The sequence below is a fragment of the Artemia sp. Qi Xiang Cuo genome, chromosome 20, assembly GCF_049724085.1.
Source record: "Artemia sp. Qi Xiang Cuo chromosome 20, ASM4972408v1, whole genome shotgun sequence".
Lineage (NCBI taxonomy): Eukaryota > Metazoa > Arthropoda > Branchiopoda > Anostraca > Artemiidae > Artemia > Artemia sp. Qi Xiang Cuo.
In genome coordinates this window covers 2537260-2681438 of record NC_142813.1, presented here as the reverse complement: position 1 = coordinate 2681438, position 144179 = coordinate 2537260, and the positions used below count along the sequence as shown (strand labels likewise).

At 35.8% G+C, this 144179-nt stretch overlaps 2 protein-coding genes across 3 annotated transcripts in view; one reads left to right on the top strand and one right to left on the bottom strand.

The window, feature by feature from the left end:
- Positions 1-20108, bottom strand: part of Tdc2 (Tyrosine decarboxylase 2) — a 210053-nt gene extending 189945 nt beyond the window's left edge. For both annotated transcript variants that reach the window (XM_089105998.1, XM_089105997.1), the window contains exon 1: positions 19912-20108. The gene's annotated coding sequence lies outside the window, so the exon portion shown is untranslated. The remainder of the gene's footprint in view (positions 1-19911) is intronic.
- Positions 20109-29127: 9019 nt separating this feature from the next.
- On the top strand, positions 29128-113501 carry LOC148939764 (DNA damage-binding protein 2-like). Its single transcript, XM_089105999.1, has 9 exons — positions 29128-29168; positions 48722-48914; positions 52610-52801; positions 68143-68288; positions 69791-69946; positions 98432-98563; positions 103269-103401; positions 107037-107247; positions 113222-113501. The coding sequence occupies exons 1-9, from the start codon at positions 29146-29148 to the stop codon at positions 113374-113376; spliced, it is 1341 nt and encodes a 446-aa protein (XP_088962125.1). The 5' UTR covers positions 29128-29145; the 3' UTR covers positions 113377-113501.
- Positions 113502-144179: the final 30678 nt, after the last annotated feature.

The window sequence follows — 144179 nt, the reverse complement described above, 5'->3', positions numbered from 1 at the left end:
GGAATCAAGTAAGGAGTTTGGGGATAAGAAATCGGATAAAACCTTTTTAGGGAAGGAATCCTTCAATTCTTGTTGTCAAAGGTCAAGGACAGCAGAAGGGGCAAATAGATGTTAGACAAACTTAAATATAAGTAAAAGCAAGTGTCCTGGTTATGCATTTTCGGGGCATCATACTCATTTTGACCTTATTAGGAGAGGGGCCTATAAATTCTTGTCCTCATGATATTCACCAAAATAGGCTGTCGGATATCAATCAAATTTACGATACGATACGATAAAAAGTTTATTATATCAAATAACGAGAATTAAATGAGACACAATATAATTTAAATAATCACTCTTCCTTGTCACTTACTTATTAAAATGAGACACAAAATACTCTCGACAAGACAATCTGTATCGGTTGGTAGCCACGGGCTTACAAGGCTCGAGTTTATTCTGGTGCCTTGTATTACACCCTGTTCTTGCCGATTCAGGAAGCAAATCTCAATGCCTGCTTGACTCCAAAAGCTTCTGTCTAAAGACCATTGTAAGCTGGTGTCGCCTGGCATCACGTCCATCTAGGCCTAGATGAATTCTGGAACTAATATCACACGGGTAGCTCGTTCCTGCACATTCTCAAGGTAATTTCTTTGCTCTTTACGTAGCAACGGATGCCACAAAGGACAAGCATACTCTAAAATACTCCAAATGTACAGTTTATAAAAAAAACAACAGTGAAAAACGACTAAACCGAATCGCCAAATTGTGACTAGATTATGCATAGCTGTTTTAGCCTTCTTAGTACAATTATTTATATGATCCATCCATGACATTTTTGAGTTAAAAGTCACACCTAAAATTGTCATATTGTTTACAATTGGCACATTTATATCACTTTGACTAGGAACTTGTTTTTTCAACAATGAGACTCTCATAAGTGCTGACTTTTTCCTATTAATTGAAAGCCGTTTTTCTTCACAGTCAGCCTCCAAACGGCAAATTATGCCATCCATACTAATCATGGATCCTAGCTTATGTAGCTTACATAGATCCTAGCTAGGTATCTGCAATGACAAATCATCTGCAAACTTCGCTCTGTTTTCATGCCAAGACACAATATTAAAAATAAAACAGGTCCCGTTTTGGTACCTTGGGGTATTCCACAGAAAACCTAAATCCGATTGTACCCCATCAGCACTAACACACTGTTGCCGTCCGTGTGAAAAACTATAAACTATCCGAATTAAAAAAAAAAAAAAGGTCTAAAATCTATCATTGACTCAAGAATATCTGGATGGCTTGATTTGTCGAAAGCATTTTCTAAGTCTGCTTGCAATATTTCCACAAATGCATCTTTATTTTCTAGATACTCTAGGGCTTCTTCCACAATTTTGATGAGATAATGTACTGTGCTAGATTCTTTGATAAATCCATACTGACAGGGATCTATTTTATCACAGAAATCTTCTACTAACCATTTCTTTAGAAAATGTTTGAAAACTTTAGATACAATTGGGTCAAAGATATAAGTCGTAGATCCCTCACCCCTTTTGGATTCGAAACTATAGGTATTGGCGTTACAACTGCTTTTTTTTTTAAATCATCCGGAAAGGTACCGCTCAAAATACATTGGTTTAAAAAGGCAGTCAGAGGTTCAGCTAGAAAGGCTGCGTTTTCTCTGTACTGGGTTGCTGGAATGTTTCCAGGGTAAGTTACCTTATTGGGGTCAAGTCTCTCAAGAACCTTTGCAACTTCTTGAGGGAAAGTCACAGGTATTTCAGATGGAACAGCCAAGGGGGGAACACTGGAAATTGGTGGATTGCTTCTGCAAATACTAGCAAAATACTCATTAATAGCGTTTGTGTCGAGCTTATTCCCAGATTCGTCGTATACGCTTACACGTTGCCTTACAGAGGAAGCAGTGAGAAGCCGTATTCCTTTATAGTAACCGGCTGGGTTTGTGGTCATGAGCTCGTTCATTTTTGAACTGTAGAACTTCTCAGCCAATCTACATTCATAGACAACTTGATTTCTCAGCTTGGAAGCTTCGCCTATCCTCCCCTTTTTGTGGAGCCTGTTGCGTTTGCGTATCAGCCTTTTCAGGCGCGAATTAATCCAGGGCTTGTCAGCTGAGTTTACTGTGACTGTTTTCTCTGGAAAATATACATCATAAGCTATCCATTTCAGTGGAAAATATTCTATACATGTCGTTGACATTTCACTTTTCGTACAAACTTTTCCAGTTTTTCGAAATAGCCCATTTAGTGAATAGACTCAGTCAGAGGCCGGCTTAAAAAAAATCGCTTGGTTCCTATTCTCTTTTTCGCTCCCTGGGACACCAGTGCACACAGAAGTGTTTACTTTTACCAAGACTCGGCAGCGTTACTGGATCATTATAGAAATCGGAAATATCTGGGAAGATGAGATCAATGACAGACTTTTGAGTTGTCTTTTCACGAACAACTTGCTTCAAGCTTAGAGATCGTTCAATCCAGCTGGGTAATAGGTCGTTGAAGTCACCCACAAGAACCACAGAACTGTTTGGGTGTTTCCATTTAATCTCATCGAAACATGCTTGTAGATGGGCTATGAGCACCCGCCTGTAGCAGAAAATAGAGTACTCTAACTACGATCGAGGAAAACTTACGGGGAAGAACTTTTAGTCTCAGTATTACCCACAACAGTTCGTAGTCTGTAGTCTCAGAGCCCTCATATATCTGAGGCGGTATATCCTTTCGAATGTGCATACCTACTTCTCCTCCATTTGTGAAGACAGAACCTTCCTTTTTTCGCCTAGTCTTGACGAGAAAATTATAGTTACTTATCTGGGCGTTAAATTCATTGGCAGACCAAGTCTCTTTTATGCAGCAAATATCAATTCTATTGTCATTTAGTCTTGTCGAAAGTTCCTCCACTTTATTGATTAGAGACTGGGCATTAACAAGGAGAAACGAGGGGAGGTCGTAGGAACTACCTATTTCTTTCTTTTTATCTACCTGGGGTAGATCGCCGAAAAATGCTGGAAGTTTCCCAAAGTATTTGAACTTGTTGGGTTAACGGGCGTGGGAGCTACAGGAACCCCAAGAGATGGCTAGTGGCTCGCCATACTCCAGTTGGGAAGGAGAACTGGGCTGGGTTGAACAACTTGGCCGTTACCTGAGAAGAAAGAAGGAGCTTCATTTCGGCTAGAGTACATTAAATGCAAAAGGGAAATACCTCTCTCGCTAGAAACCGGTCTTCTATGATTATTCAGCAGGAAACGCCTAGGATAGTTGGTATTTGGAGACCTTGCCGGTTGCTTCTTTGGAGACAGTTCCTGTTGAGTGGTGTGAACAAAATTGCATTTCTGTTTGCTAGGGCACTGGCGCAGCGAACCATGCTTGCACAGGTTCGGGTGATCAAACTTGTAGTCTTGACTCTTTCACTTATTAGCTGCATAAAACTTGCAAGGATGAACATAAGTACAAGCTTTATCTTTTTTGCATTTTCCGTGACCAAATATTTACAAATCGTCCTTTTCTGTTTCTGTTCTTTGTGTGGTCGACTAGTAAACTGTGAGTGACTTTGTTTTGAAACGCTTTGTTGTTTAAGCTGGTTGATAACATCCTCTTTCAGCTCAGCTTCGTGGGAACTTAATGGGAAGTAAGACTAAGCATACTAATATTTCATTGTGGGAGCATGCACCCTATTTGACGTATGCCATGGAATAGGGTCCCTCAATTGTGACCATTATAACATGTTCCAAAAGGGGTTGTCGGTTCTTGAAGAAGTTTGGGGAAAAGTGAAAGTTGATTACGTATGATATTTTGGGATCAGAGCCTGATATGACTTTTGTAGGGAAGGAAGCATGCCAATGAAGATGTCGTTAATTTTGTCTTCAGGAATTTTTAGAGGTGGGAAATATCAGGTTTTGGCCAAACTTTGTTGAGGTACAATTAACTGTCCCAGTCATGCTTTTTGAGGTTCACACCCTTTTGACCTTTCTTGAGATAGGGGACACCTAAATCCTTGTCACAAAGATATTTAACAGAGCAGGCTCTCGAATATCAATCAAACTTAGTAGGAAGTAAAAGTAAATGTCTTTGGTCTGCTATTTGGGAGTTCGTACCCGACTCAGCTTATAAGGGAGGAGGATGTCTCTAAATTGTTTGTGATCAGGACATTGTCATATCTAAAAAACACTTGGACGGTAGGTAAGGGCTTATGCTCTAGTTACATCCTTTGAAGATCAGGAACGGCTCCTGTGGGACTGCGCCATCATTTAACTAAACTCTTTGCAACTGAGCCCATTTAGCTGAACTTTCGTGCGATTCAACCCCCATTTAACTCAATCCCGTTCAAAACAACCCCCATTTAGCAAGACCCCTGTTTAACTCATTCTCCTCATCCTGATTGAACTCAATCTCATATAATTTCGACTCAGTCATCATTTAACTCAATACCATTTAACTCAACTTTCATGAAAAATCAACCCACGCTTAACTCAAATGCCCGTCTCAACCCTGCATTCAACTTAACCCCACATAATTCAACTCTCATTTAACTCAACACTTCTGCAATCTACCTTATTTGACTTAACCTTTATTCAAATCAACCCCATTCAGCACAGCCCTCCCTAAATCAACAATGTACCTGGAAAACAAAATTCAGTCTGTTGTGCCGGGAGTGAGAACGTTGAATCGAATGAAATCGTCTTTATTCATTGGTTAATTTTTATGTAACTACTTTTTTTTAAGCGACTTTTTTTTACTTTTTTAGCTACTTTTTTTAAGCGGCAAAACTATTCCTCTCCCCCCTCTAGAAAACAACAATTATTCCTTCTGCCTTATATATTTAAAATTATCAAAAATTTTAATGTTCAATGACCCAACACACTTGAATTTTACAGTTGTTGCAATGGGGTTGAATGGGGTTGAGTCGAATAAGGTTGGGATGCACAGGTTTTAGTTGAGTGGGAGTTGGGCTGAGTAGAAGTTGTGTAAAATGGAGGTTGAGCTAAACGGGATTTAAATAAACAGTGGTTCAGTTGCATTGGGGTTGAGTTAAAGGAGGGTTGAATTGCACCTTTAGTTGAATGAGGGGAGGGTTGAGTTGCAAGGAAGTTGAGTTCAACGGGGGTTGAGTTGTGGAGGGTGAGCTGAGTGGGATTGTTGAATGGAAGAAGAGTTACAGGGGGTTTGAGTTGAAAGAGGGTTGAATGTAACGGGGGCTCAGTTACATGCAAACTGAGCGAGCGTCTTATTTGAGCTCTTTGGGAGCCCTGGCCTGCTCCAACCTTTATGGAGAAGAGAGTCCCTGCAAAATTTTTGTCATAAAGGGAAGTAAAATCATAGCCAATCTAGGTGTGAGTTGAGAGTAAATGTCTTGGGTGTCTCTTTTGGTGTTTGAATGCAATCTGATCTCTATAGAGGGAAGGAGGTCTCAAAATTCTCTTCATTGGGACATCTACGAAAATGGGTTATCGGGTCTTAACTAAGAGTAGGCTAATTTTCCACAGCTTGTATTTCTGTGGCTCTTACCAGGCTCAGTCTTTGCAGGAGAAGAGGGTCTTTTTATTCACCCTCTCGACATAACCAGAATAGATTGCCGAATTTAATTAAAAAGTAACTGGAATTAAAAACTATTGTCCTACTTATGCTTTTTGGGGATCCTGAGCCGATGTCACCTCTCTGGGTAATACGAAAGGAGGTTATGCTATTGTAATATGGTCAGTACCCGATCTCAGTTAAGCCAAAGATGAAACTCTCCAAGTCAGTTTAAGCAATCAGGACATTCAACAGAACTGGTTGTCGAATATCAACAAACTTTATTTGAGAATTGGAGCTGACATTCACTTTGTGGATTTTTGAGGTTTTAATACGATCCAACACCTGAGGAGGGAGGGTTCACTAAATTTTGGCTATCAGAACTTCTACTAGAGGGGGTAATTTAATCTCAATCGAACTTAGTCAGAACTGACAGGTATCATTCTAGCTATTTCTTTTCTTGAATCTATTCACAATTACCAGCAGAATCATACCAACAGAGGCGTCACTTTTGAAATTATTTTTTTTTGTATTTTCATAAAAAAAAAATCAAAAAAAATGCCCCCATTATGATTTTGAATAACAATTTTTTTCATATAAAAAAAGTGAAAGCAGCCATAGCCCCCTTATTTTTTGTGAAGTAGTGTCTTTGTCTAACCGAAGGGATTGTCAAGTCCCAATCAAACTGGGTTCGAACTATGAGCTCGGCTTATAATGCTGCCTTTTATGGTATTCACCTGATCCGACCCCTGTTGAAGGGACAGGGACTACTAGTGTCAAAATATATTCTTATCGTGCTAATTGCTAGATGGACTGGTGAACTTCATTCAGCAAAACCTGACCAACGCCTACAAGTAAAAAAAAACCTGGTCAACGGCTGCAATTAAAAGTAATTTGACAAAATAAAGTTCTTGTATTTAAGATAACCCTTAAAATAAATCATGGTAATGAATGACAAGTAAAGAACCACCCTTGTCTATAGTAACCAATAATTTAAAATAAACAAAAATAGAAGTTCAAAACAACGAATACACAGAGACAATCTCCTTTTATGCCTATTCCAAATATATAATATTTCTGAAATTTAAAGTTACCTGTCAAAAGTTCAAAAAAGGAGGTTCTTGAATAAAATCAGTTAAAATACCCCCCCCCCCTAAAAAAATAAAGATTCATATTAGAATCTAAAAGGGGCAGAAATAAAGTCATGTAATAATTCAAACTTGAAGTGAACAGAGATTATTATGAATGAATAAAATGAAATTTAAGTAGAACATAAATTAAAATGAATTCAGAGTTCAGTTTCAGAGTTCAGTGAGGTAACACCAAAATTGAATTGGATATTATTCCTGTCTGGATTTATTTTGGTGAGGTCATAATTTATTCCAAGTGAGTTGTTGACCTAAGTTAACTTTAAGAGGATTATAAAATGGAATCTACTTTGCTTTTAGTTTGACCTATATTTCGATATTTATTAATTCAGTATTTTTTCTTGAATTAATATTGACTTTTTAATTTGTGTGGTAATTGCTATAGACATGAAAAGCTCTGACGAAACGCCTGAACTTGTGTATTCTCCGGTTCTGAATTTTATTCAAAGCAATTTGCTAAGTGGAATTGAGGAGGATATTATCAAAACACATGGTATGGAGTTTTTGACGTGAATATAGTCAAAGAAGCTAAAAGTTTACTGTGGAAAATAAGTGCACCTGAATCGAATTGCCCAGTACGTAAGGGGAACAATGCACTTTGTAATAATTTTAGTGACATTATTTCTCTGTTAAGATCTCTTGACAGTAGCGACACTTTTGTACCTATGTTTGTGATAAAGCGACCTACAGAGGTGCGACCCTGCAAATGCTTATACTTCTTTACTCTCTAAGTTTAATGAGCTACAAAAAGTGGTTGTTGAAATGTCAGGGAAACTTGACAATTATCAGTTGAATTTTCCTCAACTTCCCAAACCTATCCCAGCAATTGACACTCATACGACAGTTAGTGTCTCTAAAGTGCCTTCAGATCTGTCTGATCCGATTAAACGCAAATCTGTTCTCGATCAAATAGCTGGGCATGAATTAGTTTGTAGTATGAAACCTTTTAAAGACAGATGGTATGTCAATATCGATAAATCTGCAGTTGATGGTTTTTGTACATCAGTTCAGAACTTTATTACCGGAGCAACAGTTAAAATAGGATCCAAGCGCTTTCTTGGGATTCTCAGAGGTTTCCCAGTTGATGTCGACCTTTCAGTTATAAGTGCAAATTGACTGGGCCAGACTATGTCAGTCAAGCTTGAATTTGAAGACTCCTTCACTGAGTCTGCTTATTTCAAAGAAGGAATTAAAGTTGGATATGAATTTTTTTGAATTCACGAATTTAAGGAAATACCTAAATACTGCTTCAAATGCCGGTCTTACGATCACCTTCAAAGTACTTGCACCAGCAATGTCCCGAAATGTGCCAGATGTGCTGGGCCACATCTTTCTACTAAGGATAGTCCTTGTAGTGCTGCTCCCAAATGTGCTATTTGTGGTAAAAATCACGCTTCTTATAGCTTGTCCTGCCCTATATCTAAGGAACTAATGTCGCGCTCCCACTTTTTGCAATGACTTTGGAGTTTTCAATAATATCGTTTAATATTAATGGTACAAAGGATAAGGACTTCGTTATTGATGAGCTCTACAATGATTTTGATTTGGTCTGTTTACAGGAGCATCTTCTTACAGACTTTAACATTAGCCTTTTGCATCGGAACCCTCGTCAGGATGTGTTTTTTACTACTGCCAAAGCCACAAGAGACCGCCCATCCGGCGGGCTAGCTCGTGTTTTTAATTGTAATCCGAATTGAGTTTCGCTAGTGACTTTTTACTTGGATTAGTTTATTTGTGCTGTTCCTGTGGGCACTACAGTCTCCTTTAATTCTTATCTGCCTTATTATGATCGTTCTGCCAGATCGATGGCTAGATATGCTAAAGCTTGTAACACGTTGAAGTTTTTAGTGGAAAAAATTCTTTCTATTTCTATAGATTATATGATCATTGGTGACTTCAATACGGATATAAATAACTCATCAGTGTGAAATGATTTGTTGTCAGATTGCCTTCCATCTTATCATATTATACCCAAAACTCATCCGTATTCTTATAATTCACCATTCAGGCAGTAAGAGCAATATTGATCACATTATTTGCTCTCCTAGTATTACTGCATCAATAGTGTTTGTACACGCTGAAGAACAAGACCTATGCGATCTCCCTATCTCAATTACTCTTGGGCTGAATATAAGCCCAGCAAGTACATGAAAATAAACCCGGTCTTCAAAATGGTTTGAAAAAATTAAGCGAAAGAGAGCTGATGTTCCTCTCTATGCGTTTACACTAACAAGCCTGCTATCTGCTATACGAGTTCCCTATCATCTGCTTCAGAGCTCTATACCAGTGAATTGCAAAAAGGACCTGGAAGACTATTATAATTAAATAATTAAATGGTTAAGAGATACCGAGATAGTTAGAGTGCCACAGCAGTGTGTTAGATGTGGTACACTAAAACCTTTCTTGTCTTTAGATCCTAATTTAAAAACTTTGAAAAATAAAGCTAAATTGTGGTTAAGAGTCTGGAATGAATATGATAGACCACCTTATGGAATTGTATCTGACCTTAGGCGTAAGACGCGCAGTGAATATAAAAAATATCTTAAGTCAATGCGTTATCGTGGTATAGATTTTCCAGTGTCAAAGAGAGAATGACGAAAAGTTATTAATTCTGAGTTGATTAGAAGTGATATGCCAATTAGTGATTGTCTTCCTACATCTGCTTGACATGACCATTACTCGTCTATTTTTTCTAATGTTAATGTACCGTGTGCATCCTTTGTATACTCATTCTCTTTCTGCTATTTTTAGTACCCCTCTATATCAACGTCTTTGTGTTCCCATTTCTCTTTCATCCGTAGTTGAAGCAATTAAGAAAATTAAATCAGATAATATTGATAATGATGGTATATCTAGATTTCAACTTTTTTTAGATTGCTCCCCTCTTATTGACCATCTACACCTACTTCTCCAGATGTGTATTTGTACTTCTAGTGTACCCGAGAGTTTTTTGTGTGGTACTGTCTCTTCAATTTTCAAGAAGGGAAATTCTCCTTTAATTTGCTCTTTTTACCGACAATTTACTGTCTCTTGCAGTTTTAGTAAAGTTCCTGAGCATGCATTACTACCTTTTGTGACTAATAATATGCTTGAGAGAGATAACCAGTTTGAATTTAAGCCGGGATTAGGTTGTCAACACGCACATCATGTATTATCTTCTTTGCTCCTTGAAAATTCTTCTAAAGGAAGGAGTATATTTCTTTGTACTTTAGATCTATCAAAAGCTTATTCTGTATATGAAAGGGGTTGTTGCCTCCTCAACGCCTCGCTCTTTACGCTAAACTTTTACTCTTTCTCACAACTCTTATTTTTTTTAAACAAAAAAAAACTTTATCATAAAGAGCGAGGCTTTGAGGAGGCGACAGCCCCTTTCATGTACGGAATAATTTCTGTTCGTTTTAAGTTTTAATGTCGCTACTTACTTTCAATTAAAAAAAAACTTCTTTTTTTTTATTTAATCTGCTCATAAGAATGGTGTTTCTATGCTTAATCAAGTACATAGCCAGACATACATGTCCGGGCACGGAAGTCTTGCTGGACTAGAATATGAATGCCGCTTTAAATTTTCAGACCCAAAGTGCTCAGTTAATCATTTTAATTAATTTAATGAATCGATTAATCTGTTTTCCTATATCTTACGTAGTTTTCAGGATGCTTATACGTTTAAGTTTTCTCCAAAATACGGTATATCCCTTTTTCTCAGTTATAGCTTCTAATATTCGCAGCAAAATTAATTTATAATACTATAATGTCAATGAAACCTGTATTAATATATTTACGGGTAATAGATAATTTTGTCAAAGTATTTGACTCTCTCTCTCTCTCTTTCTCTTTTATTCTCTCTCTCTCTCTCTTTCTTTCTCTCTACGTATTTTCATTGTGCTTTCTGCACACCAACAACAGATTGTCTTAATTTATATTTGTATCTTAAAAATAGAAGTAAAGTCATTGCCACAAGTTGTTTTTTTATTATTATTATTAAAGTTAATGAATTAAAGTTAATAAGTATTTTATGCCAAAATAGTACAATTATAGAAACATAATTTTAAGTTAATTACGAAGACATTGCTGGTACCGTAAGTAAAACCATATACTTTTAACAAAATACTTAAACTTCCAGTTATTCACAAACTTTTTTAAGCAGGAATATCTATCTCTTAATTTCTAATATGTTTAACTAGTAAAATTAGCAGCAGAAGGCTACATTCAAAGTTGAGCCAGGGATTGCCGTGCAGAAAAACGCTTCTCAGTCATTTTTAGAGTAAGGAGGGTGTGGAATCCAAGGCAAGAAAAATAAGTGCATCTGATAGTTAGAAATAACTTCACTTGTTTTCCATAACTTTATTTTATAGACTATTAGATCAAACAGTTCGTGGTAACGAACTGTAAGTAAGGAGCGAACCGGCTCAATGGTAACCGAAACTCTAAAATACGGAATTTTGATACCAATAGATACATCAAAAGAATCAGATTTTAATGCTGATTTAAAATATATAAGTTTATATATTTTATAAGTTTATATATTATTATATATTAATATATAAGTTAATCCCCCGAAGTTCCCGGGAGGGGGACTGAAAGTTATGAACTTTACCCAACGTTAACATATAGTATTGGTTATTGGGCAGTATACAGACGTTTTCAGGGGGGATATTTTCTGGTAGGTGGGGGGGGGGGGGTCGGGGGTTATATGGGAGGATCTTTCCATGAAGGAAGTTTTCATGGTAGAACTGATATTGCTATGAAGGGGGCACCGGATTTCCCTGCATCATTAAAGAAAAAGATCAGAAATAAAAAAAAAAGTTTTTCCACGGAAAGTAAGGGGCAACACCAAAACTTAAAACGAACAGAAAATATTACGTATATGATTGGGTTCAACCCCCTAGTCAATACCTCGCTCTTTAAGCCAAAGAATCTTTAGTACTCTCATAAGAGCTATTTATTCTAATTAACGGCCTTTGTGATTAAGGGGTTATTCTTAAAGAATTGGAACAAAATTCGAAATTTAGCTTAAAGAGCAAGGTATTGACTAGGGGGCGAAGCCCCTAATATACGTATTAAAAATCTATGAATATAGAAGTTCGCTGCGTTAGTTAATTCGTAAGTTACGCATATTTATTACTAATAAAAAAGTTCGTAAATAAAATTAGCAAGTTTCATGAAAGCCATTTAAGCAAATAAAAGTAAAATTAATATGCAAATTTTGTTTTAATTATTCATGTACGGTGAGCCAAAATCAAAACCTGCATTAATTCAAAAAAGGTTCAAAAATTAAATATAAAAAAACAGGTTTTTTTAACTGAAAGTAAGAAACGACGTTAAAACTTAAAACGAACAGAAATTATTTCGTATATGAAAGGGGCTGTCCCCTCCTCAACGCCTCGCTCTTTACGCTAAAGTTTGGCTCTCCCACAACTCTATTTTTTAAAAAAATAAAAAACTTTTAATATTAATTTTACTTTTATACTTAAAAAATGAGCTGTCGGGTGGGCAGATGAACGTTTTGCTACGGAGAAACATTTACGTCTTGCTTTTCTCTGAAGAGGAAAGGAAGTCTAGAAGTGAGAAAGATATTCCGTCTGGAATTTAACAAACTTCCTGCAACTTGATCGTGATATCTCAATTTATTTATGTATTTTTTTTCTGTTTTTTTTTTTTTTTAATTTCAACCAGACTTGCGGAGTTGTAAGAGTTATAGCTGTGACCTTTTGGGCTCGTTCCCAATTTGACCTTGATAGGAGGAGGACTCGTAAATTCATGACGACATGTACCACAGTCTGGTGATCATATATCAGTCACACTTGATGAGAAGCATGAACTAGTGTCCAGCTTGTTCTTATTCAGGGTCCAGACTGAATATCACCCTTATGAGGAACGTAAAAAAAAGCGTGGTCTGGAATTATGGTAATCAGTAAATATATCAGAATGAGTTGTCATATTTCAACAAGACTTGGGGGAAGATGAAAGCTATTTTCTTCCTTGTGTCTTTTTTTGGTCCAGACCCGATCTGACATCTCCAGGAGGTCCTGCCAATACTACTACTACTACTAGCAGGTCTTTGCAGCACCCGGCCCCCTGAGACCGTTATACTCCTGAAATCTCGTGGTCAGAACATCTACCAAGTGAGGCTGTTGAATCAAACTTGATAGGTTACTATAGCTAATGTCATAGCTACGTCGTTGGAGGTCACAGGATCAACACAACCTGTACGGGGGGTGGGTCTCTAAATTCAAGTCATCAGAATGTCTACCAAAAGAGTTAGTAAAGTATCGATCAAACTTGGTCAAAAGTAACAGTTATTGTTCTCGTTAATCCTATCTAGATTTTAGGACTGATTTGACCTCTTTGGGCAAGGAGGAGGGAGTGTCTGTAAATCCCTTATATTAGCATTTTGACTTGAAGGATAATTTGGGTTCTAATCAAAATTGGCGGTAATCAAGAGCTGCACTCCTATTTGTGCGTTTCTAGGGCACATACAAGATCTGACCTTCTTGAGAATGACGCTTTCCAAAAGATCTTGCCAACAGCCTAATTACTAAACGGTTCGGTGAGATTCAACAAACCCTGGTGAAGAGCTGCGGCTATCGTTCCCAATATACTCAATTTAAACTCTGTGAAGGAAGATAAACATACTTATACCGAAATCCAACAAAGGGGCTCATTAGGCTATTGAATGTTCAAAAAACTATAGTTTTAGGTATCTGCAGAGGCTTTGGAGTCGATCAAATAGCTTACAAAGTATTTATGCTAGAATGAAGTGCCATAGGATTCTATAGAACAATCTTTACATCTCCGTATTGACGGTTTTTTGGACGATGCTATCTAACCAGAGGGAATTATGCGGGGCTATCAAAAGGTAATCAGAACAGGAAAGTTTGTGAATGAAAAGATCTATAAAAGGCCGTCCACACCGTGTCTGTCTAGTCGATACATTTTACACATAGAACTTATTTCTGGAGTTCGACTTACTACACAGCATAAGACAAAATAATAAGACAGAGCATGCAAGATTTTTTTTTCAAAAAGATATAGTTGCATGTGCAGCTTTGCAGCTATGTCTAACGGGTCACAGTTGTTGGCAGTAATTTCCCTGTCTCGGTGCTTGAGTTGACTGATGCTGCAGCAGCCTTGCAGCAACTACTGAAACAATAATCATGACCAGGGTTGCCAACTTTTTGGCCCATAGATATGTCCCCTGAGTAGGAAGGGACATTACTATAAAGGGGGCGTCGGATTCCCAGCATTATTTAAAAAACAATAAGAAATTAAATAAAAATGCAATTTTTCAACTGAAAGTAAGGAGCAACACCAAAACTTAAAACAAACAGAAATTAATACGTACATGATTGGGTTCGCCCCCTAGTCATTACCTCGCTCTTTGCGCTTATTTTTTTTTTAGTTTCATCAGAGCTATTTATTCTAATTAAAGGCATTTGTGACTAAGGGGCTATTCTTAAAACACAGGAAGAAAATTTGAACTTTTGTGTAGAGAGTGAGCTTTTGACTAGGGGTTACGTCTGCTTACGTGTATGTTACCTCAAATCGAAAATACACAAAAACCACTTAGCCCAAACAGTAATACGAATGCGTTGATCTTGTTTTAATTATTGACGTACTATGAGCCAAAATTAAAGCTGCATCCATTCAGAAAAGTTCAGAAATTAAATTAAAAAAAACAAGTTTTTTTAACAGAAAGTAAGGAGCGAGTATATATATATATATATATATATATATATATATATATATATATATATATATATATATATATATATATATATATATATATATATATATATATATATATATATATATATATATATATATATATATATATATATATATATATATATATATATATATATATATATATATATATATATATATATATATAGAAATATGTCCTTTGGACATAAAATATGTCCAGTTGGCAACCCAGATCATGACTATGGTTTATAATTACGAACAAAATTACGTGTTCTTGCTTTGATAACAGTGACAGTAATGGAATTAGTGGGCGGTGGACTAATATTACTCGTATAACTAGTATTGCTACAATATGTATGCGTAAAAGGATTGACTATAGCAATAAAACGGATTGTATGGGCACTTAATTTTAGTTGAACTTACAGCAAGACCAGGCATTTCCACCTTACCTTGCATCATAAATTCAGATGTTTCATGGGAATTTCCTTAACCGTCAGCTCTCCAGACTCAAGGTGACTGGGCTTGCAGTGCTATACCTCTGACCACCCCCCCCCTCCCAAAAAAAGGAATGGTGACACCAGGGCTTGAACCACCGTCCCAAAGGACGTGGGGTTTTTCAATAGATTTTTAAAAAGAAAGAAATTATATTGCTTTCTTTGTGCACTCAGTAGCACGTAAAAACTCAAGTAAAAATTATAAATGGTATTTTATTACTTGATATGAAGTTTAACTGTAATTAAAATAAAACTTTAATGCATCTAAGCAATCATAGGCACCAGCATAGGGGGTAGGGGAGCCATGCCCTCCCCCCCTGGAAATTTAGGACTATAAAGTAATTATAGGGAAACCAAAGGAAAGAGAAAAGAATAGCGAAAAACCATAGAAAAAATGTTGATTTAGACCATAAATACGGAAAATTTAAATTCGTATTTGTGACTGTGTGACCCCATTATAGTTTTCCAGAAACATTTTTCTATATGACTTGGTTGGAACAACAAAAAGAATATAATTCTTCATAGTAATGAACAGTAAGTAAATAACGATCCTTGTCAATAACGAAAGTTTAAGAGCCTAACAATTGGTAACAGTTGATAACTATTGATAACACAAGAAATTTTGGAAAATTATAGAAAACAACTTAATAAGGGGTAATTGCGGTAAAAATGTGCCGTCAACTTTCGCTAGCATTGCAAGAGTACCCATGAGCTGATATATGAAGCCACCATAATCAGAAATGTGTCCCCTGAATGGACTGCTGGGAATTTCTGTATTTTTCCGCTGAACAGATACGGTTTTTGTGTTTTATTATCATTTTTACAGTTATGAAGTATAAAGGTCTCAAATATATTGGTTTTTGGTATTCAAAATTAAATTAAAATATTGAATGAAATTTTTTATTTGATCTTCTTCATCTTAGTTTTAATGTTTCGCTTTGAACAAACTACTTTGATAATGTGTTACTTTTTATAAACACTGAGTAGTCTAAAGGCCTTAAATATTTTGGTGTTTGATAACCAAGTTCAATACTTTCGATATTGTTTTCAAAAATCGGGTAAATTTTCTTATATTTTTAGTTTTGGGAGGGTAATAATAAACTGAAAGATTTTTATATATTTAGAATCAGCATAAAAAGCCAGTACTGTTGGTTTAGCAATTGTCATGACAATTCCATTTTTAGTTTTGGTGAATATTAGCCCAAATCACTATTTCTTCCATTTTGTTTTTATCACAAACTATTTGAAAAGATTCTACTGTGATGAAATTTTTTTTTGAACATGTTCATTTTATTTAGTTGAGTAGGCTAATAAAAAGAAAGAGGGTCAATTTGGCAGCTGGATAGTAAGTTTAAATTTTATTTTCTTTCGCTATTCTGTAATTTATTTTTTTAAATATCTCAATATATAAGGAATTTAAGTTCGAGGGGGAGAATGGTCCTATTCTGAAAGAGGTACATTTTACATGATCGGTTAAATCAAAACGTGGTAATTATGCAGGCAGGATGATTTTTGAGTGTCCTTACTCTTTTCTGTAAACTACTCCAAGGCGTTGGAAATTGCATAAAGACAAGTCTACATCTGTTATAACCTACGGAAGCAATAGACCTTTCTGTAATTTTATTTTGAGTTTGATTTTCTTTTCAGATTTAATGGATAGTAATTAAATATATTATTGATTAAATAAAGTTATCCCTTTGCCAGGAATCTTTATTGTTTAAAATTTACTGTATTTTGTTTCATTTTGCATGCAATTTAATTGCTCTTTTTTTTTTAGAGTTTTTTCCTAAAATTATTTAAAAATAAACTTATTCATACAAAAAAATATCCTGAAATATAATTCATGTCACCCAGCCACAGTATATATATATATATATATATATATATATATATATATATATATATATATATACATTTATGCCGTGTCAAAAGTGAGTGTTCTGCAATTTAAGCGAAAAAAATGTTAGTTTCAACAATTTTTAGCAATTTTCCCTTCATTCTTATTGTATATTTCTATGTAAATAACAGATTTGAGTTTTGTTTAAGTTTTACCCCTCCCCAAAACGAAATAGAACTGCACACATTTGAATCAAGCAAAATATTATATCTATATCAAACACGATTAATACCAAAACATCGTAATCAGGAAGGCCAATATATAAAAGTAATCACAGGGGTTAAAGCATATTCTGAAGTCTAAATGCCCCCCCCATTAAAGTGTAATGCTATGACATACATTTTAAACGGGATGACAAGGGTGTTGACAGATGGGGGAAAGGGCTTTAAACCCATTTGCCCCTGGTAGACCCTAAACGTACAAAAAGTTATAAAACTTTTTAATATTTAGGAAAAATATGAAGCTAGTTCTGGTAAATAGCTCCTTTTTGGATACTTTAGTCCCCAACCACCTGGAAAAAGTATTGCAGGCCCCACTTCACCCCCCTAATGAAAAATTAATGTAGGTAACCGTGTTTAGGGATACGGCATATAGAAATTTTTTTATAGTTCTTTTAAAGCGATCAACTCGAAGAAATTAATACCGTTGTCTGGGAAAAAGCGGAGAACCCGTGACTGCCTTCTGTTTTGTTATTATTTCTTAAAGGGTTTAGGGGGGGCGATAATGAGACCTCCAAGGATAAAGATGCATTTGCGCGTCTCTTTTGAAATACATATATAATTTTTAGTTGGAGGTTCATTTTTAGAAAGTAAGGAAGGCTTAAAAAATAATATTCCCAGGAACTGATTTTTATCCAGACAAACAATGGAATTTTGAATAGGGGAGTAACTGAGAAGCGCAGTTGTTCAAATACAATTACTTGCGTTGTTATTTTGCTATTTTCTATAAACTACAAAATACCATGTCTATGTCCACACCCATGAAATAGTTTCCACCTATCAAAAATTCTTCTTTGCCGTTTACATAACCTAAAGGCTATTCAAACCGCTTGTTGTAATGAACTGTAAGCAAGGAGCTACTTGGCCCAATAATAACCGAAACTCTAAATAACATAATTCTGATAATAATTTCAACATCAAAAGAATTGGCTTTTACACTGATTCCAAATATATAAAGTGCATTGTTTAATGTTGACCATCAAAATCAACGAGCCTGAGAAAATTTGCTTGAGTTTCGATAAAGGGGATAAACGCCCCCAAAACTTCAAGCGATCTTAATTAAAATCACACTATCAGATTCAGCATATCAGATAACCCTATTGTAGAAGTTCCAAGCTCCCATCTGTGAAAATGTTGAATTTTGAAGTTTTTGCCAGAAAAAAGGTCACGGATGCGTGTTTATTTATTTGTCTTTTTTGGTTTGTTTGTTTTGGTTCTTCTGAGGGATGATTATTTCGAACCAAGTCCCCAAGAAGATCGGGAGAGGGCTCATTTGAACGAAAATTAAAGCTTATAGTACCCTTTTACGTGACAAAAAATTTGAGGGCAACTATTCCCCTTTCCATACCTTTTATCCCCCAAAGCCGATCGATCGAAATTCTGAGACAGCCATTTGTTCAGCATAGATGAAAGATATAATAAATATGTCTTTGAGAATGACATGATGACTCCCCATAGCCCCCGGGGAAAGGGTTGCAAGTTATGAAATTTGGCCATCGTTTACAGTTAGTATTGGTTATTTGGAAGTGTACATAAATCCAAAGGTTGGCGGTACAAATTCGGTTCTCCCCTAATTTTTTTCTTGAAAAAAAAATGAAGATCTATGACATTGAATTTTTACATAAAATGATTAGAATTTTTATCAAAGAGTTCGTGGTACCGAACTGCAAGTAAGGAGCGACTCGGCTCACTAGTAACCGAACTCTAAGAAAACAGATTTTTGATAACATAGATACATCCAAAGAAGTGGCTTTTTACCGTGTACTTTTAGTTCATTTTTGCTGAGTTTTTGCTCATTTCCCCTTTTTCTAAGACGTTTCTGTTGAAAAATACTTTTTTCTCGTATCTTGATTGGAAAAATTAAAAAAGCGACTTAATTCAGCTCCCTCTCCTAGATTTTGAAAAATAGTGAGGGAACGGTGGGCTTAGGCTACCCACCTCTCATGCAGTAAAAATGAATATTAAACTGTTTCAAACAGTTCGTGGTAACGAACAGTAAGTAAGGTGTCACACGACTCCATAATAACCGAAACTCTAAAAAATAGAGTTTTGGTAGAAATAGATGGATTGAAAAAATTAAATTTTAATGCTGATTCGAAATATATAAAGTTCATCAACCTAACTGGCTCCTGCCCCCGGTATTATCTGAAAAACGATCAGAAATTAAATTAGAACAGTTTTTTCCAATTAAAGTAAGTAGTGACATTAAACCTTAAAAAGAACAGAAATTATTCCGTACATGAAAGGAGTTTTCCTCTCCTCAACACTCGGCGCTTTACGTTAATGTTTTATTTTTTGTCCCAATGCTTTAAGAACGATTCCTGAAACAACAGGGCCGTTTAATTAAAATAAAAAACTTTCTAAGGTAGTAAATAACTTGCTACTGGGAAATGTACGAACATTTTTGGGGTAATTGTCTTTGTAGATGAGGGGAGGATTTCCTACACAGAGAACTTACTGTGGAGAAAAAGCTTTCCGAGGGATATTTCCAAAAAGAAATTTTACATAGGGTAAGGGGAATTCCTGGCAGGAATTAAAACAGGCAGAAGTTAAATAAAAAAAAAGTTTTGTTCAACTGATCGTAAGGAACGACATAAGAACTTAAAACGAATAGAAATTATTCCCCCTCCTAAGTCCCCCTCCTTCCTCAATGCATACGAAATGCCGAAACGTGGTCCATGTTCGTTTATTAAGAATATACATGCAACAGCAAAACAAGAAAAATAGACATTTACCCTACCCCCAGTGCGCTTCAAGCCTAAAATCAGGGTAAAGATGAAAGAAAATAAATCAAAGAATAAATAAATAAAAGAGCAGCGCAATACCATTTGTCACCATCAATCGAAAAAAATCAGGTGATACAATTTTTTGTTGTTATTGTTTTTGCCCAAACATTATGCGCCCCGAAATAAACCAAGAACAAACATCGTTTAAGTTACTCACTGAATTTGGATAAAATAGATATCCCTTATGTAATTTATTCCAAATTCCAAGTTGGGTATAAGAACCACTAGCTCAAGCACTCTTCCAAACTGATGTTGAGCTCGAGTGTTGAATGAAATTGTCAGCAAGAGCCAAAGAAGAGCATTAACACTTCTTCTTAGTCTCTCAAGGTAACGCGGAAGCTAGTGATCAGTGAAGCTTATGATTCCGTTTGACCGTTCACCTGTAATTAGCAGTTATTTTGTACCGCAGATCATTCCAGCTTCCACGCTGCTGTAGCCCCGAAGGCTCTTATTGGTCATGATTTCCAGAGAGGGTGTGGGCAATTGATTTGACGTCAGTAATTTCCAGCAGAAGTCAGGAATTTCTGAGACAGTTACGTCAAACTCTCTGTCAGCATTTTTTTTTTTTTTTTGTCAGTTCATTTTGTGCGGAAAAGGCAAAGGACCGATCTTTTATGTACTTCCGGACACGATATCCATTAATCTTTATAATTATCATTCACCCGTGCTTTTTTGCGTGAGCTGGGCTTTGTTAACGATTTTAAACTTCGAAAAATACTTATATTCTTTGACTGATTTAAAGATCTTTTGACTGATTCCTGGCTAAATTTTTGACTACAATTCTAAAAACGACAGAAACTTTATTGCCCCTCCCCTTCTTAGTGCAAAGTTTGGGGCCTTACTGTCCTCTATTCAGGGCTTGTCACATGGACCTATAAACGCTCAATCACCCACGCTTTTTAACACGAACAAAGCTTTGTCAGAGATTCCAGACTTCAAAATTTACTTAAAGTTGATGCAATTAAGTTTCTATCCCAATTCTGTAAGAAAGACTCCTGAAACACAAGGTTCGTTTAATCAGAACAATAAAAAGTGCCTTTAAAATTACTAAAAAAAAAAATCTTTAGCGTAAAGAGCGAAGTGTTGAGGAGGAGCAAGCCCTTCATATACGTAATAATTTCTGTTCATTTAAGTTTTATTGTTGCTCTTTACTTTCAGTTGAAAAAACATGTTTTTTTTATTTAATTTCTTGTCGTTTTTCTAAATAACGCCATTAAATCTGCCTCCACCTCCACGGAAAAATCTCTCTTCCCCACGGATAAATTATCTAGACAATTAAATCCTGGTGAAAATTTACCCCTGTCAATTACCCTTAACATCTCCACGCGTAAAATTGAGACGGAAAAGAGAAAGCAAGACATAAGAAGAATTTCGAATAGGAATTGTGGCAAATGTCCCCAGTGTAAAAATTTCCCCTGAAAAATTTGCCCCCTGGTAACTTCCATCCCTATTTTCGTCATGGAAAATCCCCCGTCGGAAAATTCACCCTCTACCCCCGAAAAATGTACGCATAATTCCCAATAACGAATACTATACGTAAACAATGGGCCATTTTTTTTTAACTTAAGAACTTTCCCCAGGGGCTCTGGGGGTTATGATATTTCAATGATTTTAAACTTGATTTTGGTTTTAAACTTGAACATGTTTTGAAACTTGATTTTAAGTGTATGTTTCATTTATATGTTTGTTGATGATGGCAGATGCTAGTTCATTATATTTGTGCTTTTTATGATAATCACTGATGTAAGTTTATTATATTTGCGTTATTTTTGGGTTCATGGCCGTATTTTTGGCTTTACTACACTTATGTATCTATCTATCTATAAAAAAACAATTTTTTTCTGCTGAAATTAAGGAGCAACATTAAAACTAAAAACAAACAGAAATTATTCTGTACATGAGGGAGACTGTCCCATACTCAATATTCTGCTCTTTACGCTAGAGTTTGACCTTTTGACTCAATTCTTTAAGAACGATTCCTGAAACACAAGAGCCGTATGATTAGAACCTTTTTTTAAAGTTCTTATAAACTTTTAGCATGAAGAGTGGGGTATTAAAGGGGGAAGCCCCCCTCATATACTGAATAATTTTAGTTTTTTAAAGTTCTAATGTTGCTACTTACATTTACTATTAAAAACTTTTTTTTTTTTTATTTCATCAAACAGCTCGTTGTAACAAACTGTATGTAAGGAGCGACTCGGCTCAATAATAACTGAAAGTTTGACTGTCTCTCCCAATTTTGTAGTAACGACTACTGAACAGCGGGGACTGTTTAATTAGAATAGTAAGCTTTTTCAAAAGTGCTAAGGGCCTTAGTGTCGAGTCGCTCCCCGTTCTCCACACCAATCCTTTCATCAAACACATCAAATAAAGATTTAAGATTGCAATGTTGTTCAGTACAGTTGAAAGGTCAATTGATTTTGTTTTTGTGGGTCACCCCCGCCCCTAAAGCTTTCAGGGGAAGGACTGTGATTTATACTAGTTACCCATTAATAACATGTAATGTTTTTGCAGAAGGTGTTGTCGTATAAACTTTGAAGGGGTTTCATTGAATTGCAAATCATAATTTCTAGTGCCTTTTTTAAAAGTTAAAAGTGATCAGAGGGCAACTTGCCCCTCCCGTGCATCCGATAGAAATTTTGAGATAGCCATTTTGTTAAAAAAAAAAGTCAAAGGATCATATTACAAGACCTCCTGGGTTTACGCAGCCCCCTTAGAGCCTTGGGATAAGGGTCGTAGGTTATGCCCTGGGGTATATAAGGTTTTTACGGATGGTGTGGTCGTGTAAACGTTAGAGAAGGCTTGTTTAATTTGAAGTTGAAACTTATATTTCCCTTTTAAGAAAGAAAAGTAAGAGGAGGAGAACTAGCCCTCCCCTCCCGACGCCTTTTTTCCCAAAACATATTTGATCGAAATTGTAAGACAGCCATTTGTTTAAAATAATCCAAATAATATATAACAACCCAGAAATAAATTCAGCAGATATAAATTTCTATGATAATAAAAATTCAAAATGACCAGAAATCATTTACAAGCCACACTGGGATACCATATGGACACTTTTAGTGGCTTTTGGACACTTTTTCCCTCTGAGGGACACCGGGACACTATTGGGTCGAAAAAGGCAGCTTTTTGAAAAAAAGGACACTTTTTGGACATTTTTCTAAATCAAAACTAAATGCCTTTATTTTCTTCTTTTTTTGACTGCTTTTAGTTTGTACTTTACTTTTCAGCTTTGGTAACGGCTTGGGGATTTTTCTTAGATGCTTTTGCGCCATGCGCGAACACCATTTATCAACCCAATAGGAATAGGACCTAAAGTCTTAACCAATGTGGTACGCTAGAACTATCGAATCTATCTTTTTCTTCTATCTTACGGTTGAAGTTTGTCAACTTCAAGGACCCACCTACTGCTGGTGGCAAAGTCACCAAGGCCGCTGAGTAGGCTGGAAAGAAGAACTGATTGGTCATTCTCTGCTGGCACGTTCTGCGTAAATCTCTGTGGCGTGTAGCCGTGTGTATATGGCTATTATTACACTGTTTTATTTATCGGCTCACTTTTATTTATAGCCGCTACCGAATTTTTCTGTTTTATACTCTATTCTTTCAGCTGTGATTTTTTGTCAAACGTTGGTCGCCAGTTTCTATCGATTATAACTCAAGCGAATTTATTTCAATCGGCCTTGTCTTCTCACTTTTTTAGTTCTCGAAGAACGTCATTTTTGCTTAGGTCTACTTCTAAATGTTCAGAAAACGGCAAGATAGAGGAGTTGTTAAACAATTTTAACCACTTGACCAATCAGTTGGCTGAGTGGTTACGGAGATCGACGTCTTTTGTTTCACTTTAAAACCATGTAGGTCAAAATAGGCATTTCGTTGCTACAGCCGTAAAGACCTTGTCGCACCCAAAGATCTTTACTAGCTACCGAAGATCAACGACTCGCATCTTTTTCGCATAACTTATGGAAATGTCGAAGTGAAAATGAATCTCTATGATTGGTTCTTTACTTTTCGACAAAGATAGGTAGCGGTATCGATAGTTGAAATAAAATTTCGCTCTGTTGACATTGCCATAACGATTTTTTTATGCCATCTCTTCAAATTGAACTTGTATTAAACTTAATTTATTGGTAGCGTTAATGTCAAAGTTGGAAATACCTGCAGAACTCATGCAGGTAACAGACCGCGAGGTAGCAGAACAAAGAAGGATGAATTTCACATGTTTTTTGGCACTTTTTTCACAGGTTTTGAAAATTCATTGTGACAACCCTTTATATTGACTAATTTTCTAGAGGGACATTAAAAGTGTCCATTTTTAGCTGATTTGGACACTTTTGTCGCTAAAAGTTTTGGCAACCCTGATGCCACATGCCATCTATAGTATATTCAATGCTATTGTGTCTGAGTTTGAATCTTTGCTGGTAACTTGAAAAAGTTGCTGAATTATTTTGAGGTCTTTTCCTGTTGTTGTTTCCCCTTTAAGATAGTTTTTTTTTGTCAAGTAGTGTTTGTATGACCTTCTCCAATTATTAGATTAGAATAAGCCCTTTTCCCCGGGTATTTTCACCAGCGCCATCTCTTTTCTTGGGTAGATTGATGTGCCATCGATAGTATCAATTTTCTATATCGCCATTTTTGATTTCTTATCGTTAAGAAGCGTACTGGGAACTAGCAGAAGAGGAGAAGGAACCTCCAGCAAGCGACGTATTGTACCCGCCGGTATTAAGTTACCCGTAAATTGTAGAAGTCAGTTGAGGGGGGACTTAAAGTCTCCTTGTTCCTGGATTCCTACGTTCTGTATGTACTTGGCGTTTAATGCAGATGGCTTTCACTGTTGGGTTACTCGTCTATTATCACGTTTAGAACTTTGTCCAAAACAGTATCGAAAAGACTTTTCTGCAGATATTATGAAGGAACATATGTCTGAATTTTTCACGCTCGCCTAGGTATCTGAAGCAAAGATGCAAATCTTCCAGTTTTGCCATACTGGGGAAATTCAGCCAAAGAGAGTAGGTACAAATGCGTTTATTAATAGTGTCTCTGATATTATCGATACTATCGCAAAGTATGATGCTGATGATGTTGGTCTGCCAGACTTTGTCATCTGTCACCCCAGTAAAGTACCACTTGTTCCCGCCGATGCTTATTGTGCGTTGAGTTACTGTTTAAACTCCTGTTTGCCGAGTTATGCTCTTTATCCGTGTCTGTGAGAACTCTCCTACCTAGAACAATTGGATGTCCTCCTTCATTAATGTAAGAGTGTACTGTCTCTTCAAAACCGTCCTATGCAGCTATTCTAAAAAACCAACCTACTGACCTCAAAGATCATATTGAGCGCAAAGAGACCCTTGATACCCTGAATGGTCATGATGGTATCGTAAGTGTGAGATCTGATCCTGTCAAGAAAAGGTGGGTAGTCCATACCCAAGATACAGCCTCAGCCGTGTCTCTCGTCGCCACTGCAACTAGTCAGCTAAATGTATCCACTCATGTCCTTAATCAAAAAGTGCTTGGTATTGTGAGTAACATCCCTGTTGTTGTGCAAAAAACAGAGCTTATTAGCATGATTCCCGGTCTCGTTGATGCAATTAAAGTTGGAAGTTCCGGATCCTTCCACCTTAAATTTCTAGATAATGCTGCCTTAAATAAAGCTATAAACAAAGATTTGTGTTTGGGATACAAGCTTTTTAAAATTAGTTTATGTTTTAAGAAGTTACCTGCTAGATGTTACTGTTTTCAATTTCAAAACCACAGTGTCAAAAACTGCCCACTCTCATTAACAAATTAAATGTGTTCACGGTGCCCTGGTGCACATTGTATCACATGTGATAATCTTTGCACTGAAAGCCCGAATTGTGTCAACTGCGGGGGAAATCATGTTTCCTATAGTCTCAGATGCCCAGTGTTAAGAAAAACCTCTGAATAAGGATAAAAAATGATTGTTAGTGGCAATAGACTTTGCTTTGTTTTCACTTAATATTAACGGAACCAAAGACAAAGATATTCTTATTGATGTGCTTCTTGATTATGATATAGTTTTCCTACAGGAACATTTTCTAACTAAAGCCAATGCAGATACTCTTAAAAGGTCACCTACCACGTTTGTACGTGAAGCTAAAAAAACGCGCGGTCGACCTTCTGGAGGACTTGCAACTTTAGTTCGCCTCGCTAAGAAACCTGAGCTTATTTCTTCTGATCATAATTTACTGGTAATAAAATGTGGTAATATGGTCCTCATCAATATCTATATTCCATGCAATCGCAAGAACATTTCTTCCCTATCTGTCTTCGCGGGTTCTAGGAAGCGACTCAGGACACTTCTGCTAAGAGCGACCAATTAGGGATTAAATTGGATTGTGGCTGGTGATATTAATGCCAATCTTCTGTCCCAATCTGAAAGAAGTGACCTGTTTTTTGATGCTTTGCCTAATGGCTATCAGTTAGTCAATAAAGATAAACAGTTTACCTAAATTCGTAACCGTGATGGTTGTAGATCAAACCTTGATCATATTATAGTTTCAAGGGGATCTATTGTGGTTCTGCTTGTCATTGTTTTGGATGATAAAATTGTGTATGATCACTTGCCTTTAACTTGTGAAATTGAGTCGCCTGCTCCACTGGCTTATAACCGTTTTTCTTACCATAATAAATGGTTTGATAATCCAAATTGGAAACGAGTAAATTCTAAAGCTTATTTGTAAGTTCTTTGCTCGTTATTATCAAGCCTGAAAGTGCTTTTTCACCTTTTACAAACCTCTGTAAATTGATTTGAATTTTTACTATTACCAGATCGTGCATTGTTTGAAGTCAGCTGCTTCACTTTCAGTTCCTGTTGAACGTGTTAGATTTGGCACCAGAAAACCGTTATTGAATGTGTGCCCAGAAGTGAAAAAATCTAAACAATGTGCGAAGTTTTGGCTTCGCCTTTGGATTGCTTGTGATCGGCCCAAGTCTGTTGAAGTATTTAAATTAAGCACAATTCGAAGCGTCAGTTTAGATCTTCTTTGCGTCAAACCCGCCTGAATGGTTTGGACGGCCCCTCGGATCGGAAGTCTTGGTCCAATGTAATTATTAGTAGCAAGTGTGTACCTGCTACCGTTTCGATTATCAAAATCAGTGATTTTGTAGCTCATTTTACTCGTGTTTTTTCTACATTTAATCATTCTATCCAGTCCATGTTTTCTTCCTTGTTGCATAATACTGTTTCTCGAGGTCTTCGGCAAGTCCATATATTGTCAATATCTAGTGGTGATATCTATCAGGCTTGTAAGAGTGTTAAGAAATCAAGTGCTCCTTGTATGGATGGTCTGTGTTACAATCACTTCACCATTAGCTGTCCATTATTGTTAACACACACTCAGCTCCTATTCCAGATGTGTTTAGCCCAGTCGTTAGTTCCAGCTTGTTTTCTTTCGGGAATCGTAACATCAGTTTTGAAAAAAGGAAAGGACGCAGATCAGTGTTCCAGTTATCGACCAATTACAGTGTCCTGCTTCATGAACAAGCTGTTCGAGTATGTCGTATTGCCTGAAGCTTTGACTAAATATGATTTTTCTGATTATCAAGTTGCATTCACAGCCGGTTTTGGTTGTTCTCAAGCCCATCATATACTTGATCAGTTGCTAGTCTCGGCAAAAATGCAAGAAAGGCCACTTTATTTTTGCTCGACTGATATCTCGGGTGCTTTTGACAACGTTTTACATTTGCAAGCACTTCACTGCTTAGTTAAAGCAGGAGTTAATTATTCCATAGTAAAAGTTCTTCGATATTGGTATTCCAATTCGTTGGCTTGGTTAAAATGGATGTCTGATATATATCCGAGCCTATCTCAGTAAACAAAGGAGTCAGGCAAGGTGGTGTGCTGTCTCCATATATTTTTAAAACTGTGCTTGCGGACTGTTTGCGGATTCTGTCTCCTACTATTTATTTAGAAAATACTGCTGTTAGTCACATTGCCTAAGCTGAGGATGTTCTGCTAGTTAGTCATACTAGGTCAGGCCTCACACAGAACCTAAATGTTCTGATTAATGCTTTGAGTATGACTGGGCTTTCTGTAAATGCTTCAAAATGCGAGTGTCTGTGTTTTAATACTTCTAACCCTGCTCATTCTTTACATGTGGGTACAATGCTACTCAAGTGTGTCTCAAAGTTAAAATGGCTTGGGATTACTTTTTCTGATACATTTTCGACTACATGCTCGTCTCTGGTTGCTAGTGCTCTGCAGTGTATTTAATTCTCATATGGTAAAATCTCGCCTAATAGAGGGAGGTACAGCCAGCGAGGCTTATGTAAACTTTACCATGGTTTTTGTTCTCCTCCAATACTTTTTCTTTCTGATTTGCAAAAAAAATCGTCTTCAGCTAAGTAGAGGCTATTTTAAATATTGTAAATTCCTGCTATATTTGCCAAGGTGGTACAGAAATCACAAGATTATTTCTCATTTTGGACTTATCGACCCTCTAGTGCTGCTTGACAACATCGCTAAGGATCTGAGGACCAATACTCCAAGGAAGATATGTGTGCCGGTGACCTCCTCACTTGTTTTTTTTCCAGATTAGTGATTCTATGGATATTGTTAAGTTACTTATGTTGTGTTTTCCTTATTATTTCCTTGTGGATAATATTATTTTATTTTTTTACTCCTTATTTATTCTTTATTGTGGGTTACACATAAACTTACTTAATTTTCTATAGGCAGTAAAACAGCACTGCTGAAGTAAAGAGCGATGTGGTCGCAATGTAATTTATTTTTTTTCTCACCAAGGTACTTCGTATAGAAGGAGTTGTTGTAAAAACTTCCAAAAGAGCTCACTCAATTAGAAATTGAAAGTTCTAGTGCTCTGTCTAAGAGTCAAAAGTGATTGGAAGGCAACTCATTGTACCTGGCGATTAACAACATTGTTTGACTCCTAGATTGTACCTTATGACATGCAAGAAGTACTGTGATTCGCGAAAAACTATCAAAGGAAGTAAAAAGGCTGACCCAATGCTCAGCTTACCTATCAAGCTTGATCAAGCTTGACAGAGAATTCCCCTAGTGGAATTCTCATTGGAAGATGAACCTTTAGATCGCACAAATAGTAATTTACTGTTTAAATTTTTTATGGGTGTTGTGTTTCCATGCTAGTTTATACTTTTTATGAGTGTTCTGTTTCCACGCCAGTTTATTCTTTATGGATGTGTTAATTGATTTTTTTTCGAATTCATTATATTTGATGTTAACTGTCCCTTTTGAAAGTCTAAAAAAACTAGTTTCTGAGATTTCAAGATGGACATATTATAGACGAAATATGGACATAATTTGGCTAAAAATGACATATTTTTGTATGCTCAGGGGAAATATTCTTCGACTAGAACGCTGGCAACACTGGATACAAGAGAAACAAATATAATGGCAAGAAACAGGTCTTCTAAGTGAGATAATCATGTATTATACCTTTTAGGGCAACTGTCGTTTATTGTGATATAATAAGGCAGCTAGTGGTGTCCCCATTGCTTTCTAATTAGTTACTGGGTTGATCCTGGTTAACACAGTGTTAGGCCAGCTACATAGGACTAGCGTAAGATACCCAGTGATGGGACTAATACCAATTCAACAGTTAAATCACTGTTAAAAGTATAAAACCAGGGTGAATATTTTAACTATATGCAACACTATAATTCTGAATGCACTGATAGTCAGCAGTAAAGCCTAACTTAAGTGTCTACAAGGGAGGGAGGAAGGGGGTGCCAGCCCCCCTGGCAGAATGATGCTGCCTTATACTTTTGTTTTGAGATTTTTATTATACAGCATTAAAAGTGCTGATTAGAGCAGGTAAGCCCCTCCCCTAAAATTCAGGTTATGAGCACCCATGGAGCCTAGTCTTGATCACATATTTTAAGCCTAGGCTAATCTTAGACACAGACTTCAAGTTTAAATGTGATCTTTTATATGAGATCATATATTAAAACAAAGAAGGCTAAATCTTATATAGTCTCTATTGTGGATAGTGTTCAGTGAAACTGGTAAAATATACTGTCTGCTAAGAATTATAGTATAAAATTGCTGTTTTAGAGTTGTAGCATAGCTAAAAGACCAGTTGAGTTTATTTTTATTGAACTTTTTTCAGCTTTTATTGAAATTTTTTAAAGATTTTGATCTTCCTAGGCTTAAAAAGGGGTATAAGCCTAGGACCCTCACTGGACATAAGGAAATATGTTAAGAAAACAGTTCTTACTTCGTCATATGCAGAATAATCATAGTTAACAGATTTTGCATGCAGAGAACCTTTATCTCCACTTCTTTCATTGTTGCATGGGCACTTATAGGCTGATTTTTTTTTTGGGGGGGGGACTTACCTGGTCTAATTGGCATTTCCAGTGCTGTGTAATTAAAATATCATAAGCAGTGCAATAGTGCTGCCTAAGTAAAGTGCAATATGCACACAATATATTTTTTTTTAGACCATGGCACTTCTTTTAGAAAGAAATGTTTTAGGAACTTTGAAAAGAGCTCATGGAGGTCAACCAGCTCCCCCTCCCCCCATGTCAATCACTTCCCCAAACACATCCAATCAAAATTTTGAGGTAGCCTTTTTTTCAGCATAGTTTAAAGGTCTGGAAAGTATGACTTTGAAATTGACAACCCCCCCCCCCCAAAAAAAAATAAACCCTCAGAGTAAGGTTTATAAGTTATGCCCTGTGGGGATATAAGGTTTTTTATAGAAAGGTTGGTTGCATAAACCTCAGACAGGGCTCATTTGATTGTTAATCAGAAGTTCTACTGGCCTTTTTAACAGTCAAAAGTGATTGGAGGTCAAACAGCCCCCCCCCTCCATAACCAATCATTTCCCTAAACACATTAAAACATCATTTTTGAGATAGTCATTTTGTTCAGTATATTTGAAAGGTCCAGAAATTATGTCTTTGAGGATACCCCCCCCCCATATAGCCCTCAGGGCAAGGGTTGTAAGTTACACCTTGGGGGCATATAAGGTTTTTTATAGAAATGGTAGTTGTATAAACTTCAAAGAGGGCTCATTGGATTGGTAATCAGAAGTTATAGTGCTCTTTTTAAGAGTCAAAGTGATCAGAAGGCGAATAACCCCCTCCACACACACACACACATGTTGTGTTTTCCCAAAACACAACTGATAGAAATTTAAGATGGCCATTTGTTGTCATAGGAACCTCAAAAAGGGCTTAGTTGGTTGGTATGTGAAAAGGCTAGTGCCTTCTTTAATAGTCAAAAGTGATTGGAGGGCAACCACACCCCCCATGCCCATCATTTTCCCAAACACTTTCAATCAAAATTTTTAGATAGTTATTTTGTTTGATATAGTTTAAAAGTCCAGAATTTATGCCTTTGAGGATGAGAACCCCTTCACAGTCCTCAGGGCAAGGGTTATATGGTATGCTCCAAGGGTATTTAAGGTTTTTATGGAAACAATGGTTGTATAAACTTTGGAGGGGGCTCATTGGATTGGAAATTGAAGTTGAAGAGCCATTTTTAAGGGTCAAATTTACTGTAGGGCAGCTATACCCACCAATGTATCCAATATAAATTTTGAGATAGACATTTGTTCAAAAATAGTCCAAAGATCTCATAACATGGCCTTTGGGGTTGACACAACCCCCCAGAGTATAGGGATAAGGGTTTTAAGTTATGCCCTGGGGGGATGTAAAGTTTTTATGAAGAGGTAGTCTTGTAAACTTTAGAGGAGGCTCATTTGATCGGAAATGCATAGTTCTAGTTCCATTTTAAGAGTTAAGCATGATTGAGAGAAAATAGCCTCCCCCCTCCCTGATATCCTCTTTTCCACAAACACATTTGATTTAAATTGTGAGACAGCCATTTTACCTTAATTAATTACCTTAATTCGCACTTTGGAGCAAATTAAGGTCCATACTGGATCTGTTGTGCTCTGGGTCAAATGATGGCAAAAATTCGTCACTGTGTTAGGGCCCAGTGACACGCCATAGGAGAGGTCTGCTGGAGAGATGCAATTTAAGCCCACTCGGTAGCGGTGGCCACAAGGTTGGTATGGCCTGTAAAGACCATTCTCAGTTGTATAGAGCTGACACCGCCACACAACAGCAACTTCGGATTGAGTATGCGAGATGGTTGGGTATGACAAGCGGCATCAGCCTCCTAGCAAGACACTCATTATGATAAAGTTGGCATCAGTGAGTAGTTGAGTGGGACAGACAGTCCCACTCATATTTCCATGGCTTGTTATTCCATTACTTGTCAAGTCTGGACTTGAAGGACGCAGCCGTAGGTGCAGTCGCTGTTTCAGCTTGAAGGCTATTCCAATCGTTGACAACACTCTTGGAAAAGAACTGTTGCCGCGTTCATGTTTTAACAAAACGTTTTGACAGCTTATGTGAGTGTCCTCTTGTCTGGTGCTGACTTGAATGTTTGGTAAAGAGGGGGTTATTTGGTTGTGCGTTATACTTGTAGGTCAGCATCATATCACCACGGCGGCGTCTGAAGACAAGTGTTGGCAGCTGCATGCGTTCCAGTCTCTTGTTGTATGCGAGATCTCATAGGCCAGCTATGCATTTCGTGGCATGTCTCTGAACTCCTTCGATTAGACTGGTGTCATTCTTATAAGAAGGGGAGGTGAGACACGTACCAAAATCCAAAACGGGTCTAACTATAGCCTTATAGAGCCTTAGAAAGACTGTACGGGAGCGGCTGGTTATAGTGCGTTTGAGGAGACCAAGGCTTGAATTTGCTTTTGAAACTGCTTGTTGCCAGTGGCTGTGGAACTTCAGTTGTTCATCTATCAGCACTCCGAGATCTCTTTCTTCGGGACTTGTCTTTAGTACTAAGCTAGCCAGTGAATTGGGATCAGACATGCTATACTGGTGATGGAGGTTGTTGGTTCCAAAGTGAAGGACACTGCACTTCGATGTGTTGAATTCGAGTAGCCAATCTTGTGCCCACATTTGGATTTTATGAAGGTCACGCTGCAGACTTTGTTGGTTTGCAGGCCCAAACAGCTTGGAGTTATTAGCATAGAGAGTGTTGTTATTTTCTGTGCCATTCATCATATTATTAATGTATATAAGGAATAGGTTAGGGTCCAAGACAGTACCTTGGGGGACTCTACTTACAACATCACATGGTTTAGAAAAGGCCTTATCGCCATTAGTTGTGAAGAGTCAAACCTACTGACTCCAGCCAGTCAGAAAGTCCATGACCCAATCAACCACATCCGAGTGGGTACCAGCTGCTGAAAGCTTAAATCTGAGATAGATGTGTGGTACCTTGTCGAGAGCCTTGGCTAGGTCCAGTAAAATCAGGTCCACAGGGATTCCTTTCTCCAGGTAATCTGTTATGGCGCTGTATATCTCAAGGAGATTGGTCTCAACTGATTTTCCTGGCAGAAATCCATGCTGGTCGGGGGAAAGTATATTATTATTACAGAGATGTGTCAAAACATCAGCATTCACAATCTGCTCAAGGGTTTTTGCCACCGCTGAGGTCAGACTGATGGGTCTGTAGTTTTTGGCTTTGGTGCGGTCACCTTTCTTGAATATCCTTTTTACAAATATGCAAAATTTCTTTTAAATACCCCACCGTGGGTTAAAAATTCCAAGATGTCTGCAAGGTTCGGTATTACAGATCCGATTGCTGCTGTGACGAAACGTCGTTCTGAATTTTGGGGTCGCTTGGCCTAGTAGTCTGGCAATTGCAATTCGTCCTTAGTGAGTTTTTGTAATAATGTTTTTTTTATTGGCGGTGTATCGTAACGTTTGTTTTTGTTTTTGCAGTTAAGTGTTTTTTTTCTTCTTTTTGCCCATTCGTGCCATTTGTGGTTTTGTATCGAGTGGGTGAATAAAATTATCTATCTATCTAATATTGGGGTGACATGGGTCAGCTTCCAGTCTTTGGGTACCTTTTTTGAGTCAAGCGACAGTTGGAATATATTGCATAGTGGTTGTGCAATTTCTTTGGCAAGCTCCTTCAATAGTCTTGGGTGCAAATTATAAGGACTGGCGGACTTATGGACGTCTATGGCTTCAATTCGCGTTTGAATTACAGGGGGGGAGAGTATACTATGTGGCCGGTGGGTTGGGATTTAGGATTATGGGCTATGAGGAAGATGACCATCTGGTTCCTTGGTGAATACCGACGCAAACTGCCTGTTGAAGAGTTTGGTGATGTCCTTCAAGTTGGTCACTGCCTTGCTATCATCTGTACTGAGTGCGTTAACTGACCGTCTGCTGTGGTCCTTACTTGATACATACTTCCAGAACTTCTTTGGGTTATTTTTACTATCATCAGCTAGCTTGGACTCGTAGTGTGCGTAAAGTTGTTTAGTTAGGCTTCTTAGTTTGTTTCGAGCTTTCGCAAACTTTTTGGTAGTGTTCTTCCGTGCCTCTTTTATTGTACTTTCTCCAGTACCGTCCCCTCCTGTTTCTTTCCTTTCATATCTCGGGGGTCATGAAAGGCATTGTTTTGGGCTCCGGCGTGAGTTTTACTGATGTGTGTTTTTTTTTAAGTGTAAGTAGATCGTCCTTTAGGTTAGCCCATTGTTGGTCGACGTCCCCTTGAAGTAAAGGTGACCAAACTACGCCTTCCAGCTCTTTTCTGATTGCCCCGTAGTCTACATAAGTTTTCTTTATGTAATCATTTTTTATCTTACGAAATGACACATTCACTTCTAGGATTATATGATTGCTCTTTCCTAGAGGAGGTAAGTAATTTTTGTTCTGAAGCTTGTCTTTATCCCATAAGAACACTAGGTCAAGTAGAGTCAGTCTCTGGAAAAGACGGCCTCTAGTAGCTTGTTAGACAATCTGGCAGAGATTAAGGTCGTGAAGGCCGTCTGTGAATAGATTAGTGCTTCTGCTTCTGTTTGTAAGTACAGGTATATATGGATATCCTTCCTTCCATATGAGGTCAGGGAAGTTGAAATCACCAGCTATAAAAAGGTTCCCCGTGTAATTCATAGTTGCTTTATGCAGCATTGTTGCTATTGTCCGCTCGGTTTCTTGGCAATCAGAGGCAGATGGGCTTCTGTAAATACAGCCTACTCTGGTTATTACTCCACCGCTGTCATCACATAGGTCGAACCATACAGATTCGACAAATTGTGAGCTACCTGGGAGACATATTCATCGTAGACTATAACAAGTCTTGAATAGCGCCAACGGACCTTACCTGCATTCTGAAGACTGTAAGTTTGCCATGACACCATACCCTGGAATCTTAACATGGGAAACTTTAGGTCTGTTTCTACTGAACTTGTGACAAACATCGGTCAATAGGACCAGATCATAATTTTTGGAATAAATCACGGATTTCAGCTCGTTTAATTTGTTAGGAAGCTGGTCGACATTAGTAATTAGAGCAGAAAAATCTGTACTTACTCGTTTTTGGTGTTGCTTACTCCGGTTGTTGGTCCCGTTGCCCGGTTGATCCAAGTCCTCATCTGTTTTGCCTAAAGTGGTTGCTGGTGCCTTCAAGTTAGCAGTGTAGTAGCTTCCAGAGCTTGTTTTGCTCTCCAATGAGCTGTCACTAGTCATGGATGAGAGTCTTTCCGTAGAAGAAGCACTAACATGTTCGGTAACACACATATGTACATTATTTACATAGTTCACAACTTGGAATTCTGCATTGGGTTCGGAGGAGAGACTTCTCCTCCGCATTTTGCGATGTTTGACACACTACGAAGTTCACGGAGTGCGAGGTTTTTTTCACCACCAGCTATTCTGTCCTTAAGCTCTGCAACAAGTGCTTTATATCTCTCTCGATCTTGTTTCGATCGATCATGGCGGAACTGTACTGCTCCTTTCCTTGAGAGAGACTCTTTCAAGATCTGTTTTTTAATTTGAAAGGATGACACAGTAAGCAAAAGGGGCGGTGCCGCATTCCGGGATGGATCGCTAGCCCGAATATTCTGCTTTAGGCAACGAACATTATTTAAGGGACCGCAATTGATTCCGTACTTGGTTGATAAAAACTGCTTGAGAGTGTTAGTGTCATCAATGGAAGTGTCAATACCGCATACAACAAAGTTGTTTTTTCGTGACTCTTGGTCTTTTTCAGAATGGATGATCTATTGTACTTTGGATTCTAACAACTGCTGAAAGTTAGAACTAAGTGCTCGGACTTCTGCTTGCACAATTTGCTTCGTTTCATCCATGCTACATTTTGAGGATAGGGCCACTTCCACATTATTTACTTTGTCTTTTATAGAACCTAGCTCAGCTCTAAGTGTACTCTCAGTTTGCGCAATGGTATTGGAGAGACTACTCTGAAGGTTTCCTATTGCTTGCGTGATCACAGTAGTGATATCTTGGATAGTAGCTGCGGGTTGGGGAGGGATAATGGATCTAGGGGTGGTCACATTTGATTTGCACCAAGAACAGTCCCAATTGAAACCATTTTTCTCCTGCATTTTCATGAGAAGTTCATACTCTGCATCGGATATTTTCAGGCAGTGACAACACATCCATTTTCCACACCCATCACAAAGTAATGCTTTAGAGTCCTCTTCTAGGTCTGAAGTACATAACAGGCATCTGTACACATTTTTCTGGGGGCTCTCTCTGAGACGTTTCAATTTGGGCGGCATTTCGGGCACAAACAAATTTTCCACCAACAGGAAATTGTATTGGCAACACCGACAGATGAAATTCAAGATATATAGACGTTGAAATCCCTAGGGAATTAAACTTCTGTATTATCATTTTGACAACAACTAAATCGAATGACACTCCAATGTTAGTAACTATAATTTAACACTGTCGGGTCTACTGAATATGAAAAATAATACATTAGGATTGTAAAAATGTCTTAAGACACTCAACGTGAGACAATAATTCACAAGTTAAATTTCACAGGATCATATGGGTTTGCCTTGACAATTTTTGAGGTAGACAGAATGTGGGAAGTGCAATACTCAAATCACCTATTCACAGCAGTTTAAGGATTAAAATCCCGCTGGTACCAATTCGGCCTCTTGTTTGTTTGCTATTGCTCCCTTCTGCACAAATTATCCACTAAAAAAAACGCGAAATTTTGTAGCCAATAGTCCAAAGAGAATATAACAATATCTTCAGTAATCAAATATAAGAAACATTTAGGCAGATGCACCCTCATCATTCCCCCAAACACATCTAATCAAAAGTTTGAGATAGCCATTTTGTTCAGCATAGTTGATTTCCAGATAGAAAATATGTTTTTGAGGAAGACACTCCCCCACATCCCTTGGGGCAAGGGTTTTAAGTTATGCCCTGAGGCCATATAAGAACAATGTTGGCACAATGTACTATGTATTATTTATACATAGAACATATTTTTTTGAGGAGGACACTCCACCAGAAACCTCAGGGAAAGGGCATTAAGTTATGCTTTTGAGGAATATAAGACATCTATAAAAGATGTTGTCGTAGAATCTTCAAAAGAGGCTCATCCGATTGAAAATTTAAAGCGTTAGTGCCATTTTAAATAGTCTAAAGTGAATGGAGGGCAACTAGCCCCCCCCCCACACCCAACATACCCCCAACACATCCCATCAAAATTTTGAGATAGCCATTTTGTTCAGCATAGTTGATCTCCAGATAGAAAATATGTTTCTTTTTCCTGAAAAGACTATGTCAATATAAAATGAACAGAAATTAATTTAAAAAAAAAAATTTTCCACAAAATAAGTTACTCAAAGAAAAGTAAAGAACTCCATTAAACAAAAAATGAGCAAAAATCAAATAATCTACCAAGCATGAAACTACCGCAAATCAGCATCAATAAATAAATGAAACCCAAAATGAACAGAAATTATAATAAATAACCAAGTCAAACTCAAACGAGCAGAAATTGACATACATTGGGCTCAAAACCCCTGTGCCTTCCCAAGGCCAGAACATAATTTTCACTTTACTTAAAAAACTACAAATAAATGTGCATTGTCAGTTTAATATACATATACTGATATTTAGTAAGCAAAATGTTAATATTATTTGATTTATTAAAGTTATAAAAGTAAAAACATTTATATTTTTTTTAGTAAAGTGCAAATTATGTTCTGGCCTTGGGAAGGCATTGGGGTTTTGAGCCCAAAGTATGTTAATTTCTGCTTGTTTTGAGTTTGACTCACTTATTTATTGTAACTTCTGTTTGTTTTGGGTTTCATTTATTTATCAATGCTGATTTGTGGTAGTTTCACACTTGGTAGATTATTTGATTTTATTTTTGCTCATTTTTTGTTTAATGGGGTTCTTTAGTTTTCTTTGAAAAACTTATTTTGTGGAAAAAGTTTTTTTTAAATTCATGTCTCTAAAAAAGGCTCAGTAAAGAAACACTTGGTAAAAAAAAATGCCAAGGGTGTCTTTGGTCTAAGACACCTTAACAGAGCATATCAGAATGCATGGGCATACAAAGGGTCAAATTTACACTAGATATGAAAAAGTTGGTTGAAAAAGCAGTTGATAAAATGTAGATGGTTGAAAAGGCTGGAAGTAAACAGCTGAAATGACAGAATAAAATTCAAACAAGAAGCAATTATCCATAACATCTCGGAAAGATTTGGCACTAATCCAAGAAGATTAATGCTGAAGCCTATTGATGATTTTTGGTGATTACTTATTAATAAAGATTTCATAGGCATGATAGAACTTGCTGGCAATGTAAGGTTTTGTACACTGAAAATATAACTTCAGCCCCCCTCTGCCCTTCATCACAGAATTGGCTGCCCCTCCCCTAGACAAGATGCCCATGTCAGAATAATAGAGTGCACTAAAGTAGAAGTGGTTATAATTTTTAAATTCTGTTTACAGTTAAAGATAGTCTACAGTCTTTAACCATGTAATTAATTTTGAATTCAGCACACATGCTAAGAGATCTGCTGCTGGGGATAGTTCAACCTTGGGTTTGATTAAGCATACCATCTCCACGCGTTCCTCTAAAGTCATCAGTCTTCTTTATAAGGGACTTGTGTGTCCTAAGCTTGAAGTTGGAATTTCACTTGCCTCTCCATTCTTTAAAAAATATATAAAATTTCTTGAAGATGTGCAGAGACATGCCATTAAAATGATATCTGGCATGCAAGAGCTTTCCTGTCCTGTAAGACTATCAAAGTTGAATCTCCCTACACTTGTATACAGGAGAAATAGAGGGGATGCCATTTTAGCCTTTAAGTTATTGAGGTCTAATATTCTCCCAGCATTATTCCCTACAGTTTGCACCAATTCAAGAACTAGAGGTCATCAACTGAAACTTGGCAAGCAGTCTACAACATCTAGAGTCTGTACTCAATTCTTCTCAACACGTATTGTCAATAATTGGAACAAATTATCTAATCAACCAGTTACTGCTGAATCCATTGATGTTTTTAAATGAAGGCTAGATGCTGAGTGGTCCTCCAAAGAGTGTAAACTCAATTGGGATGCTATCAAAGATGGAGTAGCACCCGGTCACCAGTGATTCTTGCATACAATTAGTCATCATTCTGGAGCTCTATAAGGTGAAATCCTTAGATTGCTCCTAGCTGCAATTTAAGGTAATACTATAGGGTAGGGACATACAATGTATGTTTTGATGTGTAGGTGGTTGGAGTAGCTGTTTTTTTTTCAATTGTTTTAATTGAAAACACAAAAAGGCTTATGGTCTACTATGATCAACTGACATTACAATGATAGAATATTTACCACCTAGTGGGTCCACACTAGAGTACCATCAGTGAAAAAATCCTCATTAAAAATGCCAATTTTGTCTTGGGCCTTAAGCCTAGAACACACATAGCTTTTTTGGGCACCCCTTTCAGCAGCTCAGTGTGCAAATTATAGCAGTACAAAAAAATGTCCCTTGTACAAGATTTTAAAAACTAAAAATCATGGACATGGACACCATTTGTCAACTGTACTATTTAACTTATTATTTAGTTCTTCTATTATTATTGTTAAGTTTTTGTATTATTAAAATTTAGGCTATGTCATCTTCAAATATTTATTTCATTAAAAATTTGTAATTCAATTTTTAAATACTTTATTTTTTTTAATAACAGCTTTTAAATAGTTATTATTATTATTATTATTTGGATCTTTTGATTTTTGTGCAGAAGAGAAGGAAATGATTGAGGATTATTTTTTATTATTATTATTATTATTATCACAATGAAATTTGGTGCTGTTTTTGCAATTTGGCACTGAAAACTAAAAAACTATTCAAGCTCAAATCAGCACCATTTTCTTTGCAAATTGACACCAATTTACCAAATTGGTACCAAAAAAGCTATGGGTGTTCTAGGTTTCAGACTGGGTAACGTTTCTTCAGACCCACAGGCAAAGTGATATTGCTTTCTGAAAATTTTTTAGTAAATAGATTACACAAACTGCTCATTAATAGAGAATAAGCAAATGTAAATGAGGTGATATGCTGTAAGAGAAGGCCTAGTCAAAAAAACAATCTGTCACTCAATCATAAACACATCACAATGAAATTAATGAGTACAATTAATAATTATATTACTTGTTTACCCTGCTGTATCCAGCTTTTGGGTAGTTTTGCACAATGATAACTACAAGATGCCATAAAATTTGTCAGTAAAAATATTGGTAAAATTCCAGTAAAGTAAGTAAAATACCACTTTTATGGGGGTCCGTATAATTATGGTAAAATATGTAAAATACTCTACCCATTTTTATCATTTGCAGCACTAGTGAAGCATAGTAGTTATAGCCTAGAGATAACTGTTGACGACCTTTATAAATCTTTTGGTTATAAAACTTGAACCTTGAGAAAAAGATATGCTGCTCAAATGAGACACAATATGAGCATTTTCAGCCTCACACCTTGGCTCAGGCTTGACTAGTAAAGCTGTGAAGATTTATTAGGCTAAAATTTTTCTTAAATTTTGGAAAAAAAACATGATATGGCTTAAAATCCTGCTGAAATAGTAGACTTTGCATTTTCCGAAACTTGAGCCAATGAAAGAGACACTGAAAGCCCAAAATTAAGATGAACTGATTTTTGGGGCAGTTTTTAGTGGTTGCTCACTTCTGAAGGAAATAAATAAATAGTTCCATTAGATTCCTTGTGCCATCACTGTAGCTTTGGAAAATCTAATCTTTGATTTGCAGGCTTATCTTCCTTTTCTTCCAAATTTCTTTCATCTATGAAAAAATACTCTTGGCCTTTGCTATTCTACTTTTAATATCTTCACTGCACCAACCATCTTAACTGATAATACTACCTAGGTACATAAAGCCATCAACTTAATTGATTTTGTTACCCAAAATCACATTTCACTTATTCCCTGTCCTCCAAAAGATTATTCATTTTGCTAATATATTTATCTATGACATTCAATTCATCAACATATCTAAGTAGGAGAGTTCTACTCTCTGATTTGATTCCAGGCTCTCCCATAGCCTTTGCTATGTTTCTTAGGACAAAGTTCATCAATAGGGATAGAACACAACCTGCTTAACTCCTTGCTCAATACAAAATCAGCTACTATCCTTGTTTTCTACCTTAACTGCAGCAATGCTATTCTTATGTATGGTAATCACTTTAATGTATTTATCAGGTATATTGTACAAGGATAGGACATTAAAGCTATTTTAGTGCCTGAATCAAACACTTGCTTATAATCTATGAAACTGAGGACTAAAGGGGTCTGATCACTCAGACACTTCTTGATTATTAATCTAAGTGTGAAAATTTGCTCAATGCATCCACTCCCCTTCCAAAAACAACACTTTTCTTCTCTTACAGCTTTATCAATAGCATCTCTATGTCTATAGAGTATTATTATACTAAGTAATTTGCTTCATACAGAAATCAACCCTTTGCCTCTACAATTAACATCTTTCTTATAGAGTTGTTTAATTAAACCTTTCCAAAAAATTTAGGTACTTCCCCTTTTACAAAACTAATCTTCTGTAATTTATCTCTAATTTCACAGCCACCATATTTTAAAAACTCATTTGCAACACTATCAGCACCTTGGGCCTTATTATTTTTTATTCCTTTTAGTATTACTGATAATAATAATTTAATTTCAAACCTTCATACAAATACACTGTAAATGCTCGAAGGTGTTAAAAACGAGAAAAAAAAAGAATGAAAAAAAATCACACAACACTACAAAACAAAATTAAACCACAATAACTATGGAAGAGAGAAAAACAAACACAATCAATATCACGATTTTACTGAGCAAGACTAGCTAATGGAAAGTCATGGACTGTTCTGTTTCAACTTTTGAAAAGGGTAGACAACTCATCCACTTTCTTACTTATCTCAAAAATATAGTACCGTATCTCTGTAAAACATAAGAGTTTCTGAACCCTATAGGAATTCCTAATAAATATTTGCAATACCGAAAAAAATTTGAATAAATTTGGTTACGCTCGGTTTTACTAAAGCCATTCCATAACAGGGTTAAAAAAAAGACATGTGGTGCAAACTGGTGTTACAGAGACGACCGAGCGTAATCTTGTCAAATTGACCTTTAGTTTGTGATAACATACCGTAAGTTTTCTGCAGTTTTTCTTTAAGTGCCGCAATAAGTAGATTTTTAGTAGCTTTGATAGAATTCCCATATCGGAGTCCGAGATACTCAAACGTATGTTTTTGGACAACTGTCTTCCCGCAAACATCAACAACATGATTTGGCAGTGTTTCGTTGTTCAAAACGACAAATTCAGTCTTAGGCGGCTCTTTTGTTAGCCCAATATCTCCAAGTGCAGACGATACTTGGAGTTAATAGCTTTCTATAAAGAATCTAAACTATCACTTATCAAAAGTAGATCATCTGCATAAGATAGATGACTAGCATCAATTCCATCTTCTATCAAAAATTCTTCTATCGATTTTATCGCAGAACGTACTGCATTGTTAAATATCACAGGGCTGATTACTGAGCCTTGTTTAATTGTAATTCTTCTTCACAAAACATATCTGCCTTCACTTCCAAAGTGTCACAAACTTTTCATTTTTTTTATATATTGTTTCCTGTAACTCTATCACTCAAATACTTTTGTTTTTACAAGACCCTCTCTTCTCTACTAAGCTGAAAGTATTTTCACTAATATTTCTAGCTGTAAAGAAAGTGGAGAAATCATTAAAATATGAACTAAGGAGGTGTTAAGAGGAGGCCACGGATAAAATTGCTAAGGATCTGGAAGATCCAGCTAGATGGCATAACAGTTAAATATTGTACCGGCATGTTAATAAATTGAGCGGGAGTAGTCAATCCGAACTTGTCACCGTTAAAGACAGGAACACGGCAACAATTAGTGATAAGGAAAGAGTTAAAGAGAGACGAGCAGAACATTTTGAGAATTTTGAGAAGTTGCAGGAAAAGATATAGAGGAAAATGAAAAAGTTTGAGACACCTTGGATGTGAAGGAAGATTTATTTTGTGAGGAAGAATGAGCAACAGTACTAAAACGATAAAAAAAAATAATAAGGCTCCAGGTGCTGATAGTGTGGTAAATGAGTCTCTTAAACATGGTGGCTCTGAGGTTAAAAATAAGTTACTGAAGATTATGAGTACGATTTTTGAAAAAGAAGAAGTACCTAACGATTTTAGGAAAACTTTAATTAAACCACTGTATAAGAAAGGTTATAAGATTGAGTATGGTAATTATTGAGGCATTAGTCTGGTCTCTGTAGGTAGACTGAGAGATGCTGTAGACAAAGTTTTAAGAGAAAAACAGTGCAGTTTTAGAAAAGGTAGAGGATGTGTCGACCAAAATTTCACTCTTAGGCTAATAATTGAGAAGTGTCTGAGTTGTCAAACACCTTTGGTCCTCAGTTTTATAGATTATGAGCAAGAGTTTGATTCTATTGATAGAAGAGATTTAGCATATCCTTTTATGGTATACCAGACAAATACATTAAAGTGAGTAGTGCTATGTATCAGAATAACACTGCTCTGGTTAAGGTAGGAAATGAGGTTAGCAGCTAGTTTTGTATTAAATCAGGATTTAAGCAGGGTTGTATTCTATCCCGCTTTATATGGATCATTTTGATGGACTTTGTCTTAAGGAGTACAAGAAAGGCAATGGGAGACCATGGAGTCAAATGGAGAGGAAAAACTCTCCTGGACTTAGATTATGCTTATGACGTAAGCACCCTAGATGAAAGTGTTAGCAAAATGAATGAACTTTTAGAGGTTTTGCAAGTTCAGGGTGCTAGAATAGATTTGAAAATTAACGTTAAGAAGACTAAGTCACTAAGGCTAGGAATAAGTGAAGATGAAAAGGGGATGATGGTTAACAAGAAGATTGATCATGTGGGCAGCTTCACATACCTTGATAGTATTATTAGTAGATGGTGGGAGCAGTGAAGATGTTAAAAGTAGAATAGCCAAGGCTCAAGGTGTTTTTTTCACAGTTAAAAAAAAGTTTGGAAGAATAGGAAGATAAGTCTGCAAACCAAGATTAGATTATATGGCTCTATATGGTCAAATATGGCTCTGAAGCATGGGTTTTCTGAAAAGCGGATGAAGATTTGCTAGATGTTTCCAGAGAAATTGCTTACAGATTGTTCTGGGTACCTGGCTGACTTACCGTATTTCAAACAATAGGCTTTATAAAAATTGTGCTTCAATCCTACTTTCTAGGGCTGTAATGAGAGAAAGGTTGAGATGGCTAGGACACGTTCTGTGGATGAAGGATGAAGATTGTCCTTTTTGGCCAACTTTTTTGGGCTAAAAAGAAAACAGCTTGTCCTCGTCTGGGGTGGGAGGATGTCATAAAGAAAGATATAAAGGAAATGGGAACGTCCTTGGAGGGTCTAAAGAGGGAGACTGAATAGATTGGGATGGAGGAGGAGCGTGCATAGCTGTGTTGGCCTCAGGGGGCTTGGTGCTGTGGTGAGTTGTTAGTAGTAGTAGTATTTTGTTCATCTTCTGCATAATCAAGTTTTAAACTCTCCAGTCTGATATTCAACTGTTCCTTGGAAGTTTCTCCCAAATTCTCATTTTGGAGTCTAAAAACATTATAATTCCCAGAAGATAGTTATCTTTCCTAAATTTAAGATTTAAATGAACCCTAGATGTGATTTTATTGTGATCAGTAACAGCACTCCTGTATGCCCTAGTATCTGCTATTGGTCCTGCTGGTTGTTGGTTTACAATAACATAATCAATAAGGTTGGCCATTTTACCATTATGTGGGAACCCTGTTAACTTATGGGCCATTTTATGACTAAATAATGCATTAGTTATAACTAGATTGTTTTGTCTACAAAATTGCAGCAGTCTGTAACTGTTGCTATTTTCTTTTCCTACACAAATTTGCCTATTTGTATATACTACTATGAATGATACCTTGCATTTTTTAGTTGAAAGATGAATAACTAACATTCTATTATTACTGCCTTCCCTATCTAAATAAGACTTAGCACCTTCCTTATTCATCATGAACCCTTCTTCCTGTCTATACACCCCATTTTTCCTACCTCTGTAAATAAATTATATGTGATCTAGTTTCCTGTTTCCTACCCTTAGGATGTGATTTTTTGAAACTCATAAAAAGTCCAGTTCAAAGCATCTAAATTCGTCAGTCAAAATTTCAATGCAATGTTTGTTTTTTAACATTGTAACATTCCATGTTGCAATTTTTATAATGTGTTAAAAATAATTATTTGATTAGAAAAAAAAATATTGTTTCCATACTTTAGCAATTGAGATAAACAAGCACTTGAACAAGGTCTTGACCTTACTCACCTATCCAATCACCTAAGATATATTATTGAAATCATTGAAATCACTATGGCCTGTGGAAAGTCATTGGCCCTAGAACTAGTTCAGGACAGGGAATAACACATCTCCTGTGTACATGAAGTACTTCATCCGGCTTAGAACTGGACTGCTAGATGTCCCTTGGGCCTCCAATATGATTTTAGGCTTTGCGCAGTCCTGAGGCCATCCTGCTCACAATATGGTTTTTCACACTTAGTAATGTTCTTCTATCAACAAGAGTCAAAATCCTGCACAAGCTATCTCAAACCTAGTACCTCTGACTTTTTATATATTCATGCCAACAAATAGTATACTACTATAGGGAAACCGCTTAAAACAGATAATTTAGCTAGGAAGAGTTTTTTTTTCAGACCACCAAAAGCAAAAAGAAACCAGAAGAGTTATTCATCAATCAGAATCCAGTACAACTGCTGTGTTACTTACTAAGTTATAATCTCCTTAACAGGCACCACTTTTCAAGGTCACCTTGCAGTGCTATTTGCAGTGTTGGTTCTGGTTAGGCAAACTTATGAAAGGTCCACCCTGAGGCCACAATAGCAGAATTTCTCTTTTGGGGATAGGGATGGAGGATGAAGCTTATGATGGTAGTGACTCCAAACCATCTTACAACACTTTATACCCAGCTCTGACCTTTTATTCCCTGGTTATCCTTGTCAGGGCATTCATCAGGTAATTAGGACCTCTAGCTTAAGGGTATTTAAATGTCCTGTCTAAATATATAACACAGAAGGCTTTTCTAAAAATTATAGAATCACCCAAACATTTGTTATTGTAATGTTTCCTTCAACAGCAAAGACAAGACTATTACCTATAATAATTGCTGCTGTTGAAATCCCCCCCACCCCACAATGTAGCCCTATGTATTATGTAAAAATTTGCTGATTTTGTGGGTTTGTCATTATCTTTTGTGCTTATTTCTCATGAACATTTGGTATATAAGGTAAAATAAAGTCAATTAAAAAAAAAGAATCAGGAAACATTTGTATATAATCTAGGGGTATATCTTGCTCCAATAGGGGGGGGGGGCAATTGTAACATCAGCAATTATTATATTTGGAAGAAACATTTCTAATTTCTGCCTTTTAATATAACGTTACTAATATTACATCAGTGGATAGAGTGCATCTTATTAGCAAACCATGACATGTAGGAATTTTTGCTTGTCAGGTTCCTGGCTAATATATTAGGGCCTGACCAATATGGATTTTTGGGGTCCGATACTGATATATCAGTATTGTACTGATACGGTAGCGATATAATTTGCCAATAAATATTACACACCAAAGAACAGCCTCAATAGTTCACTGTGGGTTCCAAATAATGCAAAAAAAGATTTATTTTGAAAATATTTAGAAGAACAATCAAACCAAGTAAAGTTTTAGTTTGTAATGCAGAAAGCACCACTTTTTAGCATTTTCTCCTTTCAGAGACCTTTGTTTGTTGTCACAAATGTTCCCAACTGTGCTGAAAACTCTCTTGCTTGGGACAGAAGAGGGTGAACAGCAGAGATGCTTTCCAGCAAGTTGTGCCAGTCTCTTGAAACGGCTGCTGTTATTTCGCCACCACTCAAACGGACAGCTTTTTTTCCCTGTCAATGACAGCCTCATTCATGTACCTTTCCAGTTCCTGATCAATATCATCTGCTAACTCTTTTTCCTCACTTGTTGAAGTTCCAAGCATGTTATGAAACAGACAGTCAATCAAACTTGCTGTGCCTACTCTCCTCTGTTTGGGTTTCCTCTTCTCCTTTTCCAGTGGCTAATTTTGTTTCTTCCAATGTCCGACTCTGTTTTTCTTCTGATAGGCACCTTTTAGCGTTACTGAGTGCCTCTTGATTTAGGGGTCAGTGCTTGTATCTGGGATCCAGGAGACAAGCAAGAATAACTTCTCTGGTTGTATGTTCTTTAACTCACCATACATTTCAAACATTACTGCACCAGGTGTGAATTGACAAGTATTGACAACAAATATACTTTGACTTCATTTGACTCACCTCTGCTGCTCTCACCACGGTCAGACCTAGCTGGTGGCTCAGCCCCCTAAGACTGGATGAGCAAAAATTACATGAGGAAATCTGGCGCCATCTTCTGGATAAGTCGTGCATAAAAAAAAAAAAAAAAAAATCAGCCAATATCTGATAATGACACTGACCCCTGTTTTGGCTTGAAAATATCGGCTTGGCGATATATTGGTTGGACCCTAAGATATATATATATATATATATATATATATATATATATATATATATATATATATATATATATATATATATATATATATATATATATATATATATATATATATATATATATATATATATATATATATATATATATATATATATATATATATATATATATATATATATATATATATATATATATATATATATATATATAAAGCAATTTCTTTATCAGCAGAATAATTTGCATTAAAACTCTTTTAAGACAGCACTTTTATTTCCTTTGCAGATTCCTGGCTGCACTCATACATATTGATAGATAAATTTATAACCTCTTGATCAATCATTCACACTTTATGGTAATAGATCTTTTGTTGACAAAACTCCATTTCACTTATTTGTCTAATTTGTTATTTATCTTATTCTCTTATATTTTGTTTTTATATGTATTGTATATTGTTCTTTGCATTGTATGCAAAGCTCTTTGTGTTGTATATGTGTTCTTTGTATACAATGGCCTACTGTATATTTGTCTATTGTTTATATTGTCTATAATTGTATATTGTCTTATTTGTTATTTATATTTTTTGCGTTCTTCCTACTACTGGTAAGCAAAACACTTTTTTTGGCTATCTTTCAATTTACTTCCTTGTTGAAGTTTTTACTCAGTTTCAGAATTTAGCTAGTTTCTTTTAGGAAAATATATATTAAATTTTCTAAATTTCATCTATTAAAAAAAAACAACTTGGAATGGTAGGCGGCAATATTTAAATTTATTTTTCAAACTGTGGAAGAGTTCCAGTTTTCAACTTTTTTTGCTAGTAGGTGCTGTTTTTACAGTAATTACCTCAACATTTGGGCAATTAAATGATAGTATTGTTTGTATCGAATTGGGACATTTCAAAATCTTTAGTCTACAGCTTGCAATGATATATACAGCGTGAACCAGTTTGTGTCTTCGGCCCAAGACTGAAGTATCAGGAGATGTCCCCCTCCTTCTTTTGATTCAAGTAAATTGCTGAAGGTTCTTATTATGCTCAGTTTGTATATGGCTCATCATCTATACTTCCTTTCAGACGTTGTGATAATGAAGATTCAAATAATGAAAGCCCTATGGGTAAGCCTAAATCAAAACGAATTAAAATTTCTGAAGCTGCCAAGAAAGTTGTCCCTGCACAAGCTAGGAAACCCACTGTCAATGTATTAAGAACACTATCAAATATGTCATGTGAGGGATGGTCACCATGGAGGTTTTCCCCTGGTCATAAGGTACCATATAGTTTTTTGTTTGTATTAAGTGCTACCCAATTGGGACAAATCCCAATTTTTGAAAGAGATGTGATGAAACCATTGCTTGGAAACTTGTAGTGACAGTAAAACCCAGATCACCACCCCCTGTTTGCTCCTATTTGCCAATGAATGATGTTATCAAACTAAATATAGTGGCAATTAAAGCAGGCTGCTAACCCTGTGATTTGGGGTTTAATGATTTTTTTTTTTACTTTAAATTAGTTGGAATAATAATTATAGACAACTGAAACTATACTACTACTGCTACTACTAGTAACCCACGACAGCACCAAGTCGCCTGAGGCCAGTACAGCTACGTGCGCTCCTCCTCCGCCCTAATCTATTCAATGCCTCCCTCTTTACGATATCCTCCCATCCTAACTCACGATAGCACCAAGCCGCTTGAGGCCAATACAGCTAGGTACGCTCCTCCTCCACTATAATCTATTCAAAGCCTCCCTCTTTACATCCTCCCAGGAAGTTCCCATTTCCCTTAAATCTTTCTTTACGATATCCTCCCATCCTAACCGCAGACGACCTTCTTTATGTTTAGTCCAAGAAGGTTGGCCGAAAAGGACAATCTTCAACAATCAGCCATCATTCATACATAGAACGTGCCCTAGCCATCTCAACCTTTCTCTCATTATTGCCCAAAAAAGCGGGATTGAACCCACACTTTTCGTACAGCCTACTGTTTGAAATATGGTCAGTCATCCGGGTACCCAAAATAATCTGTAGGCAATATCTCTGGAAAACATCTAGCACATTTTTGTCCGTTTTTCGGAGTGCCCATTCTTCAGAACCATAATTGAGCACTGTCATCACTGTAGCTTCCCATATTCTAATATTGGTTTGCAGACTTCTCTTCCTATTCTTTCAAACTTTTTTCAACTGTGACAAAAGATCCTGAGTCTTTTTTTTGTCACTAATACAGTCAATATTTTTGTAAGAGAAATTTGTTTAAGTTTAATTATTGGTTAGTAGTAAAGAAAATGAAACAAATTGACAAGTATAAACCCAGAGTAATTAAAGCAAGGGTCTAACTCCCAAGCTAAGGGGACTAAAAAGCTGAAATGTGCATTTAAGGATGTTTGACATGAACAATGAGAAATTCTGAAAGTTGGTCCTATAATTCAATCCATTTCCGAAATAATTAGTTTTAGTGACAATGGCACCCTTATTTGCCACAATCAAAGTTTTGTCACAAAAAATTGTAGAGCATATGCTTTAGAATTTTGCTTCAGCAAATTTATTGCTAAGAGCTTTATTTGAGTCCCACTCTCTCTTAGCCCCCCTCCACTTTCGCTATCACGCATATTTTGTCTCTGATATAAAAATTTAAGCATAAAACCTACAGTTATAACCATTACGTTTCTTCAATCTCCATTGAACTGCAAAATTTCATCACTACATAGATTTTCCCAAATCTTTTTGAAATATATTTACTTGCTTATGTTGCTATTTATTTGTTTGCGGCCGCTACTGCTACCAATGAAAGTGACCAAGCTCAATTTGATTTCAAAGTGTACATATGAAGCTAAAGCATTTGTTTCCTCGATTTGCAATGATCACCAGTGTTGCCAACGCTTTGAAATCAACTGTATCAGTTTTCCGATTAAAATTGTACCACAGGAAAGTAATTTGTATCATCGGAACAATAGGTTAAAAATTTGCCGCAACAATAAGATAATTTTGAATAAACTAAAATTTGGAACAGATATTTGAGTCAAAAAGGAGCAAGTAAAACCTAAATGTACCGGGAAATCTGGTTTTACCAAAAAATTTCCAAATGTACTGCACTGTGTCAGGACCTCTAAATTGTACCAAAAACGGTACAGTTGTACCGCGTTGGCAAAGCTGATGACCACTTAAAAATACCAAGGACAGTGAAACGGAAGTCTGATTGTTTAAATTAGTAAAGTGAAAACTTGCACATATATTTCTTGCCCAACTTAGAAAAGTTGAGAATTGAATTTTCAAGGAAAATTGGCCTCCATATGCAGGCGCCAAATTAAAAAAACGGGTTAAAAATCAGTTAGCCTAACTACTTTGGCTTGTCTATTTTCACGCTCGAATGTGGCAACACTGACGATAATATGATACTGTTCTAAAAACTTCATAATTTTGAAGCAAACAATTTCTTTCTTGGATTCATAATAACTGCTTTAAGAATGTCAAAATATAACTGAATTTCAACTTTTTAACTCGGCAGTTTTTGATTCAATGAATTTTTGCGAAAATTAGTTCCATGAAAAACAAAACCATCCATTCAGAGGGTGAACTGATTGTGGCATTGGATTGCTTTTGCTTATTCATTGTTATTTTATGTATTGGGCAGGGGGGAGACAGCACCCCCCTCACCGCCCAAGTTTTTCTGACATCTAAAATAATAAAAAATGTCCTTTTATATTTTTACACTCTTATGATATACCTTGCCCCTAAATAAATTCTAGATTTACTGTATTATTATTTTAAGCTGATTTTTGTTAAATGTATTTGTATTCTCAAATCGTAGTGATTGCTTTAAGAATGCCAATTACATTGTTTGCAAGTTTTTACATTATTGGAATTTTCTTTTGAAAATTTGTATAATCTTTTCTGTAGAAAGCGTATCCATCTCTCCAGAGGATGAATAAATTTTTGGATTTGACCACTTTTGCTTGTTTATTGTTAATTTTTATATTGGTTATTGTTTATAAGCACATGCACATTGTGGGCTCCACAAACCTGCTAAATGAACAGAATTTAGTTCAATTTTTTCTAGATTGCTTAATTTTAGCGTAATTTCGTTGATGATTTTGGTTGATTTTTGCTTTTTAAGCTAAAAAAAAAAATCACAAATCATTGCACAGCGTGTTTGATTTTAGAATTGGGTACAGGAAACTACCTTAGAAACCTCACTTCAACAATTATATCTTTTTTTGGGAAAAGATCTGTACGTCACAAAAAAGCTTTACCAAATTATTAACTAAGAATTCTGCATGATAAGTTGGGCAAAATTAAACGTTAAAATTGCTATTAGGAATTTCTTGCACTACTACTTCTGCTACAAACTGCTCAGAGTAGCAGCAATCTGCCTGAGGGCCACACAGCTGTGCACACTTTTCATCCACCCCAATCTGTTCAACGCTTCACTCTCTACCCCCTCTCTTGAATACCTAGTTTCTGTTAACTTTTACCGTTTCTTAACCCAACTGGGGACAACTAGTTTTTTTTTTGTTTAGCCCCAGATGGATAGCCAAAAATCTCAAAAACCAAAAAATGGTCAAATGTTGCTCCCTTGCATAATTACAGCAATTTTTTTAATCACCCGGTATTCGAAAACCCATCAGCAAACACCTAAAATGCTGCCTTCTAAACTGTAAACCACTTTGAATAAACGAACTCTGAGCTATGATTTCTAAGGAGTTTCTCTACAGACTTCTACCTTAGGATCGCTGTAGTGTATAAACTATTGTAATTCAAAATATATTCAAAAGAGGGGTTCCCCCCTCTCTACCCCCTCCCCATTCTCTTTCTCTCTCTCTCCTACTCTTGTCAGATATATTGGTGTCTAACTTCTAAACATCTTCATAAATGCTGTATTTTATTTAGTCAAAGACCTTTATGCTTTTTTGAGTAAGTGTGCATTCTCTTCTTTTTTGTGTTTACATATGAAATATCTTGATTTTAAGAACTTGAAGCTAGCAGCAATCAATCATGTTAACAAACTCACGGTGGTTAAAGGATACAGGCCATTTGATCGGAGAATTACTTTTATGACGTGGCATCCTAAAAAACCTACAGTTCTGGCTGTTGGCTCAAAAGGTGGAGACATTATTTTTTGGGACTATAATCAGCCTAAACATGAGCATATGATAAATGGAGTAAGTTATTTTTAATTGCATCTTAGTTGAATTTTTTGTGTTTTCTTTTTTTTTCTGTTTAATTCAGGATTGTTTTAAGGGCTTTATCTTCCATGACCGAAATTAATAAGCTTCAGGTCAATAGATTTAATTGATTTGATTAATTGATCAATTTGATTATATTTTCAATTTAAGATTATTTTGAGGCTTTTATCCTTCACAACTAAAAACTGTCGAATTTGGGTTTTAGCTTTATTTCATTAATTTAATTTATGTATTTAATTAATTGATTTAATCTTTTTTATTGATTGTTTAATCTTTTTTATTGATTGTTTTTTTTAGGGAATTTTATTTATATAAGACAGTGGAGCGCAACTTTAAATGAATATTTCGACCCTATATCCAAGGGCCATCCTAAGCAAAACAAATGTAGAAACATTAAAATACAATCTTTAAAACTGAATATTTTTAAAACAGCCCTAGCATCATTACTTCAAGGTAGTTCAACCAAGACAGTATGGTCTTCGTCGCTATTTACGTCTGGGTATATACCTCAGAGTGGTTGTCTTTTAATCATTTATAGTCGAACCTGCTGCATCAATTAGAATAGCCCAGGGTGTTTGTTCACAGCTGAAAAAGGTTTGAAAGAATGGGAAAATATGTCTGCAAACCAAGACTAGAATATTGCAAACTTTGGTAATGACAGTTGTTGAGTATGGTACTAAAACATAAGTGATTCGAAAGGCAGAGGACAATTTGCTGAATGTTTTCTAGAGGACCTCCCTGAATAGGTACGGTGCTCGTTTGGCCAACCGTATATCAAACAATAAGCTGTACAAAAAATTTGGTTCTAGTCTACTTTCTTGGTCTATAATAAAAGAGAGGCTGTGGTATCTAGGCCATATCAGGACACATTTTTACGGATGAAGAATAGTCGCCAAGATTGCCAAAGATCGTTTTTTTTTTTTGTCCAGACTAAAGGGGATGGGAAGAGGTCATAAGAAAGGATTTAAAGAAAATTAAGGGAGGGGGTTAAAGAGTTAAGCTTCGAGTAGATTGGGGCAGAAAAGGAGCGTAGGCAGCTGTGGTTTTCTCTGGTCGTTTAGTGTTGCAGGGAGTTGCTACCTGAGGTAGTAATAGTTGATGTATCAGCTTTTTATATATAAAGAATTGGTATGCAACGCCAAATAGAACAAAACCTTCAGGTGCGAAAACGACATCAGAAATAAACAAAATGAAACAGATAAGGTAGAATTCAAAGTAAATTTAAATCAAAATCTATAAATTATACAAGTAAACATATCCCAGCAACGAATAATCTTCAAACATGAATTACTCAATATCTGCTTCAATACCATCTATTCTAAAGATAGGAGGTAGCTTGGAAAGTTATAATTCTAAGGGGCCTGGTTGATCAAAATTATCCCGTCTGATGGTATTTGTCTTGCTCAAGTTGAATCACAAGTCTAATTGTCTTTCGGATTCTTAGTTTTGCTGTTATGCTAAAATTCACTAAAAAAAACGACATTTAATGGACAGAGAAAATTTTGTATCCGATTTTCTCTGATTTTGGTTTTCAAACGTTATTTTTTTATATGGCAAACCCACAAGAAAATGCCTTAAAAAAAATAAAATACTATAGTGAGAGAAAGGTGATTCAGATAGTTTTATGTCTATGTTTTTCAAAGTGTTATACCAAGCTGAGCGAGTTTGGGCCGTGCTATTTTATGATTTTCTCCCCTTTTTTTCTGATTTACCCTCAATATATAGACACTTACGTGAGTTATGGCACACACTATTTGTGTACCACATTCGTGTCATGTAGACGAGATAATGGCTATTGCTCGTTGCCATTCTATTCTGTAAAATCCCTCTTTCCTAACTAAGATAGTTGCTCAGACTCAGAGGTATGAACTAAATAAACTATCAAATGATTCGTGGTAACGAACTTCATGTAAGGAGTAACTCGGCCCAATAGTAATCGAAATTCTAAAAAACGGAATTTTGATACCAATAGATGATCAAAAGAATTGACTTTTATGTCGATTCCAAATATTTAAAATTCATTAAGTTTAATGCTACCCATCAACAATTTCGAGATTAGCCTGATTTTCAAAGAAGGGAGGAAACACCCCCAAAAAGTCAAGTAATCTTAACTAGAATCACACCATCAGATTCTGCATATAGAATGAAGAGTGGTCCTTACAACTGCCCGATATCTGGAGAGTGGGAGGAAAATTTATTGCATTTTCTAGGAAAGTGTTTAGGGTCTTGAGAAAGGAAATTTTTGGAGTGGATGAGGGGGATGAGCCTTGGGTAGAAAAATTGTTGGGAAATGGACGTTTTATTAGTATTGGGAATCTGGTGCGGTTTATTCATGTAGGTAATTAAATAAAAAAAAACAAGTTTTTTTAACTGAAAGTAAGGAACGACGTTAAAACTTAAAAAGAACACAAATTATTCCGTATATGGAAGGGGCTGTTCCCTCCTCAACGCCTCGCTCTTTATGCTAAAGTTTTTAATTGTTTAAAAAAAATAGAGGTTTAAGAAAAAGACAAACTTTAGCGTAAAGAGCGAGAAGTTGCGGAGGGTACAGCCCCTTTTATATACTGAATAATTTCTTTAAGTTTTAAGTTTTAACGCCGTTCCTTACTTTCAGTTAAAAAAACTGGTTTTTTATTATTTCATTTTTGAACGTTTTTGAATTAATGCGGGTTTTGATTCTGGCTCACCGTACATGAATAATTAAAAAAAATTTAAATATTAATTTTACTTTTATTTGGTTAAATGGCTTTCTCTAAACCTGTTTAATTTTATTTACGAACGTTTTTATTAGTAATAAATATACGTAACTTACGAATTAACTTACGTAACGAACCTCTATATTATTATATTTTTAATACATATATTAGAGGGTTCGCCCCCTATTCAATACCTAGCTCTTTAAGCTAAAGTTCAAATTTTGTTCTAATCAGAGGCAACACTGTAGCGTTGCCTATAGTAAAGGCCATACGGCTCCAATGTTTTATTATTATTATTTATTTTTCTTTTCAAAAGGCACTTCATATGGAAGGGGTCATCGTAGAAACTTCAAAGGGGGCTCATTCGATTGTAAATCGAGAGTTCTAGTGCCCTTTTTAATAGTCGAAAATGATTGGATGGCAACTAGCCCCCCCCCCCACGTCCATCATTCCCCAAAACACATCCAATCAAAATTTCGAGATAGCCATTTTGTTCAGTGTAGTTGATTTCCTGATAGAAAATATTTTTTTGAGGATGAAAATCCACCACAACCCTCAGGGCAAGGATTTTAAGTTATGCCCTGGGGGCATTTTAGGTTTTTCTAGAAGGCGTTGTCGTAGAAACTTCAAAACAGGCTCATTAGATTGTATATTAAAGGGCTGGTGCCATTTTTACGAGTTGACAGTGTTTGGAGTTTAATTAGCCCCCCTCCCCCAACCCCCTCCAGGTCCCCCCCACCTACAATGAAAATTTTGGTACAGACAATTTGCTGAGTGCAGTTTATTTCCAGATCGAAAATATATTTTTTAGTAGAACACTCCCCCATAACTCTTAGGGCAAGGGTTTCAAGTTATACCCTGGGGGCATATAAGGTTTTTATAGAAGGCGTTGTCGTAGAAACTTCAATAACGGCTCATTAGATTGGAAATTCAAAAAGCTAGTGCCCTTTTAATAGTCGAAGGTGATTGGAGGGCAACTAGCCCCCCCCCCCCACGCCCATCAATCCCCCAAACACATTCACTCAAAATTTTGACACGGTACTTTTGTTCAGCATAGATGATTTCCAGATAGACAAAATATTTTCGAGGTGGACACTCCCCCAAAACCCTTAGGTCAAGGGTTTTAGGTTATAGCCTGGGGGTCAAAAAGGTTTTTATAGAAGTCGTTATCATTGAAACTTCAGAACAGGCTCATTAAATTGGAAATCTAAAGGGCTAGTGCCCTTTTTAATAGTCGAAAGTGGTTGGAGTGCAACTAGCCCCCTCCCCCACGCCCATCATTTCCCCAAACATCCAATCAAAATTTTTAGATAGCCATTTTGTTCAGCGTAGTTGATTTCCAGATAGAAAATACGTTTTTGAGGAGGACACTCCCCCAAAACCCTCAGGGCAAGGGTTTTAAGATATGCCCTGGGGGCATATAAGGTTTTTATAGACGGTGTTGTTGTAGAAACTGCAAAAAGGTTCATTCGATTGGAAATTCAAAGGGATAGTGCCCTTTTTAATAGTCGAAAGGGATTAAAGGGGAACTAGCCCCCCCCCCCCCACGCCCATCATTCCCCCAAACACATCCAATCAAAATTTTGACATAGCCATTTTTTTCAACTTAGTGGATTTTCACATAGAAAACATGTTTTTGAGGAGGACACTCCACCACAACCCTCAGCGCAAGGATTTTAAGTTATGCCCTGGGGGCATATGAGGTTTTTATAGAGGTCGTTGTCGTTGATACTTCCAAACAGGCTCAATCGATTGGAAATTACAGAGCTAGTGCCCTTTTTAATAGTCGAAAGTGATTGGAGTGTAACTCGCCCCCCTCCCCCACGCCCATCATTTCTCCAAACACATCCAATCAAAATTTTAGGATAGCCATTTTGTTCAGTGTAGTTGATTTGCAGATAGAAAATATATTTTTGAGGAGAACACTCTCCCACAACCCTCAGGGCAAGGGTTTCAAGTTATACCCTGGGGGCATATAAGGTTTTTATAGAAGGTGTTGTCGTAGAAACTTCAATAACGGCTCATTAGATTGGAAATTCAAAAAGCTAGTGCCCTTTTAATAGTCGAAGGTGATTGGAGGGCAACTAGCCCCCCCCCCACGCCCATTAATCCCCCAAACACATTCAATCAAAACTTTGAGATAGCCATTTTGTTCAGCTTAGTTGATTTCCAGATAGAAAATAAAATTTTTAGGAGGACACTCCCCCACAACCCTCGGGGCAAAGGTTGTAAGTTATGCCCTGGGAGCATATAAGGTTTTTTATTGAAGGTGCTGACGTAGAAACTTCAAAACAGGCTCATTCGATTGGAAATTAAAGGGCCAGTGCCCTTTTTAATAGTCGAAAGTGGTTGGAGTGCAACTAGCCCCCTCCCCCACGTCCATCATTTCCCCAAACATCCAATCAAAATTTTGAGATAGCCATTTTGTTCAGCATAGTTGATTTCAAGATAGAAAATACGTTTTTAAGGAAGATACACACCCACAAACTTCTGGGCAATGGTTTTCTGTCAGGCCCTCGGGGCATTTAAGGTTTTTATAGAAGGTGTTGTCGTAGAAACTTCAAAAAGGCTCATTCGATTGGAAATTCAAAGGGATAGTGCCCTTTTTAATATTCGAAAGTGATTAAAGGGGAACTAGCCCCCCCCCCCCCACGCCCATCATTCCCCCAAACACATCCAATCAAAATTTTGAGATAGCCATTTTTTTCAGCGTAGTTGATTTTCAGATAGAAAACATGTTTTTGAGGAGGACAATCCCCCACAACCCTCAGGGCAAGGGTTTTAAGTTATGCTCTGGGGGCATATAAGGTTTTCATAGAAGGAGTTGTCGTAGAAACTTTAAAACGGGCTCAATTGATTGAAAATGAAAGGGCTAGTGCCCTTTTTAATAGTTGAAAGTGTTTAGAGTTTAACTAGCCCCCCTCCCCCCACGCCCCTCATTCCTCCAAACACACCCAATGAAAATTTTGAGATAGTCATTTTGTTCAGCGTAGTTGATTTCCAGTTCGAAAATATATTTTTTAGGAGGACACTCCCCCACAACCCTCAGAGCAAGGGTTTTAAGTTATACCCTGGGGGCATATAAGGTTTTTATAGAAGGCGTTGTCGTAGAAACTTCAATAAAGGCTCATTAGATTGGCAATTCAAAAAGCTAGTGCCCTTTTTAATATTCGAAAGTGATTGGAGATCAACTAGCCCCCCCCCCTCCACGCCCATTATTCCCCCAAACACATCCAATCAAAATTTTGATATAGCCATTTTGTTCAGCGTAGATGATTTCCAGATAGAAAATATATTTTTGAGGAGGAAACTCTCCCACAGCCCTCAGGGCAAGGGTTTTAAGTTATGCCCTTGGGGCATATAAGATTTTTATAGAAGGCGTTGTCGTAGAAACTTCAAAACAAGCTCAATCGATTAGAATTTAAAGAGCTAGTACCCTTTTTAATAGTCGAAAGTGGTTGGAGGGCAACTAGCCCCCCCTCCCACGCCCATCATTTCCCCAAACACATCCAATCAAAATTTTGAGATAGCCATTATGTTCAGTGTAGTTGATTTCCAGATAGAAAATATCTTTTTGAGGAAGAAACTCCCCCAATCCTCTTAGGGCAAGTGTATTAATTTAGTCCTTTGGGGCATATAAGATTTTTATAGACAGTGTTGTGATAGACACTTAATAAACGAAAAAATCTATTGGAATTCAATTTTATAGGGCCCTTTTTACCGGGCATAATCTACGGGAGTTTAAATAGCCCCCCCCCCCCACGCACATTATTTCCCCCAAAATCTCCAGAAAGCAATCAGTAATAGGCTTTTTGTTTAATGTAATTGATTTCAAGATAGAAAATATGTTTTTTATGAGGAAACTCCCCACAAGCTTCAGGGCAAGGGTTTTAAGTTATGCCCTAGGGGCATATAAGGTATAGAAGGTGCTGTCGTAGAAACTTCAAAAAAGGCTCATTTGATTGGAAATTCAAAGAGATAGTGCCCTTTTTAATAGTCGAAAGTGATTGTAGAAACTTCAATAAAGTCTCATTAGATTGGAAATTCAAAAAGCTAGTGCCCTTTTTAATAGTCGAAAGTGATTGGAGGGCAACTAGCCCCCCCCCACGCCCAACAATCCCCAAAAAACAACCAAACAAAATTTTGAGATAGCCATTTTGTTCAGCGTGGTTGATTTCCAGATAGAAAATATATTTTTGAGGAGGAAACTCCCCCACAACCCACAGGGCAAGGGGTTTAAGTTATGCCTTTGGAGTATATAAGATTTTTATAGAAGGCGTTGTCGTAGAAACTTCAAAACAGGCTCATTCGATTGGAATTTAAAGTGCTAGTTCCCTTCTTAATAGTCGCAAGAGATTGGAGGGCACCTAACCCTTCCCCCCCCCACGCCCATCATTTCCCCACACACATCTAATCAAAATTTTGAGATAGCCATTTTGTTCAGCGTAGTTTATTTCCAGATAGAAAATATTTTTTTGAGGAGGACCCTCACTCACAGCCCTCAGGGCAAGGGTTTTAAGTTATGCCCTGGGGTTATATAAGGTTTTTATAGAAGGCGTTGTCGTAGAAACTTCAAAAAAAGCTCATTCGATTGGAAATTAAAAAACCTCGTGCCCTTTTTAATAGTCGAAAGTGATTTGTGGGGAAATCGCCCCCCCCCCCTCCCCACGCCCATCATTCCCCCAAACACATCCAATCAAAATTTTGCGATAGCGACTTTGTTCAGCGTAGTTGATTTCCAGATATAACATATATTTTTGAGGAGGACACTCCCCAACAACCCTAGAGGCAAGGGTTTTAATTTATGCCCTGGGGGCATATAAGGTTTTTATAGAAGGCGTTTTCTTAGAAACTTCAAAACAGGCTCATTTGATTGGAAATGAAAGGGCTAGTGCCCTTTTTAATAGTCGAAAGTGTTTGGAGTGCAACTAGCCTCCCCACGGCCCTCATGTACTACAACACCTCTAATCGAAATTTTGAGATAGGCATTTTGTTGAGCGGTGTTGATTTAAACAAATAAAATACGTTTTTGAGGAGGACACTCCCCCAGAACCTTCAGGGCAAGGGTTTTAAGATAAGCCCTGGGGGCATATAAGGTTTTATAGAAGGCTTTGTCGTAGAAACTTTTGAGATAGCCATTTTGTTCAGCGTAGTTGATTTTCACATAGAAAACATGTTTTTGAGGAGGACAATCCCCCACAACCCTCAGGGCAAGGGTTTTAAGTTTTGCCCTGGGGGCATATAATGTTTTTATTGAAGGCGTTGTCATAAAAACTTCAAAAAAGGCTCCTTCGATTTGAAATTCAAAGGGATAGTGCCCTTTTTAATAGTCGAAAGTGATTGGAGGGCAACTAGCCCCCTCCCCCCCACGCTCATCATTCCCCCAAACGCATCAAATCAAAATTTTGAGATAGCCATTTCGTTCAGCATAGTTGATTTCCAGATAGAAAATATATTTTTGAGGAGGATAATGCCCCACAACCCTCAGAGAAAGGGTTGTAAGTTAAGCCCTGGGGGCCTATAATGTTTTTACAGAAGCTGTTGTCGTATAATCTGCAAAAAAGGTTAATTCGATTTGAATTTGAAAGGGCTAGTGCCCTTTTTAATAGTCGAAATTGATGTAATTTGGGCGATTTTCTTCAGCGTAGTTGATTTCCAGATAGAAAATACATGATAGGTTTACATATTAATAGATAGGTTTCGATGTTTTATTGTTTTTTTAGTTGTGCAATAAAATCAGTGAAAACAGGACCACTAGGTAGAAGGTTTTGCACAGCCAGTCTCGTCCGCCCATCCCTTTGCACCCGACCCCTTCTCCCATTTGTTGCGCAAATGGGAGGATAGCTCTACATACTGCTTTTTAATGGCTACCTATTTTATAAAGCTATTTTAGTTTTTTTTTTTTTTTTTAATCAATGTTTTCTGCTACTGAGTCTGACAATAGAAAACCAAAGGTCATAAAGACCATAAGACTTTATTGTTTTATAGGGCCTTTTTCTAAAAACTCCTCATTTTGTTGCGCACAGCCAGCCCCCCACGTCCACCCCTTAGCATTAACCCTGACCCTCTAATATCCTCCGATTTGCAGCGAAAATTGGAGGATAGGTTTATATACTGCAACGATTGTATTATTCTTTCTATACACTAAAAGATTTTTCTCTGTTTGTAGATTTTGCCTCCATATAAAAGGAATTTCTTACAGCCATAAAGGCAATAAGGTTTTGATGTTTTATTGTTTTTAGTTTCGCAATAAGAACAGTAAGAACAGGACCCCAAACTGGAAGGATTTGCACCGCCATAATCATTGGGTTGTCTTCTAAAAACTCCTTATGTTAAAAAAACAGCTGATTCGCCTATTTCTCACGTACCTTTTTAGGAGTCAAAGGTTTTGAAAGGGCACCCCCCCCCCTACACCTTTTTTCTTCAAATGGACCAGATCAAATTTGGAATAGCTATTTTAGTTCAGAATATTCCTAAGGCAAAAAAATTACAGTGACATATAAAGGTTTCTTATGAAGAAAATAGGACTGCAAATTGAAAGTTCTTGTTCACTTTTTAAGAGTCAAAAGAGATTGGAGGGTAACTAGCCCCCCCTCCTCCAAGCCCTAAATGCATCCGATAAAATGTTGAGAGAAAAATAGGGTTAAAATATTTAACGTTTCTGATAACAAAAAACTATGTGGTGACACAGGTATATCAGGGCCCGGGGGTCGGCGTAGCCGTTGATACCTTGAAAACTAGCTTTTGCCGATAGTGGTATGAGCGATGGGAAGGGGTGTCAAACGGAATTAACGCATATAACATAAATTATAGTCATCCACTTAGAAGGTAAAAATGTAAACTCTGTGGTAGATGCAAAATTGCTTTGGCACACAAAATCCTATTAAGGTCAATTCCAAACAGTCGTGATCCCTTTGTGTCAGCAAGTGAAATGGTCTAAACCCCCTTATTGGAGCTATTCTATTCAATCCATTCATTGTTGTTCGTCGCTTTCTGTAAGCTACGCAGGCTGTCTCGTTTTCAAATATAATTTTTTTATCAGAGGTAATCGTTCAAACTTTGAAAAAAGCCTCAAACAATACATATTGCAAATTCTGTATACGTGTTTGAAAGTTAGGAATCACCGGCCCGTAAGTCCCCCCCCCCCCTCCATTCAATAAAAAATTTAAATTTTTTGAAATCAAAAATGAACAAAAATTAATTAAAAAAAACGAATATAAAAACATTTTTTTCAAAGAAAATTAATGATAGTTTTTAAATAGATATTTATATACAAATACCTGTTAAAATTTAAATTCAAAACGACCAGAAATTACTATTAAAGAATAAATGAAACCCAAAACAAACAGAAATTAAATAAAAAATCATAGCAAAAAACACACAACAAGTAATAATATAAATGAATAAATAGATCTTAAAGCGAGTAATGCTTAGATTGAATAAGAAAATCAAGCTTAAAACGAAAACAAATTTTATGCTATTAAAGTATAAATGAAACTTAAAACGAACAGAAATTAAATAAACAATCAATGCAAACAAACATACAATATATATTAATGTAAATGAATAAATAAATCTTAAAACGACTGAAACTTAAAAAGAATATGCAAATCCAGTTTAAATCGAATAAAAATAACTACAAACAAGAGTTTGGGTATCGCCTCACTGCAGAAGCCTAAAACCTACTGCGTCATTGGCGCTTTACTGAAAACGAATTATATTACAAATGTTTTTTTTTGTACTTAATATTGAAAATAAATATTAAAATTACAGTAAAATTTTGAACTGATGAGCTTTTAGCAATTAATATCATTATGCATCAAATATTCAGTTTAATTTATTATTTCTTTTCAAGATTGGTCAAGACAAATAGTTTCACTACAAGCAAAATTGGATACTGCCCCCTTCTTTAACTGTAAAAACCTAAAGCCCTCTGTGTCATTGGTGCTTCACTGAAAACAAATTACTCGTATATTACAAATTTATTATTTTCCAGTTCTTACAGCATTGAAAATGAAAATAAAAATTACAGTGAAAAAAAGCTTGAACTGAATTACCTTTCAACAACTAATATCATTATGTATTTAATTTTCCCCGTTATTTTGTCTGTAATCTCCAGGACGTCTGGACGCTCGTGGAGTTTTGCCATTTTTTTTTAACTCTGCAATTTTTCCAAACTAATCGTGCTAGTGTGCCATGGAAACATTCCATGACCTCTTGGCATTTCTATTTGAGTAGAAAACTGCACCTCAAACTTTTTGGAACATGCATTTTCTCCAAAATATAATAAAATGTCAAGTTTCGGCGGACTGTTCCACCACTCGCAGGCAAGTGCCATTGGTATTTTTGAATCTGCATGGTCAATTTAGGGGGTGGAGGGTAGGCCAATTCTCGTAGCAGCCCCATTCCGTCGTGGTATGGTTCGAACTTTCAACACCTAGCGTCCGGACTATCATATAATCTACCCAGCATACAACTACCCCAAATCAGTATAAATAAATAAATGAAACCCAAAACGAACAAAAATTAAAAGAAATATTAGATTAAAACTCAAAAGGAGTATAAATTAATATGAGTAGGGTTCAAAACCCCTATGCTTTCTAAAAGCCAGAATATAATTTGCACTTTACTGAAAAAAAATTCAAATGAGTTTACTGAAAAAAAATGTGCATTGCCAATTTAATATACATATGCTTATATTTATTACCTAAAATCTTAATTAATTTTTGATTTCTTAAAGTTATAAAAGTGAAAACATTTTAAAGAATTTTTTTTAGTAAAGCACCAGTGACGCAGTAGGTTTTCGGTTTCTGCAGTGAGGCGACACCCAAATTCTTGTTTGTAGTTATTTTTATTCGATCCAAACTGGATTTCCATATTATTTTTAAGTTTCACTTGTTTTAAGATTTATTTATTCATTGACATTAATATATATTGTATGTTTGTTCGCATCGATTATTTATTTAATTTCTGTTCGTTTTAAGTTTCATTTATACTTTAATAGCAAAATATTTGCTCTTTTTTTAAGCTTGATTTTCATATTCAATTTAAGCATTACTCGCTTTAAGATTTATTTATTCATTTATATTATTACTTGTTGCATTTTGTTTGCTCTTATTGTTTATTACATTTCTGTTCGTTATGGGTTTCTTTTATTATTTAATAATAATTTCTGGTCGATTTGAGTTTGAATTTGAACAGGTATTTGTATCTCCTGAGCTCTGGTTTAAAATGGCCTTTACTTTTCTTTGAAAAACTTATTTTTCGGAAATTTTTTTTTAATTAATTCTTTAAAAATGACCCCTTAATCACAAATGCCGTTAATTAGAATAAATAGCTCTTATGAAAGTACTAAATAATCTTTGGCTTATAGAGCGAGGTATTGACTAGGGGATGAACCCAATCATATACGTAATGTTTTCTGTCGTTTTAAGTTTTGATGTTGCTCCTTACTTTCAGATAAAAAACTTTAACTGAGTGCGTTCCACTCGGAGACAATGTGATTGCTGAATGCCCATTTACCAACATCTCTTCTGAAACGTTCTTCGGTTAGCTTAAACTCGTGACTTCTCAGGTTATTATTCTTGAATGTTATTATCTATTCTGGAGGGATATTGTCGTAGTATCTGTTGCATATTTTATACACTTCAATAAGATCTCCTCTCAAAAACCGGTATGAGAGACTTTGAAGCAATAATTTTTTCAAACGGTCTTGGTATGATGCTGTCTTTTTGAAAAAATGGTCTCGTTGTAGTATGACCGTACTCGATCATTGGTCTCACTAACGATTTGAAGAGTATAGAAAACAGTGTTGAGTCAGTAAGAGAGAAATTTCTTCGAATAATTCCCAAGACTTTTGATGACTTAGAGATGATTGACTCGTAGTGCTTGGGGAAAGTCACGTCACTGTCTATTTTCACTCCCAAGTCTCGCGCTTCTTCTTGTATAGGTATCTGTTGTCCTTCAAAGCAGTGGTGCCGAGAAATGTGTTTTGGGCCTAGCCGAAAGTGACAACTTTTTTCTATATTCACTTCCATGCTCCATTTTTTCATCCATTCTGCTATTTTGTTTAAGTCTTGCTGTAGTATTTCTGTATCTTCAAAGCTTGTTATTGCGTGAAAGATTTTCGTGTCATCTGCATAAAGCAGTATCTCTGAATCTATGTTATGTAGGAGATCATTTATGTAAATATTGAATAGTAAAGGCCCCAGAACACTACCTTGAACCACTCCACTTGTGACTTTTGTCTCATTGCTGCTAATATATCCCTCCAGTTTCACTCGCTGAGATCTTCCTTTCAGAAAGTTGAGAACCCACTTTAGAATAGTACCGCCAACACCGATAGACTGTAGTTTTCGAAGAAGTTCACTTTGTGAGACTTTATCAAAGGCTTTTCTGAGATCTAAGTATAAAATATCTACTTGCATCCCACTATCCATATATTTTTTCCAGGCGTTTGTAGCAACAAGTAGCTGGCTTTATGTTGATCTTTTCTTGAGAAATCCAAACTGTGTGGGTGAAATGAGGCTTCTTTCGAGTAGGTACTGTAATATATTATCGTGGAGTAAAGATTCTTGTATTTTGCATGTGATACAGGTTAAGCTGATAGGTCTGTAATTACTTGGATCTGATTTGCTTCCTTTTTTGAAGAGGGGTATCACCGTTGCTTGCTTCCTTGCATCAGGCAGGTTCCCTGTTTATAAGGACTTGACAAAAATGTAGTGCAATGGCGCTGCAATTTCTTGTGCCAGCTCTTTGAGTACTCTAGAATGAAGGCGATCTGGCCCTTCTGATTTGTAAGGGTTTAGATTTTTTAGTTTTTTGTAGACCATTTGTATTGTCAGTTCTATTTCTTCAAATTTGCCTGCGACTAGTGGCTGACATTCCTCTTGACTTTCATCTTTGTCCCTTTCTGTTGTGAAAACAGTGGAAAACTGCTGATTTAGTAGGTTGGCCTTTGCTATTGGGTCACTGATTGTTAAATTTACTACTGAGTTTCAAAAGATCGGGAATAACCGGCTGTTCTTTTCTTTTTGAGTTCACGAAGTTCTAAAACGCCTTGGGGTTGACCTTTGAGTTTTCGGCTACTTTCCTCTCCTTTTCACTTGCTTCTTGCCTAGTGGCTTTCCTGACTTTGTTGGCGATTCTGCGATAATTTGTACAATTACTTTCGGTATCAGTCTGCTTGAGCGTCTCCCAGGCTTGCCGCTTGGTTTTTATTAGGTCAAGGATCTCTCGTTTTAGAGGCGGTCGTTTAAATATTTTTACTATTGGTACATACTTCTTTGTGAGGTCTATTATTATGGATGCAAACTTTCTGTACATGCCATCTACTAGATCTCTGTTATTTAGTATTTCAGTCCAGTTGAAAACTTCTAGCTCCGTTCGCATGGCATTGTAATCACCGTTTGAATACATCCACCTCTCTCTTTTTTTCTCATAGTTTCGCAATTTATAATCATCTCTAAGTAAATTGTAGCGTGATCAGATTTTCCAACGGGAGGACCTATAGTAAGTTCTTTTATTAGTTCCGTATTACTGCATAGGACTAGGTCCAGCAGTGTTGGCTTGTCGCTTCCTCGGATTCTTGTTGGTTTTTTAATAAGCTGTTCTAGGTGATTATCGTTTCCTATCTTCAGAAATTCCCTCTGTGAGGGTGACCCGCTATGCTCTAGGAAGTGTGGAAGGTCCCAATCTATGTAAGGGTAATTGAAATCTCCAATGATAAGAGTTGGCTTTGTTAATCTTTGACATATGGTGTGAATATCCTTAAAGAGTACTTCATCATTCCCGGTTCTGCTATTTGGACTTTTATATGCTACAGCCAAATTTAGAGTTTCGTGGTTTGTGTTTGATATCTGAAGCCAAATAATTTAATTTCCATTTCTTGTTGATGATACTTTATGGACTGATAAATTGTCTAAGACATAGCAAATACTTCCCCGACCTTCTTCTTGATCTATGTTCAAGGTGTGGCTTTTGTAGCCGTTGATGGCCAACTCTGGTAAAGATATCGACAGTGTTTAGGCTTAGCTTCGACCACTGCTACTATGTCTGGGTTCTTTGCTGCAATTTCTACTTTTAATTCTGATAATTTTGTTTGGTAGGGAATCAGCATTTAACTATAGTATCTTTACTGTTTTTACTTTAGTAGCTATTTTGTTAGGCTTGAAGGATGGTGGCATTTGTTTGGCCTTTGTAATGCTCGATGGTGTTTGCTGCTTTTTTTTCTCAGAGACTATCTTATATATGCACTCTTATTCCATTTATAATTCGCTTGCTCTTGGAATGCAGCCAAAATGAGTGCTGATATCCAGGGCCGTATCGGGGATTTTTTTTCTGGGGGTGTTTTACACAAGGATTTTTTTTCGGGGGGAGGTGTACACAAAAAAACGCATAGAAAATTTGTTTATATCCATTTTTGTCACATTTTTACGAGTCAGACAAACATATTGGGGGGGGGATCAACCCCCCCCCCCCCCCCACGGATATGGCTTTGCTGGTATGTCTCTCACGCAAAATTATTATACTGAAATGATTTCCTGGTGCTTTTTAGCGTTTGAAAGTAACAGTTTTTTTTTGCTTTTTTTTTATCATTGAGTTTTTAATTATTTCTTTAAGCAAGGACCGGGTGGCTCGATTCAAGCGATGAAGTTTGACGTTGTAGATCCCAGTAAAATCTATACAGCCAGCATTACTGGATTGGTCTGCAAGCAGGATTTCTATGGAAGGAATACTCAAGTATTTTTGGAAACTGATAATAAAAAGTGAGTATTTTGCTTGTCCTTTTCCCTTATGTGCCAAGGATGGTGGGCCCTTAGGAAGGGTCTTTCTTTGATCTTAGTTCTTCCTGTGCCGCCAGAAGCACCCAGGACATCCAGGGAGAGCCGCCACCTGCATAAGTCCTGGTGCCCAGACATCTTTCCACTGGGGCTACGGTTTTATTTTTTGTCAAAACTTTTTTTTAGTTTGATAGATAGGGCTGGATTTGGAGGGAGGGTCAGGAATTGATTATTTTGGGATCTCTCTCTCTCTCTCTCACTCTCTCGCTCTCTCTCCTTCTCCCTCTCTCTCTCACTCTCTCGCTCTCTCTCCTTCTCCCTCTCTCTCTCTCTCTCTCTCTCTCTCTCTCTCTCTCTCTCTCTCTCTCTCTCTCTCTCTCTCTCTCTCTCTCTCTCTCTCTCTCTCTCTCTCTCTTTCTCTGGCTCTCTCTCTCTTTCTAAATTTAAGGGGGTATTTTTTACAAATTCAAATACCAAAAACATTATTTTTCAATGAAAGTAAAATCCAAAAAGGGTATTTTCCCAAATCTAGGGGCGACGGGGAATATAAGGAGGAGGCAATTAACACCCACCCCCAAAAGAAATACATCTGCCATTCATGAAAAAAGATTCATTACTCAGTACTAGGAGTCGGCACTGTTTCTCCGTTTTTTTTTCTTACTTTTATTTTCAAGAAATGGTGATGAAGATGTGAGAAAAGTGAAAATTTCATAAAAAATTACAAAATGATTATAACCGTTAGATTATATATCTGAAATTTTGCAGTCCTAAAATTTCTTACTTCTATTTTCAAGGAATGGTTTTGAAGACATGGGAGAAAGAAAATGTTGCTTTCAGTTTGTTAGCATTTACTGCCAACTGCCTCTACTTTATTCTAATAAAATTAAATTCTAAAAATTAAAAAATGATTATAGCCGTTAGATTATTTATTTGAAATTTTGCGCCTCTAAAATTTCTGCACCCGGGGTGAGTTCTCCCTCTGTCCCTCCCTAAAACCGTCACTGCCCTCACCCTTACAAGGGCTAAAACTTTGTACATCTGTACTCTCTACTTTTACTTTGATTGATTGCTTGACTCAAGTATTTTAAATGTAAATTACTTAAAAATATAAGGATAAAAATTGAGTCCTCCTAAATAAAAATTGTGGCTAAAAAGCACCCTTTTATGCTTTTGAATCCCTTCCCCACAAGGGTCATACCTTTTGAATCTATATCATATACCACATGTTTGTTTTTTATTATTATTATTAATAGATTCCCTCAAATTTGTAAAATGTTAATTATTCAAAAACATAAGGATAGAAAATGTACTTTTTTCGTTTCCTCCCCCTTCCTTCCAAGGGGGAATATTTCTGCATCTTTTTTCTATACTTTTGTTTTGATTGAAGCCGGTAGGTTCGCTGGAGTCTATAGACTACGTCAAAGGTGTAGCTTTCTGTGTAACCAAAGTGTATTTCTTCTAAATATACGTTTTCTTGCTAATTCTAGTCACTGGTATACCTCATTAGACGTGAGTTTTACTGGCAAAGTTATGTTGGCTGGGGACAATAAGGGCTATGTGCGAATTTTGTCTGTCGATGGTGAACAGATTTCTCAAATTCGACTTCATAAGCAAAAAGTGACACATGCTGAATTCAATCCAAGGTCAGTTTTTTTTTTTTTTTTTTTTTTTTTTTTTTTTTTTTTTTTTTGCTGCTGTTGCTGTTCATGTGCCTATTAAGTGTAAAACACATGTTGGTAAGAATTGAGGGAGGGCTAGTTTTTACAATACGGAAACATAAGGACACCAAATTGAAACTATTGAGGGACGTATAAAAAAGGGGAATTAGACTATTGAGATCAAATTGTGAAATATACACATGTGGATGCGATTTATTTAAGATTGGGGTAGAATTTTTATAGAGTAAAAATAAAAGAAACTATTCCAACAATCTAATATTTTCCAATTTTCGAGGGAAGGATACTTGTCACAGTGCCCCTCCCCCTCTAAGTTGTATGTATTTATTTACCTGCTTTTATTGCCGTGGACCTTTTCCACCCCCTGTAAGTGTCAGTTGTATTCTAACAGTATTCCGTTAAAACAAATAAACGTATAGAACAAAGCAAATTATGTAATTTTGTACACATAATGAAATGACAGGTCTCCAAATTGAATAATTATACACAACATTGAAAATAAGGTTTTTTAAGCCACCGATTTGTCTCCAAGTTATTTCATTGCTAATATTCTTGTTTTAGTTTTTTATTCAAGTTATTTAATTACTATATAATTTATTATTATATATTGCATCTTGAGGGGAACCTATTGACTGAAAAGTTAATAATTTACGTTTGAACAATGAGATTGAAGCCCAAGGCTTTTGATTAACAACAAAACTAATGATATTGCTGTTTAAAATTAACCACTCTAAATTCTATTTAGTTTATCATGTACATTTTTTCTTGGTCGGAGGGAGGCAAAAGCTACTTCCTTGAATAATTTTCGTGTGAATAAAAGTTGACAGTTTTGTCAAGGCTTTTTGCTTAAAAAAAGGAGAAATTAGAATTGCCGTTTAAACGTTAAATTATCATAAACTTAAAAATAAGCTAGCAATATTATTCTATTGAACGGCAAGATGTGACTACAACAATTTTAAGACGAATTTATTTTCCTTTATAGATATACTTAGAATTAAATTAGGTAGCCTTTGGGATAGAGATAGACGTATTTCGCTGATAGACGTACCGCTCGCCTCCCCTGACGGGTACCACCAGGGGACCTGATACCCCCTCCTTGGAAACAAGAAAAGATTTAACTTAGCAAAATGGGGAAAATGGGAAATACCCGGATTTAGGCCCTAGTAAAAATGATACACCTGCCAGTTTCCTTCTTATCCCCTGGAAAATTTCTTCGTGGCGCTCTTAACCCCTTATCTTCTTTGCAGTAAATGCAAAACTCTTTGCAGCATTCGAATAAAAGTAAAATTAAGCTCTTCCCTCAAGGATGGAAATCATCCCAATAGTGGTTGCTAGGGCAAAGGTGGGTGGTACGCTGTTGTTGAGGGCATAACAAAGGAGTCAAGGTAAGTCATGCTGGAGCTCATTTATAAGATGAGTTCAGGGACTCACGGGTACATACATTGCCTTCCCTGTCTTCTCTACTAATGTAACCAATACATAAAAGCACTTCTTTTTTGCTGTATATTCTGAAATAGTTTGAAATCGACTGTGATAGCTCGAAAGGTATTATGTTCTTGTTTCTTAATTTCCTTGAGTTCGAAGTAAGGAACCCCTTCTCCCTCCCTCCGCTTCTTCAAGCCCGTTAGAAGCATAAGAAGCGATTCAAGGCCCTAGCTCTGTCACACATGTCAGTGATCCTCAGCGATTCGCTGTTCAATTTGACACTGTGATTCTGGACACCTCTCTTTGTCTAGGCAGGCACATACATGGCAATTTACGATATGAAATAAAAATATTATTCATTGTATTAAAATTATAATTTGTAACTTTTTCTGATATGAGTTCGAGCATAAAATCAAATATTAGTTTATCATCAATTTTAGTTTATCATCCTCTTATTTTTCTACCAAATTGGATCAAATCAAACTAAAAAATATAAGTGAACCAAGGAAAAAAGCAAACAAAAAACGACCTGGCAATAAAATGAGTTGGCAAGCTGTGAAGTACCACAAACAAGAGTTTGGGTATGACCTCCTTCTCTCACTGTAAAAGTCTAAAACCTACTGCGTCATTGGCGCTTTACTGAAAACCAATTTTATGACAAATATCTTATTTTTTACTTAATATTGAAAATAAAACATTAAAATTATCGTAACATTTTGAACTGATGAGTTGTCAGAAATCAATATCATTACACATCAAATATTCAGTTTAATTTATTAGCTCTTTTTAAAGTTGTTAAAGACAAATGTAGTTTCACTACAAACAAGTGTTTCGATACTGCCTCCTTTCCTAACTGTGAATAAAAACCAAAAGCCTTCTGCGTCATTGGCGCTTAACTGAAAACGGATTATATTATAAATATTTTCTTTTCCAGTTCTTAGAGTATTGAAAATATAAATACAATTACAGTGAAATAAATTCTTGAACTGATGGATTTTTCCACAATTAATATCATTATACATCAAATATTCAATTTAATGTTGTTTATACTTTCCAAGACTTTTCAAGACGCATATGGTTTTCAGTAAAGCGCCGATGACCCAGTAGTTTTTAGACTTTTACCGTGAGAGAAGGAGATCATACCCAAGCTCTTGTTTGTGGTGATTTTTGTTCGTTTCAAGCTTGATTTGCATATTCAATTTAAGTTTCACTCGTTTTAAGATTTATTTATTAATTTACATTAATATCTATTGTATGTTTGTTTGCATTGATTGTTTATTTAATTTCTGTTATTTTTAAGTTTCATTTGTGCTTCAATAGGAAAATATTTTTTTTCGTTTCAAGCTTGATATTCATATTCAATCTAAGCATTACTCGCTTTAAGATCTATTTATTCATTTATATTATTACTTGTTGGATGTTTTTGCTATGATTGTTTATTTAATTTCTGTTCGTGTTGGGTTTCATTTATTCTTTAATAGTAATTTCTGGTCGTTTTTAGTTTGAATTTTAACAGGTATTTGTATCTGCTGAGCTTAAGTTTAAAATGGCCTTTACTTTTCTTTTAAAAACTTATTTTTCGGAAAGTTTTTTTTGATTAATTTTTGTTCGGCTTGATTGCAAAAAATTTCAAGTATTTAAAAATTCCATATTTCAAAATCATACTTTTTAAAATAAATCAAATATTCATCAAAGTTTAAAAACTGATATCAAAGTAAACAATATCAAAGTGAAAAAATGGTTTTGTGTCAACCTTGGAGTTTTTATTATCTGATGTTTGAACTATTTTAACAAAATTGCCATCTCAAAATTTTTATCGGATGGGTTTGGGGAAAAAGGGCGTGGGGGGACTAGATTAAGCTTCGGTCTCTTTGACTCTTTAAAAGTGAACTATAGATGTATCCCTTCTATAAGAACCTTTTATATCCCCAGAGTATAACTTACAACGCCTATCCTTGGGTCCTGGGGGGTTGTGTCGAACCTGGAGTTTTAATATGTGATGGTTGAACTATTTTTTAAAAAATGGTCGCCTGAAATTTTTATCGGATGTGTTTATCCATCCGATACACCCAAAGGCGTGGAGGGCGGGAGGGGCCAGTTGCCCTCTGATCTTTTTTCACTCTGAGAAAATGAACTACAGCTTTTAATTTCCATTCAAATGAACTTCCTCTGAAGTTTATACGAGCATACCTTCCATAAGAACCATTTGTGCCCCCAGAGCAATACTTACAGCCCCTGCCCCGGCCCTGGGGGGAGGGGTGTCGACAGGAGTTTTTCTTATCCGATCTTTGAACTATTTTTAACAAAATGGCTACCTCAAATTTTTCATCCGATGTATTTGGGGAAAATGGGCTTGGGGGGGGGGCAGTTGCCCTATGATCACTTTTGACTCTTAAAAAGGGCACTAGAACTCTTTGATTTCCAATCGAATGAGCCCCCTTTGAAGTTTATATGACGACCCCTTCTATATGAAGTGCCTCTGGGGAAAAAATAAATGGAGTTTTGGGAGAGGCTTGCTACCTGAAATTTTTTATCAGATATATTTGGGGGAAAAGGGCTTGGGGGGGTAGTTGCCCTCTGATCACTTTTGACTCTTAAACAGGGCACTAGAACTCGATTTCCAATCGAATGAGCCCCCTTTGAAGTTTATATGACGACCCCTTCTATATGAAGTGCCTCTGGGAAAAAATAAATGGAGTTTGGGGGGAGGCTTGCTGCCCTCCAATCACTTTAGATTCTGAAAAAGTTAATTACAACTATCGATTTCCAATCAAATAAGCCCTCTAGGAATTTTATACGAGCATCCCTTCCATAAAAATCATATATGCCCCCAAGGCATAAATTACAACACCTACCCCCAGGCCCTTGGGGGGGCTGTGTCGACACCGGAGTTTTTTTTATCAGAACTTTTAACTATTTTTAACAAAATGCTTATCTCAAAATTTTTATCTGATGCATTTAGGGCGTGGAGGAGGGGGCTAGTTGCCCTCCTATCTCTTTTGACTCTTAAAAAGTTAGCAAGAACTTTCAATTTCCAATCAAATGAGCCCTCTCCGAAGTTTATACGGGCATCCCTTCCATAAGAACTAAACATGCCCCCAGAGCATTACTCACAACGCCTGCCTCCGGGCCCTGGGGTGTTGCGTTGACACAGGAGTTTTTCTTTTCTGACCTTTGGACTATTTTTAATGAAATGGCTATTATAAAAATTTTATCGGGGGCTTGGGGAAAAAAGGGTGTGTGTGGGGGGGGGCTAGTTGCCCTCGGATATCTTTTGACTCTTAAAAGTTGAACTAGAACTTTCAATTTCCAATTAAATGAGCGCCCTCTGAAGTTTATACAAGCATCCCTTTCATAAGAACCATATGTGCCCCCAGGACAACACTAACAGCGCCTGTCCTCCGGGCTCTGGGGGGTGTTTTTGTTATCTAATTTTTGAACAATATCCAAAACACTAATGGGGGGGCGAATTTAGCACTCTTGACAATTAAAAAGTGAACTAGAACTTCGATTTCCAATCACATGAGCCCTCTATGAAGTTTATACGAGCATCCCTTTCATAAGAACCATACATGCCCTTCGGGCATAACTTAGAACGCAGTCCCCTGTGCCCTGGGGGGGGGCTCTATTGACACTGGATTCTTTCTTATCCCACCTTTGAACTATTTTTAACAAGATGTCTATCACAAAATTTTCATCAGATGGGTTTGGAAAAAGAAGGCGTGGGGGGGGGGGGCTAGCTGCCCTCGGATGTCTTTTGAATATTAAAAAGTGAGCTCTAACTTTCAATTTCCAATCAAATGAGCCCTCTCTGAAGTTTATAGGAGCATTCCTATCATACGAACAATATATGCACCAGGGCATAACTTACAACGCCTACCCCCTGACCCTGGGGGGTTGTGCCGACACCTGAGTTTTTGTTATCTGACTTTTGAGAAATTTTTAATTTAATGGCTATTTAAAAATTTTTATTAGATGCATTTGGAGAAAAAGGGATGTGGGGGGGGGGGTGGGGGGGCTAGCTGCTCTCCAATTTCTTTTGACTCTAAAAAACTTAACTAGAACTTTCAATTTCCAATCAAATGAGCCATCTCTGAATTTTATAGGAGCATCTCTTTAATAAGAACCACATGGTCCCCAAAAACATAACCTATAAACCAGCCTTCGGGCCCTGGGGGGCTGTGTTGACATCGGACTTTTTATTGTGTAATCTTTGCACTATTTAAAAAAAAACTATATCAAAGCTTTTATCGGATGGGTTTGAGGAAAAAAGGGCGTGGGGGGCTAGATGCCCTCTTATCTCTTTTAACTCTTCAAAAGTGGAATAGAACTTTCGGTGTCCAATCAAAAGAGCCTCATTTGAAGTTCTTATGAGTACCCCCTCCATAAGACCTCTATATGTCACCAGGGCACAGCTTACAACGCCCGCCTCCTGATTGTGGTGGTTTGTGTTAAAATCGGAATTTTTGATATATGATCTTTGAACTATTTTTAACAAAATAGCTATCTTAAAATTTTTATTGGATGCATATGGGAAAAAGTTTTTTTTTTAGGGGGGGGGGGGGCTGGTTACCCTTCAATATCTTTTGACGCTTAAAAAGTAAACTAGAACTTTCAATTTCTAATCAAATGAGCCCTCTCTGAAGTTTATACGAGCATTCCTTCCATAAGAACCATATATGCCCCCAGGGCATAACTTATAACCCTTGCCCCTGAAGACTGTGGGAGGAGTGTCCTGCTCAAACATATAATTTCCAGAACTTTCAACTACGTTGAACAAAATGGCTGCATCAAAATTTTGATTGGATGTGTTTGGGGAAATGATGGGCGTTGAAAGGGTGTCAGTTGCCTTAAAATCACTTTCGACTATTAAAAAGGGAACTAGCAATTTAAATTTCAAATCGAATGAGCCCTTTTTGAAGTTTCTACGACAACGTTGTCTATACAAAACCTTATATGCCCCAGGGCATAACTTACAACCCCTGCCTTGAGTGTTGTGAGGGAGTTGTCATCCTCAAAGACCTAATTTCCAGAACTTAAAAATATGTTTAATAAAATGGCTGTCTCAAATTTTAATTGGATGTGTTTGGGGAAAAGGTGGGTGTGAGAGGGGGTTCAGTTGCCCTCAAATCGCTTTCGACTATTAAAAAGGGCACTAGCCTATTGAATTTCCAATCGAATGAGCCTTTTTGAAGTTTCTGCGACAACGTCTTCTATAAAAACCTTATATGCCCCCAGGGTATAGCCTAAAACCCTTGCCTTGAGGGTTGTGGGGGAGTATCCTCCTCAAAAACATATTTTCTATCTGGAAATCAACTACGTTGGACAAAATGGCTATCTCAAAATTGGGGTGGGGTGGGGCTAGTTGCCCTCCAATCATTTTCGACTATTAAAAAGGGCACTAGCCCTTTGAATTTCCAATCGAATGAGCCTGTTGTAAAGTTTCTACGAGAACGCCTTCTATAAAAACTTATATGCCCCCAGGGCATAACTTAAAACCCTTGCCCTGAAGGTTGTGGGGGAGTATCCTCCTCAAAAATATATTTTTCTCTCTGGAAATCAACTACGCTGAACAAAATGGCTATCTCAAAATTTTTATTGGATGTGTTTGCGGGAATGATGGGCGTGGGGGGGCTAGTTGCCCTCCAATAATTTTCGACTATTAGAAAGGGCACTAGAACTCTCTATTTACAATCGAATAAGCCCCCTTTGAAGTTTCTACGACGAGCCCTTCCATATGAAGTGCCTCTGGGAAAAAAAAATAATAATAATAAAAAAAACTTAGAACGCCTTTCGCTGGGCCCTGGGGGGCTGTATTGACACCGGATTTTTTCTTTTCCAACCTTTGAACTATTTTTAACAAAATGTTTATCTCAAAAGTTTCATCAGATGGGTTTGGAAAAAGAAGGCGTGGGGGGGGGGCTAGCTGCCCTCGGATCTCTTTTGACTATTAAAAAGTGAGCTCGAACTTTCAATTTCCAATCAAATGAACCCTCTCTGAAGTCTATACGAGGATCCCTTTCATACGAAAAATATATGCCCCAGGGCATAACTTACAACGCCTGCCCCCGGGCCCTGCGGGGTGGTGACGACAGCTGAGTTTTTGTTATGTGACTTTTGAGCAATTTTTAACTTAATGGCTATCTCAAAATTTTTATTGGATGCATTTTGGGAAAGAGGGGCGTGGGGGGGGGGCTAGTTTCCCTCCAATCTCTTGACTCTAAAAAAATGAACTAGAACTTTCAATTTGCAATCAAATGAGCCATCTCTGAAGCTTTTACGTAGCATCCCTTCAATAAGAACCATATATTCCCCCAGGGCATAACTTACAACGCCTGCCCTCGGGCCCTGGGAGGCTGTGTAGACCCCGGAGTTTTCGTTATATGGCCTTTGAACTATTTTAAAAAAAAGTTATCTTAAAGTTCTTATCGGATGGTTTTGAGGAAAAAAGGGCGTGGAGGGGGGGGGGCTAGGTGCCCTCCAATCTCTTTTGACTCTTAAAAAATTAACTACAACTTTCAATTTCCTATCAAATGAGCCCTATTTAAAGTTAATACGAGCATCCCTTCCATAAGCCCCATTTATGCCCCCGGAATTTTTGTTGTATGATGTTTGAACTACTTTTAACAAAATAGCTATCTTAAAGTTTTTATTGGATGCATTTGGGAAAAAGGGTTTGGGGGGGGGGGAGAGCTGGTTACCCTTCAATATCTTTTGACGCTTAAAAATTGAAACAGAACTTTCAATTTCCATTCAAATGAGCCCTCTCTGAAGTCTATACGAGCATTTCTTTCATAAGAACCATATATGCCCCCAGGGCATAACTTATAACCCCTGCCACTGAAGACAGTGGGGGGAGTGTCTTGCTCAAACATATAAATTTCTAGAACTTTCAACTACGTTGAACAAAATGGCTATATCAAAATTTTGATTGGATGTGTTTGGGGAAATGGTGGGCGTGGAAGGGGTGTCAGTTGCTTTAAAGTCACTTTCGACTATTAAAAAGGGAAGTAGCCATTTAAATTTCCAATCGAATGAGCCCTTTCTGAAGTTTCTACGACAACATTGTCTATACAAAACTATATATGCTTCCAGGGCATAACTTACAACCCTTGCCTTGAGGGCTGTGGGGGAGTTGTCATCCTCAAAGACCTAATTTGCAGAACTTAAAACAACGTTTAATAAAATGGGTTTCTCAAAATTTTGATTGGATGTGTTTGGGGAAAAGGTGAGCGTGAGAGGGGGTTTAGTTGCCCTCAAATCACTTTTGCTTATGAAAAATTGACAATTGAAAAGGGCACTAGCCCTTTGCATTTCCAATCGAATGAGCCTTTTGTGAAGTTTCTACGACAACTCCTTCTATAAAAACCTTATATACCCCCAGGGTATAACTTAAAACCCCTGCCTTGAGGGTTGTGGGGGAGTGTCCTCCTCAAAAACATATTTTCTATCTGGAAATCAACTACACTGAACAAAATGGCTATCTCAAAAATTTGATTGGATGTGTTTGGGGGAATGATGGGGGGGGGGGGGGGGGCTCGTTGCCCTCCAATCACTTTCGCCTATTAAAAAGGGCACTAGACCTTTGAATTTCCTATCGAATGAGCCTTTTTTGAAGTTTCTACGACAATGCCTTCTATAAAATCCCTGTATGCCCCCAGGGCATAACTTGCAACTCTTTCCTTGAGGGCTGTGCGGGAGTTGTTATCCTCAAAGACCTAATTTCCAAAACTTAAAACTACGTTTAATAAAATGGCTATCTCAAAATTTTGATTGGATGTGTTTGGGGAAAAAGTGTATGTGAGAGGGGGGTTAGTTGCCCTCCAATCACTTTCGACTATAAAAAAGGGCACTAGCGCTTTCAATTTCCCATAGAATGAGCCTTTTTTGAAGTTTCTATGACAACACCTTCTATAAAAACCTTATATGCCCCCAGGGCATAACTTAAAACCCTTGCCCAAAGGGTTGTGGGGGAGTGTCCTCCTCAAAAAAATATTTTTTATCTGTAAATCAACTACTATTAACAAAATGGCTATCTCAAAATTTGGATTTGATGTGTTTGGGGAATGATGGGCGTGGGGGGGGGCGCTAGTTGCCCCCTAATCACTTTTGACTATTAAATAGGGCATCAGCCCTTTGAATTCCCAGTCGAATGAGCCTTTTTTTAAGTTTCTACGACAAAGCCTTCTATAAAAACCTTATATGCCCCCAGGGCATAACTTAAAACCCTTGCTCTGAGGGTTGTAGGAGAGTGTCCTCATCAAAAACATATTTTCTATCTGGAAATCAACTACGTTGAACAAATGGCTATCTCAAAATTTTTATTGCATGTGTTTGGGGGAATGATGGGCGTGGGGGGCTAGTTGCCCCCTAATCACTTTCGACTATTAAAAAGGGCATCAGCCCTTTGAATTTCCAATCGAATGAGCCTGTTTTGAAGTTTCTACGACAACACCTTCTATAAAAACCTTATGTGCCCCAAGGGAATAACTAAAAAACCTTGCCCTGAAGGATGTGGAGGATTGTCCTCGTAAAAAACGTATTTTATATCTGGAAATCAACTACGCTGAACAAAATGGCTATTTCAAATTTTTTATTGGATGTGTTTGGGGGAATGATGGGCGGGGGGGGGGTAGTTGCCCTCCAATCACTTTCGCCTATTAAAAAGGGTACTAGCCCTTTGAATTTCCTATCGAATGAGCCTTTTTTGAAGTTTCTACGACAAAGCCTTCTATAAAATCCCTATATGCCCCAGGGCATAACTTACAGCTCTTGCCTTGAGGGCTGTGGGGGAGTTGTTATCCTCAAAGACCTAATTTCCAGAACTTAAAACTACGTTTAATATAATGGCTATCTCAAAATTTTTATTGGATTTGTTTGGGGAAAAGTGGGCGTGAGAGGGGGGTTAGTTGCCCTCCAATCACTTTCGAATATTAAAAAAGGCACTAGCCCTTTAATTTCCAATCGAATGAGCCATTTTTGAAGTTTCTACGACAACACCTTCTATAAGAACCTTATATGCCCCCAGGGCATAGCTTAAAACCCTTGCCCCGAGGGTTGTGGGGGAGTGCCCTCCTCAAAACATATTTTCTATTTGGAAATCAACTACGATTAACGAAATGGCTATCTCAAAATTTTGATTGGATGTGTTTGGGGGAATGATGGGCGTGAGGGGGGGGGACTAGTTGTCCTCCAATCACTTTCGACTATTAAAAAGGGCACTAGCCCTTTGAATTTCCAATCGAATGAGCCTTTTTCTACGAAAACGCCTTCTATAAAAACATTATATGCCCCCAGGGCATAACTTGAAACCCTTGCCCTGAGGGTTGTTGGGGAGTGTCCTCCTCAAAAACATATTTTCTATCTGGAAACCGACTACGCTGAACAAATTGGCTATCTCTAAATTTGGATTGGATGTGTTTGGGGGAATGATGGGCGTGCGGGGGGGGGGGACTAGTTGCCCACCAACCACTTTGGGCTATTAAAAAGGGCACTAGCCCTTTGAATTTCCAATCGAATGAGCCTTTTTGAAGTGTCTACGACAACGCTTTCTATTAAAACCTTATATGCCCCCAGGGCATAACTTAAAACCCTTGCCCTGAGGGTTGTTAGGGAGTGTCCTCCTCAAAAACATATTCTCTAAATGGAAATCAACTACTCTGAACAAAATGGCTATCTCAAAATTTTGATTTGATGTGTTTGGGGAATGATGGGCGTGGGGGGGGGGGCGCTAGTTGCCCCCTAATCACTTTTGACTATTAAATAGGGCATCAGCCCTTTGAATTCCCAGTCGAATGAGCCTTTTTTTAAGTTTCTACGACAACGCCTTCTATAAAAACCTTATATGCCCCCAGGGCATAACTTAAAACCCTTGCCCTGAGGGTTGTGGGGGAGTTTCCTCCTCAAAAATATATTTTCTATCTGGAAATCAACTACGCTGAACAAAATGGCTATCTGAAAATTTTGATTGGATGTGTTTGGGGGAATGATGGACGTGGGGGGGGGCTAGTTGCCCCCTAATCACTTTCGACTATTAAAAAGGGCATCAGCCCTTTGAATTCCCAATCGAATGAGCCTTTTTTGAAGTTTCTACGACAACGCCTTCTATAAAAACCTTATATGCCCCCAGGGCATAACATAAAACCCTTGCCGTGAGGGTTGTGGAGGAGTGTCATCCTCAAAAACATATTTTCTATCTGGAAATCAATTACGCTGAACAAAATGGCTATTTCAAATTTTTGTTTGGATGTGTTTGGGGGATGGATGGGCGTGGGGGGGTTAGTTGCCCTCCAATCACTTTCGCCTATTAAAAAGGGCACTAGCCCTTTGAATTTCCTATCGAATGAGCCTTTTTTGAAGTTTCTACGACAACGCCTTCTATAAAATCCCTATATGCCCCAGGGCATAACTTACAGCTCTTGCCTTGAGGGCTGTGGGGGAGATGTTATCCTCAAAGACCTAATTTCCAGAACTTAAAACTACGTTTAATATAATGGCTATCTCAAAATTTTTATAGGATTTGTTTGGGGAAAAGTGTGCGTAAGAGGGGGGTTAGTTGCCCTCCAATCACTTTCGAATATTAAAAAGGGCATTAGCCCTTTAATTTCCAATCAAATGAGCCCTTTTTGAAGTTTCTATGACAACGCTTTCTATAAAAATATCATATGCCCCCAGGGCATAACTTACAACCCTTGCCCTGAGGGTTCTGGGGGAGTGCCCTCCTCAAAACATATTTTCTATTTGGAAATCAACTACGATTAAAAAAATGTAAATCTCAAAATTTTGATTGGATATGTTTGGGGGAATGATGGGCGTGAGGGGGGGACTAGTTGCCCTCCAATCACTTACGACTATTAAAAAGGGTACTAGCTCTTTGAATTTCCAATCGAATGAGCCTTTTTTGAAGTTTCTACGACAACGCCTTCTATAAAAACATTATATGCCCCCAGGGCATAACTTGAAACCCTTGCCCTGAGGGTTGTGGGGGAGTGTCCTCCTCAAAAACATATTTTCTGTCTGGAAACTGACTACGCTGAACAAATTGGCTATCTCAAAATTTGGATTGGATGTGTTTGGGGGAATGATGGGCGTGTGGGGGGGGGGGCTAGTTGCCCTCCAATCACTTTTGGCTATTGCAAAGAGTACTAGCCCTTTTAATATCCAATCGCATGACTTTTTGAAGTTTCTACGACAACGCTTTCTATAAAAACGTCATATGCCGCCAGGCCAGAACTTACAACCCTTGCCCTGAGGGTTGTTGGGGAGTGTCCTCCTCAAAAAAAAATTTTCTAAATTGAAATCAGCTACGCTGAACAAAATGGCTATCTCAAAATGTTGATTTGATGTGTTTGGGGAATGATGGGCGTGGGGGGGGGCTAGTTGCCCTCCAATCACATTTGACTATTAAAAAGGGCATCAGCCCTTTGAATTCTCAATCGAATGAGTCTTTTTTGAAGTTCCTACGACAACGCCTTCTATAAAAACCTTATATGCTCCCAGGGCATAACCTAAAACCCTTGCCCTGAGGGTTGTGGGGGAGTGTCCTCCTCAAAAACGTATTTTCTATCAACCTTATATGCCCCCAGGGCATAACTTAAAACCCTTGCCGTGAGGGTTGTAGGGGAGTGTCCTCCTCAAAAACATATTTTCTATCTGGAAATCAACTACTCACGGCAGTGGAGGAGGGGGGGGGGGCTAGTCACCCTCCAATATCTTTTTACTCTTAAAAAGTGTACAAGAACCTTCAATTTTCAGTCAAATGAGACCTCTCCAAAGTTAATACGAGCATCCCTTCCATAAGAAATAATGGGAAGGATTCGGAGAATCCTTAAATTACAACTCTTGCCCTGCTGGCTGTGGGGGAGTTGTCATCCTCAAAGACCTAATTTCCAGAATTTAAAACTACGTTTAATAAAATGGCTGTCTCAAAATTTTGATTGGATGTGTTTGGGGAAAGGTGGGCGTGAGAGGGGGGTTAGTTGCCCTCAAATCACTTCCAACTACTGAAAACGGCACTATCCCTTTGAATTTCCAATCGAATGTGCCTTTTTTGAAGTTTCTATGACAACGCCTTCTATAAAAACCTTATATGCCCCCAGGTCATATCTTAAAACCCTTGCCCTGACGGTTGTGGGGGAGTGTTCTCCTCAAACATATATTTTCTATCTGGAAATCAACTACGCTGGACAAATTAGCTATCTCAAAATTTTGATTGGATATGTTTGGGGAAATGATGGGCGTCGGGGGGGGGGGGTGCTAGTTGCACTCCAATCACTTTCGACTATTAAAAAACTATGCCTTTAATTTCCAATCGAATGAACTTGTTTCGAAGTTTATACGACAACGCCTTTCCATAAAAACCTTATATGTCGCCAGGGCATAACTTAAAACCCTTGCCCTGAGGGTTGTGGGGGAGTGTCCTCCTCAAAAATATATTTTCTATCTGGAAATCAACTACGCTGAACAAAATGGTTATCTGAAAATTGTGATTGGATGTGTTTGAGGAAATGATGGGCGTGGGGGGGCTAGTTACACTCCAATCACTATGGTCTATTAAAAAGGACACTAGCTCTTTAATTTCCAATCGAATGAGTCTATTTTGAAGTTTCTACGACAACGCCTTCTATAAAAACCTTATATGCCCCCTGGGCTTAACTTAAAACCCTCGCTCTGAGGGTTGTTGGGGAGTATCCTCCTCAAAAATATATTTTCCATCTGGAAATCAACCTTTGAATTTCCAATCGAATGAACCTTTTTGAAGTTTCTACTACAACGCCTTCTATAAAAACCTTATATGCCCCCAGGGCATATCTTAAAACCCTTGCCCTGAAGGTTCTGGGGGCGTTTCCTCCTCAAAAACGTAATTTTAATCTGGAAATCAACTACGCTTAACAAAATAGCTATCTCAAAATTTTGAGTGGATGGGCTTGGGGGAATAATGAGCGTAGGGGGGGGCTAGTTGCAATCCAATCACTCTCGACTATTAAAAAGGGCACTAGCCCTTTAATTTCCAATCGAATGAACCTGTTTTGAAGTTTCTACGACAACGCTTTCTATAAAAACCTTATATGCCCCCTGGGTATAACTTAAAACCCTTGCCCTGAGGGTTTTGGGGGAGTGTCCTCCTCAAAAATATATTTTCTATCTGGAAATCAACTACGCTGAACAGAATGGCTATCTGAATATTTTGATTGGATGTGTTTGGGGAAATGATGGGCGTGGAGGGGGGGGCCCTAGTGGCACACCAATCACTTTTGAATATTAAAAAGGGCACAAACCCTATAAATTACAATCGACTGAGCCTGTTATGAAGTTTCTACGACAACACCTTCTATAAAAACATTATGTGTCCCCAGGGCATAACTTAAAACCCTTGCCCTGAGGGTTGTGGGGGAATGTCCTCCTCAAAAAAATATTTTCTATCTGTAAATCAACTACGCTGAACAAAATTGTTATCTTAAAATTTTGATTGGATGTGTTTGGGGGAATAATGGGCGTGGGGGGGGCTAGTTGCCTCCCAATCACTTTCGACAATTAATAAGGGCACTAGCTCTTTTAATTTCCAATCGAATGAGCCCTTTTTGAAGTTTCTACGACAACGCCTTCTATAAAACCTTATATGCCCCCAGGGTATAACTTAAAACCCTTGCCCTGAGGGCTCTGTGGGAGTGTCCTCCTCAAAATATATTTTCTATCTGGAAATCAACTACGCTGAACAAAATGGCTATCTCAAAATTTTGATTGGGTGTGTTTGGGGAAATGATGGGCGTGGGGGGGAGGGGGGCTAGTTAAACTCCAATCACTCTTTACTATTAAAAATGGCACTAGCCCTTTAATTTCAAATCAAATGACCCTGATTGGAAGTTTTTAAGACAACGCCTTCTATAAGAACCTTATATGCCCCCAGGGCATAACTTAAAACCCTTGCCCTGAGGGTTGTGGGGGAGTTTCCTCCTCAAAAATATATTGTCTATCTGGAAATCAACTATGCTTAACAAAATGGCTATCTCAAAATTTTGATTGGATGTGTTTGGGGGAATGATGGGCCTGGGGGGGCTAGTCGCCCTCCAATCATTTTTAACTATTAAAAAGGGCACTAGAACTCTCGATTTCCAATCGAATGAGCCCCCTTTGAAGTTTTTACGATGACCCCTTCCGCATGAAGTGCCTCTGGGAAAAAAATAAATAATAATAAAACATTGGAACCGTATGGCCTTTACTATAGGCAACGCTACAGTGTTGCCTCTGATTTGGTTCATTGACTGTTTGACCAATGGTAGTAACCTTTGCTGGCGCTTTGTTTTTCATCGATATTCCTATCGATATTCCTGTTTTTCATTTATATTCCTTAGTGATATTTTCTATCAATGCCCTTTTTATTTTTCCGGCAATTACACTGTCTATTACAACATTATTTTTACAGAGGTAACAGTTCCGGCACGTAGACAAGATATGGTTTATGATATTAATAGAAGAGTAGGCCTTTCTTTTCCCCTTTGCATTCGTTCGAATGCTAATACCCGAAAGCTGACGATAGGATCTATCAATAGGTAGCATGTTACCATAACCATTAGCAAGAAGATACCCCTCTTCATCAACTATTATTTTTATGTTGGTATTCTCTTTGTGTGCAATCATCTCTGGAAATAATACTTTCGCGTATCCAGCATTTTTATAATGGAAATTCTTGGGTACTTCAAAGAAATCTAAACTCTCATTGTCATGACCACGCACGCATACATTTCTGATAGTGCTACCCCTTGCACTTGTTTCATAGTTGAAATACTTCTCCTTGTCAGCATTCAATGCTACAATAACACTATCATGTGAACATTTTTTTACTGGGGGTCATCCACATGTTCAATATGCATTTCATCTTTGCTATTATTTGGTTCATTGTCTGTTTGATCGATGGTAGTAACATTTGCTGGCACTTTGTTTTTCATCGAATCATCTTTATATTCCTTAGTGATATTTTCTACCAATGCCCTTTTTAATTTTCTGGCATTTCCACTGTCTATTATCACATTATTTTTACACAGGTAACAGTTCCGGCACGTATACAAGATATGTATGATATTAGTAGAAGAGTATGCCTGTCTTCTTTTGATCTTCCGTTGAATGCTAATGCCTGAAAGCTGACGATAGGGTTTGACACTGGGTAACATGTTACCACAAGCACTAGCAAGAAGATGCCCCTCTTCATCAATTATTATTTTTATGTTGGCATTTTCTTTGAGTGCAATCATCTCCGGAGGTCTCAATCTCGCATATCCAGCTTCATAAGAGTTGAATTTTTTTGGTACTCCAAAGAAATTTAATTCCTCACTGTCATGACAATGCATGCATACGTTTTCGATAGTGCTACCACTTATACTGGTTTCATAGTTCAAATACTTCTCCTTGTCAGCATTCAATGCTACCATAACACTATCACACTTTCTTGAAATGCTTCATCTCCATGTTTGTAAAGATATGAATTATGCGTTTATCCTTCCACTACGTAAAAAATACTGATTTAATAAATGCAATAAACTAGGTAGTGTCGATAACCCATCATAGAGTACCAGTGGGAAAGCCACATCGTGTCTATGAGCAAGCATAGAGTACGATTGGTAGAGACGCAAGCATATTTCATGTCATTTTAAGAACCGTAAAAAAAGTTGAATAATTTCTAAGTGCATAAAAATTCAGTAAAAAAAAAAGCGCTGCTACAAACATTATTTTTCTAATAGTAATAGTCACAACTAAAATACCTATACCATTCTCATTTTGAATTTTGACAATATTAAAAGTGAATTTCCTATGTTTTAAGTATGTTTTTCTACATTTTAAGACAAGTAAAAAAAAGTTAAAAAAAAATACTATGTTAAAAAAAATAATAAAAAGAAGTAAAAAAAACTTCAAAAAAAGTAAAAAATGGGAGGGGCCTAAAAAGTGGGGGGGGCCTTGGAGGTTGGGGATAGGGGACGTCTGGAGGTTTAGGTTCTTGATGTTTAGGGTCATTGGTGATTGCGGTCATTGATGCTTCAAACCTATAACCATCTCACAAGTCGTATTATAGAGATTTATAAGGATTGTTCTAAATTTCTTTGTTAAAATTTTTTTCTTGGCATCTACATTTCTATTAGTATCAACTGTTTAGTATACTACATTGTTTGGCCATATTTTCTATTGACAATACTATTGAAATGTTAATTGTGTATTATGCAGAACACATCCAAGAAGTAAATCTAGGTCAAGTCACAATGTCATCTTGTCATCGTTAATCATTTCCATAGATTGATTAGTACCAACTTTTTAGTATGCTACAATGTTAGAGCATATTTTATATTGACAACACTGTTCAAATGCTGCTTGTGTATTACACAGAACACATCCGAGAAGTAAGGCTAGGTCAAGTCACAAGGTCATCTTGTCATCATTAATCATTTCCATAGATTGCTGCTAACAATGCTATTCCAAATTTATAATAAATTGCCTTTGAGTTAACAACCCCTTCGGGCTTACCTTAACTGGTAATCAGTTTAACCCTTTTTTACCACCTTCATACAATCCAATCACCAATTAAAATCCTTCTCACCCCTATTATTTAATCACCAATTAAGATCATTCATTGCAGAATTATCCAAATGCTATACCTTTTTTCGCGAATTGAGTTAGTTTACGCAATGATACAACTTTTTATCATTATTAGATACCACTACCACTAATATTGTAAACGACACTGGACGAAAAAGCAACAATTCTGACAGTAGCGTTCCATTCTTTAATTACCAGCGACACATTCCTAAGTAAACCAGTCTTGACTAAAGGCAACGGCCCAGAAAATAGGCGTTGCCTCAGAAACCTGTCTGGTTGCATTACACAATCTCCTCCCTGAATATCTAGTTCCAAATATAACGTGTTTGCTCGCTTTATAGGTCCATAATATAGAGGGATTGGTCGCTTTATACCATCTAGTTTTGTATCTATTATATCGATACTGCTGACTTCATTTCTGCCCATTTTTCGCTTAATGGAATTCTTTACTTCTCCTTGAAAAACTTGGTTTGTGGAAAAAGTTTTTTTAGATTAATTTCTGTTCTTTTGTATTGACAAAGTCATTTTCATGAAAAAAAAATATTTTATATCTTCAGTTTTTTTTATAAGAATCCATAGTTTGGTTTGCTATTTGTATGTTGGGAGAAACTTTTTAACAATTTTTAATCCTGACACAAATAGTATTTTTTTTATTTTTTTTATGCCTCCTCAAGTTGACCTGAAAAAAAAATAAAACTTAATATCATTCCCAAAAGTACCACTGTCCTTGGTACTTAAATGTTTTCTATTAGAGAAGGTCGATATTAAAATGATTCACTCTTGCAGAATAATTGAAATATCAAATTTGGTAGTGCCTCTAATTGAGATATGATGTTTTCCCTTTGGTGAATCAAATTTCTATTGTAAAAATGGTGTTCTTTTTTACTCTTACTTATCAATTGGATATTGTTGTGTAATGATATGGTAATCTTAAATTTTGATTAATTTCTTCTTGTGCTGTTTAACCAAGTCATCTCAGAAATAATTATCCAGTTTTTTTTTATCCAATTACGCGGATAATTAGTAGCTTTGATATTCGATAATTTAGGCCATTGAACGTGATGAACGTATTTGACCATCTAGATTGTTATTTTTTGCATCAGGACTTTTAATATGCTATTAAATGAAAAATAACAAGTTCTTTCTACTGAAAGTAAGGAGCAACATTAAAACTTAAAGCAAGCAGAAAGTGTTTCGAATAAAAGTTGCTCTCTCCTCAATCCCTCGAACGTCACTCTAAAGTTTAATATTGCTTTAAAAAATCTTCTTATTCTAAATCTTTTGCCCCCGTGTTTCAGCAAATCGTTCTTAAAGAATTGGGACAAAAAAGACAAACTTTAGCGTAAGAGGGAGAGACTGATGAAGGTACGTGCTTCGAAGGTTCGGAGAGACTACGTGCTTCGTAGGGAATAATTTCTTTTTGATTCAAGTTCTAATGTTACTCTGTACTTTCATATGAAAGAAAACTTGTTTTTATTTGAATTCTGGCCGTTTTTCAGCTCAGGCCAGGAAGTCCCCCTTCCCTTCTGTGGACAATAACCCCCGGAAAATCCCCACTTGCAGAAAATTCCCCCTGCCGCCGAAGAATTTCCGTTTATTTCCCCGGAACAAATACTATATTTGTAAACAATGGGTAAATGCCATAACTTACGGGCCTTTCCCTAGGGGCTTTAGGGTGTTCCTGTTATTCGAGAGGTATAGTAATTGGACAGTTCAGCTATGCTGAATCAAATGACTATCTTAAAATTTTGATCGGACTACATTGGAGGGAGGGGGGATAGTTGCTTTCTAATATTTTTGGTCAATTAAAAAGGACACTAGAACTTTGTTCTGTTTGAATAAGCCCTCTACCGACCTTCTAGAACTGTTGGCTCGATATGATCATCCCTTGGGGAAAAAACGACCACGCATCCCTTATCTTTCTTCTAGCAAAAAACACAACATTTTACATTTTTTAGATGGGTAAAAATTGCTGGGTTGGTGACGTCTGCAAAATAATTTTGCAAATATACCGATTTATTCGAAAGGGATGATGACTGTGTTTTGTCTAAATGAAAATCTTTTTTTTTTTTTTTAGAGAAAAAAGGTACATTTAAATGCAAATCCTGTGTGAATTTATCTTAAAATTAGGATGTTTTTAGGGCAGTGTCAGATTTTCGTCAGTTTTGCCACGTTGAACCGTGAAAATAAATAACCGAAACTAATTACTTAAACCTCAAGACAATTTTCGTCCGTATAAGTTAAACATTATCAATCTTTTGATTCCCAAAGACAACCTCACCTTCAAAGGAAAGACATGTCTTCTTGAGCTGTTTTCCGCAGCATATTTCTAGCTTCTTTTTGCTGATTTTTTCACCCTCGTTTTTAAATATATAGAGTGCCCCAAAAAGAACGTCAGAATTGAATCCACTAAATCGTAATTATTTAGGGGAACACGGGGTGGAACGGGGTACCAAGTTTAAAATGATTTTTATTAAATAGAAGGAGTCAATATAAAAGCCTACAAAATTTCACAAAAGTACCTCGTATTGTTGTAAACAAAGTTTCACACTCATATTGTAAGAAGTGAACACAATTATTATTTATTTAATTAAAATATAAAAAAGTGTCAAATACCCCGTTCAGCCCCGTATCCGGGGCAGAACAGGGTGGTAGTTAAAACAGTATATCTAACTAAGTAAAACTGTTATTGTGCTTTTTTTTTATTTTTATTAAGGAAACGACTCTATTTTAAGCATATTGTTTCATCGAATTAATCTGATTTTTATTAATTAAATTAATTAATTAATCTGATTAACAAAAATAAAACTATAATTTGGCTTTTTTTTCATTTTGCTTAAGGCAGCAAAACTAGCTTAAATGTATTCTTTCATCAAATTAATCTCATTCTGAATTACAAAATTCAGATACCAGGATAGCCTTATCATCCTCACTGTCAATTCCTGCACAGGAATTGTGAGCCCATTTTTTACATATGGAACAGGCAACCAACCCTCAGTTGACCTTGACTAAAACTCACGACAATATAAACATTCAGAGTCGGGAAATTCGTCAGAATCACTGCCTTAAGTTTCAGGTTGTTTCTTTATCTTCTTGTTTTTCTTTTCTTGGCATTTTTTTACTCTTATTCAGGAACTTTCTCTTTGTTTTTAGTGTTTCTGCTTTGTTTTCTTTCTTAAAAAGTATCTTCAGTGCTCTTTCTGTCTTGGCAATCTCCTTTTCCTTTTTTGCTTTTAGAGCATCCTCTAACTCATTTTTATGTGGTGAATCAGTTATAACTGCAGTCTTCCCCCTCCTTCGATTCGTGCTTTTTGCACTTCCTCTGACTTTTGAAATAGGAATTAAATTTTCAGGTGAAACAACAAATACAGTTGAAGAGTCATTCATGTCAGTTGTCATCCAAGATCATCCGGGAGTAGCCCTGTCATTCATATTAAATTGAACCTTTTTCGCTGGGGTGCCATTAACACCAACGGTAGAGCTAGAAACTTTAACCTCTTCACCCCTTTCACTATAAGTGTGGGGATTTTCATTATCAACAGATGAGCCAGACGAAGATTTTCCCACTTATTCTTTCTCTATCGTTGGAGGTTCCTCAATCACTTTTTGGGTTAAAGGTTCAGCTTGTTTGATGTCAGTAGTGTCAGCTGGTAGGAAATCTGAATCAGAGGATATGGCTGGGTTAGGTGACCAAATTTCTGTTGCTTTAAACCCCTTAATTGCAGTATCTATAGAGGCGCTTTGTCCCTGGAGATAGTCCCAGCTCAAACTCCTTCTGCATTTTCTTCCTCGGAAAAACTAACATCGGGGGCATGTATGATCCACTTGGAGACATGCAAATAAGGCAAGTTAAGGTCTCCCCTCTTTCTGCAGAAGCTATTGCACCAAATTGTCGTTTACCCTAACAAGCAATGATTTTGAATGGTTCTTAGGGTTCATTAAAACACCAGTTTCTTCACAATTAAACATCTGCAACGCTGTAAGTTTGTGCTTATCTACCAATTGAGTGAGTAGCGAAAAAAAAACTATCCACAGCCACTCTATTAAATCCCACAGCTCTTGCACCAGATGTTGACTCTGGCTTTCGATTAGACAGAGTAGGATTTCTCTTAATAAATCCGTTGACCCAGTCTTGACCAGCTATTTCATTTTGAAATCTATGAGCTATGCCATTTCTTTGAGCTAACTGGTAAGCTAAGGTACGTAAGTCCTTCATCGTCAGACCAAATAACCTTCCCTCCATAGTTTTTAATTGCGTCACAAGCTCAAGTTCCTGTTCTTGTGTAAGAACGGCTGAAATTTTCCAGCAGTTTTATCAATGAGATACTCAGGATTTTCCTGTTTTTTCTTAATGTATCTTTCAAGAGTAGTTTGGAGAACTTCAAGCTCATTAGAAGCGTTCGGGCAGCCACATCGACCAGAAATAACCGCTTCAACAGCATTGTTCATCGCCTCAGTATACCAAGATTGTCTGTTTGTCTTTTTCTTATACACACGCACCATCTGAAAATCAATTAAGAAAAGTTACAGACCCAATTTTAACGACTGGTCAGATTAAAATAGGGCGGGGTGGAATGGAGTACTTCCCCATTCCACCCCAGGAACACGCCTTATTATTCGGAGGTTATGACCACGCAAAAACTTCAAGTAAAGAAACAATGAGATGACTAAAACAAAACCCATTGAACGTATTACAAGTATGACTAGCTACAGATGTAATGCAAAGAAGCGTGTTAACCTTACCTTGATTACAAAATCAATAAAAGTTCCAATCCAACAGTAAATAACTAGACGACAGCTGGTTCTCTCATAAAACAAAAGGAAACTAAACCAACATGGATGCCGCAGTTCGGCTGTACCGAGCTGGAGTAGTTGTAGCTATTGCCGCTTTGTGCAGCACCTTCCTTGTCATCTAAAAATTGTCCACCCCGTTCCACCCCGTGTTCTCCTGCATATTTTTATATTTTTTTGAGAGAAGCAAAAAAACTCGTAAGTCTCTTCAGGAGATGCAAATGTACGTGAAATAAAATATGGGGCTTATCCCCCTCCCCTCCTTTTGCTAAGGCTGTCCTAGCCGAATGGACTGGTGCGCTGGATTTAGGATCCTTTGTCCGAGAGGGCGAGGGTTCGAATCCTAGTGTACCCAATTATTTGCTTTGGAACGGGGGTCAGTGGCGTGACTGTGAGCTCAGCTAGAGTCGATCCAGTTCTAAAATGGTACCTGGAGAAATCTGGGGAAGGTAAACAGGAAGGGTGTGTGAAAGCACAGGATTGCTGGCCACCTTCCTCCTTTGCACTTCCTGGCTAAAGGGCCTTGAGACGGAGATGAGCACCGTCGGTTGGGACCATAAGGGTCTAGTGCCGCATCCTATACCTTTTTTTCTTTACTCCTCGTGCTAGCCCTACAGGCAATTATTCTGTCCATGAAATTATATGCGTGGGAAAATTTGCCGGATTTTTAGATAAAGGAGGAAACACCCCCAAAAAGTACAGTAAAGGAGCCTACTGTAGAGATTTTAATCTCCAATCTACAAGGGATATAGCACAATAATCAATTCAAAACACTTTCCGGAAAAGTAGTTTTTCAAAGAAAAGTAAATAGTCATATTAAGATCAGTAGAATAAGAGACCTATAATAAGTTGAACTGAAAACGGCCAGAAATTCTATTAAAAAAATGAAACCCAGAACAAAGATAAATTAAAATAAATGATTCTACCAAACATAAAGATAATAGAAAATATTTAAATCTTAAAACGAGTAAAAATTGACACGAGCTGGGATATTTTGGATTTCAGGTACATTGCTGGGATATTTTTGATTGCTGGTAGCTACTGAAATCAATGGTAATTCAGGGCTAAACTAATCCATAATGCTTCTTTATTAGAGGAATCCAGTAAAAAGTTATTTTCTAGGATTGTTCCTTTGTTTCAATTTTCCTGTTAAAATAAATTCGAATTGTTATTTTCTGTATTTGTGTTTCCTTTGCACCTTCCATCCTGTGTGGCTTCGTTCTCATTTTCCCCTGTTCTGTCTCATTTTGTTCCTGTGTTTGACATACTTTGGTTTTTAGTTTTATTAGGCTTTCAAAAACTGCCATGCCAACTGTTATCTGTTTTGTCACGAAAAGTACAGTTCAGTACTTCCACACAGTTCGTAAGCCAAAGGGCTGCTCCCGCAACACTAATAGAGGCGACGAAAAATTCAATCGTTTCACAATTGTTGGGAAGAAAAGAGTTCACATGGTAATCCCACGTCATCGACATTATGATCTAAATACTATTTTTGCATAATCGGTTTCCACAGCAAAGGGGTGAGTAGACTCTCCTTCAGAAGATGACCCCACTCTGTACTAACGATAGTAAAATTATATCTTTTCAAAAAGCTTGAATAATTTTTTTATTAGAACAAATTTTTCAATAATCTAGATTAATCGCGATTTTTAATTGAGTAGTCAAGTCGAACTTAAAACAGGCAAAAATTATTGCAACCAGGAGTTTGGCTGTTACCCCCTTCCCGCTCCCCCAACAGTAAAAGTTATAAAGCCTAAAGCGTCATTTTTGTTTCGCTGAAAACTATATGTATTTTGAACAGTGTGCTTTAGTTTTTCAAAACATTGACGAAAAATAAGAAGTTAATCTGTATAATAGTCAATATCGAATAGTTCGTGGTAACGAACTATAAGTAAGGAGCAACCCGGCTCAATAGTAACCGAAACTCTAAAAACGGGATTTTGATACCAATAGATACATCAAAAGAATCAGATTTCAATGTTGATTTCAAATATACGAGTTTCATCAAGTTTAGTCTTACCCATCCAAAGTTCCTCGCCTGAGAATTTTGCCTGATTTTCGAAAAAAGGGGGAAAGACCCCCTAAAAATTAACCTTAATGAAAATCACACCATCAGATTCAGCGTATCAGAGAACTCTACTGTAGAGATCTCAGGCTCCTATCTGCAAAGAACAGTATTTTGTATTTTTTTTTGCCAGAAGAAAGATCACGGATGCGTGTTAATTTTTTTTTTTTTTTTTTTTTTTTTTTTTCAGGGGTGATTGTATCGACCCAGTGATCCTAGAATATCTTGAGAGGGCTCATTCGAACGGAAATTAAAAGTTCTAGTGCCCTTTTTAAGTGACCAAAAAAATGGAGGGCACATAGGCCCCCTCCCACGCTCATTTTTTCCAAAGTCACCCGATCAAAATTTTTATATAGCCATTTTGTTCAGCATGTTCAAAAATATAATAAATATGTCTTTTAGGATGACGTAATCCCCCAAAGTCCCCGCGGGGAGGGCAGAAACTTATGAACTTTACCCAATGTTTACATATAGTATTGGTTATTGGGAAGTATATATACGTTTGCAGGGGGGATATTCTCTTGTATTGGGGGGGGGGTAGGTGGTTGTGTGGGAGGATCTTTCCGTGGAGGAAGTTTTCATGGGGGAAGGTACATTGCTATGAAGGGGGCGCCGCATTTCCCAGCATTATTTAAAAAACGATCAGAAATTAAATAAAAGAAGAAGTTTTTCAACTAAAAGTAAGGAGCAACATCAAAACTTAAAACGAACAGAAATTGTTATGTATATGATTGGGTTCGCCCGTTAGTCAATAACTCGCTTTTTAAGCCAAAGATTTTTTAGTACTTTCATAAGAGCTTTTTATTCTAATTAACGGCCTTTGTGATTAAGGGGTCATTTTTAAAGAATTGGAACAAAATTCGAACATTAGCGTAAATAGCGAGGGATTGACTAGGGGGCGAACCCCCTAATATACGTATTAAAAATATACGAATATAGAAGTTCGTTACGTAAGTTAATTTGGAACAAAATTTGAACTTTAGCGTAAAGAGCGAGGTATTGACTAGAGGGCAAACCCCATAATATATGTTATAAAAATATACGAATATAGAAGTTCGTTACATATGTTAATTCGTAAATTACTTATATTTATTACTAATAAAAACGTTTGTAAATAAAATTAAACAACTTTCGAGAAAGCAATTTAACCAAATAAAGGTAAAATTAATATGCAAATTTTGTTTTAATTATTCACATACGGTGAGCTAAAATCAAAACCTGCATTAATTCAAAAACTTTCAAAAATTAAATAAAAAAAAAACAGTTTTTTTAACTGAAAGTAAGGAACAACATTAAAACTTAAAACGAACAGAAAGTATTCCGTATATGAAAGGGGCTGTCCCCTCCTCAACGCCTCGCTCTTTACGCTAAAGTTTTACTCTTTCTCACAACGCTACTTTTTAATTAAATAAAAAAAACAAGTTTTTTTAACTGAAAGTAAGGAGCAACATTAAAACTTAAAACGAACAGAAATTATTCCGTATATGAAGGGGGCTGTCCCCCTCCTCAACGCCTTGCTCTTTACGCTAAAGTTTTTTTATTGTTTAAAAAAATAGAGTTGTGAGAAAGTCAAACTTTAGCGTAAAGAGCGAGGCGTTGAGGAGGGGGACAGCCCCCTTCATATACGGAATAATTTCTGTTCGTTTTAAGTTTTAACGTCGTTCCTTACTTTCAGTTAAAAAACTTGTTTTTTTTATTTAATTTTTGAACGTTTTTGAATTAATGCAGGTTTTGATTTTGGCTCACCGTACATGAATAATTAAAACAAAATTTGCATATTATATTTGGTTAAATGGCTTTTTCGAAACTTGTTTAATTTTATTTACGAACGTTTTTATTAGTAATAAATATACGTAACTTAGAATTAACTTACGTAACGAACTTCTATATTCATAAATTTTTAACACGTATATTAGGGGGTTCGCCCCCTAGTCAATACCCTGCTCTTTAAACTATAGTTCGAATTTTTTTTCCAGTTCTTTAAAAATGACCTCTTAATCACAATCAGTTGATCAGTTGAAAAACTTGTTCTTTTTTATTTAATTCCTGATCTTTTTCTTTAATAATGCTGGGAAATCCGGCGCCCCCTTCATTGCCATGTCCCTTCCCCCATGAAACCTTCCTTCATGGAAAGATCCTTCCATATAGCCCCCGACCCTCTCCTTCCCCCCCCTACCAGAAAAAATCTCCTCTGAAAAAGTCTGTATACTTCCCAATAACCAATACTATATGTTAACATTGAGTAAAGTTCATAACTTTCAGCCCTCCCCCTGGGGACTTTGGGGGATCAAGTCATCCTAAAAGACATTTTTATCATATTTTCGACCATGCTGAACAAAATGGCTATCTCAAAATTTTGATCGGGTGACTTTGGGAAAAAAATGAGCGTGGGAGGGGGCCTAGTTGCCCTCCATTTTTTTTGGTCACTTACAAAGGCAATTGTAGCTTTTAATTTCCATTCGAATGAGCCCTCTCGCGATATTCTAGGACCACTGGGTCTATTCGATTACCCCTGGGGAAAAAAAAAACAAAAAAAAACAAACAAATAAACAAACAAGCACCCGTGATCTTTCTTCGGGCAAAAAATGGAAAATTCTACATTTTTGTAGATAGGAGCTTGAAACCTCTACAGTAGGGTTCTCTGATACGCTGAATATGATGGTGTGATTTTCATTACGGTTCTATAACTTTTAGGGGATCTTTCCCCCTTTTTTCGAAAATCAGCCAAATTTTCTCAGGCACGTAACTTTTGATGGGTAAGATTAAACTTAATGAAACTTATATATTTGAAATCAAAATTAAAATCTGATTCTTTTGATGTATCTATTGGTATCAAAATTCCGTTTTTTAGAGTTTCGGTTACCATTGAGCCGGGTCGCTCCTTACTTACAGTTCGTTACCACGAACTGTTTGAAACAATAAAAAACTTTAGCGCAAAGAGCGAGGCGTTGAGGAGGGAACAGCCCCTTTCATATTCGGAATAATTTCTGTTCGTTGTAAGTTTTAACGTTGCTCCTTACTTTCAGTTAAAAAAAACTTGTTTTTTTTTTTTATTTAATTTTAACTGGAAAGAACTAATGAAAATAAAATGAATATTTGATATATAATGATATTAATTCCTGGAAATCTCTCTAATTTAAGATTTTATTTCACTGTATTTTTTTCAATGTTATAAATATAACCGAAATGTTTTTTATGTATTTTGTTTAAAAAGAGAAAATATAGTTTTTATTAAGATTTTTATTAATTTTTTTCAGCAGATTGGGGGTCATCCTGGACTAATAGTGAATAGGGTCCCTCCCTTTTGTTTCTATGTCTATAGAGATTGAAAAGACTTAGTATGCTGTTCGATATAAAGAAAATGCTTTTGTTATCAAGTTTTAGGGGAAATGGATACTTCTTGGGAGAGTGTAAAGAGGGGGCTTTGAATATATTGGAATGGAGGCGTAAGCGTAGTCCTGTTGGCCTGAGGTGGATTGGTGCTGCGGTGAGTTTTTAGTAGTAATAGTAGTTGATGTTTTAATATCGGGTATGTAACATGCCTAATCTTCAGTATTTAAAATTGATGTTTAATCACTCCTTTATTTCAGGGAACCCTGGCTGATTTCGACTGCATCAATTGATCACACTGTGAAATTGTGGGACATCAGAAACGTCAAGCCCAAACCAGAAGCTTTACACGTTCTGAACCACAACACAGCAGTGAACTCGGCATATTTCAGGTAATTTTCCGTATCATCCAATATTTAGACATTTCATTATGGTTGTGTCTAACACAAATATAGTAATAAAAATATAACAAGATAAATAGTTATAATTAATATAGAATATACAGTAATAAGTTTGAAGCCGAACAAACGACTGAAATTGGCTTGTTTCAGATATTTTCCGTTACATTCTTACAGTGTCATTGTATTTTTATATATAGATATAAAATACTTAGAATAAAGTAAGTAGGCTATATATTAATAGAAAAGTTTATTTGCTTTCAGTTTAATTTCCTTATTGTTACAGGGAAATACCGCAGCGGAATAAACTCAAATCGACAATTAAATATTTACGATGCCATGGGATTTTTTAACGAATACTTGCCTCTCAAAAACTCGTTTTAAATCTATTGTATTCTTTCGAACTTTTGTATTCTGTATTTTGTATTGTAACTTTTTATATTGTAACTTATTTATGTAACTTTTCTATTTTGTATTACTATTGTATTCTTTCGAACTTTTTATCTTAAAAATGAACCCTATCTATACCTAAAAACAATGGCATTGTTGGTAATATAATTTAATTTATCTATATTAGCATTAATAAATATTAAATAGTTGTAAACTACGAGCTTCGCCATCAAGAGGAAAGAGGGACAAAGCAGTCAAAAATTATCATTTATACATTACCTATGGTCCATTACGAAAGTTAATTAATTAAGATTAGAAATTGATTTACTCGGAGTACCAAGGACATCAAAGTAAAACCCTTGTTTGTTCCCTGGGCCCATCTTAGGTCTATTCTTATCCGAAAACCACAGTTTTCTAAGATTTTTTGTCTTGTTTTTGTTTTTAAATTATGGTGAGATTTTAGTGAGATTAAATTATATGCCACGCTGAACCATAAAATATATAAGTAAAACTAAGTATTTGAATTTTATAACCCTTTTCGTCCGATAAACATTAACAATCTGACAATTCCCTGAGAAAACTACCCCTTCAAAGGAAAGTTTACTATTTCTTAAGCTGCTTGATGGCATATGTTTAGCTTATTCTTCGCTTATGTTTTACCCACGGTTTTTTTTTTATTCTTTGCCCTCCACTGCCAAAATTGCATAACCGCATATGGGTTGTTGTTTCATTAAAAATTATATTCGCGATTTATCCTAATTTTACAGATAGTTACGGTTGCATTAGTTTCCTCTTAATAGATTTAAATAATTAAGCTTAATTTTTACTGTCTTTGATATTTTAAGCACAATTGTTTTTAGGTTTTTTGGTCTGTTCTCTACGGCTTGTTCAGGTCTTTGTTTGACAAAATGGTCAGTCAAACCCATACTCAGTCAAACCAAAAAAAAAAAAAAAAAAAAAAAAAAATCCTGTCTTCCTAAATTTCATAGGACAGTTCCTGTGGAAAATATTTAATAAATCGTCCGCTGTCTTTTGAAGTTAGTCCTATACAAGACCACTGCCATACTATCATGTCCTACTATATCGTACCACATGTTATACTATATATGCGTTGATGATACATATCCATTGACAGAGGTTGACCTTCACAGTTCATTTAACAAATCATTTAAGAATAATCCTGCTATAAGTTCCTGCTTAACTTTCAAGCGAATGGCCAAGTATATTTTTGCCTTACTATCCTCCAAAGAAGGGGAAGTAAGGACTCAAAACCCTGCCATACGCTATGTCGACCCCCCACCCGTAACCACATGTGATACTATACATACTATACACTGTACATGACCACTGTCATTATCGTAGCTTCCAACCTGGGTTTGAAGACTTATCTTTCTATCCTTCCAAACTTTCTTCAACTGTGAAAATCACCCTGGGTCTTGGCTATTCTACTTTTAGCATTTTCACTGCATCCATCACAAAATGTTGGTTTCCCCAAAGCTTTGCTCAGGGTCATTCATCTAGCTTCGTGATTCCCAACGGGGGTCGCAGGCTCCACCGAAGAGGCATAACAATATTTTGGTGGGTCATAGGCAGGACGTGCACTCTTCGACTGACTATGCTTTATTTCATCTAATAAAAAGTTATTTATAGAGCTTTAATTAAGAAAAAACGTTTTTTATGTGAATTACTCTAAATTCAAATGCATTTAAAGAGCAGAAAAGATACATGGTAGTATTGCAATGAAGTTATACATTGTATAAAAGGTGTTGTATTCAGACAATATTTTTCATTAGTATATTATTAGTATAATATAATATATAAACCATACCTATAGGAGAACCCAAAACAGATAGCAAACAGTTAATGGCCGTTTATGCAATCTTCTATTGAATACACGTAAAATTTTGGAATTCATATTGTTTTTGTCATAGAAAAGGCAGTGTGGTCATGGAGAATAATAGTATTTTGAATAAAAAAATCATATATGACGAGGGGGGCATCAGAATTTTAGAAATGCATTTGTGGGGCAGGGCCCAAAATTGGTTCGACAACCACTGATCTAGTTCCACAAATCATTAATTAATTAGAACTCGAACTATTTCTTGTCACCTTTCAATCACAAAATGTCGTTTTTATTTAATTTATCAAAAAAACTTTTTGCTCAAAATAAGTTTTTCAAAAAAAAAAGTTAAGAACTCCATTAAACCAAAAGTGAAAAAATTAGAATCAAATAATCTACCAAGCATACAACTGCCACAAATAATATACATATGCTGATATTTATTCCTTAAAATCTTAATTAATTTTTTATTTCTTAAAGTTAAATTAGTTAAAGCATTTAAAAGAATTTTTTTCAGTAAAGTACAAGTTACATTCTAGCTTTTAGAAAGCTTAGGGTTTAGAACCCTACTCAGATTAATTTCTGCTTGTTTTTAGTTTTACTTATTTTAATTTCACCTCTAAAACATAATTTCTATCTGGAAATCAAATACATTGAACAAAATGGCTATCTCAAAATTTTGATTGGATGTGTTTGGGGAAATGGTGGGCGTGGAAGGGGTGATAGTTGTCTTCCAATCACTTTCGACTATGAAAAGGGGCACTAGCCATTCCTTTTTCCAATCGAATGAGCCCTTTTCGAAGTTTCTACGACAACTTCTTCGATACGAAGTGCCCTGGTCTCAAAAAAATTTATAAATAATACGTTGTACCAACATCGTTCTGTACTTAGGTAGCACTAATGAGCTGCCTATGATTTCAAAATTCTTGGCAACCACTTTGTTAGTTGTTCATCTTGCAATGATTTTATCGGAGGAGTAGAGTTGCGACGCTCTCTACGCCGCCCCCAACACGGGAGAAGCCCAAATTCAAAACCCGAGAACTACTGATTTGGGATGGTTGATTTTTTTTTAATCGTTTGATTTGAATCACGGTTTCTTTATTGTAATCCTGCGAATTGTTTGGCATATCTAAGCTCTTACAATTGTTGTGTTCTGATTTTTCCCTTTTCGAAAAACCAGTTCAATGTTTACGGGGGTACAGTTTGTCATTTCTTCAATGAATATACCAAACAAAAGAGCATTTTTCAATATAAATACCCCCGAAAAAGACATTGTTCAATGAAAATACCGTCCAAAAAGGTGTTTTCAAAACCTAAGGGGTGAGGCAAAAAATCAAAGGGGGCGCATGTCCCCTGCCCCAATTGACGCTATTGCTAGAACTTTCAACGAATTCAACCAATGAAAGTAGATTTTAAATACAGTTACTTTTACATCTATTAGAGACTAGATAATGAGGAAATCTGAGTTAGAGCTTTATTGATGGTTATGGTGATGAGATTCAATTCTCCTTCTCACACACTTTTTTAATTCTCATTGGCAGCAAGATTAAAAATATATCAAAAAAGAGATGTTGAATCAGTAGCCAGTCTATGATGTGGCTGGTCAAAACTAAGATCAATGCTGAAATTGAATCTTATTATTTTTCAGGCACTGGCTGTCAAGTTCTATTACCTTTAATGTTCTCGTAACCGAGGTTTAACGGGGCTTGGGTCTCGAAGCTAAATCAAAATTTTACTTGCTTAGTCAGGGAAACTGACACGTTTGGGAATTAAAGTATGAAAGTCCATCTGCATTATCATTTCTCTCAATTCCAACTTTAATAAACCCATGTGAAATTTTCTGTCTTCGTTTATGCTATCCCTCCTGTGTAGAGGGAATGTAGAAAGGTTTTTCTTTCTGGAACAATTCTACGGGTTGTTCTGGGTACCCGGCTGGCTGACCGTATTTTGACTGTACGAAAAGTGTGATTCAGTCCCGTTTTCTAGTGCTATAATTAGAAAAAGGTTGAGATGACTAGGGCATGTTCGTCGGATGAAGGATGACAGACTTCCGAAGATTGTCTCTTTCGGTCAACCGTTTAGGGCTAAATGGAAAGCAGGTCGTCCACGATTGAGGTGGGAGGAAGTCATAAAGAAAGATTTAAAGGAACGGAGAACTTCGTGGGAGGGTAAAAGAGGGTGGCTTTGAATATATTGGGATGGAGGAGGACCGTGCGTAGCTTTGTTGGCCTCACACAGCTTGGTGCTGCGGTGAGTTGTTTGTAGTAGTAGTAGTATTAGTTTGTTTTCTAAAAAGGTTAAGATTTGAGGACTAATTTTTCGAGTCTTATGTTGATGTATCTGCCAATTAGGGTCTCATAATTTCAATAAATTGTGTATACAGTTATGCTCTTTGTCATTTCATACATGTTTGTTTGTTTGTTTGGGATATTTGGTTTGATTTTATGACATTTACTCTTTTGGGTAAAGTCTGGCTCATGGCAACCGACTCCTCACTACAGACCAGCACAGTGAATTAAGGATATATGAAGGTCCTCTTTGGAACCATGCCAGGACAATTGCTCATCCACATCGTCAATTTCAGCATCTGACTCCAATAAAGGTATATTTGAGGGTTTTTTTAATTCTGTTGTTTTTTTTCGTTTTTAGACCTTATATGTATGTTTTTTAGTTTTAATTTTCATGTAACCATATTCTATAGTATAAATTATGGTTTTTGGGAGATAGTTGTAAGTGTGGCATGATATCAGAAATCACTTTTATTACTGCCTAACCACCTGACTATTCTTACTTTTTACCGACCACTCAGCGTTAACTGTGACTAGATTTGGTTGCCTTGACTTTGATGGCTCCAACGTCTCCTCGGATTTTTATTTCAACAGACATAGGAATTTATTTTGCTCAGTAGTGTTACAACAAGGGATTCAGAACACTAAAGGCTCCACTTTTAGATCTATTTCTCAATTTTTGCGGGGAGATGGAGTCTACAGACCTGGACTAATGTTCCAATTCTCCCCCTAAAAAATGTCAACATTTATGCAATTGCCAATAATTTCATTAATTATCAGTTCTACTGTTTCATATTATTTTTCTTTAATGATCCCCCCCCCCTCTTACCGTGCCTTGCTGTAGCGTTAGCTACTGCTTTATATTTTGAACTACTTGCTGTATCATTTAAAAATTGAAGCCAACAGTATATGACGATCAGAAAGCTATGGCAATATGAACCAACAATTATTTTCTGAACATTCATATGGTAATAAGATGAAGAAAAATAAAATCTACTTTTCGATGTTTTAGTTCAAAATTTGTTGCTAGTTTTATTTGGTTAGTATTTGTCACTAATTCAAGGCAGAGATATATGTCGCTCCAGGAACTACATTTCCTTGTTATTGAATATTTGTGGTACAACTTACTACCAAGATTGGTAAATGTGGGTGCCACACTTCAACATATAATAACAACTCGTCTGAAGCTCCGTCCTCTCAAAGTTCACATAATCTTAGCCTTCGATTGGTGGCCATACATTGACAGAAGAAAATCACTGGCATAACATCCCCCACCCCTTGAGAAATATCTTCGACAAAGCTAATGTCTTCAGCTTAAACAGAACTCAATTTAAACAGAATATCTATTGAACTCTAAACACCAAAATGAAAACAATGTAAAGTTGCCTCTTCGTGGATTAGGAGATACAGGCCATTCAAAGGAAGTTTGAATTGAATTGGCCAACTTTAACCACATTAGCAATTTTCAAGCTTGTAATAACAGGGCCTAGCAACATAACTTATTAATACGAAGTCTAAGTGTCTTTCATTCAGATTTAAGCTTTGAATAATCATTACATTTGAGGTGTCATAGATAACTTAAAAAGACAAAAGTATATTATAAGTGGAATAGAAAGCAAATTCACGTAAAGGCGATATGGACATTTCAAAGCGTACGGAAAGAGAATTAACGTAAAGGTGAAAAGGAACATTTATCTGATAATAAAATGGATGACATACTATGTTACCCAACACTTATCTGTCTAGGTATTTTGTTCAGTATAAGTTAACCTAAAGCATTCGTTACCTTGGTTAAAAAAAAATACGGTTTTATTTTCTCCACAAATAAAGATACATGTGGCTTGTGAAAATACATCACAAAAACTGCCAATGGCATTAAAGCACGCTCTAACACGGATATATTGTACAATAATCTCTCTTTTTCTCTTTGGCAATGCACAAGAAAGATGCTTCTTAAGTGTAGAAAAAGTATTTTTGATGAGAGGAAGTGCTGTTTACTTGGTCAAAATTGCATATCGTTGATATAATACTTAAACAAGAGACTGAATAATAGGTTCAATTTTTTTACAATCAATGAAACGAGGATCGTAATTCCTCATCTCAAATACCAAAATCACGAACCAGAAAAATTTGCAAATTTGTTGAACTACTGGAGAGCTTTGATATTTAATTATAATCACTTTTTGCTTGCTTCCTTACTTTTATTTGTTGCGGGACCAGGCCTGATCGCCTCGCCTGGCATCCCAGAGATCCCGAAGATCCGAAGATTCACCTGAAGATCCCGTATGAGTAAATCCCATTTGTTGCGATCTTGTGCCAACTCTTTGGCAAATTGGAGACGTCAGGTATCCCATCTTTTTATCATATTTTGGAAACGACAATGGGTTCAAGTTTTTTTTGTGATATTTGTCCACCAATCCTTCAGTTGGCCGCCGGGTCTCTTACGCCAGTCTGGCAAAGGAGTAGCTAGATGTATTTGCTCGATAATGCGGCCATTGGAACTTCTCAAAACATGGCCGAATCAACGCAGTCTTCGCTGTTTGAAAATCGTTGTGATGTGTTCAGTGCCACTGCAGTGGTGGGGTGCATCAACAATCTGAGATTTTGTCGGATCATCGTGTCCTCCACATCTTTCGTTGACAGCTGTGGTTCTAAGACTTTCATATCATGGAGACAAGACGTCTTTAATGTTGAGGCCTCGGCTGCATAAAAGAGAACAGACCTAGCAGCCTCTTTGCAGACGCAACTTTTGTCTTCATGCTAATCTCCCCAGTTCTACCAATTAGTGATGAAACTGTGAGGAGATGGCTTGGGATTTGTTGAATGTTTTTTGTGCTTGAAGGTAATAGTCCCCACGAGGGAGTGTTGGGAAGTCAAAGCAGTTGAAGCTGTCGAATATGTCTTTGAAGTATAACTCTTTCGTTATAACTCTTTTTGTTGAAGTATATGCTGATAATCTACCTGTATGTTTAGGTCTATGACTTTAGTTTTGACCGTGTTAATCTTTATCCCCAGAAGCTGGGGAGAATGTGCTATTTCATCTAGCATTGCTTTGGCAATGCTAGATGTCTCTTGAGAGTGACAATGTCATCTCTGCAACTCACATCAGACGCGTTGATGCCAAGATCAATAGCGACACAATCGAAACTCGAGAGTGCTCGTTCTAGAATCTCGTCTTCACAGTAGTTACTAGAGAACAATATTCATCCCTGATTTGCATAACTTTCACATTGAGTAAATCAGTTTCTTTACTCAGTTCTCTCACTGTCCGTATTGCAATGCTCATAGTAAGCATTCAGCAGCCTTGGGAATTGAATAGGCATACCATCTTCTACCATGATTCTTCGAGGGTTTTTGTGGGTTACGCAGTGTAAAGCAGCATCGAAGTCCAAGATATGTTTGCGTCTTACAGTTAATCCAACACCATGGAGAGGCACTGTTAGAGACCAGGACGAAGAGTGAAGATTGGTCAGTGCACCCTCGCCCTTTTCGAAATCCGTACCTTTTTTTCACGTGTCTGCTCATCCCTTGTAGCCTCGAACCTTTTGAGCAAAATCGGCGTGAATACTTTCGCATCCATATGTACGAGTGATGTCCCTCGGTAGTTGCGTTAATCACATTTGTCGCCCTTTTTGGATACGGGGATAATTATAAACCCCTTCTCATCTGACGGGAAGGTGTCTTTTCTAATATTAGTCTAAATAGGGGCTCTAGCAGCTGCGCTATAATAGTTATGAGGTTTTGTAAACCTCAAGAGAAAGACAATCTTTGCCAGCTGATTCATTTTTTTTGCAGTTTGATAACGTTCAGTACCTTGGAAGCTGAATATCTGGTTCTCAGAGAGGAAACAGATATTGCTGGTCGATGTCTTTACTAAGTTTAATGTAAAGTTACCATTGTTGTGTGATACCGGCCAATAATCTAGTCTAAATCTATAAACTTATTTCAGGCTTACTGGCACCCATTAGAAGACATAGTTATTGCTGGGCGATATCCAGACCCTAATTTTCCTGGTTATACAACGGCTGAATTACGCACAATAGATTTTTTTGATGGGGATACTGGAAAAATTCTTACGCAAATAACACCTCACTTCAAAAATGGCATTATAAGTCTGAATAGGTTTGATTCAATTGGTAACGTCATGGTTTCGGGCATGGGTAAGTTGGCTATTGGAAGTAATTGTACTGTCATCTATGGCATAATGAAATCAGTAATGTTGATTGACTTTCAAAAACGTCTTGAAGACTGCTTTTTTTCGCATAGATGATCAACTTTTTTTTGAAAATACCCAAGAATACTTTAACAGCTGTGCTAATGCAAAAGTTATTGTTGACGTCTTTCGGAAAACTTGGTTTGAAGCCCATCTCTTAAATCAAGTGATTTGAATTGATCGTTCCAACTCATCTTTGCCTGTCTTCTTTGGTTCTCGTTATTGATGTTTTTCCCTAAGTAGGCGTATTCTTTTTACCATTGAAAGATATATTTTTGACTAAAAAGTATTATCGTACTAAGTAATTTACTTCCTACAGAAACCAAGCTAATGCCCTTATAATTACCATACTTACTCTTGCCACCTTTCTTATTGAGGGGTTTAGTTAAAGTTTTCCTAAAATCGCCAGTTACGTCCCCTTTTTTCAAAAATCATATTCAAATTCAGTAATTTGTCTCTTAACTTCACAACCACCAAGTGATTTCGATTGATTTTTCCAGCTCATCTTAGTCTATATCTTCTTTGGTTCTGGTGATAGTTATGTCTTTTTTTCCACATTGGATGTATTCTTCTGCCCATTGAAATAAATATTCTTGACATTGAATTTGTTTTTGCCCTATTTTGGATGGCCTAGAAGAAAACTTAATTTCTGAAATACCTGCTTAGTATTAACAGTCAGAAACCCCAAAAACCGCTTTCATTTTGTTTAACTCTCCTGCTCAAGGCTTTATCCAGGGAGGGGGGGTAGCTGGTTTGAACCCTGCCCCACGAAATATGTCCAACTTTTAAAAAAATTACAAAATTGCATATAAAAAAATCTTGATGTGATTTGTAATGTTTTTTACGCACTCCCCCCCCCTCCTCCGAAAAAAATCTGAATATGGCCTTACTCCTGTTAAATTTGCATGGTTTATTACACCGCCTTTTGAATCACCGCATCTAAGTTAGTACCTCAGTTCTAGAGTGGATTAGAAACCTCTCTGGGAAAGGGATGCATAACCTCACCCAAGATGGAGTAAGAATCTCCTCAGGAAGAGATATGTAAAATTCAAATATCTGTTCAGACACGTGCTGCAGAGAAACAGAGAGTTAACTTGTAAAATATGTTTTGACTCGAAAACTTTCCAATCTTTAGAAGCTTAAAATGTTATCATATTTTGCATTATTTTTACTGGCTCACTGACAGCAACAGTGGGTAGCAGAGGCGGGCCACCTGGCTTTCCTTTCCAACATAAATGCAAGGGACAATGTGATTAGCTTACGAAAACACGTCGCAAAGATCAACCAATGGAATTAAAGTACACTTTTTAACACAGAAGTTTTTTTTGCGGGGGTTTCGAGTTGCTTTATGTAAAAACGAAATTCCACTTTTTCCCATAGAAATATGATAACGGATGCGCGTTTTTTGTTTGCTTGTTTGCTTTCGTTTTTTTTTTTTTTTTTTTGTGTGGCTATTTCGAAGTAGAATATCAAGAGAGGGCACCATTCGACTGAAATTTGAAAGTTCTAGCGCCCTTTAAAAGTAACTGCTGAATTCTACCATTTTGTACCACAAAATAAAGATTTTGTCCCATTTAGGGCCAAAGCAAAATATGGCCCTGGGATTGATAGGATAAACCAACAGGAGTCCGTCGCCCCTAAAACGCCACCATTGCCCTGCTTTGTTTATATAGACATGCTAAACTTCTTCCGATTCACGATCGTTTGGGGTTTATTTAGGAAATAGTCACAAATTCGTTAAAGCTCATTAAGACTGAAGCTTAACTAAGTAAAAAAAAATTGCAAATTTTTAAATTGTCCTCAGTTTTTAACAGGGGCTGTTTATTACAATTTTTCGGTTTGTATTATGATTTAGAAATTATTGAAATTTTTCTACTCCCAACATGACGCTACTACCATGTTTTCGCTATCTAATGGCAGCATTGATAAAACTTAGCCAGCAATCATTACTACGATTAATATATACAACGACTATATTAACTAAAAAGCCATCATATTAAAAAACAACAATTTTTCTGGGAAAAGCAGAGAGCAAATTTGAAGCTTTAAGTTACTCAAATTCCTTTTTTGGAGTACTAAACCTTAAAACAAACAGAAGTTAAAATGAATTAATAAGGTAACTTCGAGTGAGCAAAAATTACGATAAAATTTCTTCCGAACCTCAGCCCTCCTCCCTCGGCAGCTGGAATGTAATTGTGTTTCACTGAAAACAAAATATGTTTGTGCATGGTACTTAACACTTGTAAGAAGCAATTTAGTTTTGTTAGTCTAATATGTGATACTTTTACGTCAATAGCCTCCTGATTTCAAAGCTATTCCTTTTAAATAATAAAAAAATAAATTAGATAAGCTAAACTAAACTAATTGAGATGAATCATGTATGACAGTTCAATTAGGTCACATATGTGAACCACAGCATAACTAGCTATATATATATAAAAGCAATATTTAGTTTTGAATTATGAACATGTATGCTTTTATTCACTTTATTTGCTTTTTTTAAAAGGGGATTATTCATCAGTATGTCATTGTCACTTCACTATGTCATTATGATTTAACATTATCATTCGCATTGTCATCATCATTGTCTGTTCAAATTCTTTCCTTTCAAATGCAATGAAAAGGCGGTTTTTTAAATAAAGCTTTTAATCTAAGCATTTTTTATTCTTCAGGGCAAAAACAAATTGCAATCCAGCATCTTGGGTTGAGGGGGGTGTGACTACTGCCCTTATTCGTGGGCGGTTTGTTTTATTAACTTTAAACTTGTTAACCTTACCAACTGTTAAACATTTCTTGACCTTATTAATCTTTTCGGTGGAATTGACGGAATTTGTATTTTTTTGAAATTTTGAAATAGAAAAAAAAACCTGTTTGCCTAGAAAAATCTCAGAGCCCAACATGGGTTTGAACAAATTTGAAGTCAGAAAGGCTGAATGATTAATGTAATGAAGCTAAAATCAGTAATTTTTCTTTTGTCAATTTGTCCTCTATTAATTTATTGGAATTAATTGAATTGGCAGGTGAAGTATATAGTTAAAATACAAGCCGATAATATAGTTTTTTGTATTTTTAGCTCTTGTTCTTTGAATCAGTTTTCTTCATAGGATTTTCGTTTTGTGTTTTGAAATAGCCTAAAGAACTGTCAAATAATCGCCATAGCCTGTTCTATTTTGCAATTTTAGTAAAGTTATTTTAGTAGGCACTATTATTGTCTAAGTCTTCGTATTTTTCAACTAAATAGAAAAGATAAAATTGCAAATTAAAAAAATTGTGCTCGATTTTTAACAAGGGCTGTTTGGTACAATTTTTGGATTTGTATTATGATTTAGACACTATTGAAATTTTGCTACTCCCACTATGTCTGCTACTACCATGTTTCTGCTATCCAATGGCAGCATTAATAAAACTTTTAGCCATGAAACATTACTACGATTAATATATACAACGACTATACTAACTAAAAAGCCATCATACTAAAAGCAATAATTTTTCTGGGAAAAGCAGACAGCAAATTTGAAGCTTCAAGTTGCGCAAATAACTTTGTTGGAGTACAAAACCTCAAAACAAACAGAAGTTAAAATTAATAAAGAAAAAAAGTTGACAAAAATTCCCATAATTAAGGGTGGTTCTTCCGAACCTCAGCCCTCCTTTCTCGGCAGCTGGAATGTACTAGGTGCTTCACTGAAAACAAAATATGTTTGTGCACGGTTCCGTTTTTAATTACATTATCAAAAATTATTATCGCTCAAACTTTCAGGAATTCTTTTAATTGTATCTTAATACTTTAACAAGCAATTTAGTTTTGCTAGTCTAATGTGATACTCTTCTCTTCTCATGTTACTCTATATGATACTTTTACGTCAATAGGTTCCTGATTTCAAATCTATTCTAAGAGAGAAAAGAGAAAAGGGGTTTTATTAAAAAAAAAAGTAAAACACATTAACAACAAAACCCGAAGTTTATAAAACATGTATGGGTAGACATCACCCTTAACAAAACCCTGCATACACAATTACTACCAGCCATCCTTACCCCCCCCCAAAAAAAAATTACAAAACGATAAATAAAATAAATAAACAAAAATAAATGAAATAAGTTAATTTTTAATAAATTCACAACCAAACTGGATACAGAAGACCAATCATATGTAGACAAACAGTGTCCTTTTAGTTTACTGCGAAATTCATTTAGCTCATCAATTGTCGAAATAGCCTGAAGTAATGGTTCCCATGCCCGAGGGCCAACATGCTGTATAGAAAAAAACGGATCGCTTTGTAATAACCTGAGGTCGCCAAGGTCCTTTTAAATAATTAGAAAACAAATTATATAAGCTAAACTAATTGAGATAAAATATGTGTGACAGTTCATTAAGGTCACATGTGTGAACCATAGCATAACTAGCTTTAACAAAGTATAGCAAAGGCATAAGGAAAGGAATATTTAGTTTTCACGGGTGAACATGTATACACTTTATTTCCTTTTTTAAGGACATTATTCATTAGTATGTCGTTATCTCATCATTATAATTTATTGCTATCATTCGCATTGTCATCATTAATGTCTTTTCAAATGCAATGAAAAGGCAGTTTTTTAAACAAAGCTTTTAATCTAAGTAATCTATTTATTCTTAAGGACAAAAAACTGCACTCCGGCTTCTTTGGTCAAGGGGGGGGGGGACGAGTGACTACTGTCCTCATTCGTGGGCGGTTCGTTTTATTAACCTTAATAATCATTCGGTGGCATTGACAGGATGTGTTTTTTTTTATTTTGAAATAGAAAAAAACTGATTACTTAGAATAATCTCAGAGCCTAACATGGGTTTGAACAAATTTGAAGTCAAATTTGAATGATTGCTAAAACAGTAATTTATCTCTTGTCAATTTGTCCTTCATCAATTTGTTGGAATTAATGAAAAGCTGTTAAAACAATGTCTTTCACGTTAAAACCATACTTTAAACCACTGAGAAACAAAGAGTTTGCTGGTAAAAAAAAATCCGTATGACTCAAAACCTTTTTGTTCTTTTTACTCACATAAATTTGAAATTCAACTTTCGTTCTTTTCATGGCTTTAAATGTCTCACTTGATTTAAAACCTATCAACTTTTCAAAGATGTAGTTATTTATCTATTTGGAAATAAATTATCATGTCATTGCTTTACGAATGTACGCCACTGACTTAAACCACTGAAATTTTGCCTCGCATTTTACCATGGAACTATAGAAAAGTGATTTCTCTATTTCTCTTTATCTAAGCTAGTATATAAGTCGATTTTTAGGTTGAAAATAGGAAGAAGCCATAGCCTAACTCCCATTGACTTAAAGCTTGATTGAAATTCAAATGTCCAGAGTGCATAGAAGTTTATGTGATGAGGGGATCGCCCTTAATCTTTTCGGCTACGGCAATTCAAAGGGTAGTTTTCGTCAGCCTATGATTATCCTCAGTTATGTACGCATGAATGTTTTTTTTTGGCGGGGGGGACAATACGAAAAATGTTTTGCTTCATAATCTAAGCTAGTACATAAGTCGATTCTTAGGTTAAAAATAGGAAGAAGGTACACCCCCACTCCCATTAAATTATTTAAAAATTAGGATTGAAATTAAAATCATACCGACTGCATAGAAGTTTACGTTTGAAGGGGTCTGTAGGGGCTCGCCCTTGATCTTCTCGGCTAAGCCTATTCAAAAGCTAGTTTTTGTCAGCCATAGGTTTGTTTCCTTAGCTTTGTACGCATGTTTTCTTTTGGAGGTGGGGTGGGGGGGTCAACAATAAGAAAATGTTTTTACTTCATAGTTCGAAAAAGAAATGCTAAAAAATGCGTTAAAATTGTTTCAATCGGGATGGGCAATGTTTCTTTGGAATTACCCACCTCCCCTCCCTCCAAAATAAACTGACATATTATAATTTATTTACTTAATCCAGGTTGGGACATCCTTGTATGGAAGCCAGATTATCCGTGTGGTCATGATGAAAAAGAAGATGATGAGTCGACTAAATTCAATGAGGCTGAAACCCCTAAGCATTTAATAAAAATTAATAAAAAGCAGAGCGGAGGCAGAACTAAAAAGATTGATTAACTCTGCTTATATCACATTCTACTGTTTTGAGCAAAATTCGAGATTTGAGATGTTCCTACCTCCAGAAGTTTTTTTTTATTTTTGTTATGTTTTGTACTTGAATTCAATAATAAATATATAAGACAAAGAGGATAGAAAGGTTGAAGGATAGCTGGAAGATAAGGAGGTTAGCCAAAAGAAAGATAAGGAACCTTTTTTGAATGATTGGAGATTTTTCCTCAAGGGGCTCCGGTGATTCTTGCTAGGGACATCTTTAAATTTAAAACCGTAAGCCAATATAATTAGGCAGGATCATATTCTCAACTAAAAAAAAAACAGATTTAGTGTTTCTTTTTTCACTTTTACAATCAAAGTTGCCGGCAGCTTGAGCTACATAGATTTAATACCATGAATATTATATACCATGTATGGTAGTAACTGACAGATTTAGAATGAGTTTTTTTTTAACAATTCTGTAAAAACAATGGCATATATTTACCGAACAAAATTTGTTTCTGTGTACATTTATCTGTATTTTCTCGAGATAAGAACTATACCGATCCTCTGATCAAGAAATATGGCAAGGAATATTTTAATAATGTTGTGTCGTGGTTTATCTTGTCAGTGATACATTCTGTTGATGTTTCAAAATGCATTTTGGAAGTTTTTCGTTGAAACGTGGTATATCTTGTCAATGCTATATTCTGTTGATGTTTCAAAGTGCATTTATGAATTTTTTTTCGTTGAAACATATGACATGAAATATTTTTGTAGTGTTGTGTAGTGGTTTATATCTTCAATGTTACATTCTGTTGATGTTTTAAAGTGCATTTATGAATTTTTTTCGTTGAAACGTATGACATGGAATATTTTTGTAGTGTTGTGTCGTGGTATATCTTGTCAGTGTTACATTCTGAGGATGTTTCAAAGTACAATTTGGAATTTTTTCGTTGTAAAGTATGACATGAAATGTTTTTGTAGTGTTGCGTCGTGGTTTGTCTTGTCAATGCTATATTCTGTTGATGTTCCAAAGTGCATTTTGGATTTTTTTTTTTTTTCGTTGAAACATATGACATGGAATATTTTTATAGCGTTGTGTCGTGGCATATCTTGTCAATGTTACATTCTTTTGATCTTTCAAAGTGAATTTTGAAATTTTTTTGGTGAAATGCATGAAATGAAATATTTTTGTAGTGTTGTGTCTTGGTTTATATTGTCAATGCTACATTCTGTTGATGTTTAAAAGTGCATTTGGAATTTTTTTCGTTGAAACATGCGACTTGGAATATTTTTGTAGTGTTGTGTCGTGGTTTATCTTGTCAGTGTTACATTCTGTTGATGTATCAAAGTACATTTAGGAATTTTTCGTTGAAAGGTATTACTTGGAATATTTTTGTAGTTTTGTGTCGTGGTTTATCTTGTCGGGGTTTCATTCTGTTGATGTTTAAAATGGCATTTTGGAAATTTTTTGGTGAAACGTATGACTTGGGATATTTCCGTGGTGCTGTGTCGTGGTTTATCTTATCAATGTTACATGCTGATGATGTTTCAAAGTGCATTTTGGATTTTTTTCGTTGAAACATATGACTTGGAATATTTTTGTAGTGTTGTGGTATATATTGTCAGTGTTACATTCTGTTGATGTTGCAATGTGCTTTTTGGAATTTTTTTGTTGAAATGCATGACATGGAATATTTTTGTAGTGTTGTGTCGTGGTATATCTTGTCAATGCTATATTCTGTTGATGTTTAAAAGTAAATTTTGGAATTTTTCATTGAAACATATGATTTTGAATATTTATGTAGAGCTGTGTCGTGGTTTATCTTGTCATTGTTACCTCTGTTGATGTTTCAAAGTGCATTTTGGTTTTTTTTTCCGTAAACGTATGACTTGGAATATTTTTGTAGTATTGTGTCGGGGTTTATCTTGTCAATTTTACCTCTGTTGATCTTTCAAAGTGCATTTGGGAAATTTTTTGTTGAAATGTATGACATAGAATGTTTTTGTAGTGTTGTGTCGTGGTATATCTCTTCAGTGTTACATTCTGTTGGTGTTTCAAATTGTGTTTTGGAATTTTTTTCGTTGTAACGTATGACATGAAACATTTTTGTAGCGTCGTTGTTCTGGTTTATATATTCTTGGTTAAATTCTGTGTATGTTTCAAAGGGCATTTTGTAAATTTTTTGGTGAAACGCATGACATGGAATATTTTTGTAGCGTTTTGTCATCGTATATTTTGTCAGTGCTATATTCTTTTCGTGCTTCAAATTGTATTTTGGAATTTTTTTTCGTTGTAACGTATCACTTGGGATGTTTTTGAAGCATTGTTGTCCTAATTTATCTTCTATGTGACACACTCTGTGGATGTTTAGCAGTAAATTTTGTAATTTTTTTGGGGAAATGCATGAAATGAAATATTTTGAGAGTGTTGGGTCAAGGTTTATCTTGTCAATGCTATATTCTGTTGATGTTTCAAATCGCATTTTGGAATTTTTTTAGTTCAAAACGTATGACTTGGAATATTTTTGTAGCGTTGTGTCGTGGTATATCTTGTCAGGGTTACATTCTGTTGATTTTTCAAAGTGCATTTTGGAAATTTTTTGTTGAAATGTATGACTTAGGGTATTTGTTTAGCACTTTTCTGGGGCATGTTTTGTCAGTGTTATATTCTGTTCATATTTTAAAGTATATTTTGGAATTTTTTTTCGATGAAATATGTACCTGGAAGTGTTTTTACAGCTCTGTGTCGTGGCATGTCTTGTCAATGTTATATTCTGTTGTCGTTCAAAATTGCATTTAGGAATTTTTTTTTTCGTTGAAACATGACTTAGGACATGTTTGTTTAGTTTTTATCTAGATTTATCTTGTCGATGTTACATTCCGTTAATGTTTCAAAGTACATTTTGGAAATTTTTTGGTGAAATGCATGACATGAAATATTTTTATAGCGTTGTGTCGTCGTATGTTTTGTCAGTGCTATATTCTGTTGATGTTTCAAAGTTCATTTTGGATTTTTTTTTCGTTTTAACATATGATTTGAAATGTTTTTGTAGCGTTGTGTCGTGGCATGTTTCGTCAGTGTTACATTCTGTTGGTGCTTCAAATTGCATTTTGGTATTTTTTCGTTGAAACGTATGACATGGAATATTTTTGTAGTGTTGTGTCGTAGTTTATCTTGTCAATGCTCTATTCGGTTGATCTTTCAAAGTGCATTTTGGAAATTTTTTGGTGAAATACATGACATGAAATATTTTTGTAGTGTTGTGTCGTGGTATATCTTGTCAATGATATATTCTGTTGATGTTTCAAACTGCATTTTGGAATTGTTTTCGTTGAAACGTATGACTTAAAATACTTCTGTAGTGTTGTGTCGTGGTATATCTTGTCAGTGTTACATTCTGTTGATCTTTCAAAGTGCATTTTGGAAATTTTTTGGTGAAAAGCATGACATGAAATGTTTTTGTAGTGTTGCGTCGTGGTTTATCTTGTCAGTGCTATATTCTGTTGATGTTTCAAAGTGCATTTTGGATTTTTTTTTCGTTGAAACATATGACATGGAATATTTTTTTAGTGCTGTGTCGGGGCTTATCTTGTCAATGTTACATTCTGTTGATGTTTCAAAGTGCATTTTGGAATTTTCTTGTTGAAAAATGTATGACTTGGAATGTTTTTGTAGTTTTGTGTCGTGGTATATCTCGTCAATGCTATATTCTGTTGATGTTTCAAAGTGCATTTTGGAATTTTTTTCCGTTGAAACGTATAACTTGGAATATTTTTGTGGCGTTGTGTCGTGGTATATCTTGTCAATGCTATATTCTGTTGATGTTTGAAAGTTCATTTTGGAATTTTTTTCGTTGAAACTTATGACTTTGAATATTTTTGTAGTATTGTGTCTTGGTTTATCTTGTCAGTGTTACATTCTGTGGATCTTTCAAAGTGCATTTTGGAAATGTTTTGGGGAAATGCATGACATAGAATATTTTGGTAGTGTTGTTTCGTGGTTTATCTTGTCAATGCTATGTTCTGGTGGTGTTTCAAAGTTCGTTTTGGATTTTTTTTGGTTGAAATGCATCACTTGGAATATTTTTGTAGCGTTGTGTCGTGGTTTATCTTGTCAGTGTTATATTCTGTTGATGTTTCAAAGCGCATTTGGAATTTTTTCGTTGAAACGTATGACTTGGAATATTTTTGTAGTGTTGTGTCGTGGTATATCTTGTCAGTGTTACATTCTGTGGATCTTTCAAAGTGCATTTTGGAAATTTTTTGGGGAAATGCATGACATGAAATATTTTGGTAGTGTTTTGTCGTGGTATGTCTTGTTAATGCTATATTCTATATCCTGGCATTTTGGAATTTTTTTCGTTGAAACGTATGACTTGGAATATTTTTGTTGGATTGTCTCGTGGTATATCTTGTCAGTGTTACATTCTGTTGATCTTTCAAAGTGCATTTTGGAAATTTTTTGGTGAAATGCATGACATGAAATATTTTTATAGTGTTGTGTCGTGGTTTATCTTGTCAATGCTATGTTCTGTTGATGTTTCCAAGTGCATTTTGGATTTTTTTTTTTTCGTTGAAACATATGACATGGAATATTTTTGTAGTGTTGTGTCGTGGCTTATCTTGTCAATGCTATATTCTGTTGATCTTTCAAAGTGCATTTTGGAAATTTTTTGGTGAAATGCATGACATGGAATATTTTTGTAGTGTTGTGTCGTGGTATATCTTGTCAATGTTACATTCTGTTGATGTTTCAAAGTTCATTTTGGATTTTTTTTCGTTGAAACATTCGACTTGGAATATTTTTGTAGTGTTGTGTCGTGGTATATCTTGTCAATGCTATATTCTGTTGATGTTTCAAAGTGCATTTTGGATTTTTTTCACTTTAACGTATGACATGGAATATTTTTGTAGTGTTGTGTCGTGATTTATTTTGTCAGTGTTACATTCTGTTGATCTTTCAAAGTGCATTTTGGAATTTTTTTGGTGAACTGCATGACATGGAATATTTTTGTAGTGTTTTGTCGTGGTTTATCTTGTCAATGTTACATTGTGTTCATGTTTCAATGTACATTTTGAAATTTATTCGTTGAAACGTATGACTTGGAATATTTTTGTAGTTTTATGTCATGGTTTGTCAGTGTTACATTCTGTTGATGTTTCAAAGTGCATTTTGGAATTTTTTTGTTGAAATGCATGACATGGAATATTTTTGTAGTGCTGTGTCGTGGTTTATCTTGTCAGTGCTATATTCTATTGATGTTTCAAAGTGCATTTTGGAATTTTTCATTGAAACGTGCGATTTGAAATATTTTTGTAGAGTTGTGTCGTGGCTTATATCGTCAATGTTATATTCTGTTTACGTTTCAAAGATCATTTAGGTATTTTTTTTTTCGTTGAAACGTATGACATAAGATATTTTTACAGCGTTGTATCGTGGCTCGTCTTGTCAGTGTTACATTCTGTATATGTTTCAAAGTGCATTTTGGAAATTTTTTGGTGAAATGCATGACATGGAATATTTTTGTAGTGTTGTGTCATGGTTTATCTTGTCAATGTTACATTCTGTTGATTTTTCAAAGCGCATCTGGAATTTTTTCGTTGAAACGTGCGACTTGGAATATTTTTGTGGTCTTGTGCCTTGCTTTATCTTGTCAGTGTTACATTCTGTGGATCTTTCAAAGTGCATTTTGGAAATTTTTTGGGGAAATGCATGACATGAAATATTTTGGTAGTGTTGTGTCGTGGTATATCTTGTCAATGCTATATTCTGTTGATGTTTCAAAGTGCGTTTTGGATTTTTTTTAAACGTATCACTTGGAATATTTTTGTAGTGTTGTGTCGTGGCATATCTTGTCAGTGTTACATTCTGTTGATCTTTCAAAGTGCATTTTGTAAATTTTTTGGTGAAATTTGAATTTTTTTGAAGTTGGAAGTTGGAATTTTTTTGGTTGAAACGTATGACTTGGAATGTTTTTGTAGTGTTCTGGTTTATCTTGTCAGTGTTACATTCTGTTGATGTTTCAAAGTGCATTTTGGAATTTTTTCGTTGAAACTTATGACTTGGAATATTTTTGTAGTGTTATGTCGTGGTTTATCTTGCCAGTGTTACATTATGTTGATCTTTCAAAGTGCATTTTGGAAATTTTTTGGTGAAATGCATGACATGAAATATTTTTGGAGTGTTGTGTCGAGGTATATCTTGTCAATGCTATATTCTGTTGTTGTTTCAAAGTACATTTTGGAATTTTTTTCTTTTGAAACGTATGACTTAGAATATTTTTGTAGTGTTGTGATATATCTTATCAGTGTTATATTCTGTTGATGTTTCAAAGTGCATTTTGGAATTTTTTCGTTGAAACGTATGACTTGGAATATTTTTGTAGTGTTGTGTCGTGGTATATCTTGTCAGGGTTACATTCTGTGGATCTTTCAAAGTGCATTTTTGAAATTCTTTGTTGAAATGCATGACATGAAATATTTTTGTAGTGTTGTGTCATGGTATATCTTGTCAAAGCTATATTCCGTTGATGTTTCAAAGTGCATTTTCAACCTACTGCGTCATTGGCGCTTTACTGAAAACTATATGAGTCTTGAGTAGTCTTGGAAAGTATTAACAACATCAAATTGAATATATGATGTATAATGATATTAATTGTTGTAAGATCCATCAGTTCAAGAATTTATTTCGCTGTAATTGTATTTTGATTTTCAATGCTGAAAGAACTGGAAAAGAGAGTATTTGTAATATAATCCGTTTTCAGTTAAGCGCCAATAACGCAGTAGGCTTTTGGTTTTTATTTACAATTATGAAAGGAGGCAGTATCCAATCACTTGTTTGTAAGGAAACTATATTCGTCTTTAACAATTTTAAAAACAGTTAATAAATTAAACTGAATATTTGATGTATAATGATATAAATTGCTGAAAGCTCATCAGTTCAAAATGTTACTATAATTTTAATGTTCATTTTCAGAGATAGGTACAAAAGAAAATATTTGTCACGAAATTGGTTTTCAGTAAAGCGCCAATGACGCAGTAGGTTTTAGACTTTTACAATGAGAGAAGGAGGTCATACCGAAACTCTTGTTTGTGGTGATTATTATTTGTTTCAAGCTTAATTTGTATATTCAATTTAAATTTCACTCGTTTTAGGATTTATTTATTAATTTACATTAATATCTATTGTATGTTTGTTTGCATTGATTGTTTATTTAATTTCTGTTCGTTTTAAGTTTCATTTGTACTTCAATAGGAAAATATTTTTTTCGTCTTAATCTTGATTTTCATATTCAATCTAAGCATTACTCGCTTTAAAATCTATTTATTCATTTATATCATTACTTGTTGTATGTTTTTGCTATGATTGCTTATTTGATTTCTGTTCGTTTTGGGTTTCATTTATTCTTTAATAGTAATTTCTGGTCGTTTTGAGTTTGAATTTTAAAAGGTATTTGTATCTGCTGACCATAAGTTTAAAATGGCCTTTACTTACCTTTGAAAAACTTATTTTTTCGGAAAGTTTTTTTTTAATTAATTACAAAAAATATTATCAAGGAGGGACTCAGAATTAGCAGTTACCCAAGTACAAATATTCACCACAGGAAACACACCATAGCAAGACATCACATTTAATAATTCACGAATCTTAGGATTAGCACTCACTCTATTTAGGTCCAGATTAAAATCCCCACAAACGAACAAAGGTTTACAAAGGTTTTTGTTCGTTTTTGATTGCAAAAATTTCAGGTTTTTAAAAACCCCTTGTCTAAAAATCAAACTTAAAAAAAAATCAAATATTAAGCAAAGTATCGAAACTGTTATCAAAGTAACAAGATCAAAGTGAAAAAACGTGTTTGTGTCAACCTCGGAGGTTCTATTAAATGATTTTTGAACTATTTTTAAAAAAATTGCTATCTCAAATTTTTATCGGATGGGTTTGGGGAAAAAGGGCGTGGGGGGACTAGATTAAGCGTCGGTCTCTTTTGACTCTTTAAAAGTGAACTAGAACTTTCTATTTTCAATCAAATGAGCCCTCTCTGAAGTTTATACGAGTATCCCTTCTATAAAAACCATATAAATCCCCAGAGTAGGCCTATAACTTACAACGCCTATCCTCGGCCCTGGGAGGTTGTGTCGACCGTGGAGTTTCAATATCTGCTGGTTAAACTATTTTTAATAAAATAGTCACCTGACTTATTTTCAGATGGGTTTATCCATCCAATACATCCCAAGATGTGGAGGACGGGAGGGGATAGTTGCCCTCCAATCTATTTCACTCTGAGAAAATGAACTATAACTTTTAATTTCCATTCAAATGAACCCTCTCTGAAGTTTATACGAGTATACCTTCCATAAGAACCATATATGCCCCCAGAGCAATACCTACAATGCCTGTCCTGGTCCTGGGGGGGGTTGCGTCGACACAGGAGTTTTTCTTATCTAACCTTTGAACTATTTTTAACGAAATGGCTATACGTAAAGGAGTTTTGTTATATGATCTTTGAACTATTTTTAACAAAATGGGTACCTCAAAATTTTTATCAGATTTATTTGGGGGAAAAGGGCTTGAGGGGCCAGTTGCCCTCTGATCACTTTTGACTCTTAAAAAGGGCTGGATTTCAATATCCAATCAAATGAGCCTTCCTCTGAAGTTTATACGAGCACCACTTTCATAAGAACAATATATGCTCCAGGGCATAACTTACAACGCCTGCCCCCGGGCCCTGGGGGGTTGTGACGACACCTGAGTTTTTGTTTTCTGACTTTTGAGAAATTTTTAACTTAATACCTATCTCAAAATTTTTATTGGATGCATTTGAGGTAAAGGGGCGTGGGGTGCTAGTTGCCTTCCAATATCTTTTGACTGGAAAAAAATTAACTAGAACTTTCAATTTCCAATCAAATGAGCCATCTCTGAATTTGTTACGAGTATCCCTTCAATAAGAACCATATAATAATAATAATAATTTATAAGCCAAAAAACAGGCCATACAGAACAGTATTCTTAATTACATTCCACAAGAAAAATAACATAAATATCAAGTTTCACTCATTGTCGTCAACACTTCATTTACATATTTATATATCTGCCTGATTATCCTTTTTACAGACGTTTGCAGGATCCCCCGGAACACCCACTTAACACGCACAAAATAATTTTACCTTAATAGAGAAAGTTGCTGGCACTCGGTGAGAATATGGGCCTCATCCTCAATACCTAGGTTACATCTGGGGCAAGAGTAATCCGCATTTGCATCTGGGGCCACCCTATTTCTTTCAAATACTATTTTTCTATTTTTTAGTGGCAGGCAATTCGCTCGGATCCAAAACCAAGTCCTCAATGTCTCCCCCGGTAATCCTAGTTTAAAATAATATTCTAATCAAAATATATTTTTTACATGTGAATAAAATTTCAATTTTTATTTTTTTTTAACTGCGTGGTTCAACATTTGGATTTCCTGTTTTTTTATTATTTCTAAAATCATCGCCAAAAACGACTCACCCTGATCTGAGGGTCCTAGCCCCTCATTCCAAATATATGATAATCCTAATCCATCTAAAACATTTTTTATTTGATACGGCCACGATGTTTTACGTTTCGACCGTAGCATCTCCACATAAGCTGCTTTTGCTAACCTATCTTCTGACAGACTTAGAACCTTTAGCCAATACCGGATCATCTGTGCTAATCTACTCATTCTCAGCGAAAATATACCTAGGTCACCTTTTATTGCCTGAGTGTGGGTCGTTACGTGAAGACCAATTAATCTTTTAAAGTGTTGTAGCTGAATTGATTCCAATTGTGGTGCCGGGTCATGCCCTCAGAGTTCAGCTCCGTATTGGATATTAGGTAAAACTTTAGAATTAAAAACATATTTATGGATTTTTCGATCTTTTATATTGAAAGCCTTGAATTACGTAAAATGGAAGCTGAAACTGCTTTCCCTCTCTTAATAATCTCTTTCACATGATCTTTCCATCCTCCTTTTGCTGAAAGTGTTACTCCCAAATATTTAAAATTTTCGCTCTCTTTTACTTTTTCACCTTTATAATAAAATTCTACTTTTTGATCATCATTGTTCACACAAATTCCTCTAAAAACCACAATCTCAGTCTTTTTAATATTCAACACTAGTTTCTTTCTATCTAAATATTCTTCTAATATACTCAATAAGATTTGGAGATCGTCTGGTGACTTGCCTATCAACACCGCATCATCAGCAAAAAGCAACAGAGATAACTTCAGGTTCCCTAGTGACACCGTAGGGGCCCATACCTTTTTAAAATGGTCAACAATATCATTTATATACAACATGAACAACCTAGGTGAAATACTACTACCCTGGTTTACTCCTTTTCTAATTTCAAATGGCGACAATAATTCCATCCCAAAAACTTTAACTATACCAAATGTGTTTCTATACATATAAGCTAGTATCCTAACGAGAAGTCTTGGTAAGCCTACCTTTAACAGTTCTAAGCACAGAAAAATCCTATCAATACTGTCGAAGGCCTTTTCTAGATCTAAAAATGCAACGTACAACCTATTCTTCCCTTTTGCATATTTCTCTACAAGCGCCTGTAGGACTAAAACCCTATCAATAGCATTATATCCATCTCAAAATCCTGCCTGCTCTTCCTTCAAAATCCTATATATTTTCTAACTAATGAGCTAATCTAGCATCTAGTATTCTTTCTAATATTTTGCTAAGACTAGGCACTAAAGATATCGGTCGATAATTGCTGTGATCCGCTGGGTCTCCCTTTTTGAATAGCGGCAAAATCAAGGATGTTTTCCACAGCGATGGCCATTCTCCGGAGGCCAGAACTGAGTTTAAGATAGCCAAGAAGATGGGCATAAATAAAAGTTGGAGTTGTTTCAAGATCTTCGTCGGGACTCCATCGCTACCAGGTTCTGATCCACCTTCCATGGCGCTTATGCATTCTTCGATTTCTTCTTTCGATGCGGGTTTTATCAGATTATAATCGTGTTCTTTCAGCGGGAAACTGGTCTCATTCTCTGTATTCGATAATTCGTCGCTGAACGAGCAGTCAAACGAATAGTCTTCCTGAACCGCGTCGTTGTAGTATGCAGGCCATGTTTTCGGGTCAGGTACTTTTGGCTGAGCTATGGAGGCCCATTTTTTTATCTTTCTCCAGAAAGACCGCATATCACTTTTCATAAAACTGGATCAGCTCCTCCTTACCTTTTTGAATAGCCAGTCTCTTTTTCTGTTTTAAGAGGCCTTTATACCCCCGGCTAACACTTTTGAAGCTTGTTGATAGTCGACAAATATTTTCCTCTTTTTCCTCTTCCTACAAAATTTCTAATCCTCAGATAGGTTCTAATTTTTTTTATTCTGAACCCACCGGAAATAATATAATTAAATAAGAAATCCTTTATTTAAAAGAACCGTGCCTGCTATTTAGTTTACAAGCTCCGTGAACTCCTCTACCAATCTATCATTGTTATTTATCTTCTCTAAATCACTTAGCCTTATAGCTACATCATCCTCTGAAAACGCTTCACTTAATTTAACATTTTCCTCTGTAGACCATTCCCTAGGTATCTGACGTCTAATATTTTTATTATAAATACGACTTACACTAGAAATATCCCTCATTTGGGGAGCACTCCTTGATCTAATTTCTAAAAATAACCGTAGATGGTCCGATCCTACTAGCTTAAGCATATCCACATTAAGGTAATTCGGATCCCAGTAAATATCCACCAAAACATAATCAATTAAACTTGCTTTAGCCCCAAATACGCAGGTAAACTCACCCCGATTTTTATCCTTTCCAAATCTTGAATTTCCAATCATCAAACCCGATTCTGCGCATAGTGTCAGCAACCTTCTACCCCATTGATTTATTCTTCTCTTTTCATCCCTGCTAGCTGTGGAAATTCTGTAGATGGCTGAGACCGCTGACGGAATACCTGGAATTAACAAATCTTTTAATTCAACTTCATCACTAGTATAGGGATTAAAATCACCCATTAATTTCAATCTATCATTTTCAAAATTAGCTCTTTTTTCATCTAATTCTTTAACAACAAATCACACGTATCTTCATTTCGGTACGAGCTATTTTGAGGCGGAATATAAATCGATCCTATTACAATACACAGTCCATCCCAACATTCTAATCTAATCCAAATAACATTTTCTGATTTACTTTTCAGCTTTGTATAACTTTTGAATGACTCATCTTTTATCAACACTACAATGCCGCCAAAATAACGATTGTTCAAAGCTAACTCTCGCGATACACTTTCCACATTGAAACCTCTTACTTTTGGAGTTTTACTAGGGCAATGCCAGGTTTCTATTAATGCAACAAAGTCAAAGTTAGACAACTAACGTTCCACAGGACTTAACTTATTTATTATATCCTGTACATTCCAAGATAAAAACCTCAGGGTTTGTGTATGACCTTTCTTATCATCTTAAGCTCCGTAATCACTCAAGGGGAAAGCTCACCGGTAATAATCGTCGCCCCTAGGCCTATTAATACCCCTGTACTGCCAAGGCTGATTTTTTTGTAGCTGCCTGAACGGGTGTATGTTTTGACTGTAAATTGGTGTCCGATTCACTTCAGTAAACCAGCTTGTCAATGGCTCCTCGTTTCTTTGCCGCACATTCCTATTGGTGCGACTTTAAGTATTATCGACGGGGCTAATCTCGCTGCTTTTATGACCTTTCCCTGTTCCTGCTGTTTTCGGCAACTTATTGTTTCTTTCGACTATCGTGTTAGTGTGACTTTCATTACCAGAACAGTCCGACTGTTCTGAAAGGCAATGCTCGACTGATCTCTAGTTATTTTCATTAACATTAGCGGCATTTATACCTCTGATCTCTGAGTTACTCTGTGCTGGATTAGGGGCCTAATTGGGTGGCTTACCGTCATTTCTTTTATTTTTTGACGTTCATGGTCGTATGTGTACGTTTTACCTTCAATGATAAGCCTATCGCCTTAGAGCCGCGCATTTTTACCTTTTACAAGGGCTTGGGACAGCACTGGCTTTAAATATTTTCTAGCCTCACGTTGATACGTAGTATATTCCGAGGCAACCCCTACACCGTTCTGTTTCAATACAAACTTTTCCTGAGAACCACATTCCTTATTTCCAAGTCATGCCACTTAACTATTACAGGGCCTTATATGAGGGGGAAAGCATCCTTTATGTCCTTCCAAAAACGCTGTTGGTGTGGGAGGCATCAACTAAGAAACTTGCATAGCCCATCCTTCCAACTGGACTGGGATGGATCAGCCACAGGAAAATGGTAAAACATGAGGTTATAGCGCTTTAGTTCTGCCTACAATGAGTCAATTTTCAGTGTAGACTCCCTGAGTTTGTTCCTCATTTCCTCTAGATCGTTTGAAATTTCTGATTTTGTTGTATCTAGCTGTTTACTAAAACTATTCATTTTTGCCTCTATACCGGATAAGCTGTTTGAGAGCTGTGGGATCAAATCCAGTTTGAAATTTATTTCACGCATAAACTGAGAAATAGCGTCGGGATCTGACGCATCCGGAAGTTGAGGTGGCTGAATCTGATTCCCCTCCATTTCTGCTTGCTTATTCAAGATAATTAAGATTGCCCACCTTATTCTCTGCCTGCAATATTCTCCGGCAGTAGAGTTTATTCGCTGCGTCCCGCTTTAGCCCGGGACACAGCTTTGTAGCGCTCTCTTGTTTAGTTGTCAAAGAATGAATCTTTATCCGGAGACGCTGCTATACTAGGGGGCGTGGCTAACTTCTCCCCGTCCTTGCGCACTGTATTGTGTATTAACTGTTTTAAACCAATAGATGTTATCGGGAAAAAAAGGAAAAAACGGTGTGGAAGGGGGCTAGGTGCCCTCCAATCTCTTTTGACTCTTAAAAAGTGGACTAGAACTTTCAATTTCCATTCAAATGATACCTCTTTGAAGTTAAAACGAGCATCCCTTCCATAAGACCTGCCCTCGCCCTCGGGTTAAAGATCTTAAGCCGATTTGACCAGCCATAACAAAAAACCAACAAAGAGAAAAATCTAAAAAAACAAAACAACAAACGAGACTGCAGCCAGTGGAGAGAAAAGAAAAGTCAAATGCAAAACAACGCGGATATTTCGCTTGTATCACAAACAAGGCGTCTTCAGCACGAAAGACAGAAGAAGAATAAGTTAAAAAAAAAGTTAATACTGAAAAACCAATAAAACCACCACCAAAAAAAAAAAAAAATTATACAATTGGCGCAAACTGATCCACGTAGGGAAAAGATGCTTTTATGGAGTTAATTTAGTGAGAACAGCAGAGCAACTAAGGAAAAAAAAAAAAAATGGAAATTACTTCAACTATTCTGTTGCGAAATAATCCTTTTACTGGCTATTATTGAAGCAATTTGTTTTTGTCTAGCAGGTAAAAGTGGAAAGTTCTTGTCCTGTCGGAAGTTCTATATTGGTAGGACTCACCAACAATTTGTTGAAAGGTTTATTGAACACCAAAATTCAAAAAAAAAAACTCTACAATTAAGCAAGCCTCCAGAAACTTTTGTTTCAGCTTTAGCTGAACATATTTGGTTTCAACCAGATCACTTTGTAAAATTTGATGAGGCCTTAGCTATTTCAAATGATAAGGGGTAGACACAATGGGCGAGAGAAGCCATTGAAATTAAAAAACTTATATTTGCTAACCTTTCGATAAATAGGGACACAGGTAGTTTAAATACTGACTCGATTTATAATAATCTTCTTAAGAGTGAATCAACAATCAATGAGGGAGTTAAGATTACAAATAATCACCAGGGGACTGTTTTACCTGCTAGACCAAAACGAACTGCTTCAATAATAGCCAATAAAAGGATTATTTCACAACTGAATAGTTAAAGTAATTTCTATTTTTTTTATTTTTCCTCAGTTGCTCTGGTGTTCTCATTAAAGTAACTCCATAATAGCCCAGTAAAAATAGCTCAAAAAAAGGCCCAACCTCAAACAAATTGCAACAAAAATGATTTTTACACCAAAAATTCAGAAATATCAGAGAATAACATACTAAAAGCCCACCAAAATTCACCCATGGGGAAATCCGTGGCAGGAGAAAAACGGGAGAACCAGGGGAAATTTCGCAAAATCCAGAAGTGTTCGGATTGATCCAAGTCGAGATGATTTCAGATGTAATTTTTAACGTAGAAGTCAAATCTTGCATCAGAATCTCGATTACTATATCCCCTGAACATTTATGAGGGGAAAAGGGGGGGAGAAGGGGAGATTTTGGTTTTCCAGGTCATTGCGATGTTAAGATGCGACCATCCTGCTAGCAGGATATAGGCCTGGCATCAACAAGTTAGCATTCGGCATGACATCTAGCGACGTGTTCTCTGGAATGACATCTAGTGTCTCTTCAGTGACTGAATTACCCAACATGTAACGCGCTGAATAATCAAAATAGTTAAGTTTTCTTGTGAATAATTGGTCATTTTTGTTCTGAATCTTCAAGAATGTTAGTCATTTTTTGTTTATCTTGTACCATTGAGAATTCTTTCGCTTTAAGAGACTACTATACTCAGTTTCGTGACATTTTATCTCTATTTTTACCAACGCCATCTTGCGGCTACTGGAACCGAATCTTAATGCTTGAAATGATCAATTCGTGGAAACTGTGTTAGTTAACTCACTGACAACAGTTCACTATGTTCGTTCAATTTGTGCTTCAATTTCATTTTTCTACAAGAAGAGGACAAATCTCGTGAATTTCTTTGCTCCGTATCTCCCTAATTATCCAACTAAAAAATTTCACAAACAGGGAGTGCTGACAACATCTTATCAGTCGTGTAAAGTGTTCAGTTTTGTGCTTGCGTCGGGGATTGGTTCGTTTAATTGGTTTTACCGTTTCTTGTCATATTTATACTAGTTGATATGATTATCTACTGTATATCTTTTTTAATTCACTGATGATTATTTGGGTTATTTTTTTTACCAATTGCGGCTTGATGCACTGATGTTCATATTATTTATGTTTGTTCAGTATTTGGGAGCCTAAAAAAAGAAACATGTCGCGTACCTACAGAGCAGTGTATAATTGTGTTTTTCTTTCTCGTTTTGTGTAATTTGTTCTAAGAGCTAATATAGATCTTAGCTCCAGCGTTCGTCACTAAAAACGACTTGTACAACTCCTAAGTTTATGTGTACATTCTCTTGATGTTTCAAATTCATTTTAGATTTTTTTTTCCTTGAAATGCAAGAGTTGGAATATTTCAGTAGTGTTTTGTCGTGATTTACCTTGTCACTGTTACATTCTCTTGATGTTTCAAAGTTTATTTTGGATTTTTTTTCGTTGAAATGTAAGAGTTGGAATATTTCAGTAGTGTTTGTCGTGGTTTACTCTTGTCACTGTTACATTCTCTTGATGATTCAAAGTTCATTTTGGATTTTGTTCGTTGAAATGCAAGAGTTGGAATATGTCAGTAGTGTTTTGTAGTGGTTTAAATTGTCACTGTTACATTCTGACAATGTAACCCACCACAAAACACCACTGAAATATTCCAACTCTTACATTTCAATGAAAAAAATCCAAAATGAACTTTGAAACATCAAGAGAAGGTAACAGTGACAAGGTAAACCACAAAAAAAAACTTCATAATTTAACCAACTTAAGCTTTCAACTAAAAAAAAAAATCCAAAATGAGTTCGTGAACATTAAGTAATTGTAACTACGGCATTGTTAATAGTTACAAAACCCTGCTGAATAATACTAGATCTTACATAGCAACGAAAAAAAATCTAAAATGAACTTTGAAACATTGAGAGAATGTAAGAGTGACATGGTAAACCACGACAAAACACTACTGAAATATTCCAACTCATACATTTCAACGAATGAAATCCAAAATAAACTTTGAAACATCAAAAGAATGTAACAGTGACAAGGTAAACCACGTCAAAACACTAGTTAAATATTCCAACTCTTACAGTTCAACGAAAAAAAAAATGAACTTTGAAACATTAAGAGAATGTAACAGTGACAATGTAAACCACGACAAAACACTACTGAAATATTCAATCTCTTACATTTCAACAAAAAAAAATCCAAAATGAACTTTGAAGCATCATGAGAATATAACAATAACAAGGTAAACCATGAGAAAACCCTACTGAAATTTTCCAACTCTTACATTTCAACGAAAAAAAAATTAAAATGAACTTTAAAACATCAAAAGAATGTAACAGTGACAATGTAAACCACGACAAAACACTACTGAAATATTCCATCTCTTAAATTTCAACGAAAAAAAAAAATCAAAATGAACTTTGAAATATCTTCAGAATGTAACAGTGACTTGGTAAACCACGACAAAACACTACTGAAATATTCCAACTCTTACGATTCAACGAAAAAAAATCCAAAATGAACTTTGAAACATCAAGAGTATGTAACAGTGACAAGGTAAACCACGACAAAACACTACTGAAATATTCCAACTCTTACATTTCAACGAATGAAATCCAAAATCAACTTTGAAACATCAAAAGAATGTAACAGTGACAAGGTAAACCACATCAAAACACTAGTTAAATATTCCAACTCTTACAGTTCAACGAAAAAAAAAATGAACTTTGAAACATTAAGAGAATGTAACAGTGACAATGTAAACCACGACAAAACACTACTTAAATATTCAATCTCTTACATTTCAACAAAAAAAAATCCAAAATGAACTTTGAAACATCAAGAGAATGTAACAGTGACAGGTTAAACCATGACAAAACACTATTTAAATATTCCAACTCTTACATTTCAACGAAAAAAAATTAAAATGAACTTTGGAACATCAAGATAATGTAACAGTGACATGGTAAACCATGACAAAACACTACTGAAATATTACAACTCTTACATTTCAACGAAAAAAAAATCAAAATGAACTTTGAAATATATTCAGAATGTAACAGTGACTTTGTAAACCACGACAAAACACTACTGAAATATTCCAACTCTTACACTTCAACGAAAAAAAAAATCCAAAATGAACTTTGACACATCTTCATAATGTAACAGTGATATAGTGAACCACGACAAAACACTACTGAAATATTCCAACTCTTACATTTCAACGAAAAAAAAATCCAAAATGAACTTTGAAACATCAAGAGAATGTAACAGTGACAATATAACCCATTACAAAACAATACTGACATATTCCAATTCTTGCATTTCAACGAAACAAATCCAAAATTAACTTTGAAACATCAAGCGAATGTAACAGTGACAAGGTAAACCACGACAAAACACTACTGAAATATTCCAAATCTTACATTTCAATGAAAAACATTCAAAATGAACTTTGAAAATCAAGAGAATAAAACAGTGACAAGGTAAACCTCGACAAAACACTATTGAAATATTCCAACTCTTACATTTCAACGAAAAAAATCCAAAATGAATTTGAAACATCAAGAGAATGTAACGGTGACAAGGTAAACCACGACAAAACACTACTGAAATATTCCAACTCTTACATATCAAGGAAAAAAAATCTAAAATGAACTTTGAAACATCAAGAGAATGTAACGGTGAATGGGTAAACCACGACAAAACACTACTGAAATATGCCAAATCTTACATTTCAACAAATAAAATCTAAAATGAACTTTGAAACATCTTCAGAATGTAGCAGTGACATGGTAAAGCACGACAAAACACTACTGAAATAATCCAACTCTTTATTTCAACGAAAAAAATCCAAAATGAAATTTGAAGCATCAAGAGAATGTAACAGTGACAAGGTAAACCCCGAGGAAACACTACTGAAATATTCCAACTCTTACGCTTCAATGAAAAAAATTAAAAAATGAAATTTAAAACATCTTCAGAATGTAAAAGTGACAAGGTAAACCATTAGAAACATCAAGAGAATGTAACAATGAGAAGGTAAACCACGATAAAACACTACTGAAATATTCCAATTTGAACGAAAAAAATCCAAAATGAACTTTGAAACATCAAGAAAATGTAACAGTGACTTTTCCAACTCTAACATTTCAACGAAAAAATGAAATCCAAAATGAGCTTTGAAAGATCAAGAGAATGTAAGAGTGACAAGGTAAATCACGACAAAACACTACTGAAATATTCCAACTCTTTCATTTCAACAAAAAAAAAATCCAAAATGAACTTTGAAACATCAAGAGAATGTAACAGTCACAAGGTAAACCACTACAAAACACTGCAGCAACATTCAAACTCTCACATTTCAACAAAAAAAAATTCAAAATGAACTTTGAAACATCAAGAGAATGTAACAGTGACAAGATAAACCACGACAAAACCCTACTGAAATATTCCAACTCTTGCATTTCAACGAAAAAAAAAGCCAAAATGAACTTTGAAAAATCAAAAGAATGTAACAGAGACATGGTAAACCACGACAAAACATTGCTGAAACATTCCAACTCTCGAAGGTCAAATAAAAAAATCAAAAATTAACTTTGAAACATCCAAAGAATTCAGAAGTGACAATGTAAACCATGACAAAAAACACTACTGAAATAATCCGACTCGTACATTTCAACAAAAAAAAATCAAAAATGGACTTTGAAACATCAAGAGACTGTAATAGTGACAAGTTAAACCACAACAGAACAGTACTGAAATATGCCAACTCTTACATTTCAATGAAAAAAAAAATCCAAAATGAACTTTGAAACATCAATAGAATGTAACAGTGACATTGTAAACCACGACAAACACTACTGAAATATTCCAACTCTTACCTTTCAACGAAAAAAATCCAAAAAGAACTTTGAAACATCAAGAGAATGTAACAGTGACAAGGTAAACCACGACAAAACAGTACTGAAATATTCCAACTCTTACATTTCAAGGAAAAAAATCTAAAATGAACTTTGAAACATCAAGAGAATGTAACAGTGACAAGGTAAACCACCACAAACACTACCGAAATAATCCAACTCTTACAGTTCAAAGAAAAAAAAAATCAAAATGACCTTTGAAACATCAAGAGAATGTAACAGTGACAATGTAAACCACGACAAAACACTACTGAAATATTCCAACTCTTACATTTCAACAAAAAAAAGATCCAAAATGAACTTTGAAACATTATGAGTATGTAACAGTGACAAGGTAAACCATGACAAAACACTGCTGAAATATTCCAACTCTTACATTTCAACGAAAAAAAAATCTAAAATGAACTGAAATGATAAAGCAGTACTGAAATAATCCAACTCTTACATTTCAACAAAAAAAAAATCCAAAATGAATTTTGTAACATTAGGAGAATGTAACAGTGACAAGGTAAACCACGACAAAACAATGCTGAAATATGCCAACTTTTACATTTCAACAAAAAAAAAATCTAAAATGAATTTGAAACATCAAGAGAATGTAACAGTGACAATTCCAACTCTTACATTTCAACGAAAAAAAAATCCAAAATGAACTTTGAAACACCTTCAGAATGTAACAATGACATGGTAAACCCTGACAAAACACTACTGATATATTCCAACTCTTACAGTTCAATGAAAAAAATTAAAAATTAACTTTGAAACATCTTCAGAATGTAACAGTGAAATGGTAAACCACGATAAAACACTACTGAAATAATCCAACTCTTACATTTCAACAAAAAAAATCCAAAAAGAACTTTGAAAAATCAAGAGAATGTAACAGTGACAAGGTAAACCACAAGAAAACTGTACTGAAATATGCCAACTCTTACATTTTAACGAATGAAATCCAAAATGAACTTTAAAACATAAAGAGAATGTAACAGTGACAAGGCAAACCATGACAAAGCAGTACTGAAATAATCCAACTCTTACAGTTCAACAAAAAAATAATCCAAAATGAATTTTGAAACATCATGAGAATGTATCATTGATAAAGTAAACAACGATAAAACACTATTAAAATATGCCAACTCTTACATTTCAAAAAAAAAATATAAAATGAGTTTGAAACATCAAGAGAATGTAACAGTGACAAGTTAAGCCACGACAAAACACTACTGAAATATTCCCACTCTTACATAGCAATGAAAAAATAAATCCAAAATGAACTTTGAAACATCAAGAGAATGTAACAGTGACAATTCCAACTCTTACATTTCAACGAAAGAAATCCAAATTTCTGAATTTCTTAAAATATATCTAAGGTGTTCCTATTTACATTATTATGGCTTCGATAGAATATTAATTTATATCTCAGACCCAAAGACCAGAGAAGCCATATTGTTTCTTAATTCCCCTTGTGTTACATTAGAATTATCCGTCAGATTATGCAAATCAATTTCCCAGAAATCTAGTCCCATTCATGGATAAATACACTTAGAAACATCCTCTGATCGACCTTGGAAAAGACACGTGATCCTGTCCCCTTCATGGATCAATAACATTGTACCGTTAGTATTCAGTGAGCATACGCATTTCACAACATTGCCAGATAAGAAAGGTACTTTTAAAGTAACAAATAGTACCTTTCTTATCGGGCAATAGGGTACACTTCGTCCTGTATCTATTGGGTCCCTCCTACTAACGAAAGCTCTGGGGTCGACACAATTCGTCAGGGCCAGGGGGCAGACATTGTAAGTTATGCTATGCGGGTATATATGGCTGCTATGAAAGGGATGCTCGTATAAACTTTATAGAGGGCTCATTTGATTGGAAATTGAAAGTTTTAGTTCAGTTTTTAATAGTCAAATGAGATCGTAGGAGAACTAGCCATTCTTACCCCCATACTTCTTTCATCCCAGATACTTCCGAGAAAACTGAAGTATAAACTTAAGAGAGGGCTTATTTGATTGGAAATTGAAGTTCTAGTTCACTTTTTAAGAGTCAAAAGAGATCTGACGGCAACTAGCCCCCCCTCCCGCCCCTTTTTCTTCAAACCCATCCGACACAGATTTTGAGTTGGCCATTTTCTTACCCATAGTTTAAAGGTAAGATAAGAAAAATTTCGGTGTCGATACAACCCCCAAGGCCCCGGGCGAAGGTGTTCTAAGTTATGTCCTTTGGGCGTAAATAGTTCTTATGGAAGGGATGATCGTATAAACTTCATAGACGGCTTATTTGAATGCAAATTTAGTTCTAATTCCCTTATTGAGATTCAAATGAGATTGGAAGGCAGCTCCCCTCCCCCCCCCCCTGCACTCACTTTTTTCCCCAAACCCATCCGATACAAATTTTGAGACCTCCCGCCCCTTTTTCTTCAAACCCATCCGACACAAATTTTGAGTTGGCCATTTTATTACCCATAGTTTAAAGGTAAGATAAGAAAAATTTCGGTGTCGATACAACCCCCAAGGCCCCGGGCGAAGGTGTTCTAAGTTATGTCCTTTGGGCGTAAATAGTTCTTATGGAAGGGATGATCGTATAAACTTCATAGACGGCTTATTTGAATGCAAATTTAGTTCTAATTCCCTTATTGAGATTCAAATGAGATTGGAAGGCAGCTCCCCTCCCCCCCCCCTGCACTCACTTTTTTCCCCAAACCCATCCGATACAAATTTTGAGATGCCCTTTTTTCAAAAATAATTCAAAATTATATAACGAAAACTCCTATGTCGACACAGCCCCCCAGGGCCAGGAGGGCAGGTGGTGTAAGTCATGTCATGGGGGCGTATATAGTTCTCATGAAAGGGATACTCGTATAAACTTCAGAGAGGGCTCATTAATTGAAAATTGAAAGCTCTAGTTCACTTTTTAAGAATCAAAACAGATCCGCGGGCAACTAGAACCCCCATACGTACCCTTTTTTCTCCAAACCCATCCGACAAAAATTTTGAGATAGTAATTTTCTTAAAAATAGCTCAAAGTTCAGATATGAAAAACTTTTGTGTCAACGCAACCGCCCAGGGCCCGGGGGCAGGCGTTGTAAATTATGCTCTGGGGGTATATTTGGTTCTTTGGAAGGGATGCTTCTATAAACTTCAAAGAGGGCTAATTTGATTGGAAATTGAAAGTTCTAGTTCACTTTTTAAGAGTCAAAAGAGATCAGAGGGCAACTAGCCCCTCCCCCTCCATGCCCTATTTTCCTCATTCGATAAGAACAGTAGTAATCTAGGTTATACTTTGCGTAGACATATAGCAATCACCATGTTATTTGCGGAGACATATAGGAATTTCAACGTTATTCTATAGAAGCTCTACACCTTTTCAAAGAGAGTGACTATCCCCATGCATATAGGTAATACTTCTACAAGACATTGTACCTTTTCAAAGAGATTCAGAGCTCCCTCACATGGCCTTCTGGATTTGCTCGGAGGTATAGCAATTTCAACGTTATTCTATAGAAGCTCTACACCTTTTCAAAGAGATTCAGAGCTAGGAATTCAGGTTTCTGGGCCAACCAGACAAGTTTATGGGCCAACCAGACAGGTTTCTGGGCTAATAGCTGTATGGAAATACTGTGGGTACATATGGAATCCGGTTAATAGCCAGTAGCTTAAAGGTATCTGAGATCTCGCCCCAGTATCGCATGCACTATTAGAGATATCAAAATGATATCTCATTTGCATTAAGCTAACTCAATTTGCGAAAAAGAAATTCCATTTACACAACTCTGCTCTGATTGAATTGTCGCCAGCAATGGGTCGAAAATGACACGTAATCACTGCTAAGCCTTTTGTTATTGCCAGAGGATTACCCAATTCACTTCTTAGTGTTAACTGACAGAGTTCCAAATACGAACATTTTGAAAAGCAGACAGTTTTTTTTGTTATTAAAAAATTGGACACTATAATCAGAATTATTTGATTGACATTTAAAAAGGGGTAATGGGATTTGTAAATTGGAGTGTAGGATTTGTCAATTTTGGAGGGAAAACCAAAAATACTCAGAATCGAAAATAAATGGGATCTGCCTCAAGGGGAAAACTCAGAGGCCCTTCGTTCCCCCATTTCTGAGGGCAGGGGAAGGGGGGGCTAAGGGACTCTGTTGTTTTAGTCCGTGAGATTTTTTCTTTACTTGGTCATCAGTGAAAAAGCGAGGATTTCTGTTTAATAAATAATTTTTATACCTTTTAAAATAGCTTTCATGGTTTTGAAGGACTAAGTGGTTTTATTACATGTGATTTTTTCTTTAATTTATGTTCATTCAAAAAGCGAGGATTTCTGTTAAATAAATAATTCTTATACCTTTTAAAATAGCCTTACAGGGTTTGAGGGACTCTGTTGTTTTATTCCATGTGATTTTTTTTACTTGATGGTCATTCAAAAAGCGAGGATTTTTGTTAAATAAATAATTCTCATACCTTTTAAAATATCTTTAATGGGTTTGAGTGACTCTGGTGGTTTATTCCGTGTGATTTTTTATTTACTTGGTGTTCATTCAAAAAGCGAGGATTTCTGTTAAATAACTAATTCTTATATTTTTTCCGTTCAATTGAAAGCGAGGATTTCTGTTAAATAAATAGTTCTTATACCTTTTAAAATAGCTTTACGGGGTTTGAGGGACTCTGTTGTTTTATTCCATTTTATTTTTGCTTTAATTGGTGTTCATTCAAAAAGCGAGGATTTCTGTTAAATAAATAATTTTTATAACTTTTAAAATAGCTTTACGGGGTTTTATAGACTCTGTTGTATTATTCCTTGTGATTTTTTATTTAATTGATGGTCATTCAAAAAGCAAGGATTTCTGTTAAATGAATAGTTATTATACATTTTAAAATAGATTTAAGGGGTTTGAGGGACTCTGTTGTTATATTCCGTGTGATTTTTTCTTTACTTGGTGGTCGTTCAAAAGCTGATGATGTATGTTGAATAAATAATTATTATTATCTGCACGTTCTATTGAAATCAAAGCGTTATACCAAATAAATAACTCTTATATCTTTTAAAATGTAATCAAGGGGTTTGATGTATCCTGTTGTTTTTACTACATGCGATTTGTTTTTTCCTTAGTGTTCATTCAAAAAGCGAGGATTCCTGTTAAATATAACATTCTTATTCATTTTAAAATTGCTTCAAGGGGGTTGAGGGACTCCGTTGTTTTATTCGATGTGATTGTTTCTTTACTTGATTTTCATTCAAAAAGAGAGGATTTCTGTTAAATAAATAATTCTCATACCTTTTAAAATGGCTTTACGGGGTTTGAGGGACTCTGTTGTTATATTACTTGGGATTTTTTCTTTACTTGATAGTCATTCAAAAAGCGAGGATTTCTGTTAAATTAATAATTCTTATACCTTTTAAAATAGCTTTACGGGGTTTGAGGGACTCAGTTGTTTTATTCAGTGTGATTTTTTCTTTACTTAGTGTTCATTCAAAAAGCAAGGATTTCTGTTAATTAAATAATTCTTATACCTTTTAAAATAGATTTACGGGGTTTGAAGGAATCAGTGGTTTTGTTCCGTGTGATTTTTTCTTTACCTGGTGGTCATTCAAAAAGCAAGGATTTCTGTTAAATAAATAAATAATTCTTATACCTTTTGAAATAGCTTTACAGGGTTTGAGTGGCTCTGTTGTTTTATTCCTTGTGATTTTTTCTTTACATCGTGTTCATTCAAAAAGAGAGGATTTCTGTTAAATAAATAATTTTTATACCTATTAAAAAAGATTTACGGGGTTCGAGAGACTCAGTTGTCTTATACAGTGTGATTTTTCTTTATTTGGTGATCATTCAAAAATCGAGGATATCTGTTCAATAAATAATTTTTTTACCTTTTAAAAACGCTTTACAGGGTTTGATGGACTCTTTTGCTTTATTCCTTGTGATTTTTTCTTTAGTTGATGATCATTAAAAAAGTTATGATTTATGTTAAATAAATAATTCATATAACTTTTAAAATATCTTCGCGGGGTTTGAAGAACTCTATTGTTTTATTCCGTGTGATTTTTTCTTTACCTTGTGGTCATTCAAAAAGCAAGGATTTCTGTTAAATAAATAATTCTTATATTTTTTTCCTTTCAATTGAAAGCGAGGATATCTGTTAAATAAATAATTCTTATACCTTTTTAAAATGGCTTTACGGGGTTTGAGGGACTCTGTTGTTTTATTCCAGGTGATTTTTTCTTTACTTGGTGTCCATTCAAAAAGCGAGGATTTCTGTTAAATAAATAATTCTTATACCTTTTAAAATAGCTTTTCGGGGGTTGATGGACTCAGTTGTTTTATTCCTTGTGATTTTTTCTTTAATTGATGTTCATTCAAAAAGCGAGGATTTCTGTTAAATAAATAATTCTCATACCTTTTAAAATAGCTGTACGGGGTTTGAGGGACTTTGTTGTTTTATTCCGTGTGATTTTTTCTTTATTTGGTTTTCATTCAAAATGCGAGTATTTCTTTTCATTTAATTATTACTACACAATTTAAAATTGCTTTGTTGTGTTTGAGTGACTCCGTTGTTTTATTCAGTGTGATTTTTTATTTTATTGTTCTTCATTTAAAAAGCAAGGATTTCTTTTAAATAAATAATTATTATACATTTTCCGTTCAATTGAAAGCGAGGATTTGTGTTAAATAAATAATTCTTATACCTTTTAAAATAGCTTTACGGGGTTTGATGGACTCTGTTGTTTTTATTCCATTTGATTTTTTTCTTTACTCAGTGTTCATTAAAAAAGCGAGGATTTCTGTTAAATAAATAATTCTTATACCTTTTAAAATAGCTTTACGGGGTTTGAGGGACTCTGTTGTTTTATTCCATGTGATTTTGTCTTTACTCGATGACCATTCAAAAAGTGAGGATTTCTGTTTAATAAATAATTCTTATACCTTTTAAAATAGCTTTACGGGGTTTGAGGGACTCCGTTGTTTTATTCCTTTTTTTTTTTTATTTACTTTGTTTTAATTAAGAAAGCAATGATGTATTTTAAAGATTTATTTATCAGAACTTTACAGGGTTTGAGGTACTCTGATTTTTCATTCCATTTGATTTATTATTTACTTAGAGGTCATTAAAAAAGCGATGAGTTATGTTAAATGGATAATACCTAAACATTTTATTAGAGATCTACGGGGTTTGTGGGACTCAGTTGTTTTATTCCATGTGATTTTTTCCTTTCCTGATAGTTATTAAAAAAGCGAGGATTTCTTTTTAATAGAGAAATCTTAAACCTTTTAAAATTGGTTTATGGGGCTTGAGTGACTCTGTTGTTTTATTCCGTGTGATTTTTTCTTTACTTCTTGTTCATTCAAAAAGCGAGGATTTCTGTTAAATAAATAATTCTTATACCTTTTAAAATAGCTTTACGGGGTTGAAGGGACTCAGTTGTTTTATTCCATGTGATTTTTTCTTTACTTGATGGTCATTCAAAAAGCGAGGATTTCTGTTAAATAAATAATTCATATACCTTTTAAAATAGCTTTACGGGGTTTGAGGGGCTCTGTTGTTTTATTCCGTGTGATTTTTTCTTTAATTTGTGTTCATTCAAAAGTCGAGGATTTCTGTTAAATAAATAATTCTTATATTTTTTCCGTTCAATTGAAAGCGAGGATTTCTGTTAAATAAATAATTCTTATACCTTTTAAAATAGCTTTACGGGGTTTGAGGGACTCTGTTGTTTTATTCCGTGTGATTTTTTCTTTACTTGGTGTTCATTCAAAAAGCGAGGATTTCTGTTAAATAAATAATTCTTATACCTTTTAAAATAGCTTTACGGGGTTTGAGTGACTCTGTTGTTTTATTCCATGTGATTTTTTCTTTACTTGATGGTCATTCAAAAAGCGAGGATTTATGTTAAAGAAATTATTCTATCACCTTTTAAAATATTTTTACGTGGTTTGAGAGGCTATGTTTTTTTGTTCCTTGTGATTTTTTCTTTACTTGTTCTTAATTCAAAAACCAAGGATTTCTGTTAAATATATAATTATTATACCTTTTAATATATATTTACGGGGTTTGAGGGACTCAGTTGTCTTATAATGTGTGATTTTTTCTTTACATGGTTATCATTCAAAAATCGAGGATTTTTGTTCAATAAATAATTCTTTTACCTTTTAAAACAGCTTTACAGGGTTTGAGGGAGTCTGTTGTTTTATTCCTTGCGATTTTTGATTTACTTGTTGTTCATTCAAAAAGCGAGGATTTCTGTTGAATAAATAATTCTTATATTTATTTCTTTTCAATTAAAAGCGAGGCTTTCTGTTAAATAAATAATTTTTATACATTTTAAAATAGCTTTACGGGGTTTGATGGACTCTGTTGTTTTATTCCATGTGATTTTTTTTTAATAAGTGTTCATAAAAAAAGCGAGGATTTATGTTAAATAAATAATTCTTATACATTTTAAAATAGCTTTACGGGGTTTGAGGGACTCTGTTGTTTTATTCCATGTGATTTTTTCTTTACTTGATGATCATTCAAAAAGCGAAGATTTCTGTTAAATAAATAATTTTTATACCTTTACGGGGTTAGAGAGACTCTGTTGTTTTATTCCATGTAATTTTTTCTTTACTTTTTGTTCATTCAAAAAGCGAGGATTCATGTTAAATGAATGATTCATATATCTTTTAAAATAGCTTTACGGGGTTTGTGTGACTCCGGTTTTTTATTACCTGTGATTTTGTACTTACTTGATAGTCATTCAAAAAGCAAGGAGTTCTGTTAAATAAAGAATTCTTATACCTATTAAAATGGGTTTATGGGGCTTGAGGGATTCTGTTGTTTTATTAGGTGTGATTTTTTCTTTGCATGTTGTTCATTCAAAAATTGAGGATTTCTGTCAAATAAATAATTCTTATACATTATAAAAGAGCTTTACTGGGATTGAGGGACTCAGTTGTTTTATTCCATGTGATTTTTTCTTTACTTGATGGTCATTCAAAAAGCAAGGATTTCTGTTAAATAGATAATTCCTATACCTTTTAAAATAGCTTTACGGGGTTTGAGGGACTCTCTTGTTTTATTCCGTGTGATTTTTTCTTTACTTGGTGTTCATTCAAAAGGCGAGGATTTCTGTTTAATAAATAATTCTTATATTTTTTCCGTTCAATTGAAAGCGAGGATTTCTGTTAAATAAATAATTCTTATACCTTTTAAAATAACTTTACGGGGTTTGATGGACTCTGTTGTTTTTATTCCATGTGATTTTTTCTTTACTTGATGGTCATTCCAAAAGCAAGGATTGCTGTTAAATAAATAATTCTTATACTTTTTAAAATAGCTTTACGGGGTTTGATGGACTCTGTTGTTTTATTCCGTGTGATTTTTTCTTTACTTGATGTTCATTCAAAAAGCGAGGATTTCTGTTAAATAAATAATTCTTATATTTTTCGGTTCAATTATTTTCAGTGTAAGCCAATATAATGCCAGGGGGAGTAAAAACGGTAGTTATTTAGTACCCGGTAAACAGGTAACTTGATATGCTTCATTAGAAGTAGGTTATTGCTAATGATACCTCCTCGACAGATATTTTTATGGCTCTAACAATTGTACTCTACGCTTGCTCAGAGACATAATGTTGCTTTCCCATTATTACTCTGTGGCCAGTTATCGACACTACCTAGTTTATTGAATGTATTAAATCACTACTTTTTACACAGTGGAACGATAACCACATAACTAATATCTATAAAAAAGTGAATATGAATCATTTTAAGAAAGTGTGTTCACATGATAGTGTTATTGTAGCATTGAATGCTGACAAGGAGAAGTATTAAACTATGAAACAAGAAAAGTGGTAGCACTATCGGAAACGTATGCGTGCATTGTCATGACAGTAAGGAATTGAATTTGTTTGGAGTACCAAAAAAATTCAACTCTTATGATGGTGGATATGCGAGATTGAGATCTCCGGAGATGATTGCACTCAAAGAGAATGCCAACATAAAAATAGTAGTTGATAAAGAGGGGTATCTTCTTGCTAGTGCTTGTGGTAACATGTTACCCAGTGTTAAACCATATCGTCAGCTTTCGGGTATTAGCATTCAAATGAAAGCAAAGACGAAAAGAAAGGCCTACTCTTCTACTAATATCATAAACTATATCCTGTCTACATGCCGAGACTGTTACCTGTGTAAAAAAAGTGTGATAATAGACAGTGAAATTGCTAGAAAAATAAAAAGGGCATTGGCAGAAAATATCACTAAGGAATATAAAGATGAATCGATGAAAAACAAAGTACCAGCAAACGTTACTGCCATTGATCAAACCGTCAATGAATTAAATAATACCAAAGACAAAAAGCATATTGACCCTGTCGATGACACACCTATAAAAATTGTGTATGAGTCAAAATGGAATAATGATTATTCAACTGATTACGAACTAAGAGAAGACAATAGCTATAGTATCAAGAGAGAAAATGATGAAACATTTTATGCAACAGATTCAAAATGTCCAAAGTTGTTCATTGACATTAATAATGTATAATAACATATATTTTTTGTATTAATATTCTACATGACATTATTTCATTAAAAATATATTATTCCTTACATTGTTATGTATTCATTATTTTTAGAGTAAGCTAGCATATCGAACGTTTAGAATGTCTATTACAACATCGGAGATTAAAGAAAAGGAATTTACATACATCATATATCGGATAGATAGGTTAACATAGAGAAAATCTAAGTATAAGAATGAATAAATTCTCTATCAACATCTATTGAAAGTTACTTGGGATAGAATTGACAAAACCAAAGTATCGTAAGCAGCAAACTCTTTCTTCAATTCAACTCATGGGATTTCTCGAATTAAATATCAAAAAACTAAAGAGTTTATTACTTACTTGCGATTTTATCATTATTTCTCGAATTAAATATCTGTATCACGTCCAGGAAGCAAATTCAAGAAAGCGATTGTTACTTACAATTTCTTCACATTTTAATGAAAAGAATAGAACTATTCTAAAGAATAAAGACGGGTTAA

Bases quoted from the DNA above. Each gene is read 5' to 3' on its own strand.
- LOC148939764 (XM_089105999.1), top strand. From the start codon at position 29,146: ATGGCAAGAAACAGGTCTTCTAA. The intron at 52,802-68,142 runs GTAAGTTATTTT...TATTTCTTTAAG, and splicing joins ATGAGCATATGATAAATGGA to CAAGGACCGGGTGGCTCGAT. The intron at 68,289-69,790 runs GTGAGTATTTTG...TGCTAATTCTAG, and splicing joins TTGGAAACTGATAATAAAAA to TCACTGGTATACCTCATTAG.